The 144,179-nt window shown below is 42.4% G+C and overlaps 6 protein-coding genes across 8 annotated transcripts; 2 read left to right on the forward strand and 4 right to left on the reverse strand.

Moving 5' to 3' along the window:
* Window positions 1–13,923: 13,923 nt before the first annotated feature.
* Window positions 13,924–25,572, reverse strand: ACADSB (acyl-CoA dehydrogenase short/branched chain). Its single transcript, XM_080621760.1, has 9 exons — window positions 25,477–25,572; window positions 24,145–24,351; window positions 23,539–23,709; window positions 21,764–21,889; window positions 21,066–21,158; window positions 17,850–17,939; window positions 16,219–16,356; window positions 15,454–15,553; window positions 13,924–14,578 (listed from the first exon to the last, which is right to left on the reverse strand). Exons 1-9 carry the CDS (start codon window positions 25,531–25,533, stop codon window positions 14,508–14,510), a joined length of 1,053 nt encoding a protein of 350 aa, XP_080477886.1. The 5' UTR covers window positions 25,534–25,572; the 3' UTR covers window positions 13,924–14,507.
* Window positions 25,573–31,080: 5,508 nt separating this feature from the next.
* Window positions 31,081–45,947, forward strand: IKZF5 (IKAROS family zinc finger 5). Of its 3 annotated transcripts, none has more exons than XM_080620621.1 (6): window positions 31,081–31,157; window positions 32,919–32,984; window positions 33,934–34,028; window positions 35,484–35,647; window positions 35,928–36,110; window positions 40,883–45,947. In XM_080620621.1, the coding sequence occupies exons 4-6, from the start codon at window positions 35,515–35,517 to the stop codon at window positions 41,824–41,826; spliced, it is 1,260 nt and encodes a 419-aa protein (XP_080476747.1). In that variant the 5' UTR covers window positions 31,081–31,157; window positions 32,919–32,984; window positions 33,934–34,028; window positions 35,484–35,514; the 3' UTR covers window positions 41,827–45,947. The 3 variants fall into 3 exon arrangements, with proteins under 3 accessions (XP_080476747.1, XP_080476749.1, XP_080476748.1); XM_080620623.1 differs by having other exon boundaries at window positions 31,144–31,154; XM_080620622.1 differs by lacking the exon at window positions 31,081–31,157 and adding an exon at window positions 31,522–31,587.
* Window positions 45,948–48,069: 2,122 nt separating this feature from the next.
* Window positions 48,070–52,640, reverse strand: PSTK (phosphoseryl-tRNA kinase; the record flags this gene model as incomplete). The annotated part of the gene is made up of 7 exons (XM_080621118.1): window positions 48,070–48,275; window positions 48,475–48,568; window positions 49,292–49,367; window positions 50,287–50,482; window positions 51,165–51,450; window positions 51,661–51,933; window positions 52,560–52,640. The coding sequence occupies 7 exons, from the start codon at window positions 52,638–52,640 to the stop codon at window positions 48,070–48,072; spliced, it is 1,212 nt and encodes a 403-aa protein (XP_080477244.1).
* Window positions 52,641–53,515: 875 nt separating this feature from the next.
* LOC308222766 (disintegrin and metalloproteinase domain-containing protein 9-like) lies at window positions 53,516–70,902 on the reverse strand (the record flags this gene model as incomplete). The annotated part of the gene is made up of 22 exons (XM_080621119.1): window positions 53,516–53,590; window positions 54,119–54,175; window positions 54,643–54,706; window positions 55,124–55,256; window positions 56,364–56,469; window positions 57,059–57,139; window positions 57,521–57,695; window positions 57,902–58,007; window positions 58,131–58,326; window positions 58,842–58,931; window positions 59,459–59,630; window positions 60,527–60,648; window positions 61,895–61,979; window positions 62,473–62,645; window positions 63,019–63,090; window positions 63,172–63,237; window positions 63,731–63,950; window positions 65,690–65,766; window positions 66,723–66,801; window positions 67,430–67,506; window positions 68,397–68,491; window positions 70,833–70,902. The coding sequence occupies 22 exons, from the start codon at window positions 70,900–70,902 to the stop codon at window positions 53,516–53,518; spliced, it is 2,391 nt and encodes a 796-aa protein (XP_080477245.1).
* Window positions 70,903–76,760: 5,858 nt separating this feature from the next.
* LOC308223112 (ATPase PAAT) lies at window positions 76,761–81,985 on the forward strand (the record flags this gene model as incomplete). Its single annotated transcript, XM_080621761.1, has 6 exons — window positions 76,761–76,921; window positions 77,058–77,261; window positions 78,174–78,246; window positions 78,814–79,020; window positions 80,281–80,753; window positions 81,757–81,985. The coding sequence occupies 6 exons, from the start codon at window positions 76,761–76,763 to the stop codon at window positions 81,983–81,985; spliced, it is 1,347 nt and encodes a 448-aa protein (XP_080477887.1).
* Window positions 81,986–83,609: 1,624 nt separating this feature from the next.
* LOC308222768 (CUB and zona pellucida-like domain-containing protein 1) lies at window positions 83,610–93,616 on the reverse strand (the record flags this gene model as incomplete). The annotated part of the gene is given in 11 exon segments (XM_080621121.1): window positions 83,610–83,779; window positions 85,174–85,442; window positions 85,769–86,154; window positions 87,379–87,551; window positions 88,739–88,965; window positions 89,281–89,431; window positions 90,467–90,678; window positions 91,026–91,177; window positions 91,179–91,218; window positions 93,475–93,481; window positions 93,547–93,616. Coding segments are annotated over 11 exon segments (1,857 nt in total).
* Between the last annotated feature and the right edge of the window lie 50,563 nt (window positions 93,617–144,179).

The following is a 144,179-nucleotide window of genomic DNA, read 5'->3' on the forward strand; positions in this document are numbered from 1 at the left end:
GGTCAAGAATCGCCAATGATCTAAATAAGGGGTTTGAAATATTTAATCAGAGGCAACAATTAAGGTTCTTTTAGATGCTGCAAACTTAAAGCCTGTGGTCTTGAATCCAAGCCAAGTGTTTGCCCTTAATGATTGCACAAGTTTCCTTAAATGATGTCTCCTCCCGCTCAAGCTCAGCTACAGACCCGGCACAGAAAGAAATGCTTCAAAATCATACGGGAAATTGCAAGGAACTTTCCTCCTTTGCCAGCTTCTCATCACTTTTAAACACTGCTAAACTAAGCATAAGATTTATAATTTAACCCACATGATAGCAAGTCATTAAATAGTTCCCAAAGAGGTTTTGTATTGAGTGGACTTGTTTTATAAAGCATAAAGCATTCCTCAGCTGACGGGGGCTGAAACGTTACTGGGCTCTTTGGCTTTATTCTTCTCAATGATATTCAGATTTTGGAAATGAAGAAGAATACTTCCTTGCTGGAAGCCTGAATTCCACTGAGATACAAATCTCTGTCCCTTTGAGAATGATAAAGGAAGTCAGGCAGGGTATTGTATACCATCTTGCATTAAGAAAAACTCGGGGGGTTAAGGCCATCTGTATTTAAATCCAAGGACAGATGAGACATTTAAATTTTAGTAGCACTCAGTTATATACCTGACATAGAGAAATGGCTGCAATCCTTTTTATCAGGCTGCAGAATAGGCATTAAATGACAAAATATTAGTCAGGCCATAGATCCACAGAACCTGTAAGTTCTGCAGCAGCTTCATTAAATCTGTTTCTGATCCGAGGGGAGAGAAGGGTCTGGTAGAGCATTGCCAGCATTTGAGGCATCGGGCTTTTCGAGGATTGCTGCCAGGTACTTCATCCGTCTGTCTATTTTCATATTTATTGTTTCACCAATCACTTTATTCATCCATCTGTTCGTCTGTGTAAACCCATTTTTTTAAATTTTAATTTTTATTTATAGACTGACCTTCATAAACTCCCCTCAAGTACCGCGTGTTTATCACTGTCAGGGATGAAAACGTTATTAATGACAGCGGGGCTGCGCAGGGAAGATGACTGCCCTTTAAATTCCTTTTCAGCTGACTGGACCGCAGCAACTCGGCTGGGCGGAGGTGGCTGGATCAATAAGGTCGGAGTTCAGTCACTGGTCCCATCTCCTCTATCATTCCCCATCACCAGCAGCTAACGATGCCTGCAGGTGGAGCAGGGGCACTTGGCTACGTTTATGAATTGCCTTGCTCCGTGGTGAAGGCTTTTCCTGCCCCATAGGAAAAGCTGTGGGGAGCTCGGGATTATTCATTTTGGAATGTATACAAGGGAAGACATGGATGTCAATGGAAGAAAAGCAGCCCCGTGTGCTTAGAGTAAATAGCGCTGGTTCATTGGGCAGCACTGGCACCAGGGAAAGGTGCTCTTCCAGGGAAATTCTGATTAAACATAAATGAGGGATGCTCTGGTCATTAAACACTTACCACATCAGATGAAGGAATGAGACGAGAGTGAGTTTTCAGCACACAGTCACTAGCACTGTACTTTCAAACCAGCTACTTAATTGCCAGGAATTCAGGGCTGATAACCACAACGCTGCAACCACCTCTGTATTTATTTCCCCGCAACATTTATTTCTGTCTTCATTTCCCTGCACCAGCCATGGCTTCGATGCTTAAACCTGGTTTTGGGGCATCAACAGACGTCTTTCATTTTGCAGGTGCATAACTCATAACGCAGCTTGGAAAATGCCACTTTTAGTGACTAATCATGTCCCTATTTAATTGCCAACAGCAACGCGGGTGATTGCTAGGTTGAAAATAGAAGGTGGTGAGAGTATTGCTAAGTAGCTCAAAATTAACACAGCTCTGGATTAAGAGAGTTTCAAATTTATGGTAGCTAGGAGTCACGCGGTGGCTATAAATGCTTTACGGGTTCACTTGGTTGACATAAGGTCTAACCTTGCCTCAAAAAATACATTTTTATTCTGCTGACTTAAAGCAGGTTTGACAAATCCTCTGCAGGATAACTCAGCCCTCACGTTTTTATCTCTGGTTGGCCTAGGTGCCATTTGCGACAGGGGTTTTGCCATGAAGGATGTCGCTGTGAGGCTGGGGACATTCCCCTCATGGCTTCATCTCACCTCCCAGCTCATTAGGAGCCCTGGATTCCTGCCTGGGATTGTATTCTGACATAGGGGGTGTAAATCAAGGCATAAACATATTTAAACTAATGTTGTTGGAAATCTGTAATTCTGACAGGGAAATGAGCACCAAAAAAGCGCATATAATATTTGGTGACATGTAATTTTAACTTCATCCAGTCTCTTTGCTTTTGAGCCATTGTTACCTGCAGGATAAGGCAATAAAATAAGGATGTACAAGAATGTGTCAAATGTAGGGCTTCCCTAAATTACACTCTGAGGCACAGATTAATACATTTAATACATTCCAGTCATGAGTGAAGTACTTATAGCAGAACAACTGCTCCTCCAGTGATATCATTCACTGGAATGAACTACAGCTAACAGTGACAAGCTGGAAAAATGCCCCCACTTTTCAAACTGTACAAATGGCATTTGGACACAGTAACTCAAAACTGGACACTTCATTTCAAGTTTAAAGCTAGTGGTCCAGTCAAAAGCTATTACTCCATCTTCTTTATTTGTAGTCCATGCTTTTGTGCTCTTTAAGAATCAAATAAATACTGGTGTAATGGTTAGCAACTGCCAGTTCAACGAAAAATACTGCTAAATTCACCAATAAGTCTTTTTCCTACACACACAAATTTATGGCATAAGAACTGAACCCATTCCTGTTACAATGTCTGGATAGTTTTTTAATGTAGAGGGAGACTCAGTTTAGTGATAAGAGTTTAAACCTCAACTCCTTTTTCCTTCTTTCTGGCTCATACATCTGGATAGAGAAGAGCATGAAATAAATGGCCGGTGCGTGCAAGCAGAGGTGCACTGAGCCGGCCTGTTCTCAGCTCCATCTATCACTGTGGCTTTGCGGTCTCTTGCACCAGCTCCTCTTTCCCTTTTACATTTGCACTGGGATTATTTAAAAGCAAAGAGATTATTTGCACTGATATTATTTAAATGCAGATGTAAGATCTGACCCTTCCTCTGCATTAAGAGCTTTGTGAAGAAGTGAAAGAGACTGAGCTGGATACAAGCTTTCTGGATGCCTCCTCCTTGTTATCCTGTACAGTCCTCTTTGGTCCACTACTTGTAAGTGCCTCCCCCTCGAAGAGACACCCCAAGCCTCCTACCCAGCCCCGCTGCTGGCTCTGTAATCTATAGTTAGATCTATAGATCTAAATAACTATAATAGATCCCAGTTTGTGATCATCACAAATGTCCTGCTGCTACATGTGCCCATGCAAGGGCAGGGAGCAGAGCTACCTTTTGCCTGAGGAGGACTCTCTACAGAAACAAGAGGTTGCCCAGAGAGTGGACTAAGCTGCTCTCAGGTCTCCCCTTCAGGAGCCTTCTCTTCTCCAGGCTGACCCAGCCCAGCTCTCTCAGCCTGGCTCCAGAGCAGAGCTGCTCCAGCCCTCACAGCATCTCCATGGCTTCCTCTGCCCTCGCTCCAGCAGCTCCATGTCCCTCTTGTGCTGCTGCCCCAGAACTGGATCAGGGCTGCAGGGGGGGTCTCCCCAGAGCACAGCAGAGGGGCAGGATCTGAGCTTCTGGTCACACTCTGGGGGTGCAGCCCAGCACACGGGGGGGTTCTCGGCTCAAGCACACTCTGAAGCCGGGTCATGGGGAGCCTCTCATTACCCAACATCCCCAGGTCCTTCTCCTCAGGGCTGCTCCATCCAGTCTTTGCCCAACCTGTGTTTGTGCGAGCTTTGGGGCTCGAGGTTTCAGTTCCTGCTTTGATCTGCCTATAGAAAATAAGTGATCCTGAGCTTTCCCGCAGTAATCAGCACGTGTCATACCCCTTGAGAAATCCCTCCTTCATCCCCACACAACTACTGCACTGGTGGCTATGAGGGTGTTTGTAAATTAATGCTTATTCCAGACAACGTCTAGGCTAAAAAGCATCCATTATTAGGTGCCACACCACACCTGGAAGAATGCTTATGGATCTGGGGGTTATGCTAGCAATTCTGCTAAACTTGTGAAGCTGGCTGATGCGAGACCCAAGTGGGGATGGTGTGATGAAGGGATAAATATTCCCACTGTCCAACTGCCACATCTTCTCTCCAGCCAGCCTTTTTACAGTGTGCTGCATTAAATGATGCAGTAAACCCAGGGCCTAACACCCACTTGCAGGGAACAACGGACTTGTTTCCAAAAGGAGAAAACCTCACAGCCTAACACTTCTTCAGAAAAGCACACAAATGTGTTTCCCCAAACTCAGGAAGTTACTTCCAACTTGTCTGGGACAAGACAAGAAACTAAACCACAAGTAATTCTAAGTATGTTCATTTTGCTCTATAGCTTCCCCAGGCCCTACAGGCCCTTGTCCCAAGCCCCTCTCCAGGTTTCCTGCAGCCCCTTTAGGCACTGGAGCTGCTCTCAGGTCTCCCCTTCAGGAGCCTTCTCTTCTCCAGGCTGACCTAGCCCAGCTCTCTCAGCCTGGCTCCAGAGCAGAGCTGCTCCAGCCCTCGCAGCATCTCCATGGCCTCCTCTGCCCTCGCTCCAACAGCTCCACGTCCCTCTTGTGCTGTTGCCCCAGAGCTTGACACAGGACTCCACATCCCATCCTAACTTGGTCTGTAAACACTTTGATGTAGAACTCTTCTGCTTTCACCCAGGTAAATGTGCTTTATATAGATCTGGTACACTGGGCTCGGGATCCTAGATCAATACAAGTAAGAATGAAAATTAACACTACATTCTAAATTGCTAGGACTCATTCCTTGTATTGGTAATACACAAAACCAATTAAATTCCTCTTGCAGGATTTTATCAACAGCAAATTACTAACTCAGAATTTTACCAGTTTCTGCCTGCTTTTCCATGGAATAATAGCAAAATATATTTCCAATTCAAATGTATAGCAAATATGCATAGCAAATAGCAAGATATATTTCCAAAATCACTGATTTTGACTCTTCGTGTTGCCAAAATCCTTTGTTTTAAGAATTAAACTAACTCCTCCTCAGAAGAACTCTCCTCAAGGTGCACACATGGGAAAGAGCCCTCAGATATGTCACTCTTGGAAAGCCCAACACACTGTTTGGAGACCTGACACTCCTGCTGCATCGCCTGTGCGGAGCACGGAGCACAGGGTAAACTGACACAATAATTGGATTATACATGCACAATTCAGACTTTAAGTAACTGGGTGCTTTCTTGCTCCTGGTTTCCACAGAAAAGTCATTTTTTTTGTTCCTTAAATCCTTGTACTGCTTATTTACATATGAAAAGGTAAGTTTATAAAAGAGCTTTCCTATTTTACTACATCTAATAGTTAATAATTTAAATCTGTGGCCATTATCATCATATAGATTGACACAAATGGCATATGGATCATTCTGGGGATGAGGGTTAGTTTCTTTTAAGAGAGAATTGTTTTAGTTTTTGCAGGAAATTAATCAGGGGAATGGGCTTTGTGGAGCATGGAGCAAATCTAATCTGTTCTTTGTTGAAATTTGCCTTGCTCCAATTCCTAGCAATTGTAGACAACATGCTCTTTTGTTCGGGAGCCACTTGTTACATGCATAATTAGAGACTGCAGTAGCTGTGTTTAAAGAAAAACTGTTTTCCAATGTAATGTGTGATCTTGATAATAGTATTTTCATCAAAGGTAGCAATTACATTCATTAAGCTGGGACTGGCAAGGCAGCAAGGAAATTAAGTGGAAGGTGAATAAAAAGCTCCCCGTTCCTTTTTAAAATCTCTGTCTCTTTAGAAGTCGAAATGCACCACGTTGAGCTGCAAACTGGAAAATACAGACTGAATATAAGGGGGAAAAAAAGGAAAGAAAGGGGAAAAATAAAGTCCTCCTTAACCTTTCTGAATAATGATCCAGGAGATATCCTAGGGACACCTACTATAGATGCACTTTTCAAATTAAAGGGCTTTATTCTGCATTAATTTCTTATGCAAGTTTTAAACGAGCTCAACATATGATTCAGGTCTTTAAAGGCTCCAGGGCTCTCTAGGATTAATTCACTGTTCTTTTCACACATAAATTAATTGTTTTGTGTGCTCAAAACCAGCAAACAGCACATAAATCAACCCGTTTAGGAAAAGACGCGAGGCTGATACCTTGTGCAAAGCACTGAAGTTGGCTATTTACACTTCATGACTGTAATAGGTAACTTTTAAAGGCAAGGGGGAAAGGCAGGACAGATGTTGTTAATTCTAAATGGGCTTCATGAGTGCAGAACTCATTTTAGCAATCTAAAAGACAGAAAGACAGAAGTTGTGGAGCACTGAAAAGCCATTCTTCCAGCGCTCTGATTATGGTTTTGCCAGTTAATAATTCAATTACACATCACTAACATATTTGCAAACATTCCCATGTAAGAATAGCTAGTTGTAGTTGTAGTTGGCTTTCTTAGTCAGTTTTTTCCCCCTTTCTTTTTGCCTTAAGCCTTCCAAGAGTGAGGTTTGCAGATGGGAAAACCTACAGACATGCCCAGCCCACGGGCTCCCCCAAGCACTCCTGCTGAGCACACACATAGGAATCTCATGTTTTAACTCCCAAATGTAATCCTCCTGTTTTTTTCCAGGCACTGCATCCAGGCTGAGAAGCAGGGGGGAAGTGGGTCCATCCCCTTGTACCTCTGCTCTGTGCGGACAGCCAGGGCAGCACAGCACTGCAGAGAGAAATCACTGCTTTGAATGGGGGCTGAGACCTAATTGTGCACACAGGCAAAATACCCCATTTCAGGGAGGCACTGGCACAGGGTGCCCAGAGAAGCTGTGGCTGCCCCATCCCTGGCAGTGTTCAAGGCCAGGTTGGACACAGGGGCTTGGAGCAAGCTGCTCTAGTGGAAAGTTTCCCTGCCCGTGGCAGGGGTTTGGAACTGGATGAGCTTTAAGGTCCCTTCCAACACAAACCAGTCTGGGATTCTGTGATCTCAGGAAGCAGGAACCAAGGCAGATGACACTTGCAGCAAGTGGTCAGGTTTAATTTACAAGCACTTACAGCACGACAGGTACGGAGAAGCTGGTGATGACAGGTACTGTGTGCTCCCTTCTCACCAGGGTTGTCACAGCATTCCCTGCTCTCAAAGCAAGAGAGAAAAGAGAAGTCAGAACCTAGCTATTCACCACTCCAAAAATAGCTGTTTCTGTCTCTGCCCTTCCCAGAAATAGAACATGAAACCACAGCATCTTGGCCAAATTGGAATTTGCATAGTTCTGTGAAACATTTCCTTCAGTTAGGAATGATTTAATTATTCTTCACTTCCTCTTCTAGAAATCATTCCTGGATAATGAGGTTAGCATAGAGCAGATATGTTTCAGTCAAGAAATAGATGTAATTCAGTGCCAGAAGGCTTTTAGAGTTAAGGAAAAAAAAAGGTTTTTGGACACTTCTACATAGAAGCAGCAATATAGAGAGGGTTGGCGATTAAATGACAATAGTCTGAGACACCAGGTCATTGGGTGCTTTAAGCCAGTGCTGTGTCAGCCCCCTCAAGATTCAGAGGACAACCACAACCCTCTTGTGGCCCAGAGCGTTACATAAGGATAACAAGGTATATTTTGAATAGCTCTTAAGTGATGATAAGCTATATTACCTCTAGAGAATTGTTTATCTCTGCAACTGAACCACTGAAGTCAAAGTAGAGTAGAGCTAAAATACTTCTAACATAAAGTGGAAGACCTATTGCTGCACCTTACCATGGACTTTGGGAACTGAATCCTGCATGGCAGCCAAATACATTTTATGATAAATAGCTTGTTGAATCTAGCTTTTATTATTCAAGCAACCATCAAAAATAACCTTGCCACATCAAGCAAATGTAGACATTGCTACAACTAAACTGAGAAAATGGTTCTTTTTAAAGCTTGGTTGGACGGACCTCAGTGATTTGGTGTTTAGGAAGAGAGCAGAACAGTTTGTGTTTGGTAAAAATCCTACAGTGGAATGAAAGGGATTTTTCTCAGACCATGGGGAAAACAAAGACTATGAACATCGGCAGAGACTTCGCATCTTGTAGCCATGTTTTAGGACGTAACAGGCAGTCACAACACATTTCCAAAGTTCAAAAAGTACCTACACTGAAAAAAGTGCTTTGCCTCAGTTCTTATGGGAGCAACTGGAGCAATGCTGCATGTGTGAAAGCCTCCCCCTCAGAATAGAATGTCTAACGCTTGCTTTCCTAAAAGTGGTTTCCAGTAAACCACATTTGCTCCATACCAACTCTGTCTTCAACAGCTCCATTAATAAAACATGGTACTACAGAGCTTTTCAGTATTTAACCACATTTCCAGAACCTTAACTTTATACTTTCTGAATTATTCCTTGGTTGGTTTTGGGTCAGTTTCGCAGAGTTGATACAAAGCTGTTCTCTATGAGACAAAACACACATACACAAAGTAAAACATTGTGCCTACAACCCAGCATCATTTCAAAGGTGGCTTTTTCACTTCAGCTGGTCCTTTAGTCAATCCTGGATGCACAATACATCACCAAAGTTCTATTAGCTAATACTTTTTAGCATAAATAACATTTGCAGCCTCTGGGACTCTTCACCTTTCACAATCTCTACTTTTTGTATCCATACAGGGAAACAAAAAATATCCAGAGAAACTAATGTCTAAAATGTAATTATCATGTCTTTGGGTACCATCTAAACAAAAGCAGAAAACCTCAGTGACCCAGCATCAAATTAAAGCTGGAGGACTGCTCTGGTTATATTGAACAATTAGCATTTAATCTGCATCTTTAGGATGCAAATTAGTGAACAGAAAAATCTTGCAGCATGTCCTAGAAAATGAACCAGGCCAAAAATATTCAAGACACTTGAAGCAAAGAATGTGATGGGAAGGATGATAGACAATTACTCTGCTCCTCTGATGGTTGGGTCATAGTTTAGAAGGCTTGGCTGAATGTCCATAAGAGAAGGCAAGGAACAACCCCTCAAGCAGGAGAACACCAGCTTTGGAAGTCTGTATCTGTGCTTCTTGTGTCCTACAGAGTGGAGACCCAACCAGAGTCTTTCTGCAGGCTCCAAAATGGGAACTTTCCAAAACTGAATCCATCAAACTTAAGGGATAGAGAGGCAGCGGACGCCAATTCAACATGACCCCATCGTATTGCAGCTCCACGCTTCCCTTTGTTATCTCTACACTGGGAAAGTCATCTCACTGCTGGAAAACATCAAGACATTTCTTGATCTGCCCACTTGCATTTGTCTCTAAACTAAACAAGGAGTAATGTTCCATTTCAGCTCTTCCCACCGATGAGTGCCTTCCTACAGTGACCCTGCAGCCACCGTTACGGATGAACCAAAGCTCATTGTCAGTCCTGCTCATGTCTGCAAGTTGTTCAACACAATCAAAGCACTCCAGCCGTGCTTTATCTGGCCATTTACAACAGAGGTTTTTAAAACTCACAAACTGTGACAATGGTTTGTGTAACACTCCAAACTGATGGTTAGACCTCCAGGTCTGGCTGGAGAATTTAGTTTCAGGCCATATATGCTTATTTCCTGGCTAGGAAACCCTCAAATACACAAACCAGCAATGTGGAAGTTGGGGATTTATTGCTGTATTTTAGGTTTTCCTGCTGCTATTTGATTCCTTCTTTCTTTTATGGAAGAGCTTTTCTTTCTTCAGAGATCCCTGCAAAATGTCTGATGAACATAATCTTCTGCATGTTCAGAAGTCCTCATTGTATAGATTAAATAAATCCAGTTCTGAAAGTGATGGTTACTTGGCTATTGAGACATTGCTTTCTGTCAGGTTGGGAGTGCTGTCTTTACGATCTTTAGTGAAGTCACCTTGAGGTTGTTTTATACGTACAGTTCTCCAGTATTAGTAGCTCTACAGCTACTAAGACAGAGAAAGGAAGAACAGTTTCAGAATTATATAAATTCAAATGATCTTGAAAGACAGTATATAAAGCTATTATTGCCCATTGAGACCACACCTAGTCTTGATTTATATTTTAAAATAGTTTATCAGAAAAGTTACATTGTACATTTCACGTTCTCCTGAACATTAATAGACCAATACAAATCAATGTGTGAATGCTGTCATCTATGAAACAAGCTATTAGGAAACACACTGGTTAGTTGTAGTTACCTAATCACAGAATCATAGAACGGTTAGGGTTGGAAAGGAACCTCAGGATCATCTAAGTTCCAAATGTATTAGTTATTGCACATGAACAGAGTATTTTTAGAGGATAATAAAAGCCGATATTTCAAAGCGGCTTAATAATGTCTCTAGTATCAGATAACGAGAAATTCCCTCAGTGCTGCTAAGCTGGACTTTGTTAATTACAGTAACTGATCTTACAACTGGCATATTTAACTGAAATAATAGTTGTAAATCCTATTTGTTAGCCTGGAACTCTGGATTCACTATGCACTGATGTTTGACCACCTCTGGTGTGGGCTTGGAAAGAACTCTTGCTTCTTCTCACCTGTGTGTATGCAATCAACCACACTACATTAATCCTATAGTTATATCAGAAGAGTAAAGCTTCCAGCCATGCCCCCTCACCAGGACCTAGAGCAAGGAGTTACACTTCAGAACAGATAGCTCTTTGTAAAATACTCTGTGCTTGACTGTATTTTAATATATCATAAAATGATGAATTGTGTGGGAATTCTTTGGGAATTGTATAATGCATATTCATCTGCCCATCAGCTCTCGCTTGAGTTGTGCCTCCATCACGCACAACGCACAATGATAACAAGTAAATATTTAAGAAGTGTTTGTGGTAGCTGTTAACCACTTGCAGGTAATTCTCCTAGGAGAAGATCTATCACATTGGTACACTGAATACATTTCTTCAGCTATGGTGTATCCAGTAAGCAAGCTCAGGAAAGTCAGAGAGCTGCTTTCGAAGCAGAATGTGTCTCAAATCGAGCTTAGATTGGTAGGAAGAACTTGAAATGTGTCTCTCACCAAAAGATTTCCAAATGGAACTGCAATAACATGTTAATTAGAAAATTCTTTACATAGCAAAAGGCTCCCAACGAACAATTACTTTATATTTCACATAAACCTTTTCTAACACAATCTTTACATGGGGAAAAGCAAATGTGGAAGAAAGAACAACAGCACAGAAAACATCATAGGAAATGTTGTATTTGAGCCCTTCCCAAGTAGTGATTAAACATTTCTGTGGAAATCTGCCTCAGACTTTTATCCCAAACCAGAATAAAACTAAGGAAAACTGACGGATGATACCATCATTCTCTGCTAGTACAAAAATTGCAAAATCTGGGAAAAAATTTAAATGGCAGATTGTTCGAGAACCATCACCTGATATACAAGATTAGCATTGGATCAAGTCACGTATAAAATTCAGGCACTTTTTAATACATTCTCAATACAGGTCTTTTCTTCTAAATCAGGGGAGCCCAGATGCAACATTTGATACTGAAGATGCTGTTTCAGGGCAATAGACTGGATTGACTGGGATGACAAAGGGCACATAAAGGGAAAGCTCTCCAGAATCACAGAATAGTTTGTGTTGGAAGGGACCTTCAAAGCTCATCCAGTTCCAACCCCCCTGCAATGTGCAGTGACATCCTCAACTAGATCAGGTTGCCCAGAATCACATTCAGCCTGGCCTTGAAAGATCTCCAGGGATGTAGCATCTACCACCTCTCTGGGCATCCTGTTCTAGTTGTATAAATACATACGGAATATAAAGCAGCTCTGAGTCCCGTCATTAGCACACAAAGCCTCAGAGTGTCACAAGGCCACTGGTTCAGCCAGCTACCACCACCCAACCTGTGCCCACAGTGCCTAATATAGACAATCCACAAATGCCTGTCCCAAACGGAACAGGGGGCGGGAATGCAGGCAGCTCTTAACAGCTCCTGCACAACAGCACAGCACATCTTACTACTAAATCAACATCTGCATTTAGTGCAGCAATGGGATCAGACTTAAGGAGATGAAACAAGTGACCTCTTCCCAGAATAGCTCTCTACAATGGTACATGCCCTTTTAAAACAAGGATGAAAGAAAGTCAGTGGTTCTAATTCATTTGTGCACATGCTCCTCCACAGAATTTTGTGGACAAAAATCAAATATGACACAGACACTTCTTTCAACAGTTACTGTGTACAGAATACAGTATATAGAACTGAGACGTGGAATATTTACAGCTGTAGCATTAGGTAAAGGCTTGACCTTGTATTTCTGAGAACTGTTGAGTAGCTGACGAGGCTGTTCAGGTTGTTTCATGGACTGAAGCAGTCCTTTTACATAAACCTGGGTATCCAGCCCTTCACAGTCCTTCAAAGAGCTCTGCACTTTCCTCCATAAAGGGTTTGCTTTTAGCACTATAGTAAGTAGTTAAGTATTGCCACTCATTTCCTAGCCTCATGCAAAACTGCAGAAGCCAAGCTAAAATAGTACCCCAAACTAGGAGACCTATTAACAAGTATGAATCAAAACCTCATCTCTGCTGACACACGTCAGCAAGGCAGCCTAAACTGCCGCAGCTAAGGACTGCCTCACATTGGCACACTCATCACATTAATCAACCTTAACACAAGCATTTTGTAGTGTGGATATGATCATTTTAGACTTGCAGATAAGACTATATTGAGCAGAATAACTGTAGTTCGCTGTTGCAGCATCTGTAGTCTCAATTCTAGTTTAACAATCTCCCCAGCCATTTCAGTTCAGGTGAGAGAAAGCCTGCAAATAACCTGAAATGCATTAATAATGATAATAATAGTAATAGTTGTAATAATAACGCTAGAAGAAAACTTCAGAAATCATCTAATCTACCCTCCTACTCTTTTATTTTTTGTTGAAAATTTCAAAGCTGTTGATCAAACTGATATGGGAGGGTTTTTTTCTATAGGTATAAGGAGAATTACCACATTAATTCTTTGCCTATCAACAGGCAAAGAGTGCATGTACGGGGATTAATTCACTAAAGCAGTTACTTAGAATCATAGAATAGTTAGGGTTGGAAAGGACCTTAAGATCATCCAGTTCCAACCCCCCTGCCATGGGCAGGGACACCTTTGAAGCTGGCAGAAAGTAAGGGAAGTCTGTAATAGTGTTCCTCCTAGCTTGTTTCTTTGTATAAGGCACTGCCATCTGCTTGTTTTACAAAACCATACTTGTTAAGCGTCATTTACCCTAGTTTTGCTCAAAAATCCTTCGGGACTCTCAGCCTGTAACACTGCAAACTCCACTCCAAGTGAATCATCAGTGACTGAGATTCTCCTAAGTCAGCCAAAACCACAAACCCAATCCTTCCCTCCTCAAAACACTTGAGGCAAATTGCCAATTACAGCAATTATAATGATTTTTCATATATTAAGCTTTCTATCTCTTGATTCTTAATGAGATCTCCAGCACTAGAGAGGTTTCTACTGTAAATAAAATGTCTGATTATAAAATAAACAGGGAGAAAAGCAAATACTTCCCCAAACCCCCCTCTCTTTCTCTCAAAAGGAGAAAAACTTTGCCAGTGAACCACTAACTTCCATGAGCGGGTTTTCTAGGCTGCAAATTAACAGTCCCTCCCTAACTCCCAGAAGGGCTCTGAGGGTTAAAGTTTGTGAAATACACTGAACATGGAAAGGCCACTGTGAGGTAGTATCATAGCACTCCCATTACCTAGCTTATATATCTGTCTTTTTGCAGAACTACTAGAGCTTTTTTTACCCAATTTCACAAAGATTTCAACTCAACCTTTACTGAAAGGAAAACTATAAATAGCCTCTTAGATTAAAAACCTTAACAGCTGAGAAAGCTGGAAAGAGAAGTAGATATTATCTACCTTTCAGTACTACAAATTGGGGCTGGAAGGGCTTAATTACCAAGATATACTTAAGAACACACTGAGGGCTGCTATAAAAATTACTCCAATTACAGCAGCTCCACAGACATCACCACCTGGGAGAGAGGAAACTATCACTTCTATTTCTCTCCTCCATGCTAATAAAGGGCATCATGAACAAACAGCAGCTTCACACCCTGCAACAGTTCTGCTGTGTGTGTAGGGTCTTGTCTCTCAGATGGCTTAACAGAATCTTTCACACCAGGCAAGCCAAGGATTTGGCTTCTTTTGTTTTCACTTTGAAGTCTCAAAGTGAAGATACACTGCAGGCATAACCTAAGGCAACCAGCCAATGTGTTAGCTTCCCTCAGGCAGAAAGAAATATTTTTTAACCCACGATTTGGATTTGAATGTGGAATTCACAATTTCAGATGAATTACACACTCACTGCTCTGAAATGGGTTCATGGTTTTCCTTATGATTACATCTGTGATCAGGTATTCCTATTTATGATGTTATTAATGATTTTTATGATTACAAACAAATGTGTAATTCACAATGAATATTCAGAGAAACAACTCTGCTAACAGTCCTGAGTCCTTCTGGTTTCAGTACTCCTTTGCTAAGCTTTTTGCAATGGTGCTCAACTGGATATTTGAAGTTCCTTCATATATTGTACCTGAAATCAGAAGAAAATATATTAGAAGACTATAAAACCATAGTAAGCATACGAAAAGAGAGACCAATATATTATTCTAACAGTTCATTTAAAACATTTACAATTACAAAGTAAAGATTTACTGAGCAAGTTCTAGAAACAAAATTATAATTATATTGTATATTTATAATACAATTTTTTAACAATAATAATTATTATTTATATTATAATATATAAATCATAGAATTATTTGGGTTGAAAGGGACATTAAAGCTTATCTAGTTCCACTAGGGACACCTTCCACTAGATCAGGTTGCTCCAAGCCCTGTCCAGCCTGGCCTTGAACACTGCCGGGGATGGGGCAGCCACAGCTTCTCTGGGCAATCTGCTTTTATTATATGCAGCAAAGTACTCTTCTGCTGGTACCACACAATGACAAGACATTTTCCTGAAAAACAATTCCTAAATAACCAACAAAATTAAGTATTTACAAATGCTATCAGCAATAAAATCGAAGGGTAATATAGTTGGAAATGTCAAACTGTTAGGTCCCAGGATTATACTAGTAAACAAGGAAGTCTTGAAAACAGAACTCCACATAGATTCAGGGCTTAAAGCCAAAGAAGTTGTCATATTTTCTGAACTGTAATTTTCTAATAGAATGGGACACAATGTGTGTGTCTGTATTATATTGGTCCCTAATGAAACATTTTAGCCTTACATACATACATATTTATTTATACCTAAACTTTTACCTTCTTATATCTGAGCCTTTGAATCAGTGTCAATTACAGACTCAAGGAAGAAATGCCTTACCAAAAATAGCCAGTCATTCATCCTCCAATTTGAGTACTACTAATGCTACAAGAAACACTTGTTAAGAAACTATCACTCACCTATCTTGCAGTCACGGTAATACTTTTCTATTGGATAATTTTTTGTGAAGCCAACGCCACCCATCCATTCAATACATTTACTAGTTGTCAGTGTTGCAACCTATGAATATAGTTTCAGAGTTATAATTCCAGGATTCAACCTCATGCAGGTGGTAGTCAATTTTATCCTTTGTAGCTATTTAAAGTAAAAACAAACCAGCAATTAAAGCAGTTGCTTTACAGGGAAGAGCCAAATTAGAATAAAGCCAAATGAGAATAAAAATGACATTTTTCTGCATCAGAGGACATCAAGAATTCACTAACCACTAGTGCAATAGTTCATATGCTGCACTATGAAAAAGACTAGCAGCAGCATGCAAAACAGCAATTACAATGAGGCAGAAGCAATCCAGTTTTAAGTCATATGAAGACTTGCAGTTGTGACCAGCGGATTTGAAATGGCCACAAATGAAGTCTCATAATGCCATTTCTCCATCTACAAGAAGAGAATTCTGGCAAAATGCAACCTCTCTAGACGAGTGAAGATAATAATTCATTTTCTCTTTTAATATTGTTGCTTGCTTGTCAAAATCTAGGGGTGTGAGCAGTTTATTCTCAGGTAGTCTACTTTACATTCCATACATGGACTGGGAATGAGAAGCAAGATTAAAAGTACATCCACAGATTGCACTGCAAAATGTGAATTAGAGGTTATACATTCATCAACACGTTAAGCTTTTAAACAGCAGGGAAATAAAGCCACAGAAGAAAGAAACTGCAAGTCACCTCAGCAGCGTAGTACTTGGCCATGCTTGCCTCCTTTATGAAAGGCCTTCCTGTTTCCGCAAGACGGGCTGCGTTGTAGGTCAGCAACCTGGCTGCCTCCAACTGTGTGGCCACCTGAGCTATCTGGTGTTGCATTCCCTGTAATAAAGACACCACAAGTCAGACAGAACCAGGACCTAGAACTCAACTGGGATCTCTAGCAAGAGCCATTCTTTTCACCAAGGAACATATCTATACCCTAAAATAGAAATACAAGATCCAAATGGACTGGTAATTCCAAATTTCTCTGCACCTATTGATACTGAAGTTGGGAAAACCTCTTGGCCACCAAAGTCTTTTTAGGAACTGCACTCCCATTTTCTCCTTCCTTTTTCTTGGATTCAGAAGTACTGGGGAATTCCCTGCCTGACTGGCTGTGCAGGAGGGTTACCGATTTGCACCCATGACTATCAAGGAAAGCTTCAGCCAAATCTCAACGTTCTCCTTAGCACTGCAGAGACATGGGTAGGTCAAAGCTATATTTTCATTTTGCAGCTCTCTACTGAGCACACTTATACATTAATAAGTCTAGATCCCTAATAACCTGAAAACAAATACCTCTCAAATAAAGTCGAGAACCAGCGAGCTGATAACTACTTCTTCCCATGTCCCATAGCCATGAGATGAGTTAGGAGCAGCATAAAGAGGACGTGACTAATGAATGGATTTGAAGGAAAGGAAGAAGGTGATGGAGCTCACATCTAAATAGTAGGTATTACAGAAAAATGGGTTTATTTAAGGAGCCCCAAACATTATTATGATTGAAAATGAACATTTACTAGTCTAACTTTTACCTAAACCACAATGAAATCTTTCATCTTATTAGAACATTAACACTGCACCCTAAAATTTGCAAAAATATATATGCAGGTCAAAATAACAAAATGATTTGGCAATCATAAATTCCATTTTCCATTCAAAAGACGCAGTTCTGATCATTTCCTAGATCTCTGTGGGCGCTTCCTAAAATCTGTATGAATTGTGAGTAGTACTAATGTTCCTTCAGCCGAGATGTAGGTTTCTTTTAACAAGAAAATTACTACAGTAATTACAATTATATATCTTCCTTATTAAACTATACATCATTTTTGCAACGAACAGTTCTTTTCGCTTTAAGACACAGGTATTATCATGAAAATGTCTTTGTATAACACAGGAAATCTAATAATTCAATCAGTTTCCTCATCTTTTTATTATTTCTAGTGTCCAGAAAAAGGCCTTTCCTTACACCTCCTGAAAGGGTATAAAAACCAGGAACATATTCAACATACTGTGATATTAAAACCAGAAGAGAAAGGAGCTCCATGTGTATTATTTTCCAGGGCTGCCAATATGCTATCAAGCACAAGGACTTATGTCAACAATGCTTTGAAGTTTTAAAGTATTTATATGGCACTTGCAAAGGCACATAGCACGAACTGATGTGCTTTACGGGGCTCATCTGAAATTCTTCTCAAATATTAAGAAGGAGAGACATGACACAAGGTGGAACACAACTTATACAAAACAGATTACTCATTTTCCTGACTTCAGCTACTGTGTTAACAACTACTTTCTTGGAGGACACTTCCCATGTGTTCATTAACAAGTACCTGGAAGTCGAATACGCTTTTCCCAAACTGGACTCTCTCCTTTGTATAGGGAATTGTGTGGTCAAAACAGCCCTGTGCCAGTCCTAACATCTGTAAGAAATAAAGCATATGTTCAGGAAAAAGTAGTTAACTGATTTTACCTAATTCAGATGATAACATTTGATGTTCTTCTAGTCAGGCAGCTTACCTCTGTCAAAAGCTTAGTATTCAGGAGAAAAGTATTCTTCACACCTAGGGATTGCTACAACTTACACAAAGCTAAAATATAATGAAGGTTCTATATAGAATCTGAAGAGCCAAAATTTTATATTGTAAGACCTACTGAGGTATGACAAAAAATAGTCTGAGGAGTTAAGCCTACTCCACACTACTCCATTCCTGAAAGAAACTTTCTTACTATAGGCAAAGATTTGTGAAAACATTCTCTGTACTTGTTGAACAAAACTGTGGTTGCACAAATATTAAGTGTTTCTTGGAAAATTCTTAATTACACGGGAAAATGACTGTAACTAAAGTTCTATAGATCTACATTACAAGACTAAAGGAAAAATAATGTGAATGATTATTCAAAGCTATTTGCATCATCAATACAATTTCTCATTTTATAGAAGACACCAGACTGTCAGAATTAGCAATTGATTTCAAAGTCAGAATATCAAGGTAGTGGAAGGAGAGAGAACATTTCTTCCAGCATTTTCTAGGAAAAAAGCAACCTCACAGAACACAGACCCATTGTCTGTTCACACCCTGTTCACTCAGCAGTGAAGACAGCAAAACACAGGTGGTACCTTGGAGAATAACATCTGGGAAAACTACACACCAACATTCATAAGGAAGTAATTCTCATCGTAGAATCATAGAATGGTTTGGGTTGGAAAGGACCTTAAAGCTCATCCAGTTCCAACCCTCTGCCATGGGCAGGGATGCCTCACACTAGACCATGTGGCTGAAGGCTCTGTTCAAGCTGGCCTTGAACACTGCCAGGGATGAAGCATTTACCACTTCTCTGGGAAACCTGTTCCAAGGCTTCCCCACCCTCACAGGGAAGAACTTCTTCCTTATATCCAACCTGAACTTCCCCTGTTTCAGTTTGAACCCATCATCCCTGTCACTTCAGTCCCTTATGAAGAGTCCCTCTCCATCATTCTTGTAGCCCCCTTCAGATACTGGAAGGCTACTCTAAGGTGCAGCTTCTCTTCTCCAGGTTGAACAGCCCCAACTTTCTCAGCCTGTCTTCATAACCTGAACTTCCCCTGTTTTAGTCTGAACCCATCATCATTGCTGGAGTCTCCCAGTGTCTGATTTGTTAGCCTGAAGAAACATTATGAAAGTAAACTAGTTTTATGTTTTTTTAACTATCAGATTTTGAGAACTATTCCAAAAAAGATAGTAAAGAAAGGATCCTGCCTTTCATGTATCTTGGGATATATAGGTATTAGTAAATAAGATCAGTTGGTTTTATTATATAACTACCATCCATCTGAATGCATTCTGTCTACCTAGTTTTATTTCTAGAAAAAACAAAGATAGGAAATTAGATCAGGGAAGCATCAAACAAACGGGAAAAAGAAAAAAAAAAAAAGAGGGAAATTAAGGGCATGAAGAACTATCAAAAAAGTGAGGGATACAGTAAAACTGGAATCTCATAAAACTTTTCTACTTCAAGACAGGGTATTACAATGTGGCAGTCAGCTGCCGTGCTAAAGAGCTTCGTCAAACTACTTTCAGTGACGTGCAATACTGTACAGGTGTTTTTCAACAGACCCACATATTAAGCTGAAAGCCAAGGCCCCAAGAAGATAAAACCATGACCTTGCCTGGGTTCACACATCTACACCTTCATCATTTAAGGTTCTAGAAAAAAACCCACAATATATAGGAAAATGGGGATCTGGGAAAATAACATAAACCAATGTTACTGTATCACCAGATTTGCTGCCTTCTGCTATAAACTCATATAGATGAACCAAGTATATCCACCTCAGTAGGTGTAACAATATATGGAGCTACCTTGCATTAACCTTTTCACAGCCACAATCACATTTTATAAGATATTAATTACCTTCTAAAACTATTTCTACTGCAAAACTATATTCAATTCTCCAGGGCTTCTGAACTGCTGTTCTTGCCCATTCAAGTGCACTTCTCTTAATTTGAGAGGTGGCAAGAAAGTAGTAACTTAAGATATAACAACTACCTGACCTTAACTTTTAGTTAGGTTGTAAATGTAACTTGGAGTAATTAAGAGTAAAATAAGGCCATATATTTTACTGCCAGAGCCTTTATATTATTTATACCTCTGGTTTTTAAATGCCGTATCAGACTAAGTTTAATCACAGACAAGCTTTATAAACGATGGAAAAGCCAACCCATTTAGCAGCAAAGTATACTGCCATGTGGAAAGTCTAAATTTCATGAGGATTACTCCTCGTTTGTCTGTAAACTAGGGCAAAAGATAAGGCAGACTGGTAGCACAGACATATTATACCCTATATGGCACAACTACATCAACAACACAGTAGAAACAAAGAAAGGATTACTTTCAGAAGTAAGATGAAAACATAAATTGTCCTATGTTATTTTATTATAGGGCTGAACCTGATTTCCACGGAAATCAGCAGTAATCTGAGATCCAAACTGAGTTTACAACAAAATACATTTTAAAGTAACTCCAAGGTCAGCAAATATTTTCCCCTAAGATGCCATAACGTGCAAGTCTCAAATACAACGACCTAGGATACCTTTGCTATAAAAAAAAGGTATTTATTTTAAAAATAAATTGACTTTTAAAAAGAAGTTGTTGGGAAAACATTATTTAGAATAAAGTCACATTTGGCAATCCTATATAAGCCCAGATGGAAGCATTAATATTACACATTTCAGTGTGTAATATTTTCTAAAGGGAGTTTTCTTTGTAAAACAGATTTGCATAGTGAAAGATGTTGCTCTATCTCAGAAGCAATAAGTTAACCATCAAAGACAAACTAATTGCTATTTAATGTTTTCTAAATCTATTGCTTATGTCACCAAAGGAGAATTTTGCCATTTACAGTTGTTTCAGTATTTGACTGTAACTTAGCTACAGGAATAGTGACATCTAGTGGCAACCGAGGTTTTAATACAGTATTTTCTAAATAGTTTCTTAGCTTTAAATATGTTGTAAATTTCAAACCAGTTCTGTACTGGTTGTATTCAGTATTGAACAGAATTACCCACCTGTGCAGCAATACCTATTCTGCCAGTATTTAGCATTCCAATTGCATACTTATAGCCTTGTCCAACCTGCCCCAGGATATTGGTCTCAGGAACCTAAAAAATAAAACACCACCGTTATTCCTGTTCTATTCTGCTTTGCAGCTTCTAGTAGAAGGGTTCAGAGGTGAATCAGTCTACAGGGTTTATTTAATGGTCCTCACCAGTGAAACATAAAATATAAACTGACTATAAACCCCTAACTTTTCTATGATCCTATGATTCTAAATCAGTCATTTGATTCTAGAATATCTGATTAGAACATTTCCTCATACATGTGGTTATCATTGAATCACAGAATAGTTAGGGTTGGAAAGGACCTTAAGCTCATCCAGTTCCAACCCTCCTGCCATGGGCAGGGACACCTCACCATAGACCGTATTGCCCAAGACTCTGTCCAACCTGGCTTTAAACACTGCCAGGGATGGGGCATTTACCACTTCTTTGAGCAATTACAAACTGGTGTTTGAGAAAAAAATGTATCAAAACCAACCTCCCTCAAGACTTCTGTGAAAGAACAGGGAGGAAAAAGTTAAAATATGCCAATTAATCCGTATGTCTGTGGAAAATAATAATTAAGGGGATTTAGTTAACATTCCTATATGCGGTCAAGTTCCAATTACACACAGATTATGCTTTAATAGCTGAACAACTTACAATACCTTAACGTTTTCAAATGTCACTGGACAGGTAGAAGATGCTCTGATTCCAAGCTTGTCCTCCTTCTTCCCCACATGTAGCCCCTCTGTGTCACGATCTACTATGAAGCATGTAATTCCCCTGTATCCCTAGGATGAATTAAGAAGTAATCAAGAACTGGCTTTTTATACTAATTGTGCTGCTTTTGGTTGTGTGGTGCTTAGTAGGTTAAACTGTGACACTAATATCACCAAATGGTATCTAAACATCTCATATCTAAACATCTCATTACACCTGCTTAATACTATATTACTAAATAAAACACTGGTACCATCATCTGTTCTCTCTCTGTCTGCTAACTATGGCTTACATAGGCCAGAGATACTTTTCTATTAAAATATTCCATGTGGAAAACATGATCAGAACAACCTCATAAGTTAGCTTGATGAGACAAGAAACTGGTATTATGCAAATGAAACAAATAGGACTCTGGTGTCTGTCTATACTGGAAATCACTGGGAAAGCCAAGTTATCACTGTGCAGTGAAGTCAGTCCTTGCCATCAGAACGTATGTCACAAACAATGGGCTGTAAGAAGACATTTGGTATCTTTAGTGTAAAGTGGTCAATTGAATAATGGCTCTAAACCCATAGAATCCTAGAATGGCTTGTGTTGGAAGGGACCTTAAAGTTCATCCAGTTCCAACCCGCTGCCATGAGCAGCGATACCTTCCACTAGAGCAGCTTGCTCCAAGCCCCTGTGTCCAACCTGGCCTTGAACACTGCCAGGGATGGGGCAGCCACAGCTTCTCTGGGCACCCTGTGCCAGCGCCTCAGCACCCTCACAGGGAAGAGCTTCTGCCTAAGAGCTCATCTCAGTCTCCCCTCCGGCAGGTTAAAGCCATTCCCCTTGGCCTGTCCCTACAGGCCCTTGTCCAAAGCCCCTCTCCCGGTTTCCTGGAGCCCCTTTAGGCACTGGAGCTGCTCTAAGGTGTCCCCTTAAGGAGCCTTCTCTTCTCCAGGCTGACCCAGCCCAGCTCTCTCAGCGTGGCTCCAGAGCAGAGCTGCTCCAGCCCTCACAGCATCTCCATGGCCTCCTCTGGACTTGCTCCAACAGCTCCACGTCCCTCTTTTGTTCAATACAATGAAAAAAAGACCCTTCTTACTTAGTCAAAACAGGAAATGTAATATAAAAAATAAATATATTGAAGTTAAATTTTTAAGAAAGAGATACTGGATGAAGTTAAATAATAACTGAATTTTTTAAATAACTTAGATTTGTATTTTATTATTACTCTACTGCTGTAGTTCAGTAGTTGACTTTTCTGAATCTACTACCTACACCCATATTGGTGCCAGAACTTGAAACGTGCGTATTCAGCTTTGTATTTTTTTACCTGAACACTCCTTTCTGTAGTATATCGTTGTTAGCTTTCCAGTGCATGCAGCCTAAGCTCTCTTTTGCCTTTTAATAACAGCAACTTGTCAGTTAAGTCAGAAGCGTTGGAAAGACATAGACTATCTGCTGTTCTTCCATTACTCAGAATAATCCCAGTGCATGCTGTGCTCTTCATCTAAGCAATTACGATCCTGACATTTTTATTTTCCCTGGTGGGAGGAATTTATTAAATTGCTCAGCAAATTCTCAAGTTTTGTTGGAAAACATTTTTAAAGGTTTGCTGCCAGCTAGCAAAAGGTGCAAGGAATATTAACCTTTAACGTCAGATTATTAATATCAAATCCCTAGTTTCATATATCATGAGCTGTCATTGAAATGCAACTATTCTTTATCAACTTACTAAGGATGGATCTGTATTTGCCATCACAAAGAAAACTCCTGCATGTTCTGCTAAGCTAATCCACATCTTTGAGCCATTGATGACATAGTAGTCTCCTCTCTTTTCAGCCCGAGTCTTCAAAGACAAAGCATCACTGCCAGATCCAGCCTCTGAAAGACAGAAACTGCCTATCTGTCAAGGGAAAAAGTAGTCTTAGTTTTTACTGAACATATAGGTACATGTCTGCAATTAAAATAGTTATGAACAAGCACAAGTCTCTTAAATTCAAACATTTTAACCTATTGCATCGAAGTAACTAAGTTTCAGATATGGAGATTAAGAATAGAAACACTACGTAATTACACATCTCTCAAAGTCAACTGCTTTAACATTCTTTTCCACAGTAAATTAAATTTTAATGAAACTAATAAATGCCTTTCCACTTTTACGTCTCAGCTACTGATGACAGGATGTATCTATAGCACCACAGATCTCAGCTCTACCCAGTGCTTCAAAGCTCACACAAAAAGATTATTTTCACATGCTACCATCACTGAAAGAAAAAGCCCCACTAATATCACTGCCAAGAACTATATTATAGTTCAGTAAAGTGAGACGTTGACTCACCGTATCTTTAGCCACTCTGGGCAAGTAAGTTCTTTTTTGTTCTTCTGTTCCATATGTGGTAAATAACTTATTTGTTAGTGTATTTTGGAGTTCACATAGAAGAGATACAGCTGGATCAACTTTGGCTAATTCTTCTACCACCAATATGATGGAAAAAAATGAAGCTCCAGTTCCTCCGTATTCCTCCCCAAGCTCAATACTCATCAGCTGAAACAGAAAAGATGCAAATAAATCAATCTCTTAGTTCCTGTCAGCAACTTGTTAGTCCAACCTGATACTTAATACATTGAAATAATACACACAGAATGTATTTCCAGATCTTTCTGTAAAGAACTGTTTTCCTTCAATACCCCTAACAAACTAACAATTCCTCACAGAATCATAGAACCATTCACGCTGGGAAAGACCTTTAAGATCATCAAGTTCAACTGTTAACCCAGCATGGCCGAGATCACCACTAAACCATGTCCCTAAGTGCCACATTTACACATCTTTTAAACACCTCCAGGCACGGTGACTCAACCACTTCCCAGGGCAGCCTGTTCCAGTGCTTGTCAACCCTTTCAAGGAAGAAATGTTTCCTAATAGTCAGTGTAAACCTCCCCTGGTGCAACTTGAGGCCGTTTCCTCTTGTTCTATTGCTCATTACTTGGGAGAAGAGGCTGACCCCACCTCACTACAACCTCCTTGCAGATAGCTGCAGAGAACAAGGAGGTCTCCCCTCAGCCTCCTGTTCTCCAGCTAAACCCCCCAAGTATCCTCAGCCGTTCCTTATCACACTTGTGCTCCAGACCCTTCACCAGCTCCACTGCCTTTCTCTGGACCCACTTTAGCACCTCAATGTCTCTCTTGCAGTGAGATGCCTGATGGCAGAAAAAGCTAAAATTGGATCCAGGAATGAACACGAAGGTTTCTGCAACACAAATCCTTGTGGTTGGCTAGTAAAGGCACAGAGGACTCCTGATACACTCCTGATACTCCAGCAAAACTTATCAGAGTCATGGCAGTTCAAGCATTCTACACAATTATGTTTATCCAATCGAAAAAACCCAAACCAAAACAAAAAGGCATGGGGGGGAAGACATGGAACTGAAAGATAAGACAACAGTGTGGGAGTGGGAGACATGGAAAGAATGTTACAGTAAAAGATGGAGAGTGGTTAAAAAAGAAGAGAAAGTTGCCTTGCTGTTGATAAATCCAGAATTTTTAACGAAGCACTGGTTAATTTGAATTGTATCTCTCAAACTTAATCTAAAAATCTGACAAGTGCACAGGTAGAGATTCCTAAAATCATCACTTTCTGAATAAAAGATTAAGTAAAAGTATGCAGACCCCTTGTTCAAACAATCCTTGTATGACAGAGTCTTCCATTTTTGAATTCTCATCCATTTTCTGTACCAAAGGTGCAACTTGTTCCTGAGCAAACTTTGTCACTGTAATGAAGAGAAGAAAGCAAGCATGTAAGTATTCCAACAGTCTCCTTAAAGATCAGTATCACGTGGTACTTTGGACAGGTTATGCATATATCCCCTGACTCTCCCAGACAAGTGAGTAAAAGGACAGAAAGTTGCCCAAGTGAAACAAGGTGATGTGCCATAAGGTTCAAGTATAACTGCTTTCTGAACTCAGCTACAACTCTCTAAACCGAAACATAAATCCAAGAACTTTGAAAGCATCTCAACAACATTTATGCAACACTGGTTCACTGAAAAAAATTACAGAAAACAATTCAAATACATCCCTTACTCAGTTAGCTGTATCCTATTTCTTTATAAATTAAACCTGAAGTTTAGGAAGATGGTCTCAGGCTTTAATGCAAGTTATTATGTGTGCACAAAATCCTGTGAAACTGTTTCTGTTTAATTGGAGCCTTTTACAAGCTCCCTCTCGGATGTGCAGGTTCTTATCCTTTCACCTTTCCTCTGAGAATCCCTTCTGAAACACTCATCTTCGTGCAGGACTGGCTGCACTATAGATACATCACATCTGTCACCATTCTGGATATACTGGAAATGCCTGAAAACCAACTGGAGCAGTTACCTATAGCTGAACTAAACACTTCAGAAACAGCATAAGTCAGAGCCTGGCAACTTCACTTCTGTGACAGCAACAGTTTTAAGCACTTAATATTTACTTATTTATGTAAACTCACTGTGGTATGTGGAACTGTGCTATGGTAACATGGAAAAAGAACACTACATTTCTCTCTTGTGAACTAAATCATTTTTAAAATCAAGAACACCCCCCCATCAATCTCAATATTTAACTAGAATTAAACAATGGATTTTTAAAGCTAAAATTCCCCTTCTAGCTAAGACATGTCTAAATTTTAACTGCACAGACAATAGGTACCCATATTTTTCAGCATTGTCTCCTCTTCGGTGAATGTCTGAAGTGGAGCACAGACAACTCCATCATTGGCTAGATTTGGCATGGGTTCAGATCTGGAGGATAGAAAGGCACATGGAGAAGCGCTCCAAGGAGCCAAGTACACTGGCATATTTCTTTTCAGCTGTTGACAATAAACACAGAACATGCAAAAAGTTAACAGAATTTGTATTTGTGTACAGACAGCAATACACCATTTTATTCAGTGTTTTGATTCAGCAAATGATTAGGAACTCTAATTCACATCCAATATCTAGTTGGAAAGTTTCTGAGATGATACAAACCTCCCCACTCCCAGTGTCCTAAGAGAAAATATCCTTTAATTACTCTCCTTCTAACCTCAAACAGTTTTCTCTGTGGAAGCTTGCTAACATAATCCTATTCTACAAAGCATTTACAAACATTAATTTTAGTCAATATACTGTATATATACAAGCACACTGTTAATAGTATTCATTTTTATAGATGATTTTCCAAGTCTGATGCAATATTCACAGTACTAAGTGTATGCTTTGATAGATTTAGTATCTTCATTAATAAATAGGCTAAGAGTGAATGTGAAATAGACTTACAAATGTTTTTTACAGAAGGCCAGTCAACTTTAACGATAAACTGAGCTTTTGATCTCAAAGTGGGCAAGACAGAAACATGGCTTTACTCTCACAGGTCCCCAAAACCAATTTATGCTGTGGCTAGCATCTACAGATCAGATCTTTGCCACAGACTTCTGTCACTTCTGCTATGTCAGTCTAACGTGTGGAGATATTAATGTCTTACCAAGACAACTGCTGACAGAAACTCCCAGTAGAGACATAGCTGTGCCATAAAAATAATGTATATGTGAACATATGCCTGCCAACACAAATTTTTGCCAGCACACATTCTTAACCCCACAGTGAGCAGACCAACAGACTGTGCTGTAACCAGACTGCTATTCAGCTCTCTGAACTCAAGACAATATTGCAATGCACATTAATAGTAGCATTCCTCAAAAAACAGCAGAAAATTTGGGGTCAGGAAGTAAAAATTCCTTTGATCCTTCTAATAATTCACTCTCTTTCATGTTGGCTTTCAACGCTTGTCATCTCCCTGGCTGAAGAACTGATGCAAAGCAGATCTACGGACTCCTTCTGTCTTAGACACAAGATGTGTAAGTCTATTACAGTAAGGAAACTCCAACTAGTCATGCCTGACAGCAAAAATCAGCAAGAAGTGGCGATACAGAAAATAAATATTGCTGTGAACATTCAATGTTTGTTCACATTCAACACCCCATGTCACATATACTAACTAGTGGGGCTGATTCATGAATACAAAGTTTGGATGATCAGCAAGAGCTGCAACACATTCACATTAAGATTGTGCTACTGGAGTCATGTTAGGTCTTCACAGAAAACAAACAGTTGATTTGATAGAAATGAAATCCAAAGCAACTGTGTTCTGGAAGTTGCCAGTCAGGAGTGGATTATTTAGAATCCTACAATGGTTGTGTTGGAAGGGACCTTAAAGTTCATCCAGTTCCAATCCGCTGCCACGGGCAGGGACACCTTCCATTAGAACAGGCTGCTTCAAGCCCTGTCCAGCTTGGACTTGAACACTGCCAGGGATGGGGCAGCCACAGCTTCTCTGGGCACCCTGTGCCAGCGCCTCAGCACCCTCACAGGGAACAGCTTCTGCCTAAGAGCTCATCTCAGTCTCCCCTCTGCCAGGTTAAAGCCATTCCCCTTGGCCTGTCCCTACAGGCCCTTGTCCAAGTCCCCTCTCCAGGTTTCCTGCAGCCCCTTTAGGCACTGGAGCTGCTCTAAGGTCTCCCCTTCAGGAGCCTTCTCTTCTCCAGGCTGACCCAGCCCAGCTCTCTCAGCCTGGCTCCAGTGCAGAGCTGCTCCAGCCCTCGCAGCATCTCTGTGGCCTCCTCACTCACTCCAACAGCTCCATGTCCATGCATTTGACCATGGGAGGCCCTAAGCATAAATGAAGCAAATAACAAGAATGTTGGCTCTCAATACTCTGAATACAGAATAACAGCTGGGATTGTTCTGATCCTTTTGTTCGAAGCTGATAAGCCTTCATAGAAATATGAACTGACTTAGAGGATGGAGCCAAAAAGTAGACACCAGGGTAACAGGGACAACAGAGGGACATCGACCACCTGGATGACCCTAAGGAAACCCAGCTTTGGAATCAGGCATGTGCTCACTAAACTATGCCCATCATTATCATAGTAACAGCTCTCTATGTTGCTTTGCACCCAGAAGAACGTGAACATAAAAGTGCAGGGCTCAGGTCAGAGCTCCCACCAGCAACAACACCCTGGGTGAAGAGAACCAACGAGATTTTGCTGGATCCATGGGTGGTGATGATTCTCCCTCTTCCCTTCTCTTTCATTTAGTATTGACTAGATCAAAGTAAAAACACATGGCATGGGACTCTCTGATCCAGTCAAAATAATCATTGGTGAGTTATATCTAACCACATGCCTTGTATTTTGCATTAACACATCGTAAAACTGATTGGCTGGTGTTGTTTCACCTTACTTCAGTGCAAGTGTATCATGAACTTGGTTGTTGGTCCCAAGGGGAGAGGGGTTGTCCTAAACTGCTCCTTTCGGGTAGTGACATAGTGTCACTCAACACCCAGGAGTGCAAACATCCACCTGTTTAAGTCTATATTCTTAGAGGACTACAAATCTCACATACTTCCTGCTTCTTCCACTTTATTTCCAAACACAAAGAGCATTTTCCCTTCATGATGGCATAACCAAAGACACCTCACTGAGAATATTTCACCAGCACTAATCAAGAGCTGCAGGAAAAATGCAGGCTGCCTTCTTGAGAATACAAACCTATTTGGAAAGCTGTGAGGAGGTGTGTTCAGCAGGCAATAAACCAGTACTGTTGAAGCAACAACTGGCAGTATGCTGGGATTACCTCTACTTCTGTTTGATGGCACCTGACACTCAGATGTGGGATTATCACTAGATCAGTGCAGAGGATGCTGCTCCAGGCAAAGTCGGAAGTACAAAGCTTGCAGACACAAAAATTACACTCATTTTTCTCATACGTTTTATGAAAATAGGAAGCCGGACAAACTTGATTAAAAGCATTTCAGCAACGTCAAGCACAAGTGCACGAGGCTGTATCAGCAGAGGTGATCTGCCAAACGCCTGGCTAGCAAATAGAAGCTTTAAAACGCAGTAAGCAGCTCAGGTTTGTTACAGGTTGCAGGCATTAGAGCAGCTCTACTCTTGGCAATGATGCCAAAGGTTTTGAAAGTTAGAACTGTTCCTTCATCCGCTTCCCTTCCCCTTAGTAGAAACCAAAGCAACTCAGTAGAAATACCCCACAGCTTTCACTTGAAGGCTCTTCCACTGTGACCAACTCACTTGAGAGTGGTAGAGAAAGGTGGTGTCCTGCCACAGTGGGAGACATAAGGGCAGCCCTTGGTGCACACACGGTTTGATAAACACTTGTTTGATACCTGAGACAGTGCTACAGGACAAAAAGAATAATACTAACAAGGTTACCTTGAATGGTCTTACAAGCAGTAGGATAGCCCTAAGCACTGGACCGTACACTGGCAACACTCCCAACATAGAGCAGCAAACCACGTGTACGCCAGAATAACAGCATAGCACAGACATGGTGCTTTATTTCAACATTTAGATTTAAATTTTAATTTAGATTTTATTATTCTTTACACTGTTATTCTTAGGATTCACAGAATATTGACAGACTGGTTTGCGTTGGAAGGGACCTTAAAGCTCATCCAGTTCCAACCCCCTGCCACAGGCAGGGACACCTTCCACTACAGCAGCTTGCTCCAAGCCCCATCCAACCTGGCCTTCTTTCCTTGATGACTTTCACTTCATGTATCTGGCTTCCTCATAGCCCTTATTCCTCAGCAGTGAAATTGCTCCACAGCAAGCTTGCTTACCCTCATTTACGGGTCAGTTTTCTGTATTTAAGTCGTCATAACACCGTGACACGTTGCCTTATGGCCTGAAACACAGCTGTGCAGCACGTTCCCTCCCTCTGCACAGTAACAGCACAGACCCAGCGTTTCTGCTTGTTCCCTTTGCCTTAGATTACCCCGCACTACCACAACCCCGTTTAGATAAGGGGACACCAAAGCACCTCTGCTGTCACCTCACAGACACACCAGCCGCGGGCTGTTCCCCCCCCACCCCCATTTCACAAGACCTTTTCTTAACGCAAAGTTACCTCACACCGCCTGTCCAGCGCAAGACAGAGGGAGGAAAGCTTTTTACAAACGCACCCTCACCGCTGCTCAGCTCTCGGAGCCACTCTCACCCTTAGCAGCTTGCAGCGTAATGCAGTTCCCCTTCCCCGGTCCCACCACCCCACCTCAGCACAGCCCTCCCCTCAAACACCCGCTTCACCTTCGCGCATCCCCTCAGCCAACCTCCCGCCGCCGCCGCCGCCATATTGATACCGCTACCCGCCCCTCGCCACGCCACGACCACCGCCTCCTTCCCCCCCTCCCCACGTGCGCGCGCAGCCCGGCGGGCCACGCCCCCCGCGGCGCAGTCTCGCGAGGTTGCGGTGGGCCGGGCCCGGCTGCCGGAGGCACAACAAACATGGCGGCGGCGGGTCGGGGCTGTGGTGGTGAGTAGCGTTCATCTCTTCTCCTCATGCTCGGGGTTCCCTCAGTGCCGTCCAGCTTTGAGGCCGGGCGGAGGGGATGCGGCTGCTCTCAGCTCGCTGTGTGGACCGGGCGGGCAAGCAGACAGGCAGAGCTGTGCTGCTCTACCGGGAGCGGGGGCCGTGTCCGCCGGTGTAGCCCCTCAGCGGCTCCCTTGTGTGGGAGCCGGGTGACACCCAGGTTTAAGTGGAGGACTCCTGTGGCCGTGTCTTTTCTTGCCCCAGCGGGGAGGCGACTGTGAGTCGGAGAAGGGTGGAGGACTCGCGGAGTTGCTGTTGCACCGCGAGGTGTGGATCGGGGGCGGCGGAGCGACCGGCGGTTTAAGGCGGCTGCTGTGGCAGGTCGCGAGGCTCGGCCGGGCAACCGGCAGCGCTGCAATGGGGATGGAAATAGGTGATCTTAAAGTACTTTCCAACCTAAACCGTTCTGTGATTCTCCTTCCCACGCGTAAAACTCCTTCAGAAGGAGCAGAGAGGGCTTGAAGGGAGACTGCGATCCTTCCTCCTTCGTTATTTTGGCTCTAAATCGTTTCCTCTGGAAAAGATGAGGCTGAGGCAGAGAATTCCCCCTTAATTTTTTTTCAAGAAAACAGGATACATGTTCTCATAGTCATTTGATTCTCTTATAATTACAGCGGTATAGGAGCAGGGAGGCCTTAGAGAGAACCTGGGATCTTCCCTCCTTTAGTTTTAAATCATTTGCTTTGGAAAAGATGAGGCTGAGGCAGAGAATTCCTCTCCCCCTCCCCAATTCCATAAAAGAAACCAGGATGCATGTGTTCATAGTCATATTATTTTAGTCTCTTGTAATTACTGCAGTATGAGTTTTTGCTGTGTGTGTTAAACCACTGGTTTTATGCGTCTGAGTTATTTTCTTTAGCAGAATTCTTCAGGCAAAATACACCACGTTTCATCCTTCTGGTGCTTCTGAGACAATAACCTTAGCACAGATCAGCACTGTAACTAGTGTTAGACTAGTACCTGAGTAGAGGGTGAGTAACCCGTGTTCCACCCGTCGGTGTGTAAAGCTGGAGAAGGTGCAGTGAAGATGATGTTCTGTGTTAGGAGAACCTGAGGAACATGTGGTATGATCAGCCCCGTTGGAATGCGTGAAACACGAGCTGGTGTGCTCAGGTTGCTGATAGTGAGAATTGCATTTGTTAGGTTGCAGTAGCGGCAGAGCAACTGTCTGATCTGTATCATTCCTTCCTGAAAAGGAGAACTGGTAGTTGGATATCCGTAAGAAATACCACCTGAAATCACAAACGGTTCTTTTGTGCATGGAAATGTAGAGGTTTGAGGTGGTGCTGAACGGTGGCAATTTACTTACCTTGATATAAGAAAAAAGGATGAATGTTTTCAAATTAAATTGATGAGGTAAAGAAAGGAAATTTGATGCAGTTGATAACCAAAATAATGTCTTTTCCTCAATCAGATTTTCATTTTTTTTATAATTTTCTTCTAAAATTCAATGTAAGGATACAATTAATTGATCAAGTAAGTTTTTTGCCCCCAGTACAAAGGGATATATAAAGTCTTTTGTGAAAATATGGACCTTTAACATTGTTTCATGTGAAACATTCCACATTTAAAATGATGATTTGATTTTAAACGGTTATTTCTTACTATTCTAATCTGGTGAGAGTTGGCCTGATCAGGACTTGCCTTGTTTTTTTTCTCTTCCATACCTTTAATTCATATCCTGATATCTTTGTTTTATTGCAGGAGACACCAACAAATGGAACATAAATTAACTTCAGCCTACACAAGCCTGGTGACACCTGAAGGAGGGTAGGCAAAATTGATATGTGAAGTTGTGTTCAGGACTAGCTTAATGGTGAGAATAGCCATAGTAGTTGAGCACACTCAGGTACGATGTGAAGACCATACTCATCTGTGTGCCAGAAAAGAACTAATGCTCGTAAATAACTTTGAAAGTACAGGAGAATGTGGTTAAATGCGGTCTTGAACTCAGTACTTGAGTTTTTGTAGGTCACTGATGCTTTGTTTAGTAGCTATTGGAAAGCAAAAAGATATTCTTAGTGAAACTGTAGCATTCTAAATTACTTGTGATTATAATCTGCAGGAATAATAATGTGGCTGACTCACCACCCTCTTCCCAATTGAATCCTAAATTCTGTCCTCATAAATACATTGCAAATGGAGACTCTAGAGGTTTGTCATGCTCCAAAAAAGAGCATGACCAGTGACTTCTAGTGAATATTGTTATTATTTCAATGTGAAATAATGAACTGGATTAAGGCTCTTATGCAGGGTAGGAAACTGGAATTATGGGAGAACTCTGTGTAGTGGTTTAAGCCCAGCCAGCACTGCACGAGCTACTAGGAAGGAGAAAAATAACTGCCATAGCTGAACCCAGGACAGTATGAAACACTGCTTTCTGTGCTTTCCGTCCTTGCTGATCAGTGACATCCAGTTGGTTTCCCAGCATCACAGTTGCTATAACTGACTTACCTCTGGGATTTTCTGGGGCCATGTCTTCACTAGGGAAACTCTTCAAATAATCGGTGAGATAGAAGTGTCTTTCAATGGGGATGTGTGTAGGAGCGGATGCAGTCTTTGAGAAGTTTCTGCTGGAAGTATAATTGTTTCTCTAAAACTAACAGCAGTACAGTGTTAGAGCCTGGCTTTCAAAACAGCTATCTTTTCAAGTTTCTTTCTTACAACTCTTAGGTGTTGGGGAGAATAATGCACTTGCATTTCCTTGTTTTCCTTCCAGGGAAAGTGGAGAAGCTGTGCCCTGTACTTTCTGTCTAACCTGTTGAGAGTACCTCTGGGAACATGTTTGCTACTTAGCAGGGAACTAAAATTCAGGTATGATCAATTAAAAAAAAATGTTAGTTGATTTTGATTATTACTTCATTTTATTCATTTTTATATTGTGCTTATGATAATGTTGCTAAAACCCAGTTTCCCCAGTAATATGTATTTGGTGCTAAGTTTTTAATGAGTTAAAAATTCTAAAACCAATATTTGTATGGTTGTCACTTTGTGCATTGAGTAATGCTGTATGATAAAAGCAGTCCTTTGCTTAAAAAGAAATCCAAACCTAAACTTGTTTTTATGAATGCTTTCAAATTCAGTGACATTTGCATTTTGAAACTGAGCTGTAAGACGGGGACATGGAGCAGAATGGAGTCCATGTAATCCAAGTGGAACTGGTCAGCAATATGCTACACCACTTAGGCACACACCAGTCTATGTGGCCAGATGGGATCCACCCAAGGCTCCTGAGGGAGCTGGCTGAAGTGCTCAGCAAGCCATTTCCCACCGTTTATCAGCAGTCCTGGTGCACTGGGGAGGTCTCAGTTTGACTGGAGGTTAGCAAGTGTGGCACCCATCTACAGGAAAGGCTGGAAGGAGGATCCAGAGAACTAAAGGTCTATCAGCCTGACTTTGGTGGCAAGGAGGGTGATGGAGTAGATCAGGCCCAGTCAGCATGGCTTTATGAAACACAGATCCTGCTTGACTAACGTCATCTTCTATGACAAGATGAAGCACTTAATAGATGAAAGGCTGTGGATGTTGTTGACCTGGACCTCAGTAAAGCCTTTAATGCCCACAGCATTCTCTTTGGAGAAATTGCTACTCAGGGCTTGGACAGGTGTGCTCTTTCCTGAGTAAAAAAAATGGCTGTGTGCCCTGGCAGCCAAGAAAGCCAAGAGCATCCTGGCCTGAGCCAGTGCTGGTGTGGCCAGCAGGGCCAGGGCAGTCAGTGGTCATCCCCCTCTACTCAGCACTGGTGAGGCCGCACCTTGAATCCCGTGCTCAGTTCTGGGCCACTCGCTAAAAGAGGTCCTGGAGCAGGTCCAGAGAAAGGCAACGAGCTGGTGAAGGATCTGGAGCACAAGTGTGATGAGGAACAGCTGAGGATACTGGGGGTGTTTAGTCTGGAGAAGAGAAGGTTCAGGGGGGTCCTTATCACTCTCAACTACCGAATAGGAGGATGGAGCCAGGAGGTGGCTGGTTTCCTCCCAGGTAACTACAGGACAAGAAGAAACATCATTGTGTTGTACCAGGGGAGGTTTAGATTGGATTTTGGGAAACATTTTTTCCCTGAAAGGGTTGTCAAGCACTGAATAGGCTGCCCAGGGCAGTGGTGGAGTTGCTATCCCTGAAGGTATTTAAAAGACCTGTAAATGTGGAACTTAGGGACATGGCTTAGTGGTGGACTTGGCTGTGCTGGATTAACAGTTGCACTGATGATCTTGAAAGGTCTTTTCCAACCCAAACAATTCTGTGAATCTATGACAATATTTTTCCTTCTAGGCACAAGAGGTTGTAAACGTAAAGACTGAATATGGGTGAGAAGAAGCCAGAACCTTTGGACTTCGTAAAGGATTTTCAGGAATATCTTACACAGCAGACTCACCATGTAAATATGATTTCTGGATCAGTTTGTGGAGACAAGGAAGCAGAGACTCTCCAGGGAGGTAAGCAAATTGCAGTGCCATCAAATTTTAGTCTCTTAGACAATGACTGCACTGTTGATGTTCCAGATAATTAAGCAGAGTCCTATAACTGTATAGAAGTATTTCTGATAGTTATTTTCTCATCAGAAAAGATGTGTCTGTACCTTTGTTATGATAAGGGGATGTTTTTTTAGTGCTTTAAATAGAAAGACCAAGGGCATAGAGAAGCAAAAGATATTCAGCATGTTCTCAGTAGTATCCCACGGATTCTTGATTGAAATCTGTGTTGTATTATTCACAGCTGCAACAGAAGGTGATCAGAATGGTCTGGATCATCCTTCAGTTGAAGTTTCACTGGATGAAAACTCAGGAATGTTGGTGGATGGCTTTGAACGGACGTTTGATGGGAAATTAAAGTGTCGATACTGCAACTACGCCAGCAAAGGCACAGCACGGCTCATAGAGCACATCCGAATTCATACAGGTATGAAATACTCTGCTGTGCTTTCCTTTACATTAAACACTGTGGTTTGAACTCAGTGGTATGACATGCACGTGGGGAGTTATCACACTGCTTGAAGATGTTCGTTCTAGAGTTACTCGACAATTACATTTATTATGGCAGACTACTGAATTTGATATATGGGAATAAAGTTTAGTGTGAAAGCATCAGTGTAAATTGGAAGGCCCTAAAGGTAATGTATTTTTTTCCTTGGAGATACGAAGATATTCCTGTTTCATGCCACATTCTAGATGTGGAAGTACAAAGCACAGTAGTAAGAATAGTTTTCTTTTATTTGAATGTGAGGACATGGCATCAAAAAGTGCTCATTACTAATAATAGTAATGAACGAAAGTATTTCCTGTGGCTTTTCTGGGGCATATCCTGTGGCATTTCCCACTGTTGGTTTTATAAAGCTGAAATGCAAAACTCTGAGTTAGATTAGAATATCCTAAACTGTTTGTGAAGTCAGCTCTGACCTCCTGGCAAGTGCGAGGAAACACACAAAAGCTCCTTGTGAAGTCTGACTTTGGTGCCTGCCCAGTTATTACGGAATACAGTTACCAATTCAGAAGGCTTTATGGCTTGTCACTAAAGTAATAATTAAAATAAAAGAAATATTCTGCAAAGAATGGAAGTTTTTACAGGTTTCCAGTCTGGTTCCAAAACTTCTATGTGTATCACTTCAGTGGTCTTGGGTAGGTGGCATTTGGGGATTCTCTTTGAGGGAAATGTTTTGTTGTCACTTGGGTGTAATAGTAGCTCTCTTTAGGTATGGTTATTGTTAGTCAGATTCTCACTTTGCTGTGAACCACTGTGTCTACACAGTCACTTAAAGGATGTATTTTGGCAAGTCGGTGCTCCTTGCGCTGGCTGTGCAGTGTTGGCTTAAGGAAGCCAACAAGGCATAATGGAATGGAAAATGGCAACCAACTAGAAATCCAAGTTCTGAGGTTCAGGCTCTGAACATCATCTAAATTCTCCTCTTGTGCTACTGTGAGCTACCTCTGTGTGTAGCTGTTGCTATTTTCAGATTCCCAGTGGAAGTTTTGTGTATTATCCAATAGTGGATAGAATACCATGGCTTCTGCACCTGCATTTTGACACAATGTTGATGCCATGGCTTGCTGCAGACCTGCAGAGGAGCACTGAGTTCTGGAGCATTTTTTGTGTCTAGTTTTTCATAAAACAGCTACATCTTCACTTATCATTTGCCTCTTATGGTATGTGGATAAGGAGAAATCTAACAGCTTTACTCTATACAGTGCTATTTCTGAGCTTGTGAAAGAAGGGTCATGTAGTGAGAGAAACTGTACTGCAGACTTAGCAGTTTGTTTTTAAATAGCTTAAAAGTGCAGGGGTAACATCAACCTTAAAGTTTCATGGCTTTTTGGTGACATATAGCTATTCCCATCTATAAACTTGCATCCCCAAGCCCACAGTTAGTACAGGTCAGTTATCAACATGAGCAGATGGACTTCTAGAGCTCTGATGGAGACATAAATGGCTGCTAGAAGATGTTGGTATTGTGTGTTTGCTGATTCTTGAGATGTTTTTGATGGCTTTGGTGTGCCTGGGGTTCCTCAAACAGAATGACTGAAATAATATGGTGTCACTTAATATCAATTTTAGCCATATTAGCAAAAAAATAAAATCTTCCTTCTTTAGGTATCAAAATGTGGGCATTGGTATGGTGTCAGCATTCCTTCTCTTACTATAGGAAAGTGTATGCCCTTTTTTATGCTTTCAGATATTAGGCTAACAATTCTTTTGTTGAGGGAGGGGATTCTCCTCCTCTACTCTGTTCTTGTGGGACACTCCCTGCAGTCCTGTGTCCAGTGCTGGGGCAACAGCACAAGAGGGACATGGAGCTGTTGGAGTGAGGCCAGAGGAGGCCATGGAGCTGCTGCGAGGGCTGGAGCAGCTCTGCTCTGGAGCCAGGCTGAGAGAGCTGGGCTGGTTCAGCCTGGAGAAGAGAAGGCTCCTGAAGGGGAGACCTTAGAGCAGCTCCAGTGCCTAAAGGGGCTGCAGGAAACCTGGAGAGGGGCTTGGGACAAGGGCCTGTAGGGACAGGCCAAGGGGAATGGCTTGAACCTGCCCGAGGGGAGACTGAGATGAGCTCTTAGGCAGAAGCTCTTCCCTGTGAGGGTGCTGAGGCGCTGGCACAGGGTGCCCAGAGAAGCTGTGGCTGCCCCATCCCTGGCAGTGTTCAAGGCCAGGTTGGACACAGGGGCTTGGAGCAAGCTGCTCTAGTGGAAGGTGTCCCTGCCCATGACAGGGTTAGAACTGGGTGAGCTTTAAGGTTCCTGCCAACCCAAACCACTCTGTGATTCTATGATTTTGTGCTTTCAGAATGCTTTCTTACCCTTCTGCTACTTAAGGGAATGGGTGTCACTGTGTGGCTAGAGGCAGCAGGACAATACCTGCTGGGGATCATGATTTTTTCAGCGTAGTTGCAGCGTAATATATGCAAAAGCAAGGAAGATTCCAACTAAGAATTGGGATGCTGAGAAATGGCCTCCTAAATCTGACTCAGTGGTCATTATTTGGAAGGAAATACTCCATGAGCCACACAAATTCATTATTTAGGGCAAAACTTAATACTTGGTATTTGTCCTTTGGCTAATATTTTGAGTTGTTTCTCATGGTTGTAGTATATGATTGTGTTAGTATTACACCTCAGAAATGGAGCTTTGCCTGTGGGATGACACATTACTGGCTCAGACACATTTGATGCTAATGTAATGCCAGTAACTGTACAATGGTAAGTCCATTTCCCTATACCACTCTGTCCGGTTTTATACCATAGACAAGAATATTTTTCTTCCTCTGTATAGTTTCCCCTTCACCTTTTTACAATGTATTTCACATCCCTAGTTTTAATACAGCATTGCCTGATGTCCTGATGGCCGCACCATTTTGCCATTACCTTCATAGAGCCCTGCTTTGTTTCTTTGTACAGAAGGACTCCAGTATTTGGTTTGCTTTCCTTGGTTTATTTTTTCCATGCAAGAGCAAGGAGATCCAAGACCTGAGTGTTGCTTTGCTCAGAAGCATGGCAAAGGGCCCAGAAATGGATTGCATGGACTGTGAAGGCTGAGTGACTGAATCAGCATTAAAATAGGGAAGTGAGAGCTTACTCTGTAGCCTCAGAGCAGTGTAAGTAAACAGATGCTGTGTTCTGGGTAACATGCAAGTGCAGCAAGGGATCTGCCAGAGTAATTAGGACCCAGACACCATCACGCAACCATCATTAAGTGCTACTTACCGCAGAATTACTCCATGCTGAGTCTGGTGGCAGTGTAATTAGTAGTTCAGCAGCTGTGTTGTGTTAAGGGTGTGCGACATGTGATGCAAATCTTCATCTCTGTGTAACCAGTTTGGAATGGAAGACCATTGAAAATGACAAGTTCTTTGTGAATGCAGGAAGCTTGTCAGTCTTCTTCCCATCTGTCTTTGTACCAAATTTCCACATCATTATGTGTGTATATACGTATATATAAAAATACATATATATATGCTTATGAAGAAACGGGTTTCAGTTGGTGTGAATAAAGTACTTAGAGGTAGCACAAAAATGGCTTTTTTTTTTTTCCCCTCTTGAAGAGACAGTGACATAGGGGAGAAAAAAAATCTTGTTTAGTATCTATCCCACCTTGTGATTCCAGACTGTGGGATCGTGAACATGGAAAGGGCTTTCTCTTGTCAGTCACATTACATCTTTGAGTGCCTGTAGAGTGCTTGCAGTGTATTAGTGGCCCTCTCTGCATTCAGACCTCTGGTTTATACAGTTGTTCTAGATCATTCTAAAAGCCACAAACTAAATGTGTGTGTAAAATAGGAGAAAATGCCTCTAAAAACCCCTGTGAATGCTGAAGAGAAGGGGCCGACTCCCAGTTTTTTGGAGCCTGATGTGCTGTGTGGCAAGAGAATCAGTTGCACAACAGGGATTTGGAAATTGACCTGGTATCCTAGATAGGAAGATAAGATGATGTTTCATTTCAGCACTTGAACATGAGCCTAATCCTTTAGGCTTTTCTAACATTGCAGATCTGGATCTAAAAACTCCTGGAGGATCAGTTTGTGAAAGGAAAATTAAGTTCCAAAGTAGGATGTTACCAATGTGTTGGTTTGTATTTACGCTTGAAAGTTTTTTAAGTACTTTCAGAAGTGTTAATGTGAATCTCTTAAGTATCATTTAATAGAAGAGCAAAGTTGTATCTCTCTGGAAGGAGGATACCTGATTGTCATGCCTGAGAGCACACAGCTCCCCAGGGATTAGCTTTTGTTTTCTTTAATACCTCTTTAACCAAAGGATCCTTTTTCAACATTCAGTTCTTGAATGCATGTGTTATTTAGAGAACAGTTCCAGGATGTTTAAAAGTAGGAGTGTCTGGAAGATGTTGGAAGGATACCTTCCCTCAGTGTTTAAACCCAGTTATCAGTAAGAATGGTTACATGGTGGTGGTACAGACGTTCCTGTAGCCAACTGCTTATGTGCTTTATAGGTGAGGTACAGTTTACATGATGCTCTTAACTGGATCCAAACACCATTGCATTCAACCCTTGGCATCATGCTGCAGTTCCTGGTCAGGTTATGTTATGCTCATTGTGTTCACAGTTTATTCCTGGGCTTATTATCACTTGGGTGAGGCAGAGATGTCTACATTTACTTTGCTTTTCCACCAAATACGCAACTAAAGTCTTTTCAAGCACTCTGAGGTGCTGTAGTATGATCTCTCTGAATTTTCCAGGTGAGAAGCCACACAGATGCCACTTGTGTCCCTTTGCATCAGCTTATGAACGTCACCTGGAAGCTCACATGCGCTCACACACGGGTGAGAAACCATACAAATGTGAGTTGTGTTCCTTCCGCTGCAGCGACAGGAGCAACTTATCCCACCACCGCAGGCGCAAGCATAAAATGGTGCCTATCAAGGGTACAAGGTCTTCCCTAAGCAGCAAGAAGATGTGGGGGGTTTTGCAGAAGAAAACCAGCAATTTGGGCTACAGCAGAAGAGCATTAATTAATTTGAGTCCACCTTCCATGGTGGTGCAGAAACCGGACTACCTTAATGATTTCACTCATGAAATCCCAAATATCCAGACTGAAGCATATGAGAGCATGACAAAACCAACCCAGAGCAGTGGGTTGCCAAGAGATCCACAGGACCTTATGGTAGATAATCCTTTAAACCAGCTCTCTACTTTAGCAGGACAGTTATCCAGTTTGCCACCCGAAAACCAAAACCCAGGCTCTCCTGATGAAGTTTCCTGTCAAGATGAGAAGCCTTTCATGATACAGCAGCCTACTGCACCTACAGTAGTTTCAGCTGTGTCAGCAAATATTCCTCAAAGCTCATCTCCAGCCAGCCCAGATCCTCGGCCTACACATAATCAAAGGAACTACAGCCCCGTGGCAGGTCCTAGCAGTGATCGCAGTGCCCACACCAGTACTCCCAGCATAAGTAATAGTCAACCAAGTACTCCAGCACCAACCCTTCCAGTTCAGGACCCCCAGCTCCTGCATCATTGCCAACACTGTGACATGTACTTTGCGGACAATATCCTTTATACTATTCACATGGGATGTCATGGATTTGAAAATCCTTTTCAGTGCAACATATGTGGCTGTAAGTGTAAGAATAAGTATGACTTTGCTTGCCATTTTGCAAGAGGCCAACATAATCAGCATTGACTGAGAACGTGCTTTCCTTTAGTTTTTTAACATATTACAGTCTATTTTTCATACTTGCTGAAGGAAAAGCTTGTGTATTGCATAAGGAATCTTCACATGAAGCAATTTGACAAAGGAGGCAAATTTCTTTCTATGTTGTCACAAAACTTGCCAGGGAAATTTTGTATAGGATGGGGTGGTTGTTTTGTATTCAGCTGGAATAGGAATTGGAATGTGTTTCCATGCTTTGGCTGCTATATTTAAGTTGCTTGTACTTCATCCCAATAAACATTTTACAGATGTTGAAGCAGAGCTTGTCTTCTGAAACATCAGGCTATTTACTGGGCAAGACAAAATGTATTAACTATAAGAGACGCAAGGTTATTGCAATGACATATCTGGTTTCTTTGGAGACATATTTATCCTTAAAAACTTAGGTATTCCAAACTGGAAGACCAAACAGAAGCAACTTTCACATACAAGTTCAATTTGATGTCAAACTTGCTTTTATCTAGTGAAGGTTAATAGCAAGTTTTTCCTTAGTATGGTCTAAACTCTTCATTCTAGAGCACAAACACTAATTTAACTATTAGTTTTAAAACTCATCCCAAAAGTAGAAGGTAAGAGGTTATTGGGAATGAAGTTCTGATAGGAAAAAAGCTAAAAGCTTGTCATTCATGAGTTATACTAAAGAAAAATTAAATGAGAGACCTTATTTATACTAAGCAAACTTTTACATGTGGTTCCTTTGAAAAGGAGGTAGTTTTTCCACAGTCATATTAAAGAGCTTGTAGATCTAATATATATTCAGAGATTTTTAACTGCCTTAAACTTAATGTGTACAGATATTTAAGATTTGCACAGTTAAACTTCTGTCTGGCTGATGGAAGTTCTAACAGAAAGAAACAAGTGGTTTACAAATGGGGAAGAGAATCGTGTTTAGTGTTATCTCGGGCCAAGCTACAACTGGTAGGTTTGAAAGCTGTATAATGTAGTTCATTGCAAACTTCAGCTTGCTTGGAAGTCAGTTTGTCTTGTCCGTCTCCTGAATTTGTTGTCCTTTCTGTGTACTGGGAATAAGGAGAAAGGTTTCTGGGTTTTTTGAGCTGTTCTGTAGTAGGCAGAGGAATACAACATCCTATGGCTGAAGTCATAGAATCATAGAATAGTTAGGGTTGGGAAAGACCTTAACATCATCCAGTTCCAACCCTCCTTTCCATGGGCAGGGACACTTCCCACTAAACCATGTCACCCAAGGCCTCATCCAACCTGGCCTTGAACACCGCCAAGGATGGAGCATTCACAACCTCCCTGGGCAACCCATTCCAGTGCCTCACCACCCTCACAGTAAAGAATTTCTTCCTTAGATCCAATCTAAACTTCCCCTGTTTAAGTTTGAACCCGTTACCCCTTGTCCTGTCACTACAGTCCCTGATGAATAGTCCATCCCCAGCATCCTTGGGATTGATAATTGTAGGTAGCAAATTGGGATTAATAATTGTAGGTAGCAAATGGTGACTGAAGATGGACATGAAGTCCATGGCACATGTTCATTTTGTTGGGGTTTTTGTACTGCACATCTTACTTTAGAAACACCCAGGCCAATGGACAGACACTTTAATGTAAACCTACGTAGAACATCCCAGTAAAATTACTAAAAGCCCTTACTGTGCCTTCTAAAACCTAAATTTGGCTAAAATACCAGAACACCAGACCTTATAGCTGAAAGCCATTACAGTTAGTAATTTATAGAGATAGTTTTCCTTGCTTTTTGGATGCCAACTTCTCTTCCTAAGCTCTAGAACTCCAAGGAAACTTCTGAAACGGTATTTCCATTCCATTTCCATGATGGTCTGGGGAGCTCCTTCCAGTACTGAATGGTGCCTATGTCAACAGCCCAGTTGTCCTTGGTTTTGTGCTCCAGCATTTCTCACTCCTGGTATCAGTAGGGAGATCAGCTCTTATGTGCACAGATGTTTGGGATTCCATCCTTCTATTCTGTTTGAGCTATTTGTGATCCACTGGGAATGATGTTGGCAGTGTAAAGATGGTAGATTCTTCTTATTGTGTTGGCTAATGACTGGTGATTTAAAGAAACAGCTTCTGAACAAGGATGCTCCTGAGTGGAATTGCAGGTAGGAGAATGGTAACAGAGGTAGCTGGTAGCAGGAGGAGCCTGGCATGATCTCAGTGAAGGGCCCTTGTTTAGGAGGGGATCTTTTGGTGAGTTCTTAATAATAGAACTCAGTATGGGGAAAAAATCCAACTCCAAACCTTGCAAATTGTTGTTTAGAAGGATTTTAATAGCATGGACTTAATACTGTTGTTTCTGCTTTCAAGTACCTAAGGAAAGAACATCAGCAATCATGGAATCAGCTGGGTTGAAAAAGATCTTTTTAAGTCAAGTCCAGCTGTTCCCTCAGCACTGCCAAGGCCACCATTAAACTGTGTCACTGAGGGCCTTGTGTACACAGTGTATGGACACTTCCAAGGACGGTGACTCCAGCCCTGCCCTGGGCAGCCTGTTCCAATGCCTGAGCACCCTTTGGGGCAGGAATTGTTCCTCAGCTCCGTCTAAACCTTTCCTGGTGCAGCTTGAGGCTGTTTCCTCTTGTCCTGTCTCTTGTTATGTGGGAGCAGAGCCCAGCCCCCTCCTGGCTCCATCCTCCTCTCAGGCAGTTGTAGGGAGCAGCAAGGTCCCCCTGAGCCTTCTCTTCTCCAGACTGAACCCCCCAGGTCCCTCAGCCGTTCCCCATCACACTGTGCTCCAGGCCCTGAACCAGCTCCATTGCTCTTCTCTGGCCCCGCTCCAGCACTTCAATGTCTCTCTTGTAGTGAGGGGCCCAGAACTGAACACAGGATTCGAGGAGCGTGAACATCTCTGAACTGTTGAACAGTAATAAAGTATTTTTTCCTTCTTTCCTTGCATGAGCTCCTGTTGGGCAGAGGCAGGTTTCGGTGTCCATCCCTTTATTCGACAACCAGATCCATGTGCTGTGGAGCCTGCCGTGGCCTTCACAGAGGGAGGGCCACCCTCTGCATGTGGGCTCTTCATTTTTCAGCCTCGTGCTGCCTGTTCCGTTGTGCCAAACAGGATCCTGACCGCATCTGCTGCCTTCTGCCCACCGAGTAGCTTTGGAAGGTGCATTGTCACGTCAGTTTCTCATCATTTTGTACATACTATTTCCTTTAAAGACCAGAATTAGTACTGGAGAATTGTTTTAGACTGTGATCCCAATGATTCCTGTGCACAAGAAGGCCTTACGTGGAGTCAGTGAGGGATACGTGTCAGGAACTGTGGGATCAAGTCTGTGGTTGAGGGACTTTTCATACGGAGTTCTTCACTGCACTAAAATCATTTTGGTTTAACCCCCCAAATCCTTACATTATAAGGTGGCAATTGGCATTTTAGCTTGTATTAACAGGGAAGTTTGGGAATGACCTGAGTTTTTTCCACAGCTTGATTCTGTTAAGTCCTGTACCTGCAAAACATGAACTTTGGGGGGGGTTTGTATTTATTGTGATAGATCATTTTAGAGATTTGTTGACCTTTTTAACGTGCACTATTTATCATACTCCTAATGTAGACTTAGTGAGACCCAGTATTCCAATGAACACACACATACTAGACTGAAGCATCTCAGTAGATTATCTTGGTTAACACAAACCAACTGTGACGCTGCTAGTAGGGACAGGAGTTGTTTTTTCACAGATACATGTTCAGTGGAAGAGGATTTGGACATAAAACGTTTGGCATTTTAACGTAAAACTCAGCGCTGGAAGACTCCTTCCCATGGTGTTTCCCAGCCAAATGAGCTGTTGCCATTTGGTTTAGTGCAGAATGTTTGGGGGGCATGTTGCTCTTTGTTTCTTTCTGACGAAAGGAATGTAATGTAGGAGTCTTCACTGGCAAGTTTTCTGTTCATTTGAAACTTCTTTGAAAACCTACAGCAAATGGATGTTGTTCTGCAGGAAATCTATCCCCTGCTGAAGCCTTTTTCATCAAGCAATCTTTGTGTATGTGCTTCTGAGTCCCAGCTCTGTTCATAACCCATTGCAGTGTAAAGAGCATATTTTGTATCGCAAAAAATGGAACCTGCTAGAACTGTAAAATCAATTTTCTCGTGTAGTGAATGTTTTCAGAGGACAAGGTTAATTTGGAAATGACTTAACTATATCTGGTGTAGTTCATGTTGTGAAGCTTTGCTTTTCTAAGATATGAATAAAATAACACTTTCTAATTAAGTCTTACGGTAATTCTTGTGTCTGCTTCAGCAGGTGGGACTGGTGAGCTGCTTATGAGTAGCTGTGGTAAGGAGGGTAAGCTGACCCAAAAGGTGAACAGGCTGAAGCATAAATGTGCTGTCCTTTGCTTAAGGTGCTTCATTTTGGTGCTGAAACCAGGCTGCTCTTTTAGTGCTTGTGAGAACCTGAACATTGAGCTTTTCGCAAACACCTCTTACATTCCATAGTGCAAGTCACAGACAGGAGACTGAGCTTGTCTTAGGCACCATTTGCATTTGACCACGGGAGGCCTTGAGCATAAATGAAGCAAATAACAAGGATGTTGGCTCTCAATAGTGTGTAGATAGGGTTGTTCTGACCCCTTTGTTTGAAGCTGTGATAAGCCTCCATAGGAATATGAAAGGATGACTCAAGGATGAGCTGACTCATGACATGAGGTGCAGTCAGAAAGCAGACGCCACAATAAGAAGGACAACAGAGGGACCCTTGGGGAACCTCAGCTTTGGAACTGCTCATGAGCTCACTTAATTATGCCCATAGAATCACAGAATGGTTTTGGTTGGAAAGGAGCTTAAAGCTCATCCAGTTCCAACCCCCTGCCATGGTCAGGGATGCTCCATACTAGACCATATCACCCAAGGCTCTGTCTAACCTGGCCTTGAACACCGCCAGGGATGAAACACTTAACACTTTTCTGAGCATCCTGTGCCAGCGCCTCAGCACCCTCACAGGGAACAGCTTCTGCCCAAGAGCTCATCTCAGTCTCCCCTCTGGCAGGTTCAAGCCATTCCCCTTGGCCTGTCCCTACAGGCCCTTGTCCCAAGCCCCTCTCCCGGTTTCCTGGAGCCCCTTTAGGCACTGGAGCTGCTCTAAGGTTTCCCCTTAAGGAGCCTTCTCATCTCCAGGCTGAACCAGCCCAGCTCTCTCAACCTGGCTCTAGAGCAGAGCTGCTCCAGCCCTCGCAGCATCTCTAAGGCCTCCTCTTGAGACAAGGAGGCACAAAAGCACAATGTAATCAGTTTGTTTTAGGTCCTTAGACCTTCGTACAAAAAGTGTAAGAAAAGCAGAAAAGGAAAACAGGACCTGGGGATGGGGAGTATCTGGGACTAGCAGATGTCCAGGATGGGAGCAGTTAAACTAACTGATAAGTAGGACAGGATGATTGCTATGTCTGTAATGTTAATTAATTTGGTGCTTCAAAGACTGCCAAAAGTTATAAAGATTGTTTGGAGAAGTAAACGACCCTTAAAGACCACCATCACATTTTGTATGCATGTGAGAAACTTTCTGGAAAATGATGTAATTCATGTGTGCCCAGTGACTATGTAAGAATGGCCAGTGTAGCAATCCCGGGACACATGTTAGGAGAAGCTATCCCCCACCTACTTGTCAACTTGAAACTCCGTTGTTGGCGATTTTGTTCCTGGAGTTTTCTCCGAATCACTCTGGACTTGCTCCAACAGGTTCATGGCCACCTTATGTAGAGCACACCAGACGTGCACACAGTGCTCCAAGTGGGGTCCCAAAATGTTCAATGTGAACACAAAAATGAAGGGCTCAGGTCAGAGGGTGAGATACCCTCAGTGAAGAGGATCAAGATGTTGCTGTATACTTCTCCTCTCCTCTCTTTTTCATTTAATATTGACTAGATCTAAGCAAAAACACATGGCATGGACTTGCTGATTCAGTTAAAGTCATCATTGTTCAGTTATATCTAACCACATGCCTTGTAGTTTGGATTAAGAAATGAAACTGGTTGGCTGGTGTCATTTCACTTTAATTCAGTACAAAGGTATCATAAACTTGGTTGTAGGTCCCAAGGGGAGGGAGGTCCTGAATGACTCCTTTTGGGTCCTAACAGCTGTGTTGCTCTTCCATAATACAGGCAAGATGAGTTAAAGAGATGGCACAAGCCTCCAGAGAAGGAACCTGTGTCAGATGTTTTCAGCTGGAATGCTGAAGCAGTACTGCATTTTAAACACTTTGGGCCCTTAAAATATGCCACTACTCCTCATGTCATTATTTTAAAATATATTTATTAACCATATTGGCTGCCTCCAGTTGGAACAAAGAAATTACAGATGTACCAGGGTCAGAACATTGATTTTGTACAGAAAGTTGGCTTTTCAAATCATTTCCTTGCCTCACGTCTTCCAAAAACCTTGCTTTGAGTTTGTTGAGTTCTTCTGCCAGGCTCTTCAGCTCACTTGGCAGGATGTTTTTATCTGAAAGAAAATTAAAGCCAAGCTTTTAACTTTATGCTTTAACAGAAGCTTTAAAGACTTTCACTAACTCTGGTCAGCCTACTGAATGCAACTGCCTCCATCACCCCTGCAGGCCTGGGATTTCTTAAGTATATCCCAAGGGAATGTCACAGGCTGAGTCCCACCTCCTGAGCTAACCCCCAGAAGAGGCTGCACTTACCTCTAGCCTCCTTCATTGCCTGAGAGATGAGTCGTCTGCAGGTCTGGTCAGCCTGATGGACAGCACTGGCTGCACAGATGGCCCGATCGGCTTCCTGCCGGGGTGACACAGGAAGGAGGGACACGTGCAGAGACGTGACGTTTGGTTTAGACTCATAAGCTTTTAAAGCTCTCTTTGAAAACATGTAATGCATTAGCAGTAACTTGTGCAGTGCAGGCTACTCCTGTGAGTTGGAGGCAGGTGTGTGTATCAGGGTGACTGCCACAGATGGGAATGTGTGATGTTAAGAAGTGAAAATTATTTTCCTCAGGGTGTGACAGCTCCAAAGTCCTTTTGCTACTACAGAACACTCAACAGTATTCTTCAAGGTATTTCAATGGTTTAACTTAGTAAGGGTGACAGTTGTACCCACTTCAGATGGGAGTAACTTTTCTGTGCATGCTTTTGTAATTAAGAAATAGAATTCTAGACTGGTTTGGGTTGGAGGGGACAATAAAGCTCATCCAGTTCCAACCCCCTGCTAGAACTTCTTCCTAAGAGCTCATCTCAGTCTCCCCTCTGGCAGGTTAAAGCCATTCCCCTTGGCCTGTCCCTACAGGCCCTTGTCCAAGGCTCCTCTCCAGGTTTCCTGTAGCCCCTTTAGGCACTGGAGCTGCTCTAAGGTCTCCCCTTCAGGAGCCTTCTCTTCTCCAGGCTGAATCAGACCAGATCTCTCAGTCTGTCAAAGAGCTGTTTCTCAGTTTCTATTGTGAATACAGTTCAGGTGTAACTCGTTCCCCACTACCTGACAGCCATGACCGGAGTCAAGCAGCGCTACCTTTTGCTCCGCATTTTCCTCATTTTGCTTCACCGGATTTTCCAAGGCAGCAGCCAGCAAAGTGATGATCTGCTCACTGACAAAACAAGGATGAACCACATTAAACAAACAGTTTCACTGTTTTTTCACTGAAGATTCTTCTTTCATTTTGTAATGACACCTCAGCACAGGAAAAAAAAAAACCAAGTTTCCAGTTTAAATGTATGAGGCAATCAATGAAATTATCTTTACATGGAAAGTTAGATGAAAAACAATTATAATCAAACCTACAGCCAATTATCTCCAGGCTTAATGTTTCACAATTCACAATCATAGAATAGTTAGGGTTGGAAAGGATCTTAAGATCATGCAGTTCCAACTCCCCTGCCATGGGCAGGGACACCTCAGACTAAACCATGCCACCCAAGGCTCTGTCCAACCTGGCCTTGAACACTGCCAAGGATGGAGCATTCACAGCTTCCCTGGGCAACCCATTCCAGTGCCTCACCACCCTCACAGTAAAGAACTTCTTCCTTATATCCAATCTAAACTTCCCCTGTTTAAGTTTGAACCCCTTACCCCTTGTCCTGTCACTACAGTCCCTAATGAAGAGTCCATCACCAGCATCCCTATAGCCCCCCTTCAGATACTGGAAGGCTGCTATGAGGTCTCCACGCAGCCTTCTCTTCTCCAGGCTGAACAGCCCCAACTTTCTCAGCCTATCTTCATACAGGAGGTGCTCCAGTCCCCTGATCATCCTCGTGGCCTCCTCTGGACTTGTTTCAACAGTTCCATGCCCTTTTTATATTAGGGACACATATATTTTTAACAACAGTTTAGAACTGTGTTTTGTTTTGGAGGTAAGTCTACAAAGAGTGATGGCTGCAAGGTCACAGCCATTGGCACGTATTGTGCATCACTGACTGGCTTCTGAAAATCACCATAAAACCATTTAGATACAGTAGAAAGCTTCTGCCCACCCATCTATGAAAGCAGTACCCCCGCACTGAGCATACTTCTCTGAAGTGCAGTCAGAACTTTGCAGGATGAGGCTGTTCTGTTCCCAAGCATTTTTCTTCAGATCTGGCATTTCTATTTTGCTTGCCATTAAATATATTGTCTGGTCAGGTAAGGGATGACTCCTCAGCCGATTTCTCTGCAAGCAACATTCAAGTGGAGACTCTAAAAATATCTGGCAGTAGCTCAAGGAATCTAAAAGAACATCAACAGACAATTTTACCTTTAAACTGTTCAAGTAAACATTTCTGAAAGCAACATACACAGGAAAGGCTTTACATGAATGAGGAACTTCTACAACTAGTTCCGAGCCTGAAAAGAACAGAATCACAGAATCCCAGCCTGGTTTGTGTTGGAAGGGACCTTAAAGCTCATCCAGGTCCAACCCCCTGCCACGGGCAGGGACACCTTCCACTAGAGCAGCTTGCTCCAAGCCCTTGTGTCCAACCTGGCCTTGAACACTGCCAGGGATGGGGCAGCCACAGCTTCTTGGGCACCCTGGGCCAGCGCCTCAGCACCCTCACAGGGAAGAGCTTCTGCCTAAGAGCTCATCTCAGTCTCCCCTCGAGCAGGTTAAAGCCATTCCCCTTGTCCAAAGTCCTCCCCCGGCTTTCCTGCTGGCCCTTTTAGGTACTGGGAAACTGCTATAAAACCATTTTATATTCAAGGCTGCTTATGTACAGATCAACATAAGAAAGGCTTTAAGTGACGCAGCAATTCCTATTAACGCAGTAATAAAGCTGGTGCTTGCTATACTGCAGGAATCTAGCAATAAAGAATAATTCTTGTTTTGCTAGAACACATAAAGAAAGGCACTTAAAGCGCACCGAGTTTCCGACACAACACGTTCTCACGCATAGGCAAAAAGAGCAGTTACATTTGCGAGCCAGCTGGAACACCTCGTATCTCATGCTCTGGTAATAGAAGTTGTCATCCAGGATGATGCAGAGCGGCCCGGACCCGGCTGTATGCGCGCAGTAACGGCCACCCCCGCCCTCCACTGAGAGGAGCAGCCCTTGCCGGTGGCAGCAGGCCAGGAAGCGCTCCCAGGCAGGCTGGCTGGTGGGGCCGGGGGCTGCCAGCTGGTCCCCGGTGAGCAGCCCCTGCAGAAGGCACTCCAGGCACTGCAGCAGCTCCCGCCGGCTCTGCTTCCAGTCGGGCAGCTGTGGAGGGAGCAGCACAAGGGTAAAAACTCGCCCCGGCCCCACACCATCGCCATTACCACCGCCACCACCACAGAGCTCCCGCCCGCCTTGAGGGAAGCGCCGCGTTGCCTAGCAACGGCCCCCACGCGACCAGCAACGCTATCGAGCTGGCCAATGGCCGTGCCAAGCTGGCTCGGCTGGCCAATGAGAGCAGTGCGCCGCACTGACCGATGGGTCTGGTTCCGCCCCCGGCTCCCGTGGGCGGAAGGCCTCCGGTGGGATGAGCTCGTCGTAGGTGAGGAGTGCGCAGGCCCAGCCCTGGCGCTGCGGTAGGCAGCGGCGCAGGCCGCGGGCCAGAGTGGACTTGCCGGCCGCCGGCAGCCCGCAGAGCACGCACAGCCCCACCCGGGCGCGGCCGCCGCCGCTTCCGCCCCGCTCATCGTCATCCTCCGCTGCAGCCTCCAGCGCCGCCACAGCCGCCGCTCCCGTGGTCCGGGACTGCTGCGCGCATGCGCGGGGCGGGCGAAGCGAGGGGAGCGGATTGGGCCCGTGCGGAAACAACCGAGTTTAGTTACCTTTAATTTGATAATAAACTTAATGATGGGTTTTAGTGACCCACGAAGCGTGAGGATAATGAGCGATCCCGGCTATACCCAGCGATGGCTTATGTTAGCATAACATACTGTTGGGTGTTCTGAGCGTGATGATTTAAGTTATAATAACGTAATATGCTTGTTTATAAGGTATAAATGATAGTAATGTTTAATAACAACAATTGAAGATTCTAAGGATATAAGGACACTTATTTGGAAAACCCTCTTTGCCAGTGCTGATGGTGTCTGCAGTGTATTTTGGGTTCTTCCATCCAGTTCCTCAATGAAATGGCCATTGAGGGAGCTGGAAATACCACATTGGTGAGGTGATTCTGGAATTTATTCCTTCTTTTCCCTAGTTGCTGTTCCTAGGGCTCACAGGTGAGCACAGTCAGCGTGTGGTTTGCTCTCTGATGTACACACTGACCGGTACCCACAGCTTCCTCCTGGCCAGTGGTTTTTTCTCCTTGGAGCAGCTGCTTTTCCATGAGCTGTCATTTTGACAACCTGTGTATGTTCATACTGAATCGGTACCACTTCCCAGTTGTCCCCTTTAGAGTGAGGGAAGTTAACTGTTGCTTCTGTAGTGGAGTCAGATCCTAGCAAAAACCTCATACTGTGATACAAAAACCTGATACTGTGATAACCAGCAGACATTAAACCACTGTTGAGTGTATAATGTTCTCCCTGATACACCACATTTTCTGTAATAAGAGGGATGGTTCATTCCTTCAAGACTCAGATCCATTATCTACAGAGGCTTTATCCATTGCTGGTGTCCGATGTGACATTACTTTTATAGTTGGGTTGGAAGGGAACTTAAAGCTCATTCAGTTCCAATCCCCTTCCACGGGCAGGGACACCTTCCACTAGAGCAGCTTGCTCAACTGACTGAAGTGGAAGGTACTGCAGGTGGCAGGTAGTGAGAGGTGGGATCCAGATCCCAGCTCCGACAGTGCTGCATGGAAGCTGAGGCTTGGAGCAACACACAGGAAAAGCTTGGCCTGTGGGGAACAGGGAATGGCTGCATCCCTAGCAGCGAACAGCCAAGAGGATGACCCAGGAGGTAGACAGGCTGCAGACTTCCCACGGGGTCCATCTGTGTTCTAATTTTCACAGCAGTGTATGACTAGAGGTGCGTAAATGATGCCTAAATAACTGAATTCACTCCTGTGTGGCCGGCAAGTAAGGCTGTGCTTAGAAGAGTCCTGTTCTGTAATGCTCTTCCAGATTTCATCTTACAGGAGTTGAAACTTCAGACTTCTGATTTAAAACAAAAATAGGGAGTGAGGTAGAAGAGGCACAAATGCAGCCAGCAGCAATTAGGAGAATAATGGATGTGACAAAATCTGTGTTCAGTGCCTGGTAGCATCAAGTGTTTTCCAGAGGTACGTGCTTTCAGGAAGCATTTTGGCTGCGCAAGGAGAGGACTGGAGGACAGCAGTCTGTAATTCCGTGTCAGAACTGGATGCAGGTTCCCAAGGAGCTTTTCAGGCAGCTGGTCTAGGTGGGACTGTGGGTCGCTGAGGTCCTGAAGGAGCTGCTGGAAGCTGGGTTTGTACTGGCTGCCTGAAGTGTCAGAAACACATTTTGTGAAATAGTTCATGACTTGAGACAACAACATCTTCAGCATCCTTAAACAGTTGCTAGGATTTATACATATCTTTATCTCTGCCCATCCCTCTCCCTAGTAGCATTTACGTTGCCATTATGCTGTTTTCCATACAAGCATTTAATCTATTATATCTGATATGAGGCTGCATGGAAAATCCTCCTAAACAGGATATGAGACATTAGGAACTTCACAAGGATACAGTAATGTAAACGTAGCAAAGATGAAGTTAAGAATCCCAGACTGATTTTTGTTGGAAGGGACCTTAACACTCATCCAGTTCCAACCCCTTGCCACAGGCAGGGACACCTCCCACTAGAGCAGGTTGCTCCAAGCCCCTGTGTCCAACCTGGCCTTGAACACTGCCAGGGATGGGGCAGCTATCAGAATTCCATTCTAAAGTCTAATCTAAATCTCCCCTCTGCCAGTTTAAAGCCATTCCCCCTTATACTATCCCTACTTGCTTGGTTTTAAATACTACAAACCTTAGACCAGGAAAATGCGGTACAGTAAAGAAATCAGGAGTTGATGTGGCAGGCTGGAAAAGATATTGCAGAAAATCAGGTTAATAGAAAACACAGATTTTGATTCAGTACTAAGCTAATGGTGGTTTAGAACTGTTTTTCGTTTTCTGTAACATTCTTCATATTATCTTGCAACATTTTGTTTTGATACTTTTTATTTTGCTTTATCAGCATTGGATCCACAGCCTGGCTGAGCAGCTTCTCTGGTATTTGTCTGCAGAATTCAAAGTTCAATCTTTGGCTGCTCTGCTAAGTAGCAGCCTGTTCCATCCCATGCTACTCACAGCCTATGTTGACAGGGCAGGCAATAAAGCTTATGCTTCCTCAAGCTGAAATCTTATCTAATGATTTATAAGTGATTTTAAATACTTGGTTTCAGTGTATCAGAAGAACACAAAGTCACCAGTAACTATATTAGAGAACAAGCATGTATAATTTGGATTACTCACCATGAAATAATGCAAGCATGCATCTATCTTACCTGATTACTTCTTATGTTATGACTTGGTGTGTTATTTTGCTTTGGTTGTTCCACATTGTTATTCCTGAAATAAAAACCACGTCATCAGGAAAATCCCCATGTGGTTTAACCACCGTCAGGGATGAGGCTGGAGTGCTGAGATCAGGATTCCATGTCCGACTCCAGCCCTTTCCAGCCTTGACAGGTGACTTCCATGTGTGTGCCCCTCTGTCCATATAATACAATTATCAATAACAACTAGGAAAGTGCACTGTATTTGGGGGAAAAATGCTTGAGAACTGACAATTGGAATATCTGGATTAAACTACCTAATAGCAGAGGACTGGCAACTATGCAACCTACTACTGCTGTTAGCTGGGATGATGTTTTCTTTTTGGTGGGCTGGAATTCTTTGTATAGATAAAGCATCTACCCAGCTTGCTAAATGAATCTGGAACATGCTCCCAAGTGTTGAAATAGGCATTTGTAGTAAGTGAAATACCTGTGTTGTCTTCTGCTTTTCCTGCAGAACTTCCTCCTTATTGCATCACGCTTAATGACTACTACTACAGCAACAATTACAAGTGGCAATACAAGGAGGAAAAAAATAAGGAGACCATCCCGAAGTGATGTATCTAGAGAAAAAGAATTGGAATAATGTAAGATAGTAATCTTATTTAACCTCATATTAAAGCATTTTTTTTGCTAAAAAGCACCTTTCTGTTGTAAAAATGACAATCTTCACATTATAATAGACAAAAAGTAGTAACTTCACTGAAATGTATAGATTCTGTGGTCAGAAAAGTAGGATTTGGCCTTATGTTATTACAAGTTCTTTCTGCCTTACCCACCGCATGTTGTTTGATACGCAGACATTTTTCTTTTCCATATATTTTGTCAGGAATTCTAAAGCAAACTAATTCCTTTTGTATTTCCTTACCCACAACTGGTCTGCACCTCTTCTTGGCCTTCCTAAGCCTTTAATAAATAGAAAACTTTTTTTCCCTTTCCCAAAATGAATGAATTTAGTAAAGCTTGATAAAATATGAATTGTTCTTTGCCTCACAAAGCTACAGATGATGATGAACTTAGCTTGTAAAGAGAGAGAGGGAAAACATTTTGTGTGGTCTCAGTGTAAAGGCTCTTACACAAGCTGCTTACAACTGCTGTTGGCTGCATGTACCTCCTTAACCCCTCTCGTTTCTGTGAGACCCTTTCCACATATAAAGGCTGCTAGTTTTGTAAATCATAGGCTGGTTTGGGTTGGAAAGGACCTTAAAATCACCGAAGTCCAGCTCCCTGCCATGGGTAGGGACGCCTCACACCAGACCATGTCGCTCAAGGCTCTGTCCAGCGTGGCCTTGGAACACTGCCGGGGGGGGAGCATTTACCACTTCTGTTGCTCAAGCTACAGTCTTCCTCTATTAAATCCATTTTATCAGAACTCTGTTTTAAATACCTAAGTAAATATCTAAATATTTAACAACAATGTAACAGTAATCCTGAGCAATTAATGTATTGCTTTTTAGCTCAGACAAAACAGAGCTCAGATTCTCTCTTGGACCACCTTCCTTGATGTCTGCAAACATACAGCTCTGATAATAACATCTGCTCTTCAACTTAGTCCATGATTAAGCGTTCCATGTAGTAGAAAAAAACAGTTGAAAAGTGACTGAAACCCCCTGTTATTAGTAGATCATCAGCCATGGGGAGCAGAGTGAAGGCCAGTTTCACAATCTTACCTATGTGAGCTGGACCACTGTCAATGCTGCCGCCATAGCCTGACCGGTTACAGAATGGAGGCGCCCATCCAGAGTTGCAGTGGCAGTTCCCGTTGCTGTTACACACCTACAGTCGATACAATAGGGATTAGTCAAGCAAATGCCTTTTGGAAGTGGCTGCTTTCAACCTCCAGTGTAGATTTGGAGTTCCACGTGAAAGAGTGCATGTGGAAACAAGAAATATTGCATAATATTGTGTAGAAATACACAAAGTAATAACATCCATAACATCCCAAAACACTGAGTGATACTGATACGGCAAATTAATTCCCTATAGACATTAAGCTTTGGGGTTTTATTTGCCTGCAATAGATTATAGTCCAAAGAACTCAGATTTAAAACCTTTGGACTCCATTTTGATCTTTCATGGAGACATTTATAAGTGAAGAATCACTTGGCCTCCTCAAAGGAATATTTTCCTTTTGTAATTCCACAGCTCATTAATACTAGAAAATTCCCTAGGGAAATTCAGAAGAAATGTCTTTCAATGTCAGTGCAGTGTACTGATGACATGAATTACAGATAAAAAGGTGGACTTAACTTTTAATACAGGTGGGAAAACCCCAAAGCCATCTGCCTGGTTATTGCTTTTATGCAGGGATTTTGCACCTCTCTTTGTCTTCTAGAAACAGGGCATGAAGACACTATCTACTCACCCCATTGTCGTTACACTTCTGCTTTACATCACAGCTATAGCCCAGATTACTTGCATCAACACATTTAAAATCCAAACAGGCCTGGAAAAAGTAATTGGTGTCTTTCAAACTCCAAACTTCAAAAAATCCCATCCTTTTATAAACAGTGCTTACAGTTCTACAGCTTTTACTTAGATGTCCAGAAAAAGGGCTGGTAAAACATTCAGTACTTCACAATTTTATAGTTGGATTTGTTGTAGAGAAGTCTGTGGATGCATTTTGATGAGTAATTTGGATAACTCATAATGTAGCTCATTGGTTTGTAGCATCCCAGTTTTTGAAGAGCTAATTGTGTGTGTGTTTCTCAAAAAGCAGATTTTTTCCTTGTGGCATACAGATAAGAGAGCTACGTAATGATTTTGAAAGTTCTGGACTTCCCAGTTGGTGAAATACATTCTGTAATGCTGCTGTGATTCATCCTACCTTCTTTTCTCCACAGGCTGTTCCATCATGAACTTGAGCAGGATCAGGGACATCTGATCCTAAGTCAAAGTCAGAAGACCAGCATAAAACCCCAGATGCATTATTGACAACGCTCCAGGCAGGAAGGTTTTGAAGACTAACAGATGTGCACTGGAGCTTGCCACACAGGCTATGCCTGTATTGAATGAAAGACACTGAGAAACAAGGTGAACAGCAAAAAAACCCTCACAGTTTCAATGCAAATACACCATCCAGTCAAACTTTTTAGCTTGCATTTCAAGGAAATCCTCTTTTAAATCTTATGCTTTAAGAGTTTGTAACAGAATATATATTTTTTCCATTGTAGATTTTAGAGTTAGCTTTTATTTGCTGATGACTTACTGAACAGAACATTTCTTGTACACTCCACCTTCCATTCCACAGTTTCCAAACCTGTCTCCTTTAATATTTGCTCTTTCAAAGCATGCATCGGGTGCTTTTCGTGCCCCTGTACAAAAAGCAGTGAATCTTAGTAAGCTACTACAGTCTTAAAAATAGGAGAAAGAAAAAGAAATATTAGGAATATATATTAGGAGACTCCAAGTCTTTTCACATTAAATTATCAACATACCTTTTCCATATATAGATTCACATTGTGAATCAAAACTCTGGCATACTCCATAGTAGCAATAAGCCTTCATGTTGCTGCATGGGTAACCATTCATGATATAAACATCCTCTGGGCAGTAGGCATCGCTTCCATTGCAGTACTCAGGTAGGTCACAGAAGTCCATTTTTGATCTGCACTCTGTTCCTGCCACTTTAAACTGGAACCGAGAGGAATAGCACCCTACTTTTATTTTGCAACAGCAGAAGTGCTAACATGAGACAATGACAACTGAGAGCCTTTTGGGATTTTAAGGAAGACAAAGCAGTTTTTGGGATCAGTATCCAAAACTTCCCTCAGTTTCATATGGTGTAGCTACAGTTTATGACCTGAGCCTGCAGACGACTTCGGTAGATTATACAAATGTGTACACAAGTACCAATTTAAAAGCAGCCAACTGTCACAGATCTGGGAGAACCTTGGTGTTGCATAATGGAGATCACCACTACTGAGTCACCTGGTTGCTCCTGCCTCCTACGAGGGATGACACAGAGATGAAATTCCATTTCTAAGCTACTGCCTGAGAGTTGTTGGACACAAAGTCGCTGCTTACATGTTTTCTACTGGTGAATGTAGTTTGATAATGGGAAAGTATATTGAGTGTTATGATAGCTCTTTTCAAACATTAAAAAATACTAGTAAATAGTATTAATTTAGCTTAATACAACAGTCTACCTTGCAGTTTTTGCAGCACAGTCCTTGAGCGCATTGTGATCCAGGCGTGAGTTTGCAAGTTGCAGCATCACAGCAAGGGTTAGTACATTCCTGAAGAATAACCATGGACAAAGGAACACAACGGTTTTACATTGCTCTATAGCTAGGAAACCACATGATCAAACCAAGTGCATGGACAAACCAGACTTTAAACACACTCTCTCTCTTGTGTGTTCTGAGCTTGACAGCTTTCTGCTCTAACAGGAACCAGCACACAGTTTGGCTGTATTTTCTTACTACAAGTCATCAGAAAAACATCTGTGTTTTGATATGTTGTGGTGCAGGGGTATAGGATATGTTTACACTTTAAATGGACACTAAAAGAAGCAGAACACACGGGGGTTTACTCCTTATCACTCCTCCTATCTTATTTTTCCACTACATTAGCAGTGATTTTAGGCTTTTACTAACATTTATCTTCATATTGCTTGCCAAGATGTAAAATTACAAGGAAAACTCAGATATTAATGAAAATCAGGTACACTGAAAGGCCAGCATTATACAATAAATATAATAATATAGCAACAAATATAATAACACAATATGCAGAAAGTATCCAATTGAATTTAATTCATTACCTCTGGTTTGCCACAGTCGCATTCTTCATTACTATCGACCACATTATTGCCACAGACAGGTTCCTTGTAAATGTTACTTGTTTTGGGAGGATTTCTAAGGCAGTTTCCTCCCCCACTGAGAATAAGGTTCTCAAAATCATCAGCACTGCAGGTGCTGAAATTCCTGGATCCACTGGAAAGCATAATATTACTTTTTTATTATAGGCATTTTGCTTACAGGGAATAATACAACTCAAGCCCTTAAAGTATTGTTCATCTATAATAAATAGCATGGTTTATAATGCTGGGAGAGCACGAGATACTTCATTTTGACTATTTTGCAATAGAGTATAGTACTAGAATTTTAAAATAATATTTATAACATAAATGAAGTACTTTCAGAAGTCAAAGAGATCATGAGATTATCCATTCTGGCATCCTACATAAAACAGGCCTTAGAAATTCCTTTTGTGTAATGAGTCTGAATATGCTTGATTCAAAAATACTTTCCACAAAGGCATCCACCTTACTTGGAGCCCCTAAGAACTCATGAATACATCTTATTATAGTAGTTTTGTCCAGTGCTCAATTACCCTGATTTATTAATACAAATGAAGATAGATAAAAATAATATGGTGAAGATAGATAAAATAATATGATCTTTTTCTCATAAGGGAAGCCAAAGAACAAGTGAACTGAAAGAAGCATCAGCTGAGAGGTTTAGTTTAAATTAACTGTTAAGAATGTGTGTGAAGGATACACATTTGCATGAACCCAGTGAATATATGTAAGGGACTCTCAGTTCTCAGCAGGGTAAAAAAACCCAGCAGCACACTATCATTAAAATAAATAATTAAGAAAATCCAGTTTTTAGGAATGCTACAAATAAAAAATGACTGGATTGTAAAAAAAAAATATAGTTTCAAATAAATTAAAATGGTTAAGTCCTAACTCAGTGAATTAAACCTTTCAAACAACTCCCCATGCACAAAAGTTCTTCAAGATCCGTGGGAGATTCACAGCTTCTAAGGCATAGTCACTGCTGCAGATAAATAACAATTATTGAAATAAAATAACTGGAAATCTTACTTATCTGTGCTGTGCATAATATAGGATGCAGGACACCTTGTGTCATCATGTTTCATTCCAAGATTATGCCCCAATTCATGAGCAACTACTGTAGCATGACGCAACACATTGTCATGATTCAACTAATAGAGAGAATCAGTGTTAAAAAAATTGTGAAACTAAAGAAAATACTGTGTTACTATTGATTTATTCAAGCCTCAAAGCTCTCAGAGGCTGTGAAGACAGAATATGGAATTGTTTTGCAGAGCAGAAGCAGCAAGAACAGACAATTTATCACTTTCTTTTCTGGTAGGGCCAAATTCCGCCACTTGTTGTATTCCTTCCATTAGGATCATGTTCTGAGTATTAACAGTTGGCAGCTGGACCAGTGTTCCGGGCCAGGTTGGACACAGGGGCTTGCAGCAACCTGCTCTAGTGGAAGGTGTCCCTGCCTGTGGCAGCGGGTTAGAACTGGATGAGATTTACGCTCCCTTCCAACCCAAACCAGTCAGGGATTCTGTGATTCTACAATCATTGTAAGTGGTTTCCAACTGAAATAATTATATTCTGTCCATTCTAACAGAGTTAATCACTCATGACACTGATTTCAGTGGAGTCTTCAGTGACAAATGTACTGTTAAAAGAACAGCTGTTCTGTTTCGTGTTCTGTTAAAGAACAGAATCTGCTTCTGAGATTGTCCATGGCATTGTGGCGTTCATACTGTAAGGACAGGGACATCTGGAGATATGATTCTGCCCCATGGGTGAAGGAGAAAAAAGTACTTTCTTACTAATTTTGCCACATTTAAAATTTTTGCATGTTTACAGCCTTACTGTGGGGAAATCCTGACACTTGAGAATATAGTGTGTTATGTTCACTTTCTATCCATGTAAAGAGTAGAAAAATACACACTATTTTGTAGCTGCATCCCCAGAACACTGTGGTTATGAACTTTAATGGTATGAGGATGGGTTTTTCTTATGCAATCATGAGTTAGATGAATTACAAAAGGTGATCAAAAAGTTATTTCAGGACTAAATCAGCCAAATGGACCGGAATGTGATGAAGAGAGATGAGAGAATTTGGGAAATACTCAAAAGGTTTTAAATATGCACAAGTCTTTATATAAGAAACCCCATGAAAGGAACCGTACAACTCCAAGCCTCATCTCCAAGACTGGGGTGACTTGACCAAATAGGTCAGCAAAGGGCACGTTACTTATTAGGCTGTACTTCTATGGATACAACGTCTGCCAATAGCAGTACCTACAACTGTGTATTGTAAATGCACAGGGGAAAGCCTTCAGTTGTCCCACTAGCAGGATATGTGTGACAGTTTAGCAGCTCCAGTGCTAGTTTCTTCCATTAACCACAACACTGTATACTTACAGTGCTGATTGACCCTCCCTGGACTTGTGAGCAGACGGTACCCACAAAAGCCATTCCAATGGATCCACTGTAAGAGCTTCTCCCTCTGCAACAAAAGCAGTTTAAAGGTGATGTTGAAAGAGGGGCTGAATGTTTAAAAGTTCTACTAAAAGACAGTAATGAGTTTGAAACAAAAATTTCAAGGCAAATTTTGGTCTTGAAGTCAAGAAGAAATATATCACCATATCAGGGTTTCACTATAATTAATAATGAATACCTGAATGAATTAGCTTGAAAACAATGATAAGTCACCCAAGTCTGCTGTGACAGCGTTTCTGAGTTCACAGAACCACAGAATGGTTGAGGTTGGAAGGGGTCTCTGGAGATCATTTGGTCCAACTCCCCCCCTGCCTAAGTAGAGCCACCTTGAGTTGGTTATCTATAAAGAATTCATTATAGTTTCTTGTCTATAAAGGTTGAAAGTTTGGAAGTTGAACGAATTTTACTCCAGTTGTATTTTCATTCATGCACAACCCCTAAACCATACACATCAGCAACACTGGCAGTGTGGGTAGTTCTTCCACTGCATGAAAACTTACATGATGAGATGGCCAACATCATTTTTTGATCGTTTAAGAAGATCTTTCTGTCTCCAAGAGACAAATCTACTGAGGACATCTCCAGCTGACCCTTCCATCACAGATATGTGGTTTGTATCTGTCCAGATCTCTAATCCAACCAGAACAATCTGGATGTTTAATGCTGCATACATCTGGAAAAACCATAATGATAATTGCTATCCATCAGGCTGTTTCAAATGAATTATGACAGATTACATCACTGAGTAAACAGTAAGTTCAACAGAGTGACTGAGACATAACTTTGTTTGAAATTAAATATATTAGTATTTAGAAATGAAACTATAAAATATTTATGAAATATAAACTAAATATGTGTGTTTATATAATATAAAGCTAAATAACATATGACTGAAGGCAGTCTACTTCATGAAGGTATCTAAACGTATCTCTCAGTTGGAGAAGTTGGAAAGATGATGTTCATTCTTTTTCTTAGCTGTCTTAAGGAGAAACTGGGAACAGATCAGTAGGAGAAGCTACTGAATCTAGGCAATGTATCTGACCTACCCCATCAACATAATTAATCAGCTCAACTGTTTCCTTTTGCACCACAGCAGGATCAGATTTCTTCATCAAAAACTGTAAAATACCATATAAGAAGGTCAGAGAAATAAATTAATGAAGTATTGAAATGTATTTAGGATTGGGCAATATCTTTACCCTGTTGTTATCCACAACCACAAATAATTCCACATAGCTTTTCTGTGGCAGGACAGCTCGCTTCATCTGCAGATTAGAAAGCACAGGAAGTTAATATAAGAATTAACAAGTTCAAGGTTTTTTACTTATCTTTCTCATGATTTTCATTTCAGGTGTTTTTAAAGCAATGATGCATTTTTTAACATGGCCTCAAAGGTCAATTTACTTTATTTTTACACACTAATACCTGTATATCAGTAATTCATGTCTGGTCAGACACTGGGATGCATGAGCTGGGTGGCAGCTTCATGCCTTTCATGTCATACCCATGACTGCTTTGGGCAGACCTCTACTCTTCTGCTAAAGGATTGCTTCAAGCTGTGTTAAGTTGTGCTGTTCTTCTGTTTCAGGATGTCCTTAGCGATACTCACACCAGTTTGAGGGCCATGAACATGAAGGCAAAACCCACCTGCAGTGACACCATGCACATGCAAGAGCTCTGGAGACCCTTGGCTGCTGGGACAGACTGAGGAGGTGGCTTGGACTCCAGCTCTCAAGAGAGAAACAGAAATGTATTTACCCTCAAAAGCTTCTCCCTGCTAGAGGTACTGTTTGAAACAAAGGTGTATTTCACAGCCTGCTTCACAAACATCTCCTCGTGGTGAAGGCTGCTGTTCAGCACACCGCACTGGAAGGGGATATCCTGCATATCTTCTGACTGGTAAAACACATGTTCAAATGTGCTGGATGTGTTGAGTGGCTCCATTCCATACCATTTGCCACCAATGTAGAGAATTCCTCTAGTAATGATAAAAGAATGAATAATTATTCCACAGGTTTTCCCTCGTGGTTATGACTAGATGACTGAATGACAACTGGATGCTTAGAAACTAGAACTGTTCATACCACTCGGTTGAAATAAATTATTATCTTAGATTATCTTAATAGAGGGTGTAAGTTCAAATGACCAAAAGGGTCTCTTTTAGTCGTTATCTCTAGACTCACTCCTAGCCCCATGCAGCTAAAGTAATCTAGTATTTTAGAAAAAGGTATTTTCTAAGACACAGAGAGAAACTAAAAGCAATCACCAGGGTGTTTATGAGGGCAATAGCAGTATTGCACTGCTGAGTGCATTTGTCCGTGGCTCATAAACACCCAGTCCGTGCCCATTTGCTGTACCAGAATCTTTTACAGCCTATTATCTTGTTTTCCACAATCTCAAACTATATTTAGAACAAGAATTCTCTAGTTAATATCTTGTGAAAGAAGATCCTCAAAAATGTGAGTACAAAGTAACCAAAGGATTTGAGTCTGATGAAGTTTTGCAGAACAGTCAAAATGAAGTATCTGTTCTGCTTACTGAGATCCAGCATTACCTGAAACACCAGTATGTTGACCATTCTATTCTTCAGTTAAAGGAATGCCAGAAGTGTCATTATTTGTTGTGAGTGGCATGTCACTGTGATATTAACAATGAGAGATATGTGGGTGATCTTTATCCCATTTTCCTCTTTCTCCTTGTCAAAAAAGCATCAAACTTAACAAGGCTACTACATGAAACAGGTATGTCCAAAGTCCAGCTAAAGAGCCCAGCACAGTGAACACTGGGGAGCATGGACACACTCTAAGCATGTTCTGAATATCTGCACCATGTCGTGTGTGTGCCATCTCATTTTATCAACTCATGGACTGATTCTGCAGGGAGAAATGACTGTCCTTTATGCATTAATCTGGTCCCTGTATGATTCTCCAATAAATGTAATTTTATTGCTTTTGAAACACAAAAAAATTGAGGAAAGGCTGAGAGAGCTGGGTTTGTTCAGCCTCCAGAAAAGGCCTCAGGGGAGACGTTATCACCATGTTCCAGTATGTAAAGGGTGACTACAAACAAGCTGGAGACTCCCTTGTTGCAAGGAGTCACATGGAAAAGAGAAGAGGTGATGGGCACAAGTTACTCCTGGGCAGATTCTGACTGGACACAAGAAGAGAATTTTTCACAGTGAGAAGAGCCAGCCACTGGAATAATCTCCCCAGGGAAGTGGTGGATTCCCCAACATTGGACACTTAAGATTCAGCTGGACAGGGTGCTGGGACATCTAGTCTAGGTCATGCTCTTGCCAAGAAAGGTTGGACGAGATGATTCCTAACATCCCTTCCAACCTGGGATTCTATGGTTCTATGATTGTTTTAAGTTCAGTGAAAGCTCCATCAGATTGTGTTTCTTCTACAAAGGTGTCTCTGGTCAAGACATTTGCATGAAATAACAGGCTTCAGTTCATGCCCGTGTTTTGCCTATATTTAGATTATGCTCTCTCATCTTTTCTCTGTGAGGGAATTTTGGAAAAAGGGAAAAAAGGGGTAGCTGAGGGAAACTATAAAACCTGTAAAGAGGTTCAGCTTCATCAAAAGGTGAAATACTAAAAGTATTTAAAAAGATTTGCAAGATAGGATGGTGTTTTTCAGCTGTATGATGAATTTTACTGTTTTACATTGGTACTGCACAATGGATTGCCCTGAAGTAACAAGCAAAAGTTAATACCTAAGGCCATCGCATGTGCTAAGAGCAAGCACCGAGTCAGCAATTCCTTCAACAGTGCCATGATAATAACAGTGTGTCTGAAATGCAACAAAACCACATAATTAATGACAAAATAAGGCTATTGCCTTCAAATGCAAACTTGTTTTCTAACTAACCTTTGTATTTGCATGACATTAAGGTTGGCTGTTACAGATTTACAGAGTTCATTGTTCTAGAAGTAATCCCAGCCTTCTCAGAGTAAAATATGACTTGACATGAGTACCTACAACAGGTTCCTTGCTTCTCAAAAACAACCAGCTTTTTAGTTTAACCCATCACCATCTTTTAGCAGTCTTTTCACCTACATTGCTCACCCTGTTCTTAAACAGACTCCTCTCAAAGGCTGATCTGAGAAGATCTCCCATGGACAAAGCACCCCATGAAGTCTTGCTGAGTTCACATACAGTTTAAAGTTGAAATGAAATGCAAAAGTATTTATAAGGCTTGTTTGGCACCAACAACCTACAAAGCTTTGATGCTGCTGTTGTATCTTTAATTGCATACTTATACAAAGGCGACCTTGTCAGGCAGCTCAAATTCAGTCTTGGCATAATCTCCTGGCATCTCCTTTCACACCTTGGAAAACAGTGATGTGTATCACCATAAACAGCCCACTCCCTCATAAAACACCAAACCTCATGTTTTGTATCAGTGGTAACTGTTAAACAGAAATGCTACAAATGTGAAGACTCACAAAAGCCTCTTTCCAGACAAATGTATTTTCCTTTTGTAGATGCTTTATGTGCATCACTTGTATTTCCCTTTCATTGCCAAAAATGTAACCTATTTTCACTGCCCTAGTATAGAGACACGAAGGCACTCAGAATTAATGGTTGTGCATTGGCTTTTGCTTTGACAATACATTTAGGTGCATACACATCCTTGTTGCCCTCAGTTCTATTAAACTGTTAATATCTCCTTCAGTTCATAAAGCTTGGCTTCCTCATTTTGAGGAAACTCTGACACAAAAGGGGAATTTTATTACATACAATACCTCATTTTTTGATTGTGTGGCCTCCAGTTTCCCATTTTCCCCATATGTGTAGAGCATAAAGTCTTCACTAACAAGCTTTCTGGAAACAAAAATAAACTACTGCTCTTTTAACAGTCTAGAAAGCAAGAAGTAAATCAAGAATCCTAGTAAGAAATACACACAGTTAGCAGCACACTCATGCTAATTGATATTAAAATCCATGGATGTGAAACAAAATACCTGAAAATGAGCTGAATTACTTGGAAAATAAGTTATTTTGAAATATTTTAACTAAAATATCCATAGAAAAGGATCTGAGCAGACTACACTGCACCAGGGCCTGGGCTATTACAGGATCAGGAATGAGGAGCAACAGTAACAGACACATTTCTTCACATACAACATGGCTAACAACCCTTCCTTCACTAGTAAGAAGCTAATATTGAGATGAATTCTAATATTCCATAAGGATTTTCTGAATTGTACTGTCTCATGCTGCTAATAAATAATGATTTAAAATACATTTCTTCACAGCCAGAAAAAATATTATTCCCTTACATTTGCAAGCTAGGATCATAACAGAGACACTATTTAACAGGGGCATATGATAATTAGCATAACCTCCCATTTAAATGGTTTCTTCTGGATTTTTTTCAGTATAAAAATACTTGTCTATATGCAGCTAACTCCCAAGATGGTGTGATTCCTTAGAACACTCTATTGCATACTTGTTTCTTTTCAGTTTTAGGAGGTAAGTTCCATTTCTGGTTTTAACTGAGTAAGAAAGGTTGTCATCAGAATGCTCCTGAAAACAGAACAAAAGATATCACTTGATTAGGAGAGTTTCTATTTGGTCGTTTTATCCAAGCTTTGAGAAGAGACGTCCAACTACTGTATACATTTGAAGTATCTACCAAAACACAGATTCCTAACCCTAGTGCCTTCTATATGTCAGTCTCAGCAGCACACTGTATATTTTTCCCTATGGAAAGTTTAAATTCTATTAATCTATACATTTTCATTGAGAAGACAGAAGGGCACAGCACATGAATGCACCCTTTACCCAACTACCACATCGTGTTTCGTGACACCTTATGTAAATGACTCACAGATTCTTCCTTCCCTAATAGCTTTGCACAAAGATGAGTAATGCTATTTCATTACCAGTTACTACAGTAATTGAACTCGATATCTAGCACAAAGGTAAATGACCTCAGAACTGAAGAAGAAAGGCTCAGATCATTCTCTTTTAACTCATTCATCTATGCAACTCTGTGGCACCATTTCTATTAAGAGAGCATCAGCCCTTTAGGTGCCACATGGTTGAAATCCTCTGGTTATCCAAAGACCAGATACAATGAGCAAAAGGACACACACAGCGTGGACTATAGTTCAAGTTCAAGATCTAATCTGACTTGGAGGAAATGGAAATATTTTTCATATTCCTTCTCACTTTTGTCTGACAAGGCTGTTCAAAGTACTAAAAGTTTGAAAGGCGCTAACTTAAAGTGCAATTGCAGACCTCTGTGGGAACAAATTTACTCAAAACTAGTTGAAAAAACAAAGAATCTGAAGAGATAGTGCAGGGCACAATCCTTCACAAAAATAATCTATATACACCATACACTGTGTATGTAATATTAGTATTGTGCAAAACAGCAACATCAGAAGAAAAAATCAGACAGAATAACCAACCTCATGATAAAATGGGTGATGTTTCTCTCTGCCTGTCAGACGAGGAATAATTATTTCTAGTGTAGAAAGTCTGGATGTTTGTTCAGAAAATACACCTGAAAATAAAGAACTTTGGATTATGCTGGGAAAGTCACAGAAATCAATGTTTTCATTCATGGCCAAGTTACTCTTGGTTTATGAGTGTTGAAACTAGATGTATGTGGCCTCATTCCCTATAGAAATGCTGTTTTGACTGTATTTAAGGCTAATGACTGCAGCATTCCAAACACAACTGATGTAAAGTGTTAAAACCTGCAAATTCAAGCAAAAGTTTTCTTAAACAAGGTGTCCAAACTGGCTGCAATCTTGGCTTTACCTCTTGGTCTTAGTTATTTACATTATAAACTGGGTATTAGCTCCATTTTTTCTCATTCCTTCATAGAGACAATATCAAACCGAATTATTTATTGACTGAAAAAAACGTAAATCCCTCAACCAATATGATAGGAACTTAATAGAGAATCTCAAGAGCAAGAAAAAAAGAGTAATGATAAAAAATCCTTTCCTGTATTGAGTGCATACTTCGACAGTGATGAAGAAACAGCTGAGGTCTGGAGAACACAAAAGGAACTATTGAATGATTTAAACTCAGTCTTCATTCTCATATATTCTAGATTATTAACTTTGTCTTTCATTTTTGAAACAGTTTTTCTTCTTCCATAATCTGCACTTCTAACCTGATGTACCACAGAAAACCCATGCAGGTACCCTCTCTGTCCACCCTCTGTCCCCTCACAGTAATTTCTGAAGTGAAAATCACCTGTGCAAAGGATGCTAACATCTCAAATACAATTAAGTTCCTTCAAGCTTTGTGAAATCGCTTCATCAGTGCCAGGAAGCTTGAGCTGATCTGTGAATCCATAGCAGGGCTCTATATGGACATATAGTGCTATTGTTTTGAATGATAGATCCAATTTTGCCAGGATATTTCAGAACTTATAGAGAATTGGAGAAAACTGTATCTCCATTAGCAGATATTCAGCCCCTAAGTGTGGAATGTTTTTTACTGTGTGCAGAGCCATTTGTTGTGCTATTGCCTCCTAGTTACTGTTATGTCCTGCACTTGTTCACTTCTCCCTCTTGCTCATGTCTCCACTTCCTTTTGTCCTTCACTTGAGTAGACAAACTCTCCCTCCAGTCCTCTCCTTCCATTTAAATCCCTTTACTCATATTCCTTTCCCTATTTCCCTGAATGAGGAACACCTCAGAGTTGTCCTCTGAATGTAATTCTGCCACTTCCTGTGTGTATAATCCTGGCTCACAGCGTTGCCTCCAGCCACTGCCTGACATTACTGCATTTTCTTTGTTCCAACCACAGCCAAACCCTTGCGAAAGCTCTGTAGCCTTTTACATTGTTATCAGGATTATCTCCAGAACATCATGCTAATGTGGGAAGCTACAGGTAAGAAGTCTGCTGAGTATCTGGTTTTAGATGAATAGTTTACAAAGACAAAAACAATCTCTAGTGACTTTATTTATAATTGTGTGAACTTGAATTCATCTTCCCTTTTCCTGTCTGCTCATCAGTCTGGTTTGAGTGTGACCAACAGAGGCAAACCCATTGCTTTTAAACAGTAATAACATGGGTTTTAACAATGAAAGTAGTTTCTTTTTAAATTGTCCTTGCGTAAGGAAACAAAAAGATTTCTTCTCATTTATGGCAGTCCAAAGTCACCCTCAGCCTCCCACGTGTCTGTGAAAGGAATTTATAATTGCAAAGGAGGCACAGAATCACCCATTCAAAGCGGGGAGGAGGATTCTGTCAGTGTAATGGTGATCTCTACCCATTAGATAACATCAGGATTTTAAAAAGCTAGGTGCAGGTAGCATATATTTAGCATTAAAGGCTGCCACTGCAACCAAAATGTGGAAGTTGCTGTTGGCAAACAGGTCTCGGTCAAATGATCGTCTCTCGACATTTATTTCTTTGTTCTCAATCTTCAGTAATTTTACTACTAAATCACAAAATCCACCTAAATCTCATATCTGCAGCCAAATCATAAATGGCAATGAGTTAATGAGGAGCTAAAACAAAACTGTAGGGATTTTCCTTGCATTACTGATGAAGAAATCTTTTTCTACAGTGTTTACTACTGATGAGAGTAAAGTGCAGTTCTCACAACCAGCGTCCTGTGTGGAAGGGGATGTATTTACATACCTACTACATCCTGGAGGAAAAACCACAAAGACCTTAACTATAAAAAGCTTCCAACCTGGAATCTTATCCATTCACCTTTTTCTTTACTTTGTCAATTAGCAGGTCAGCTAATAGCCTAATGCCTGGGGAGAGCCAGGACTTGATTTCAAAGCTGTGCAACATTATGATCAGGACCAGAGAATACGAGAAGACTAGGAGAAACTTTCTGAATACATGAGAAAAACTGAAATGAATCTTACCTTTCATCCCAAAAGGCTTTCCTGCTAAAGTTAGTCCAAAAGTGAACAAAAATAGGCTGTGTTTTAACATTTCCTGGAGAAACTACTACAGTAACCCAGCAGACACTGTATACCTGGCTCTGTGCAGGAGAACTAGAAGAACAAGAACCGTCTGCTCCGAAGGTAAACAGCAGAAAAAGCACTCAGATGCTTCATCTCTGCTAAGGAAACAGGAAGTAAAATTTAATCCATTAGGCTTTCAAAAAAAAAAACCCTGGTTAGACAGCTTAATGCAAATAAAAAGCAGCACAGGCTTAAATGCTGATTGCAGAAAGAGCACCAACCCACGCCAGGATCAAACTGGTTTATTCCAAAGGACTTTATTACCCCAGTGAGATCATATGAGATTAGAAACATGCTACCAATGGATGAAATAGGTTGTTTATAATGGTGATTGCTCAGTAAAAAAACTAGCATAGAACAATCTAATCTTAGAAATGTCAGAAATGTTCTTTTCCCTTTTTTTCAGCTTTATTTTAAAAATAACCAAAATACAGTGTATATGAACACATGGAAACCCAACAAACTCATGGAAACCCCCAAACCAGGGGTTGTAGCCAGCCCTTCTATATTAAAGATAATTCTCCTCACCAAAGGTCTGGAACTTGATGCAGCTCATCCCTCTTCTAGGTTCAGAATAATTTTCCGAGGCATCATACAACCACATTGCCACCAAAAGCAGTGAACAAATGCTTCTAAAACTGGATAAATTTGCAACACATTCCAGAAGTATCAAACACATTTAGAACCTGAAAAAGGAGACTGAGGCAGCACAGTTTTCAAGCTAAAACATTTACATTAATTAATTTTAATGAATTCATTAATTAAACCAGAGCAAATATATTTTCCATTGCTAGCAAATCACATGAAACAATGGCTTAAGTGAAAGAGAAAGAGATGCGGATGTGTTTGTAATATCAGCTAGTACAAAGCCTGCTCAAGTCCATCTTCCTATTTTTACATCTGTAACTAATGTTCCTCAGCCAAGCACAAGGAGTTAGAACTCGATAGCCACTTTCCCTGGGTTTATGTCTGTAGCACAGCAGCTTTCCCTGACTCCAGAAGCTGGTATCCTACTGAAAATTAAATGAATCCAATCTTTTATTTATAGTCTGTCTCCTACGTGGTGCACTATTAGCATGAAACTCAGAAGAGAGAACTCTGTTGCTCCAGCTGTTGCTGGTTTATGAGGTCCCGTAGCACTGACATGATTTTATGGATTTCCCATCTCTCCAAGAGCACTTTATTTTAATAGAAAAAGGACTAAGGACCGTGTGAACCTCATGCAGTTCAACAAGGCCAAGTGCAAGGTCCTGCACCTGGGAGAGGGCAATCGCAAGCACAAACACAGGCTGGGCAGAGACTGGATGGAGCAGCCCTGAGAAGGACTTCAAGGTGTTGGGTGAGAAGAAGCTCCCTCTGGCTCGGTTTCAGTGTGTGCTTGAGCCCAGAACCTGCCTGTGTGCTGGGCTGCACCCCCAGTGCGTGAGCAGCAGGTCAAGGGAGAGGATGTTTCTCTCTACAGAGAATCCGTCACTAAAGCAGAAGCTGAAGAATCCCCAAATCTCCAATACAGCTTCTACACTCTTTCATTGGTGGTTTTGATTTCAAATATCATCATTGCAGTAGTGGTGATACTGAAATACCACAAACACCAAGCAGGACACGGCTACCAACAACTCCAGAGCTCCTATTAACTGCTTCAGGATATGTTGGATTCCTGTCAACTTCTGTTCAGATTTGTCACTCAGAGAGGAGAGAGGGAATAATCCCAAACCAGCTCAAAATCAATAAACCAACAGCACTGGAATGATGCTTGGAAACAGATCTCAACTATTTCTTGTAATTAAAAAACCTCTCCACTGACTATTCTTCCCTTGAATCACTGAGCTGAAGAATGTACGTGTCTACTTCAGGGTGTTTAGAAAGCATCTGAAAACATAACAGGTATAAAGGGAATGTAAAGTACAAGATAATTCAGGTCTTTTTCTTAGAACAAACAAACAAGTCTCTGTCTTTTCAAATCACTATGAAACTGCTGTTGGCACAAGTTAAGCTAAGGGAGAACTGTAGGATACCTGTTCAAAACAAACTATCCTTTCTGCAAACTCTGCTCCTGAGGGTTGCCACCATCAAGATGTGAGAGTCTTTAAAAGACATCGGTTTTCCTGGAAATGAAAATATGAGGTAGACCAGATAAAAATACTGGGCTCTGCAGGCCTGTGAAGCCAACGCTTGCCGGCCCATCAACACCTTTTGCTCAGTGCATTTCAAGACACTGAATAAAACCAGTCCAAGTCAGGCAATGCTAGTACTTCCTCTAATGGATGGAATAATGAAGATCTTTGAAAGAAATGCCTATAAATAAACCAAAAGCACAAAGAAACTACATCCTGTTCTAACCCTTAAATATTACACATCAAACATCAAGACAACAGAACAGTGAAGGGATGACATGTGGGTAGAAAGAAAAGCTGTAACTCAATTTATTTCGATTACTTCTCCATTGTTCAAGCTGAAACTGAGAAACCGTGTGTTTCATACAGCTTTTAGTAATGCTCTTTAAATAAATAAGCCACAAAGGGCATACAAAATTCTCATGTTTAGGAAAAAACAGGCATTCTTAAGATCTTTCATAAAACTAACAACTGTGTGCAACAGTGGATAGAATTACAGTAACAAAATGCAGGTCAACAACATTGAAGAACGGTACAGTTCTAACTCCATAAATACTGAGCTTTGTAAAGCATAACTGCCCTGAAACTCCTTCTCCTGAAGTCCTGTATCCACACACATCTATCTCTCTCCATTAGAGAACCCTCCATTAGAACCATAGTGTGCTTGTGAAATTTTGTTTGGCTGAGAGTTCTGAACCAGGTCCATTAAGAGAACCATTTTATTATCTATATGTGTCTGAAGAGCCTGGATTTGGCGATCAATATAGTCCGTTAGTTTTTTCTCCATCAGATCCATATTTTTGGAGATGATCTTTTCCAAATAGGAGCAAATAGGCTGTTGTTCCACTCTGTGAAAAAAGCAAACAGAAACGTCAGTATAACCTATTTCTTAATGACAAGGGGCATGACAGATGTCTTGGCAGCTGAACTTCTTCTATATGTGAAATGTTAGTTACTAGACAATGAACTTTAGAAGGTATTAGGGGTTTAGCACACATGAAAACCTTCCTTGCCTGCTGCCACATTTTACACCTCAGAATTCGTCTATAAACACACAGGGTATACAGTCTTCTTTAAACCTCATTTTGTGTTTCAAAGGCTCAGTGATGTACCAGACATCAGTTTAGTTATGTGTGACAAACCACACAACAGCATACACAGAGCTCCCATTCTGTCAGTGTGGCAGACTGCTCTTCTCACCTGAACTGCTTCAAGAGTTATACACAAACTGTGCAAACTGGATGCACTACCACTTCTATTAAGGTGTCTGCACAGTAAATACCAACAAATGAGGAGGAACAGGAAAGACCGGGAGATGATACACCAGATACAGCAGAAAGATCATGGCACAGGGTGTGGGAAAAGACAACATAAGAATGCAAGAGGCAGAAGTAGTCAAAATGAAAGTGTAGCAACAGCCAAGAAACATAAGCCAAATGTACATGGAATTGCAGAAAGGCCACACTTTTTTAAAATCATAAAAGTTGAAATGGAGGCAAAAGACAAACAATTCTGTAACAACAAACGATGTTGTGATTTCTTCTGAGAAAGCCTCTTATATGCAAGCAGCTCATTTGAAAGATTAACTGTAAACATGCTCATTGCCACACTGCCTCCAAACCCACATTTGAAGATTGGCTATTGCTGTGACTGAGAATATTTTTTTTCATTATATATTTTGTTTCTTAAATTTGTCAATAAATGCAGTCCAACTGCTACTGTAATGAGTGTACCGAACTGCACTTACCCAACTGTCCTGGGTTCAGCAGTAGCTGCATCAACCCCAAGCACAGCAGCTACACCAGCCTCAGTGACAAGTACGGCAGTGTCATTTGAGAGTTGTGAAGGTTTTGAATGGCTTTTGGGTACCCTTGGGACCTGCCTGCTGATTGTGATGGGGATCACCATGTTGGCACACACAGAGTGTGTTCTACACACGACCATTTTGTCTGATCTCAAAAGTTAAGTGGAGTTGTGTTTGGATCTTGTCTAGGGTTAGACAACAATATAGGAGGACCAAGAGGTTTTCCCCAAGGCTGGATATGGAGTCCCCAACGACAAGTTGCAAAGACTGCTGAAGGGCAGGGTGAATTATTTTGAGCCTGGTGGGCCCATGACACTTCAGGCCATCAGGGCAGAGATGCAACATAGAGATGGACTCATGATCGAGGGGTGGACTTAGCAATGGACACTATTGCGCAGGTTATTCACAAGTGTGAACACTGCCCACAGCCTCTCCTGCTCTGAAAGACTGTTACAAGAGATAAAGCCCGACATCATGGACTGGATGGACTCAGCAGCTTTATAGGGATTGGTCCATGCACTAAGGAATGATCTCTGTGTGTGTGTGTATGTATATATATATATATGAGATAAGACTCATGGTATATTGAAAATGTGGGATCTGAGCATGATGTGAATGATATGGAATAAGGGGTGGATATTGTAGTGGGTTCAGCAGTGGCAGTCATTTTTTCTCCTTCTTAGTAGCTGGTGCAGCGCTGTGGTTTTGACTTTCGGCCTGGGAACAGCACTGATAACACCGATGGTTTTAGTTACTGCTCAAGTAGGACTTTGTGAGTCTCATGCTCTGCCAGGGAGGAGGGGAAGCCAGGAGGAAGCAGAGACAGGACACCTGACCCAAACTAGCCAAAGAGGTATTCCATACCACAGCGCCTCATGCCCACTATATAAACTGGGGGCAGTTACCCAGAAGGGCTGAGATCACTGCTTGGGTCAGGCTGGGTATCGGTTGGTGGGTGGTGAGGGGTTGTATTCTCTCCCATCGTTATTTCCCTTACCATTATTATTATTGGTGGTAGCAGCAGTGATTTGTGTTATACCTGAGTTACTGGGCTGTTCTTATCTCAGCCCGTGGGAGTTACATTCTTTCAAATCTCCTCATCTCTCTGGGAAAGGAGGCAAAGGAAGGGGGGAAGAGAGACTGCGTGGCTGACTGTGTTTAAACCACGACACCAACACGCTGCACTTTCCAAGGGCGGCAATAGCTAAACCAGGATTAAAATCCCCCCTCTGGAGCCCACAGCACAGCAGGGACAAGGAGCTGCTGGACTAAGACCCAAAGAGGGCCACAGAAATGTGGTGAGGACTGGAGTAGCTCTGCTCTGCAGCCAGGCTGAGAGAGCTGGGCTGGGTCAGCCTGGAGAAGAGAAGGCTCCTGAAGGGGAGACCTTAGAGCAGCTCCAGTGCCTGAAGGGGCTGCAGGAAACCTGGAGAGGGGCTTTGGACAAGGGCCTGTAGGGCCAGGCCAAGGGGAATGGCTTGAACCTGCCAGAGGGGAGACTGAGATGAGCTCTTAGGCAGAAGCTGTTCCCTGTGAGGGTGCTGAGGCGCTGGCACAGGGTGCCCAGAGAAGCTGTGGCTGCCCCATTCCTGGCAGTGTTCAAGGCCAGGTTGGACACAGGGGCTTGGAGCAAGCTGCTCTAGTGGAAGGTGTCCCTGCCCGTGGCAGGGGGCTGGAACTGGATGCGCTTTAAGGTCCCTTCCAACACAAACCATTCCATCATCCCATGACACCCGCTCCCACTCCATTCCCGTGCCCCGGGAGTTCCCGCCACTCAGCTTGGCACCTCCCGCACCACGCATGCTCAGAGCCCTGTCCGCCACCACACGCAGGCGCTTTCCACCCGGCGCTGCTTGTGACCGTTGTGGCTCCGCTTCAGCTGCCGCTCGCTTCCAAAGCGGGGCTGCGATGGCGGCCGTCTCTGTGGCGGCGGAGCTGGAGGCCGGTCCGTGCGGCGGCCCCCGGGAGCCGTGCTGTGTGGTGGCGAGATGCTCCTGGCTCTGCGCGCAGCCGGACGGCCTGGCCCGGGCACTGTGCCTGAGGAGGGACGCGGGCGGCGGCGAGGCCGGGTGAGGGTGGAGCCCCGCTGGCTCCCCTCAGGCGGGCGGCCTGCGGGGGTGCCGGGCTGGGCCTGGGCGGGAGTGCGGGCGGCGGGACAGGAACGGGCCTGGCGGGGCAACGCGGCCGTGGCGCTTCCCCCCGCAGCACCGAGGCCGTGGTGGTGGAGCAGCGGACGGGCGGCGGGAGCGCGGCTCCCTGCGTGGTGCAGCTGGAGTGCCGGCCGGCGGGCGCCGGGGAGATAGTGTCCGTCGGTATCGTGAGCGAGGCCCGGAACATGGAGGTGTACGTGGGAGAGGAGTACTGCGGAACCGGCCGGGGCGAGAGCATGGGCGCTGCCCAGCCCTTGGGGTGAGTGGGCGCCGAGGGGAGCATGGGCCGGAGGCGGCGGGTGTCGGGATAGGGGTATTTGCGCTAGGTCCCCGGCACCGTTTGGCCCTTCTCGTACTGACAACACCGTTCTCTGTGTATCTATAAGGTGCTCGGTGCCTGCACCACAGCAGCCACTCAGTTTGGTCTCTGTGCGAAACTGATGAATGGGCACAGGGTCTGTGGTTGCCTGTTATAACCTCACAGTCACCGATGGCTTGCACAAGTGCTGCCTCTTTGATAAAGATACAAGGGTGCAGTTATGCTAGTCACCTCCTTATTCTCTTGTATTTAGTGAAGCGTATAATTCAGTAAGTTGTGCTACACTTAAATGCTGTAAGGTGACAGAAGGGTTTAGGACAGGTGTAACTTTTCTGTGTCCTTTAATCTTTCTGGACATCAGATCCGCTCCTCTCTGCAGCAGATCTCTTTTAACTGATCTTTCCCAAAGAACCTCTCGTCTCTTTAATGCGTAGTCATCTTACACTTTTAGGAATAAAAGAGAAAATAAAAAAGGTTTTATTTCTCCCCTTAATAATTTGTCCCGTGCTTTGCCAGGGGCATTCAAGCAATGTATTCTCTGTTGTTTTTAAGTCATTACATGGCACATAAGCTGTTCAGTGAACTAAGTAAAACTGGCAAAAAACATCAGTAAAGATGTGTGAATAATGTGCTCTGGCAGATAATGTACATACACATCCAAATCCTTTTTTACATACACATCTAGTGAGATTCAATACAAGCTGCAGATGAACATTAAAACTTCCAAACCACATAAGAATCACTGTCATTCCAGTCACTTGTTTCTTATCTAAATATTTCCTGATATAGAGTATTTCTACTAAAAAAAAAGTTTATAAAGTGATGTCACAGCTCTTTTATTTTATTTTCTAGTGAAGCTGAAGAGGTTACTTTATACAAAAAGTACCTTAACTTTGAATGCCCTGCAGCTTCCTGTAGAATTAAGGTAGGGAGTTGAACAGAACTGTTGTATTTTTGTTTGTCTTTTTAATCAGTTGACTGAATTGCATTGCTCTTAGTCAAATAATGGGGTTTCTACACTTAATCACTTCAGAAAATCACTTAAATATCTGTTAAAATGGTATTTTGCCGTGGTAGCAGAGTTCTTTTCCATTTGTATCACAGTTTTCTCATTATGAAGACTGTTTATGGGAGAGATAATACAGTCTTAGAGGAAAACAGCTTCATAAACCAGATAAACTGCAGATCAGCAGTTGCTTTGTAATTAAAACTGTTAACTCTGATGTGGTTAAGATGATGAGAATTTGTATGGCCACTGATCTTAAATGCTTAGAAGATCAAGGCCTGATTTATCTCTCGTGCTGCAGGCACCTCTGTTCCATTCAGACTTTTCCAAAGAGTTAATACAAAGGAGAAATGGGCATAATTTTCTTTGAAAAGAGTCTAGTGTTGTTTCTCCAAAGACTCAAAGAATGCATTGTCCCATACACGCAAGGAAAACATTAAGCTGTTTGTTTCCTAACTAAAATATCTCTTTCCCTTCTTGCACCAGCTGCTCTCCATTGGTGAGAAACAAAGAGTACTCATCAGTAAAATAATTGTACAAGTGAAAACGGTGTCTGCAAAACTACCAACTGATTTTCCTTCACTAGGCTCGAGCATAGATCTAGACAGAGTGCAAACTATAATGGAGTCAATGGGATCTAAGTTGTCTCCAGGTGCTCAGCAGCTCATGGACATGGTCCGATATCAGCAGAAGGTAAGTGACTATGCTTTCCACAAACACTACTAATATGTGACCTTGCCTTCTGTAACATTTAAGCATGTTCTAAACTGATCAGGTGTAAAGGTTTTATGATTATTATTTTCTATAGCCCACACTTTCTGCCATTTTCAGAGAATCCTGGAATGGTTTGTGTTGGAAGGGACCTTAAAGCGCATCCAGTTCCAGCCCCCTGTCACGGGCAGGGACACCTTCCACTAGAGCAGCTTGCTCCAAGCCCCTGTGTCCAACCTGGCCTTGAACACTGCCAGGGATGGGGCAGCCAGAGCTTCTCTGGGCACCCTGTGCCAGCGCCTCAGCACCCTCACAGGGAACAGCTTCTGCCTAAGAGCTCATCTCAGTCTCCCCTCTGGCAGGTTCAAGCCATTCCCCTTGGCCTGGCCCTACAGGCCCTTGTCCCAAGCCCCTCTCCAGGTTTCCTGCAGCCCCTTTAGGCACTGGAGCTGCTCTAAGGTGTCCCCTTAAGGAGCCTTCTCTTCTCCAGGCTGACCCAGCCCAACTCTCTCAGCCTGGCTGCAGAGCAGAGCTACTCCAGTCCTCACCATATTTCTGTGGCTCTGTTTGGGTCTTAGTCTAGCAGCTCCTTGTCCCTGCTGTGCTGTGGGCTCCAGAGGGGGGATTTTAATCCTGGTTTAGCTATTGCCACCCTTAGATGAGTGCAGTGAATACAGGTTGTGTACTCAGGGATTTGCTGTGTGTACACCAAGTCCAGAGTGAAGGACTCTGGTTAATTTTAACCCTCCTTGCCAGCCAACTCCCATTTTGCTCGTTTCCGTTCTCGCTGCTTGTCAGTGGCACATTCCCTGTAGTGTCTGGTGTAGTGGTAGATGGGCTGGTTTGTCTTATCTGTGGTTAGTAAAAGTATGTCATATTCAACTAAAGAGAACATGCCCTTACAAAGCATTTGATGTCGATCCTAATCCTGCAAAGGAGGCTATTCCAACAGAGTCCTGAATCCATTTGATGTTAATAATGGTCACTCTTGGGAACACAGCGTGGTAAAAACTAAGTCAGTAAAACTGTTTTGTGACTGGGAGAGTGATGAGAGAATTAACACATAATATGTCCAGGGAAAATCTTTCCCTGTGCTTTTCCCTAAGAATATAATTTAGAACTACTTCTAAAATCTTCATATCACAGTAGTAGAATGCTGAGTTAAGTATCTTGTTCTTGTTGTCTAATTTCTAGTATATTTGAATACTTCAATATTAATCCTTTTTTTTCTCTTCCCATCAGAACAGTTCACCTTTTGGAGACAAACTGAATTGGATTATCTTGGGGAAAAATGCACACTGGCGGGGTGACCATTCAGTAGATGGATTTCACAGTGCAGCTCTTCAGCCATCACTGGATCCATCAGCCAGTGAACCTTTGCCTGTTAAAAATCATTTAACAAGTGAAACAGAACATGGAGACTTAAAAATAAGCCATGATCTAAACACGCAGATGCCTGAAAGAGAGAATACATCTGATTCGGAAAGACTTACTACCCAGCAAAGTACAGTTGACCTTGGAGATGATTTTAAAACGGTGGGATCTTTGCCTATGCAGGAACAAGAGAGTGGAACCCCAAATGTAGCTACCCCACAGGTGCTGCTTCCTTTCCTTCAGAACTTGTGCACTCAGGTAAATCACCTTCGGCTGAAGGATGGCAACAGGCACTCTGGTAAACATGCAGTGGCTAAGGAGGAGTGCATTCAGTGTGTGGGGTAAGTACAGTTTGGTATACTTCTTACAGTAGTAGTTTGGCTGTATTGGCGAGTTTAAGAAGTAAAATATGTAATGAAAGAATTTTATTCTCACAGCAGTAGTCGATCTTCAAATGTGGGTTTAGAGGCAGTGTGGCAATGAGCATGTTTACAGTTAATCTTTCAAATGAGCTGCTTGCATATAGGAGGCTTTCTCAGAAGAAATCACAACATCGTTTGTTGTTACAGAATTGTTTGTCTTTTGCCTCCATTTCAACTTTTATGATTTTAAAAAAGTGTGGCCTTTCTGCAATTCCATGTATATTTGGCTTATGTTTCTTGGCTGTTGCTACACTTTTATTTGACTACTTCTGCCTCCGACATTCTTACATCAAATTTTTCCCACACCCTGTGCCATGATCTTTCTGCTGTATCTGGTGTATCATCTCCCGGTCTTTCCTGTTCCTCCTCATTTTTTGGTATTTACTGTGCAGACACCTTAATAGAAGTGGTAGTGCATCCAGTTTGATACCTAAGGAACGATAGTGGAAATGGTGAGATGTAGGCATCAGAGTTCTGATCTCCATCTTCAGCTCCTGCATTGTTCTTAAAGAATGCAGATGCAGGAATTGAGAATTGCACAGTTTGTGTATAACTCTTGAAGCAGTTCAGGTGAGAAGAGCAGTCTGCCACACTGACAGAATGGGAGCTCTGTGTATGCTGTTGTGTGGTTTGTCACACATAACTAAACTGATGTCTGGTACATCACTGAGCCTTTGAAACACAAAATGAGGTTTAAAGAAGACTGTATACCCTGTGTGTTTATAGACGAATTCTGAGGTGTAAAATGTGGCAGCAGGCAAGGAAGGTTTTCATGTGTGCTAAACCCCTAATACCTTCTAAAGTTCATTGTCTAGTAACTAACATTTCACATATAGAAGAAGTTCAGCTGCCAAGACATCTGTCATGCCCCTTGTCATTAAGAAATAGGTTATACTGACGTTTCTGTTTGCTTTTTTCACAGAGTGGAACAACAGCCTATTTGCTCCTATTTGGAAAAGATCATCTCCAAAAATATGGATCTGATGGAGAAAAAACTAACGGACTATATTGATCGCCAAATCCAGGCTCTTCAGACACATATAGATAATAAAATGGTTCTCTTAATGGACCTGGTTCAGAACTCTCAGCCAAACAAAATTTCACAAGCACACTATGATTCTAATGGAGGGTTCTCTAATGGAGAGAGATAGATGTGTGTGGATACAGGACTTCAGGAGAAGGAGTTTCAGGGCAGTTATGCTTTACAAAGCTCAGTATTTATGGAGGTAGAACTGTACCGTTCTTCAATGTTGTTGACCTGCATTTTGTTACTGTAATTCTATCCACTGTTGCACACAGTTGTTAGTTTTATGAAAGATCTTAAGAATGCCTGTTTTTTCCTAAACATGAGAATTTTGTATGCCCTTTGTGGCTTATTTATTTAAAGAGCATTACTAAAAGCTGTATGAAACACACGGTTTCTCAGTTTCAGCTTGAACAATGGAGAAGTAATCGAAATAAATTGAGTTACAGCTTTTCTTTCTACCCACATGTCATCCCTTCACTGTTCTGTTGTCTTGATGTTTGATGTGTAATATTTAAGGGTTAGAACAGGATGTAGTTTCTTTGTGCTTTTGGTTTATTTATAGGCATTTCTTTTAAAGATCTTTTTTTATTCCATCTGTAAGAGGAAGAGTAGTACTGGCACTGCCTCATTTGAACTGTTGAAGGAGTTGAGTTTAGAAAGATGTGCTATGCTGAACCCCAGCCTGGGTTCTTTGAAAGCCTCACTGGCTGTACAGGCACCTCAGTTAACAGTCTTGTTCCTCAAGTGATGCCTAAACTCAGACTGATGTTAAACTTTTAACTCCTACATTAATTGAGCCATGCAGGAATAACTGGAATGAATGTACACTCAACAGATTTGTATATATCAATGTTTCATTATCCTAAGAAACATAATTACTTCATTTATGGTTGCTCTCAAGGGGACTTCATTGCCACCTAGGACGTGCTCGAGTGGGTATGATCTGCTGCATGTCACCAGCCTTAAACTGACGCAGCAGCCTTGTTGCATCATACTTTAACCAACTGGGATCGGTTCTGTCATTTGGAGTGGTGGAAATGTGACTCAGAGTTCTTTTGTGGCACGTCAAGCTTCATACTTCATTATGTTTATTGCTTTTTGAATTCTGGGGTGTATCATCTGACTTGGAGTGGACAGGGACTTACTGGGAGTTGAGTGCACAGACATTGATTTTAGTCGGTGTCTTGAAATGCATTGAGCAAAAGCTGTTGATGGGAAAACAAGTGTTGGCTTCACAGACCTGCAGAGCCCAGTATTTTTATCTGGTCTACCTTGTATTTTCTTCTCCAGGAAGACTGATGTCTTTTAAAGACTTATCACATCTACTCTTGCCAGGAGTAGAGTTTGCAGAAAGGATAGTTTGTTTTGAACAGGTATCCTGCAGTTCTCCCTTAGCTTAACTTGTGCCAACAGCAGTTTCATAGTGATTTGAAAGATAGAAATTTGCTGTTCTAAGAAAAAGACCTGAATTATCTTGTACTTTACATTCCCTTTATACCTGTTATGTTTTCAGATGCTTTCTAAACACCCTGAAGTAGACACGTACATTCTTCAGCTCAGTGATTCAAGGGAAGAATAGTCAGTGGAGAGGTTTTTTAATTACAAGAAATAGTTGAGATCTGTTTCCAAGCATCATTCCAGTGCTGTTGGTTTATTGATTTTGAGCTGGTTTGGGATTATTCCCTCTCCCCTCTCTGGGTGACAAATCTGAACAGAAGTTGACAGGAATCCAACATATCCTGAAGCAGTTAATAGGAGCTCTGGAGTTGTTGGTAGCCGTGTCCTGCTTGGTGTTTGTGGTATTTCAGTATCACCACTACTGCAATGATGATATTTGAAATCAAAACCACCAATGAAAGAGTGTAGAAGCTGTATTGGAGATTTGGGGATTCTTCAGCTTCTGCTTTAGTGACGGATTCTGTGTGGAGAAAAAAGAAAGTGGGATGGTTACGGTCTTGAATACCATGTCATTGCAGTGGAAATTGAATAAGCTATTTTCTCGCTTATTTTGGTTCTGAGGAGTTGACCCACAGAATTTGCAAATTCTGACTCTCTAGTACTGAAGAGTTGTAAAATTCTGTAATAAAACAGTAGTGCAGAAGAGCATCATGATGTGACAGATTCTTTGGTAATGCTGCAGCAAGTTTCTGCCAAGCACAGTTGTCATTAGCTTTAGAACCAGACAGATGGAGACATCCTATTTAAGCAAAGCTGGGCAAAAGAGAAACTCCTGATTCTCGCCCTGTGCCTGCTCATGGTTTACAACTGATCCTCAGTAAAACTCACTGTTTTTCTGTAAACCATGAGAGATACAGTGAGAATTGATCTCTGCTTTCGAGTGTGACCTATTTGCATTTGAATCCTTTTCACATTATACGCGTGTCCAGTTTCTAGCATACAGATGTGAAAATCTTTCGCTATTGACATAAATGGGAACACATTTAAAATGCTGTTAGAGTTGAGAGAAGTTAAGAATTATTTAAAAGGAATAAAATATTTTGATTGCTATTAGGAGCATGAATAATTCTAAGTATTTCTTAGCTGTGACACCTTAAAGCATGTGGCGCAAGGGGCTTTTCGTAGATGAAGCTTTGGACTCAGTAAAAGTGAGAACAGTAAGCATAGTGGGAATAGCAACACAAGCTGTTTAAAATAACTTTTCCATATTGACCACAGCAAATTATGCTGAAGAGTTTGTCAGATTGGGGCACTAAAGCTTAACTATCTTACAAACAGCTTTGCAACTCTAAAGCCTGGTGTTGATTTCTGCCCCAATGGCTGTCCTTGTCATAGTTTTGTTCTACTAGGCAATACGTATAGTGTGAGGATTCAAACTTTGGTGGAAGAAGTCATTTATGTTTAGCATCTGGTGTAGCTTTTCTGCAGTACCAAAAGTCATTGTTAGAAGATACAGAGATTCTAAAAAGGCTCATACACAATGTCCTTTTTAAGTGGTCTGGCTTGAGCAAGGGGCCCTAGTCCCTGTGTCTGCTTCATCAACTAATGTCATGTTTGATAGTCTGAAATCTTCTCTTGCCATTCATAACTCTTTCTGAATGCAGATCCTACACACACCAGTCCAGTAACTAGGAGCAACTGCTGCTTTTGCTGCTCCAAAGAGCACACCTTGATCCAAAGGCCACCAGTCTGTCCATGTGAAAAGTACTTCTGTGATCTCAACACAAACTTTGAACCAGTTGCTCTGATGCTGTTAGTTTTGAACTAGAGTAACTCCCTTATTTCATTACAAAGGTAATGGGTTTACAGCAAAGAATAACTTAATCAGATTCTTCATTTACACATTCCCATTACCTGAGTGATCGGCAGACCTGAGATCTCTCTTCACACGGATGGGACCTGCTACAGTATTGGTTTTCCACAGGTATGAAGAAATGTCTCTTTTGTGTCTGGAGATGCAGCCTTGGGTGCAGCGGGTGTTGGTGGTGTTGGAGTCACAAATCAGAATGTCACACTGGAGATAAACGGATGCAAAACTCTGCAGGAACTTGAAGGCATTAAATTTGAATCTTGCATGGTGTTCTACTGGTGGGTAGGTTACCACAGTGTCATCTTTATTGCAGCTGTAACAGAATTTACACATCTGTTAAAGCAGTCCAAAGACTGATCATTCTAAGTACTGTGAACTGTTAAGTACAGCATTTAACTAAGGTGTTGTTTTTACATGTGGATATACAGTGACGTGCTGCAATGTGGTGGTTGTGTTTCCTAGCTCTGTTGATGTAAAGCCTTTAAGTTTCTATGAAACTTAGCTTCCAGCCAGAGTCTGGTAAAAAAGTTAAGTGTAAGAGACAAAAATAATGGAACTACAGTTGACATTTAGATTCTAGTTCCTCACATATTAAGAGGCAGTAATAAAATCTATTAGTTGCCCACTTTAATTACTTACCCACTTCTGATTAAGTCATATGTTAGTGATCCAAAATCAGCCTCTGGTGATGCTACGCAGGTATCAATAAACACCAGAAGGTTCGGGTCAGTGGAGTGAAGACTGACTTGAGCAAAAAGAGTTTGGTTCAAGTCTACGTAATACGGGGACTGATGTATTGGCTCGGAGAATGAACCTGAATCATAGAATGACATGCTAACATTGTATCTTCCCACAGCAGTTGTGTTTTGGATTATGTTGTCTTTTGTTATGTAAACGACTTCCAAGGTTGAATTGTTTTCCATTTTGCATTTTACAATGATCTGTATGCTCTTCTGACGGGTGATGATGTTGCCAGTTGCAGAGAGAGACACGATGTTGGTGTAAGTGATGCTGTGACCGTCATCCTGTAAAAGGAATCATATGAAGTGCTTGGTTGGGATTATATGAGCAGTGCAGTTGAAAGCAATTGTAAGTTACAAAGCCCCCAGCTGTGCTTGTCAGAGGCTCAAGATACCTTTGAAAGGTAAAGCAAGTTGTAACTGAAAAACCATTATCAACCCTCTTGTTTTTCCAAAACACTGCAGCAACCCATGAGGCAAAAAGGTTAAGAAATGCTGTGTGGAGTGTGGGAAGTACCAAAGCTGTGCTGGGCACTAGCTCCTGGAAATCTTCACGTGTTGAATTTTTTCCCTTTCCCTTGTGGCTCCAGGGTTAGTGCCAGCCCTATCACTTGTAGAGAATGTTTAAATTACGTATCTAACATTGTGCCACTTTTGATAACCTGGGTTCGAGAGGGAATTTAACATTTGTGGTTAATTTGTGTGGATTCTCTTGGACGTCCTGTGAAAGGCTCACTCGTTGGGCTTTTAAAGAGGAAAAATACTGTTTCTGCTTCAAGACTGGAAGCATGCAATGGGATGAGCTAAGTAAAAATAAATCAGCTTATTCATGTGCTATTCAGAAACTGCCTTTACAAGCTCTTACCATTCATTACCATTCACAAGGAGTGTGACCAGCAGGTCGAAGGAGGTGATCCTGCCCCTCTACTCTGCTCTCGTGAGACCTCACTTGGAGCATTGTGTGCAGTTCTGGTGTCCTCAACATAAAAAGGACATGGAACTGTTGGAACAAGTCCAGAGGAGGCCATGAGGATGATCAGGGGACTGGAGCACCTCCCATATGGAGACAGGCTGAGAAGGTTGGGGCTGTTCAGCCTGGAGAAGAGAAGGCTGCGTGGAGACCTCAGAGCAGCCTTCCAGTATCTGAAGGGGGGCTGTAGGGATGCTGGGGAGGGACTCTTCATTAGGGACTGTAGTGACAGGACAAGGGGTAACGGGTTCAAACTGAAACAGGGGAAGTTTAGATTGGATGTAAGGAAAGAAGTTCTTTACTGTGAGGGTGGTGAGGCCCTGGAATGGGATGCCCAGGGAGGTTGTGAATGCTCCATCCCTGGCAATGTTCAAGGCCGGGTTGGACAGAGCCTTGGGTGCCATGGTTTAGTGTGGGGTGTCCCTGCCCATGGTAGGGGGGTTGGAACCAGATGATCTTAAGGTCCTTTCCCACCCTAACTATTCTATGATTCTGTAAGGCGTTCTTAGCTTAATCACATAACTTATCTCCCACTTTACCTTTTTAGTTGTTCCACAGCTGGCTAATGGGAAGGAGAAGATCACTGAATCTGTGATGACTGGACTGCAAGATGGATCATTCACCTGTATGTGAGTTTCATTATATCCAAGGGAGGCCAGGTAAGACTTGTTCAGAACAATCTTCATGCTATCCGAAAAGCATGTGAGCAGTGCTGCCATTGAAGGAGAAATAAGAAAACAAACCAGGTCACACAAACTGTTGCGGTCATTTCTCAGTTGCTCTAGATCCTGGAACCTGTTGCATGGTTCTTGATTTGTCAGTCTGAAACTGCTGATGCACATTTAAGGTCATGCAGAAGTTGGAACAAAATTTCATGCTTGACTTAAAAAATGCTTAATAAGGAAACCCATATAAAAGTAAGCTGAAAATTTAATGTAAAAATCAGTAACAGAAAATGAATTGCAGCCTTTACAAAAGGAAAAAGGAATCACAATGTTAGTGCAGGATGGTGGGTGAGGAAATTGATTCATGGCAGACATTGAGGGTTTACAGGCTCCTTTTCCACCTCAGTTGATGAGAAGATGGGCGTGCAAATGTAAGGGTCCAATAAGGAGAACGGTCCAGCCCCGAGGGAAAGGAAATTACAACACACCCAAACCCTGTTTGACCAGGTGTGGACCATTTCCTGAGTATCTCACGGGGAAAAAACCCCAAACCATTGAAACTAACCAGTCAGAAAAGGTTTATCCTCATGTTTCTAGGATGGTAACAGTCCTGCTTTGTTTAGAAGATGGGGAAAAAGCAGATTTTTATTAGTGCTGGCCAGAAAAAGGCCCCAAAAGTGAAAGAACAGGCCTTCTTTTGCAGATGGGTCAAGTAATAACTTTTGCTTTGTAGGTAAGACTAATGTGGGATCTTTGAATGCAGAGAGGGTTAGTGACTACCAGTAAAAAGGTTTAAACCCTTAGTATCAATTGTCAGTTCCTTTTGATACTTGCAAGAGGAGAATCAGTCTTCCAGTAACTAGAAGGGCCAACAAAAAATCTGGAGAGGGGCTTTGGACAAGGGCCTGTAGGGACAGGCCAAGGGGAATGGCTTTAACCTGCCCGAGGCGAGACTGAGATGAGCTCTTAGGCAGAAGCTCTTCCCTGTGAGGGTGCTGAGGCGCTGGCCCAGGGTGCCCAGAGAAGCTGTGGCTGCCCCATCCCTGGCAGTGTTCAAGGCCAGGTTGGACACAGGGGCTTGGAGCAAGCTGCTCTAGTGGAAGGTGTCCCTGCCCATGGCAGGAGTTGGAACTGGATGAGCTTTAAGGTCCCTTCCAACACAAACTGTTCCAGGATTCTATGATATATATGAGAACAAGAGCCATCATCCTATTCATGAAGCGATTGTACTTACTGCTGGGCTCCACAGGACTGCTTGGCAGGGGAGAACTGGTATAATGAGCAGAAAATCCTCTGTATGAGTTGGCATAGTCTGTAGACAGCACAACTGTCATAACATTTGAAGAAGATTCAAATTCGGGCTGAGAGCGACCACATGCTTTTCCTATTAAGCCAGTGTTAGTGGTGAGGCCGTCATAGACTGCTACAAAGTCAAATTGGCAGTTCTGGTCTAGTTCCAGGCTGCAGATAGAGGAAAAATAATTACAGGGAAATCTGAGCATAGAATAAACTGCTCACAATGGAAAGAGAATCCAGAGCAGATGAAGCATCTGATGAATTGCAGTCAACTGAAATAAAAGAATGAAGAATAAAAGAATACATAAACAGACATCATTAAGACCAAATAAAACATGGAAAACCCTCAAAGGCAAAGAAATGCTTTAGTGTGTGAAGCAGAGGGACCCTGGCCAGAAGTGGGGAGAACATGCACCACACTGTGCAGAGGTCATAATCTAAAAGAAAGTCTAATAGGTTATTAATACGGCATTTACTCACAAGAAATCCTGGAACTCCAAGTGTATCTTTGAGTTTTCTGGTGCTTGTATGTGCCACACACAGTATGTGAATTCAGGGTAAGGTGCTGGGTAGTTGGGGCTGGTCAGTGTCCCGTTGGGACCGGTTAATTGCCCTCCACAATTTTCAGTTTCTGGCAAGAAGAGTAGATATATTGGTAACATAACAAGGTATATAATGAGCAATAAAGATCTAAAGTTATGTAGCAGGACTGTTTCTATAGGATTCTATTCCTTTGGAAATGATTAGAGGTAGAACTTCTCTGTAGCATTTCAGGTCAGGCGGATGTTACAAAATGAAGCCTCTTGTCTGTATGGTATATCCATGAGGCACAGTGTGATGACATCTGAGCTGGCTGTAGGTGGTTAGCTTGGATACCATGAGCAATTTAGTTTTATCTACATTTTGGGTGAATTAGGTGCCATCTTGGAAAAACCAGTAATGAAGATGCTCCAGCAACCAAAAGAAACCTTGGGAGACTTTATTTTAGGGAAATCTTCGAGGCCTTGGTCATGATCTATATGGAAGAGCAAAATCTTCCAAGTTTGAGAGAGATTTTATTTGATAGACAAAGGCAAAATAGAATCAAGTCAGTGGAAACCTCAGAAAGACAAATGTGGACTAGAAATAGGGCACGAGTTTTCAGCAGCAATGTTAAACACCGGAGCAGCATAAACTAGGATGTGGTAACTGCTATATAAAATTGCTTTTAGGAGCTTGATACCATGCCACTCAAATGAGCAGAAGCAAAGGAACTGGTCACAAGCTAAGACTGATTCTTACCTTTTCAGGAGGAGAAAAATAGGGAGCTTGTTTAGTGTGAACCCTTACTGACTTCAGTGACCTGTACTTGGCAGGAGTTCTGACTAGATGGTCGTATTCTCTTTCTGGCAAATGCTGTAATACTCACAAACTGATTAAATTTAGTAGAAGCCTGTAAGTGAAAGTACAGTCCCATAATGCCTCCTTTGCAATCATGTTTTCTTAATAAAGTCTAACTTTGTAGGCTCTGCAAGTGAACAGTTGTCTTGCTGCCTCTTTCACTGATTTTCTCCCACACCATTCTCTAAGGCCTGAAGAACTAATTAAGTGACACTAATTAAAGATTCCATTAATAGACTTAAAATTTCTTTTAATGGTGCAAACCAACTGTTTGTTAATGACTTACTTGTATTTGCTGAAAAATAGTAATGGACAAAGAAGTTTCTTGCAAAATCCACAGAGTTTGTTGTTATGACAAAAGTTAAACTGTCTGAAGATGATTGAAATACTGGGATCGCATCAGTGTCGTTACATACTTGTCCAAGAAGAGGTGAATCGGTTGAGGTACCATCATATACCTTAATACTTTCTGTTTCACAGCTTGAAGAAGGAGCAAATCTATTGAAAAAGCACAGTTGGAACTACCTGAGCTTTCTGATAGCTAATACAGGCTCAAAGATCAGTGCACAGGTGTTCCTCAGGGATCAGTATTTGGACTGATTCTGTTCAACATTGTTGGTGGCATGGACAGTGGGATTGAGTGCACACGCAGCCGGTTTACTGATGACACCAAGCTGTGTGGTGTGGTTGACACTGGAGGGAAGGAAAGGGATGGGATCCAGAGGGACCTGGACAGGCTTGAGAGGTGGCCAGTGCCAACCTCATGAAGTTCAACAGGCCATGTGCAGGGTCCTACACCTGGGTCAGGGCAATACCAACCACAAATACAGTACAGAAATACTTACTTAAAATAGGAGAAAATCAGCCTAATTGTTTGATTTTCATTCCTCTGAATTTGCCAGGCACAGTTTGCATTTGCATTTAGGTCAATCTTAAATGCTTTGTTGAGGTCATGAAATGAAGCACCGCAGCGAGGTACACCTGTTGAAGAACAGCACCAACAAAAACCAGCTTGCAAGGATCTCTCTCAAGTTTTCTCTTACAATAAAATTTCATCCTTCACTATACAAAGACTGGGACAATCCATCGTGGAACAGACATGCAAAATGTTGTAGGTTGTTTCTAATTTCAGTTTGTGAAAGGTGAAGAATCAATAGTAAAAGAGTAGTAGAAGTATTCTTATCCTCATTTTCCTAGTAGCAGAGATAAAGGGAATTAGGGGAACACATCTCACAGATGAAGCCAATGGCCAAACTGGAAATGCCAAGTGAAACAGGATACCTCAGCAGCTCTCTTCAGCAAGGCCTTGTCACCACAAGCACTTCAAGCCTCTGGTCTTCCCCCTACACTGAGTTCCTAAAGATCATTAAATCTAGTTCTGAGTTTCAGCCCTTGACTTAAAAGCATTTTGGAACCTACACCCAGGCAATGAAGATGATCAGAAGTTTAGAATGGGTTCCAGACAAGGAACAAGTGAATGGACTGGAATAAGTAAATTCACATCCCTGGCAGTGTTCAAGGCCAGGCTGGACAGGGATTGGAGCAACCTGCTCTAGTGGAAGGTGTCCCTGCCCATGGCAAGGGTTGGAACTCGATGAGCTCTAAGGTCCCTTCCAGCACAAGCCATTCTAGGAATCTATGATTCTATGGTTGAAGCAGGTTGGGAAGGGGAGGACTAGGGGGACAAGAAGGTGCTAGACATCTATACATTCATGGAGAGGGTTAATATGAGGTATTATCTTCCAATACAATAACTCAGTGGCTTGGAATGAGACCTGTAAGTTGTGATTTTGAAATAAAGAAAAGGAAATGGGTCTTTGCTGCAGGGTGATGTAGGAGGCAAAAGTAAAACATAAACCAGGTCAAATCAATGAAAGAAAAAGCCTTTGAAAAATATTAGATACAAAAATAGCATTTCCTATGTTTCACAAGTCCTGAGCTACAGTTACTGGTGACTGGGAGAGTATTTTGGGGAAGTCCTTTCAGGCACGTGTCCATGTTCTTTCCTCAGCACCCTTTCTTGGCTGTTTCTGGGTTTAGGATGCACGGCTATCTGGACTTCAACCCAGTTCTTGTATGGAAAAAACCACAAACCAACTATGGTTGACATCACTGGCATCACAATGTTAATAAGTTATGAAGTAGTTACAGTAATGGCAATTGTATAAGACACTTTAGAGAAAGTTTATAATCCAGTTTGAGCATAAGATCTTTATACTTTAATAATAAGATAAAAATAATGGTCTAAACCAGCATTATATAGTATATTAAATATAGTCTGTGCAGTCCCAGATTAAAGATCAGGCTTTCTGATGAACTCCAGGGGGAAAAGAAAGGACCTTCCTTATGGAGACAGGCTGAGAAAGTTGGGGCTGTTCAGCCTGGAGAAGAGAAGCTGCATGGAGACCTCAGAGCAGCCTTCCAGTATCTGAAGGGGGCCTACAAGGATGCTGGGGATGGACTCTTCATTAGGCACTGTAGTGATAGGACAAGGGGTAAAGGGTTCAAACTTAAACAGGGGAAGTTTAGATTGGATATAAGGAAGAAATTCTTTACTGTTAGGGTGGTGAGGCACTGGAATGGGTTGCCCAGGGAGGTTGTGAATGCTCCATCCTTGGCAGTGTTCAAGGCCAGGTTGGATGAGGCCTTGGGTGGCATGGTTTAGTGTGAGGTGTCCCTGCCCATGGCAGGGGGGTTGGAACTGGATGATCTTAAGGTCCTTTCCAACCCTAACTATTCTATGATTCTATGATTCCATGATTAGGAGAGGCATTTCTTTTCACATGTGAAACCTCCAATTGTAAGAGGATTGCAAGGTCAGCGCTATCCTCCCCTTACACTGTTCTGTAGCCAGGCGCCAGTAGAACAGCTCTGCAGCAATACCTTGTTATCCCACAGTAGATGCCCACCATAAATCAGTGAAATCACTGATCAGAGCACAGAATGGTGATCCCAAATTGAGCGAGCAACGACTCTTTATTGCTTCTGAGTGAGGAAAGGCAAAATGAATGAATCTCTTAAGAAGCAACTCTTTCCCAATTAAGTCACTTTATTCATGTTAGTCCAATATAATATTAATATATAAATGCATTTTTCGATTCCAGAATAAAATCTCTTCAATAGCAAACTCTTAAGATAAAAATTTGCCCTAGGGAATAATATATTGATTTTTTTTAATATTATTTACTTTTTTTAACACTTTCTGGCACATTTGGGTGTTACTGTTGTGCAGGAGTAGGTTAAAATAAGATGCAGTTTTAGAGATGTTTAACATATTTTCCTTCAGTTGCTTACAAAATACCTATTGTGCAAAAATTCATCACATTTCAGAGATTAGCAAACAACAACCAGACTAGATTTCCATACCTGAGTTGTCTTCAGCGAGAGCCAGAACAACAAAGAGAGGCAGGAGGAGGAACTGTCTCAGTGCCTGCATTTTGATAGCAGGTGGGGAGTTTTGGCTCTTCTAACTTTTATACCTCCTGCTATCTCTTAATCATCTTGTATTACATGGTATCATGGAGGGAGGGCTTAACCTCTCAGTTCCTGTTTCTTTTGAACAGATATAAATGAGAAAGTAACAGGTGTACCTATTTTCTTAGTGTGTACTATGTGGAGTAAGTTTACCTGTGCTTTTGTCGGCTCTCATGGGTTCAAACACATTTTCTGTTGATGTCATTGGGTGTTTGGGTGTGTTGACGTGAGCAGGAATGTTCTGGAAAGGATTGATAGATTTCCTTGGGAGACACATTCAGCAGTTTGCTCTTAGCATGGTCAGTAGTAGCTTGGGTTTTCCCAACCTCATTTTGACACCTATCCCTTTAGATTATGCTGAGCAAATCATTCCCTGTCATTGCTAAGGATTCCTCAGGTTGTAAAGTGCCACTATTATAATAGAGTTGTCATGAGTAATGATTTCCTATTGCTGAAAGACTCATGGATGAACAAGGCCGGTCACAGAGTTAAAAGGAGATTGCACTGCAACCACTTTGCAGATAAAACTTTCTTAGTTGTGTAGTAGAAGCTACAAAACCGGAAGGACTCAGCCTTTCCCTGTCAAGGTAAGGAAACAAGCACAGTCCTGAGAGCCTCAGCTCCTTCTAGCATGAGTCTAGTGAGTACCTCTTCCAATATATTTACCCTATTTTGTCTTCCATAAGGACCAGAGCTCTTGAAAACCAGAGTATTTCTTCCTGCAGCAGCGGATACCCAATCTTTAAAGCTTCCAGAGGCTGTGATTGTGCCAGCGCCACAGATGTGCCATTCCCCTGGCCTTGGTGCGGTACCTATGTTGTCTGTGAACCGAGCCTGTCCATGTGGTCCTTATCAACACGGGAGCAGGTATCCCACAGCTGTGCAAACAGCTGTTTTCCAAGGTTTACTAGTGAAGTGAAGCTGCAACGCAGACCTGCTGGAAACACATCCAGGTATTTTGCTTTGATAAACAATTTTGTTTGTAAAAACCCATTCTTTTCTTTTATAAGCAAACATGAGATGATGCATCTGTAACAATTCTGCATTTCTAATCTCAGACCTATTCACTCCGTGAAACAACTCCTCCCGATTTTGACTCACTTTAAGGATTTTGAATGCAATGCTCTTCATTGTGCCAACGTACGTGCGTACAATGCCTTTAAACACAAGGTCATTGAATACACGTATAAAGACATTGCACAGCACTTGAACTCCCTTTAGCTTCTGGAAATGCTAAATTTGCATTTACTCTGTATAGCTTTTCATTTCTTAAAACCACACACATACTTGCAAGGAGTTTTGTAGTTTCTCGCTACTCGTGTGGTGAGGGACGGAAGCACTAGTTCCCTCTGAACTAGGGCTGAGACATAGAGCATTCACAGAATGCGGGTCATCAACGATTTATTGCGCAGTTAGAATTCCTTATATCTGCTGCCTAAGCACCTCCCCAGGGTCAGCTGGTTCCTGTCCCTCCTGGCAACCTCCCGTCCATGCACCAATCCCTACAGTTTTCAAGTGCTAACATCCATTCTGTATGCATTTAACCAGTGTGAATTGGTGTGTGGAGCCCTGCCAATCAATGCTGTGACCATCGGTACCAAGGTCATAATGGTTATGACTGCGATGCCCTGGTGGTTTACAGTGGTAGTTACAGGTTGGTAGTCAAACTGTTTGGAATTACTTGTGTATGACTGATTAGGAAGTTTTCTTGTGCTGGAGTGGATATTAAGCAGTGGCCCAGTGTTTCTAAGGGCTGAGGCTATGCTCACTCTTGAGGCTGGCTGGCAGCTCCTCTGCACAGACAAGTCTCTAAGCAACTGTGCTGCTGCTGCTCTGTGTGCTCGTGTGTATTGGGCTCATGTGGCAAGGTTTTGGTAGTGAGGGGCTGCAGGGGTGGCTTCCGTGAGAAGCTGCTCAAAGTTTCCCTTGTGTCTGATGGAGCCAGTGCCAGCTGGCTCCAAGATGGACCCACTGCTGGCCAAGGCTGAGCTCATCAGCAACGGTGGTAGCATCTCTGGGATAATGTATTTAAGGAAGGAGAAAAGTTGCTGCACAATAGCAACTGCAGCTGGAGAGAGGAGTGAGAGTGTGTGACAGAAACAGCTCTGCAGACATCCAGGTCAGTGCAGAAGGATGGAGGAGGTGCTCCAGGTGCCGGAGCAGAGGTTCCCCTGCAGCCTGTGGTGCAGACCATGGTGAGGTTGGTTGTGCCCCTGCAGCACATGGAGATCCACAGTGGAGCAAATATCCACCTGTGTCCTATGGAGAACCCCACGTCAGAGCAGGGGGATGCATGAAGGAAGCTGTGACTCCCTGCTTGTGTTGAAGCAGGCTCCTGGCAGGACCTGCGGCCCATGGAGAGAGGAGCCCACTAACACTGCAGTGGGTTTGCTGCAGGACTTGTGACCCATGCTGGGTCAGTCTGTTCCTGAAGGATGCACCCCATGGAAGGGACCCACACTGGAGCTGTTCAGGAAGAACTGCAGCTTGTGGGAAGGACTCACACTGGAGAAGTCCATGGACGCTGTCTGATGCGGAAGGGACCTCGTGCTGGAGCGAGGGAGGAGTGTAAGGAGTCCTCCCCTGAGGAGGAAGGAACAGCAGAGACAATGTGTAATGAACTGATGACAAACCCCATTCCCTGTCCCCCTGCGCTGCTGGGGAGGAGGGAGTAGAGAATTTGGGAAGCCTGGGAAGAAGGGAGGGGTGTGGGGGAAGTGTTTTTAAGGTTTGGTTTATTTCTTATTATCCTGTTGATTGATAAGAAATTAATTTTTCCCCAAGTTGACTCTGTTTTGCCTGTGATGGTAACTGGTGAGTGATCTCATCCTGTCCTTATCACAACCCACGAGCCTTTCATTGTATTTCCTCTCCCCTGTCCAGTTGAGGAAGGGAGTGATAGAGCAGCTTTGGTTGGGCACATGGTGTCCAGCCAGGATCAGCCCAACACATTATGCTACAAATCTGAGTCTTCAGACTGTTTTCAGATCTTGTGTGTGAAGGCCCTGTTTAGATAGCGTGATGTGCTCAGGTACCAGGTGATGCTGAAATATTAAGGGCTGGCTTTGAATCTCCTCTCCTACCTCAAAAGAAAATGGCCAGCAAGTCTTCATGAAAGTCCTTTAAGATGAGAAGAGGATGACTGTAGGAAGGTGTTTTGTGATAGCAGATGCTCAGAACAAATTAGCGTGCATTTTAGTACAAAGGAACGAGGATTCTGCTGTTGTGTCGCTGTTATCTACAGGCATTTTCTCTCACTGCCTGCCCCCGGCAGTGCTACAGCGGGGAGAATGGGATTTCAAGCACTTTAAATCATTATCTCTTGGAAGCAGAGCAGCAAGGTTATGAGTGTGATGGAGTTTTGTATGAACAGAGTATGATTAAGAGATACCCTGGCTTAGGGTGGGCATTACGGTCCTGCAGGGTGAGGACTTCGGCAGTGCCAGTGCTAAGGCTTAACCATCAGTAAGAGATCAGATCTGGGGCCTTCCTGGGAGATCGGGGTGATCCTGGCATTTGGGAGCTGGTTGAGTTATTCATGGAAGAGCTGAGTTTCAGGACCGTAGTCTCTATTTTGAAGGGGTGAAGCACAAAAGGAAACGCTGCTGAAAAAACCAGATGTTTTTGTGTTGCGTGGCACAGCCTTTAGACATCCTTACTCAGTATAGGGTATCTCATTATAGGTTTGAGTAATCTGCGCATACTTGCCATATGGAGGCTGAATATTGGCCTTAAAGATGCCTTTCACAATCGGGCCAAGTTCACTAGATTATCAGACTGTAATCCACCCCTTTGCCTGAGCTGGCTGCTGTGCAGTTCTGCAGTCGACAAGATAGTTTTCTCTATTATGAACTGAAAATTATTAATTTCCTTTTTTTTTTCATTTTCATTCCAATTTAACATTAAAGTGCAGAAACACTTTCTGGGCTCAAAGTGGTATCATTTGAACAGATACTGTAAGGAAAAGGATGAAGCAAATGCTTATAATGAAGTAAATTTGGATGTACAATTTGTTATAGTTCTAATCTCCAGTAATAAAGCCTGACAGGGGAAGCTCAGGTTAGATATAAGGAAGAAGTTTTTTACTGAGAGGGTGGTGAGGCACTGGAATGGGTTGCCCAGGGAAGTTGTGAATGCTTCATCCCTCGTGGTGTTCAAGGCCAGGTCGGACAGAGCCTTGGGTGACATGGTCTAAGGTGAGGCATCCCTGCCCATGACAGGGGGTTGGAACTGGATGATCTTAAGGTTCTTTCCAACCCAAACCATTCTATGATTCTATGATTATAATAACTCATAGATATTGCAGAGATTGTATCTCAGTGCATGTACAATATATTTTCCAAATATATTTGGAATTCTATTTAAGGTAATTGCTCCGACATTACTGGTTACAAGGGGTGCTTATCCTTTAATTTATGTGTCTGTGAGCTCAGAAGACAGCACTGTGATGTGCGCATCTCTAAGGCAGGTTCATCTTCCTTAAATGCTCAGTGTATGAGTTATCTCGTACAATAGGGAGTTGTATGGAAAATGGAAGAACTGTGAGAGGGAAACAAAGTCTCGATGAGAAAAAGAAACCAGCTGATCCCCTGAAGCTTTGTCACTGAGTGTATTTTACTGAAGCTTGGGGTTTTACAAATCTGGAGTAGAGACCCTAAAGATCAGAAAGCAAGGAACACAAGTACAGCTAAGATTAAAATACCTTTAGATTTACACCCACTAGTAAAATGCAATTTTAGGAAGTAGTAGCAGATGCGCAACACACTGATCACTTACAGAATGATCAACATGTTATGGTTAGAAGAAGCATTATTTGGGCAGTTATTATATGGGGATCATGCGAATAATGACTTTTTCACTTGCTTCATCTCTTGTCCTATGGCCCTGGTAGCCTTGGGAAGGATAATTGTATCTGTTGCAGGCTAATACATTGCAGTGTAGGCAAACTCTCGAGGGTATGGGGCCTCTGAAGTCAAACTTGATGATCCTCCTGTCTTGTGAGTGGTAGCTCCTACAGGTTGGGAGCCTTATGCACCTGAGAAAAGAAAGAGGAAAAAACCCATATATAACTGTCATACAAAAATGGTGACATGGTCTCTAAGCCCATTTGTTTCGTTGCTAACAAGAAACCTTCCTTCACAAGTTTCTAGCTGTGATGTTAATCACAAGTCACAGCACAGAACTGCACACAGATGCACCTACATGGAATTTAAATATGTGCGTTGGTATAACATGTAATGAAACATATGGAAACATCACACACGTATGTAAATGGATGCATGAAAAACACATAGTGGAATCACAAATATGTGAGAAATAGTTACTGTGTAAGCCTGTTAAACTTTCTGAAGTTATCTTTTATTTCAACCTGATCTGAAGAGCTATGAAGGAACAATTCCATACCCCAGATCAACCAAAACCCCTTCGATCAGGGGCTTCATCCTTCTCTTTTTAAATGTAATTTGTGAAATATCTTCTGAGAGTTTATACCTTTTCTGCTTCCCTAGCAGAATGTTGTGGTGAATTACACGTCAAAAGCCAACTAACAGAACTGTGTGGTCTTGTCTGGTAACTGCTTCATTTAAAATCCTGCTCTGCTTGCAAGAGAGCAACCTAAATGTGTTTCAGGAGTGTGTATCTTTGGTGTGTATCTATTTATTATTGTCCCTATTAAGCCAATCACATGTAAGGAATAATTTTGAAATGGTTATTGAGGTGTTCTCCTTTCTTTTGACTAACTCAGATATCACAGTTGTGAAGTCAGGAGGATTTGGTGGGACCACACGTGTGTCCGTAACTAGGATCAGACTTGGCTCTGTGCTGCAGAGGGTAGCAGGAACAAACAAGTCCTGCTTTGGCAGAACACAGTATGATGAAGCCTTCACTGAGTTTAGAAAAGATGGTGAATCATAAAAGGCAAACTTGATACTTAAACCATCTAGATGGAGTTTCTCTGGCGTGGAGGCTGTAACACTGGTTATCATTTGGGCATTAGCATTCCTGTGTGTTTCGCAGTTGAGGTTTGGCAAGAGAATTTGCATTTCTGCTGTAGAAGGTGCCAGAAATGAATCCTCCCACTGTGTTGGAATAGGTCATGGCTTGATGGGCTGTGAGTTTAGAGCTGCAAAGGATGGATGGAACCTTTTCCTTAGGAAGTCAGGCAAGCTAAGGGCTAACAGGGCTTGTCCATGCTGGGAGGATCCTGGGCCACCCAAGGGGGCCCAACCTCACGTCCCAGCTGAGGACATTGAGTTGTGAGAAAGTCTGCAGAGCCACATGAGATAAGAGAGGTGAAATTACTGACAAATCAGGTACTGTTGATTCAGGTTCAGTTACTAGCTCAAGGACTCAAGGGGGAAAACAGTGACATGGAGAGGAAGGTCTTAAAGGGAGAAAGAAGGACACTGCTTTGTGGAGGCTTGGAGCTTCCCCTGGACAGCCAAGATAACCCCAGCATCCCAGCCCCTTTGACACGTCTCTGAAACCTCACAAGCATCCTCTAGTGCCATAGGTCACTAACTCCAGCAAGGCTGACTCCAGGGATCAATAGTCAGGCAGCAAGAATGCTGCCAATAGAGTTGTTTTGCAGAGTTTTACTCTGATCAGTAATAGCTGGTGTGGGTGTGAGTGATCAGTCAAATCACGTTGTATCTGAATGTTTGAAGTGTGTAAGAACCTGGTGTAAAACCACATTTGAGGTGCCCCAGTTTAGTGGAGACACCCCATGCACATAATAAATACTTACTGTTGTAATCGTATACTTTGCATCCCAGGCCTCCTCGGTCCACATATGCTGGTTAAGTATTCTAGCAGCTCCATCAGCAAGTATTGAGGCAGAGAAATAGGGTTTGCTGGAGAAGAAGAAATTGAATGTTGATAACCCATGTGTAAGCATGGAGTCAAATGCAACATGTATTAGATACTAGTACGTTTTACACGTGTGAATGTGGGCCTTGCTGCCCTACCTGGAAATAGCAGCTGAGTGGAGAGGAAATTAAATTCTCCTTCTTTGATGGTGTACCATTAAAAACTTGTTACTTCATCCTACAATTAACCCTGAGGTGACACAAGTTAGCACTGTCTGTTCGTTCTCTCATGGGAAAAAGGTAGCTCACCATTGATAACAAGGCTTGTGAGCCTCCTAGAGCATACAGGCACTGACTGACTAGCAGCCTGGCAGGCTATAGGAGGATGTTTCAAACATAGTTTTTACATAAATGGTTCAGACATAGGCTGGCTCATCCCCTTGATGTTTATTGTCAAGGACGGTTCACTTGCCAGCTCCTGCATCAGTGGCGTGTGGTCCCTGGGTAAACTGTGGCATCCCCCAGCTCTCTGCCTGCTCTTGGCCTCTCCCACTTCCCTTTCTTCTGCATTCAGATACCCTCTGCCATTTGGAAGGGTTCAAGGCCAGGTTGGACGAGGCTTGGAGCAGCGGAAGGTGTTGCTGCCCATGGCAGGGGGTTGGAACTGGATGAGCTTTAAGGTCCCTTCCAACCCAAGCCATGATAGGATTTGGTGATTAAGCTGTCAGGCTGTCCCAGCTCACATCTCTGACACAGCATATACTGCCCTTAGGAAGGGAAGCCATTAAAAAACAGAAAGAATGAGAGCCCCTTGCCTTGGCTGTCAGGTGCTGGATCAGTTTCTGCATGGGCTTTTAATGCAAAAGGAAAGAAAACAGACAAAACAAGTGAGACTGAATGAGGAAAACGTGTGCTTTTATGTAATTGAGTAATATACATTGTAATCAGCTGAACACATCAAGACTAGGAAATGCTAGTAGCATATACTGCATCTCAGCCTTGCTCTTAGAGTCATACATGGGAGCTGCTTAACTATGCTTGGTGCTAAAGAAAGCTCATCTGCTCAGTCGGTGATTGCACGTTTAAGAAAGATAAAGACAATGGGGAGAGCTTGGATGGACAAATCATAGAATCATAGAATAGTCAGGGTTGGAAAGGACCTGAAGATCATCCAGTTCCAACCCCCTGCCATGGGCAGGGACACCCCACACTAAACCATGGCACCCAAGGCCTCATCCAACCTGGCCTTGAACACCACCAGGGATGGAGCATTCACAACCTCCCTGGGCAACCCATTCCAGTGTCTCACCACCCTCTCAGTAAAGAATTTCTTCCTTATATCCAATCTAAATTTCCCCTGTTTCAGTTTGAACCCGTTACCCCTTGTCCTGTCACTAGAGTTCCTGATGAAGAGTCCCTCCCCAGCATCCTTATAAGGCCCCCTTCAGATACTGGAAGGCTGCTATGAGGTGTCCCTAAACCCAGCTTTGTTTCACGCACTAAACCAGCCCTTTGCAAATCTTCCACCAGCCTTCTTTAAGGGATAGATTTTGCCATTCATGTTAGTTTGAATGGAAAAATCTTGCCTATTGCCAAGGAGACTGAACTTATTATCATATGAACAGATGAATATACCTATGACTTGTGATGGACACACTACTTCCATGCTCAAAACAACTGTAACAAGTTAGCAGCACTCTGAAAATACCAACTGGAATCAAGATTATAATAGGCTTGACAATATGAGCTCTGAGGAACGCTTTGAAAAGCTGAATTTAGTTTATGTGGGAATTGTCCTTCACTGTTCTGAAGAGGGCTCTAAAGAGGATGGCCACCAGTTCTGCTCCTGGGGTCTGCAGAGAGCTAGAAGAGTGATGGTAGGCACTACAGAAAATGTCCATCAATAAAAGAACTTGGGATATGGTGTCTGACACACTCAACACACAGTGTTGAAATCATGCCAAGTTAAAAGGTAAAATACACATAGTTGTCTCCCCTACTGCATATTTGCATAAGAGTTTAGAGCCTACTGGTGCTATTGATTCCAGCTTCCTTAGGAGGTAGGACAGCACGTGGTGGATAGGAATGTCCCAGTTCAGCTGGTGGCTGATGCAAAATGGCCCTGTCTGGTGAAATTCTGGTTTGAAGATTTTTCTTAATACCTAAGAAATTATTTCCTAGATTCATTAAAACAGCTCATTCATTAAAAACTTGCAATGCATATTACAGAATAGGTGCCCCAACAAAGAGAATGGGTCATGAACACACAAATTGCAGCACAATCAGCACTGAAAAAGGGCTGGACCCAAGCTCCGTATCAGTTAATCTTCCCTCCCCAGTGGGGACCACTAAGAGGGGCTGAGGAGGAGAATATGAATGGGACAAGCATATAAGGAATGCCCAGGATTGTCTCCTAGCCAGCTATTTGCAGCTCAGGGACATTCCGAGCCCCAAATGGTGCCTTGCATGGTGATGCGGGACAGAGAAATCTTTGCTCCCGAAGAATGCAATCACACAGGTTGTATCTGACTGTTCCTTACCTTCTGTCAGTGTAGGTAGCGGTGCTGAAGCTGTTATTAGCTCAGTACTGTCAGGTACGATCAAGTTGTCTGTGACAAAATAATCTGTTAAAGCTTTGGGGGGAAAAAAAGAAGAATAAGCAATAATGACCAAACATGAATATGAACCAGAATGAAGTTTTTGGTTAAAATGGTCTGGATTTGTCATTTAGCTAGAAAAGTGTGCAAATACAGGAAGTTTTGTTTGAGAGTACAAACATAGGCTTATCCCTTGTACCTTACTACCTTGTACCTTGTTACCTTGTACCTGAGTCTCTATCACGAAACCATGATAGATGACCATGATACCATGATACCATATGACTAAATTATTATAAATAAATATTTAAAATTGGGAGTTTTAAGCTTTTTGGCTACTAGAGAATGAAGCAATGTGTTCTTAGCCCTCTTTATTAAAACTTCACTGCATGTATTTTCCATATAGTATGGCTTTCACTTAGCCACAGTTAATTTTGCAACTATAACTTTGTAAGCACTGCTTAGGATTCCTGGTGAAGATAATGCCTCGGTCTCTTCATTTACAGAATTGGATGCAAAGGAGCAGTACAGGGATGATGAAGGGATTGTGAAAGAGTTGAGGAAATCCACTAATGGAGAGTAACATCAATCAGAGATAGAAGTTGGAACTGATGGTTGCTGATATGGTTTTGATTATGTCCATAAAGGAAAAGTGAATTGGATTGTAGCCTCTGGAATGTGGAAATCTGAGTCAACACTGCAAGTAAATAAGTAAGTAAGGTGCTATTTTGTTAATATTGACAATAAGGATCTGGGCAGCACATTGGGGCAGGCATTCAAGCGAACTTTCTGCTGATGCTCTCCATGGGCAGCTCTACAAAACAACTACAGTGTTATGTACTTTACACTCTCCCATGATTAATTCCTTGGTGAAAGTCCAACAGGGATGAGTGGGAGAAGCAGCTCCTCTGCTGTGTCAGGTGCTGGCGTCTCCATCTTCCAGATTTGGAAAGAATGATCAAACACTATTGAGTCTTTAAAGTGAAGGTGTCCCAGTGCAATTGAATCATTGATGCTTTTCACTTCCCGGACAAACGCTGATATTTGGGCACTTTTGCTATTGAATAAATTATACCACTAGCACAAGCAGCTTAAAGCTCAAATTATTCATAATTATATATCTTCCAAACTCTGACAGCCCATATTTACAAATGAAGGGTTTAGAACCTGGCTTCTTTCTTCACTGAGATGAGTAATTAGCAATTGGCTTCACTTTATACAGTTATTGTATTGCCAATGTAATCTATTTTGAACCAACTTAAACACTGTTACTGTTAGATTTTGTGGTACAGGTCTGCTCTTACGTTCAGCAGCTGTGGAAAGGATTTCTGGAGCTGAGGTACCGCTGTCGCCTGTGAGTGGGGTGGGTGAAATGTATAATTCCTCAGTATCTTCAGAGGCTGTGGGAAGAAGGGAGAAACATGGAAACAAGATGGAAACAGCATTCACGTAGGGCTGAATGACTGAAATCAGCTCTTGAGGAATTTAATTGCCTTCAGGCTTTCTGGGACAGGGAGTCTGCGTGTTAGTTGTCTTCCACGTCCACTGACAGAGCTCAGAAATGGTTCTTCATGTTGCACTGCAAGCATCAACGAAGTTCTTTCACAAAGAGTGAGAAAAGCAGAAGGAGTGTGAGAAGCAAAAATAGAAATGAGTGTTTTAACTCAGGAGTAACATTTATTAGCATCAAGTTTCCCAACACCACATATCTTGTCAGCTTTATTGAGAAAGTGAAATAACAAAGGACATTCTGGTTCTATAGAGGGAAATGTTTATTATGGATCTTCCTGGCTTATCTGACTGAAAGTCTTTCTCCCACAGGTACAGTAGTCACTGGGAAAGGAAGGAGGTCATCAGGACTGACACTGAAATAGAGCTGCATCTCCTTGCCCTGTGGAGCATCACCCTATGGAGCTCTTTCATGCCCAGCTTACTGGGCTGAGCCTGCAGCATCCCAGGCCACAGGCTGAGAGAGGCTGAATCTGAGCTGAGATCCTTCAGAGGATTACAAGAAAAGAAAAAATTACAAAATTGTGAGTGCAGTATTTATAGCTGCAAGCTTAGAAGTAGTAACCATTAAATGCGTATATTACTGATATATCCTGACAGCTTGATATTTTTCAAATGAAGACGTAAGGGAGCTGTTCCTTTCAGAGATGTTTCATTTGTATTTGTCTGCTATGAATATTTTGCAGATTTACACGGTCACATCTTAATTCAGCTGAAAAAGCCCAATTAACAGAGTATTTCTTTTAAACAGCACTTGCAAAATGGCTTTTCTTACCTTTATCAGTGGTGGTTGTGATTTCAGGAGCTGATGTGGAGATTTTAGAAGCTGACTTGGCAATTTCCCCTGTGACAATAGTGGATGCAGAAAACATAACCGAGGCCCAGAGGAAGTTGAGGAAATACAAAGATGAGATTGGCAGTGATTAGGAGTGAATATATGTGCTGAAATCTTGATGAAAGTAAGTAGATTTGTGGTTTGCAGGACAATGAGTCATGGAATCACAGAATCCGACTGGTTTGTGTTGGAAGGGACCTTAAAGCTCATCCAGTTCCAAGCCCTGCCGCTGGCAGGGACCCCTTCCACTAGAGCAGCTTGCTCCAAGCCCCTGTGTCCAACCTGGCCTTGAACACTGCCAGGGATGGGGCAGCCACAGCTTCTCTGGGCACCCTGGGCCAGCGCCTCAGCACCCTCACAGGGAAGAGCTTCTGCCTAAGAGCTCATCTCAGTCTCCCCTCTGGCAGGTTAAAGCCATTCCCCCATATCCTATCAATCCTATCAATCATGCAGTCAATGCGTAGCCTTTTATTTTTACTGAAAAATGACTTTCACCTTCATTTAATGTTCAATGATGCCTGGGTTATTTCTGACTGCATTGTTTTACTGCTAGAGGTGCAACCGTCATTTGGAAAAGCTCAAAGTGGCCGTTGTTAGGGGAAATAAAGAATGAGGCTTGTCTTGTGCTTTGGAAGGGACTTTCAGCATGGTGGTGTGACCTACCTTCCTCGAGGGTTGTCCAGATCCCTGGAGCAGATGATGTCTCAGCTGTTGTTGGGCTTGAGGTGGGTGCAGGGGTGGAAACTGCGGAGGCAGCAAGGAGGCAGGCAAACGTTACTAAACAGAATCACTGCCACATGAAAGAAAAAACATTTCTAGGATCTATGCAATCAGTAATAGTTCAGAATTCATGGAAGACAAAGTCAGCTCCCTGGGCTTTATCTTTCCATAAAATAGCCCAGAAGAACGTCTCCCAAGTAGTAATTGTAAGTGAACTTGGGAGACTGATGCAATCAGTGCACTTCTCAGCAGGGCATAAACAAACCTTATTTCCATTCTGCCTTTGCATTAACTTAAGAACTTGGTAAAAGTAAGCAAGATTATTAAAAGACTTGAAGGTGAAGAAAATATCAGGAAGGAGTGCCTCACATGAGCTGATCACAAAGATCTAACCGTACCTACATGATGTCATGATAACCATATGTGCAGGTAGGCTTAACCACATACCCATTTTCCCTCCACATTTTCCTATGAAAATGAAGATGGTTTTGACTATTGGCTTTTCTAAGGCTGATTACCTACAGAGTTATTAAATATTTTAACTGAATTGCCAGTGTTCCTCCTGTCTGCTCTAAACAAATTGCATAGATTGCTCACGATTTCCTCACATTATATTTTACAGTTTGCTTTTTTCCCTTGCCTTTGCCAGCAGAAATCAGGGCTTCTGTAGTAGATGTCACAACAGTGGTGGCTGTGGAAAGTGCTGATGTAGGGATGGAAGTCTGGGGCTTCTTTGAGGATGGTGGAAGTTACAGGAAATAAATGATTAGAGAATGGTAAGAATGGTCATGAGAACTGAGACACTGGTGATATAATTTAAGCGTCAGGTTTTGGGCTGCCCAGTGTTTCTGTGACCCCAGTACCAGGGGCTTACTGGAGGATGCTTATCGTGCACAAAGCAGTACAGGGCAGGGAGCTGAACAGCAGAGCCCAAATCAGTGCGGTTAATTCAGCCCTGTTCACATGGCTTTGCCGCATACAGAACCTTATCTGTCATGGTAAGTTATTGCTGGCTGTGCTGGTGTGATAACCAGCTCACCCAGAGCTGGCTCAGGTAATGCTACAGGTGTGCCTGGTATGTTCACACTCAGGAGCACATCTCATCCTCTTACCTCTGTGCTTAAATAGGTGTTCTAACCATTCTTCAAATTTCTTCCATAGCGAGTTTAGACTTTGAGTTCCTGAGTCTGTCTGTGAGCTCTTCAAAGCAGCACTTCCTGTGGCAAACAAGAAAATATACTAACATTGATGTAACATATCACAGCTCTAGGTATATGTTATGTTTTGCTGTGTGATGAAACCTGGCATGTGCTGATACAGAGTTAGATACAGCAAGTGTTGGTATCATAGAATCTTAGGATCCCAGACTGGTTTGTGTTGGAAGGGACCATACAGCTCATCCAGTTCCAACCCCTGCTACGGGCAGGGACACCTTCCACTAGAGCAGCTTGCTCCAAGCCCCTGTGTCCAACCTGGCCTTGAACACTGCCAGGGATGGGGCAGACACAGCTTCTCTGGGCACCCTGTGCCAGCGCCTCAGCACTCTCACAGGGAAGAGCTTCTGCCTAAGAGCTCATCTCAGTCTCCCCTCTGCCAGGTTAAAGCCATTCCCCTTGGCCTGTTCCTACAGGCCCTTGTCCAAAGTATGTGGTGTGTTCAAAATAATCCTGTGGTTCCTGGAAGGAGGTGTGTCTGGAAGGATATGTTCATTTCCTCATAGTTCAGTGGAAGATGTCGATAGAGGATCTTTTTTCATAGCAGAAGAAAGAGCAAAGGCATTGGACCCCAGAAATCCCCTTGTACATCCTTCACCTGCACTGAAGACGTGGGCTTCTGGGAGCTGAGCTCTGCCAAATTTCACTGGGGCAGCCCAAAGGGTTACTTCCCTTTGTCATTTGTGATTACCACAGTAACAGCGGAGGTTGTGGACCATTTGTCTGTGCAGAAAACTGTCTTGGCCAACAGCCTGACGTAGAATCATAGAATGATAGAAACATAAGCTTTAATATTTGCAAATGCCTGCCTAGGTCGGCATGGGAGGCCCACCTTTGTCCAACTCTGCAGGGAAGAATATGCTATAGACAGCTTAAGGTATTTTCAAACGTATGTTGGACTAAACAAGACCATGGCATCATGGTTCAAATACCAGAGGATGAAATAGTCTTCCAAACCAGAACACAAACCTGTGGTCTGACCTTGTGGTTTTGATTATCTGTAGTTTTAGTCACATAAATACCTTTGAAAATCTACTTATATTCACTGAAAGGGAAAGGGTTTAGGTTGCCAATGGTCAAAGCAATGTTTTCAAATGGCACCTTTTAAACACAATATCCTTGCTCTTTCAGAACGATCATGCTCTGAAAAGGTGTGCCTGATTCGATCAGTCACATCGGGAGGAATTCCATTTCACTCACTTTCACAGACTTTTACTTTATCGATACTAAAGTCTTGGGTTTGAAAGATAGGATCCTAAGTGATTTTTCCAGTCAAAGTTATCCAATCTACATCAAATGAAATCAAAGACAAAAGTGAACCTATGGAATAAGGACAAAGATTATAGAGTTGCTGAAGTGCTGGGATTTTACCACCTTCTTGAAATGCATTTTAGTCCTCTTTGATGGTGAACTTCCCTCTGGGCTGTCTTTGCTCTTGTCCTGTTGATAACTCAGTATAGCCAACCCCTTAACCTACGCTGTATTAAACGTTCTTTTTTTGTAAGGGATTGAAAAGACCTTTTTCATGGTGCCCACACTGGTAAGTGAAGGTCAAAGTACCTCATTCAAACCAGCAAGATCATAAGCAAGGTTTGGGGTTATTGTTTGAAGTTTGAAGGAACATGGCACTGCAGTGAAGTATATTTCCACCTGGGTCTGTCAGACTGCTCTGTGTTTCTTTTTCTCTCTTTCTCTCCATTTTAAAATGTATGATATAGAAGAATTTAATTTCAAAAGTTGAAATATAATAATAATAATAGTAATAATAATAGTAAAACCAGCACCACCACCAACATCTAGAATATTTAGAGAACCATTTCCCCAACCTCTTCCCTTCATTGAAGAGAATCAAATTCTTCAGGCCTCTTCAGTCTATAACCTTCATAGTTTATATTTTGCAATATATCTTATGGGTTTGATCTAAATATTTGAATTAGAAGACAAATTCAACCACCAATTCTATGGTACAAAGCTTATCAGCAATATTATAGGAGACTCTTTGCTACCTCTTCCCAGCAAGCCTGTCTGTATTAAGAACTAGTTCTGTTTGTAACATTTCCCTGCTTAAAAAACCCCCCTTAGACACAGTACCTGGATCAGGTAGAAAAGTAACACTCAACAGGAGCAACCAAGTCAGACTCACTCGAGGGTCCATTTTCAATGTGCTTGTCTATTCTAACGCAAGGCAGCTTCAGCATTTATACTGGATGAGCTCTGGTCTACATCAAAGGTGTGTGCTGTGCAATTTGATCTTTCTTCCTGAACTTCCAAATCAATGCCAAAGAACTGATTTACTGTGTGTTTTCATTTCACAAGGTACATCCACACATCCGTATAAGTAGATCCAGATTACAGCGCTGTTCCGGATTTGCTACCAAGATCTTCCCAAACACTCCTCAGGCGCATTTGTGGCTGTGTGCTGATGATGTGGTTGTTCCAGGAAGCTGTGGTTTATTTTGGAGATTAGGCTGTTTGGTGAGGATTCTCATAGCACCAGTTAAGTCTGTTTCTGATTTATAACCCTACAAAATCAGGTTAAATTGGTGTGAGAATTGTGCCAAAAGAAGATTAGCGCCCTAAAAATGTCAGGAAAGTTTCAACCAGATTCCTTCTGCTCTGCTGCAGATTACTTTTGTAAGAAGCAGTTCTTTGACACTGCCAAAGGGAATTCGTCACCTTGGTTACAATACCGTAAGTGCTGGACAAGAGGAAGAATCCACTGACCATGTATTCCCCTCTTTCCCTCTAGCAGTTTCCCAGCGGGTATGTTTCTGACCAAAGTAGACTGAGATCTTTGCCTTGTCTTCAAGGGACAAGCACACGTTTACACCCCATATAAAATAAACTACACATAGTCTTTATAACATGCTTTATGGTCTCTGAGATACTACGCAAAAGAATCGAGGCATGACATATATATCAGGTGAAGGGGAGAAACCAGAAACAGTTATCCTAGAGGCAAGACATGTGATTATAGGATGAAAGGCAGAAGATATTGGAGTGCCAATATATATACAAACTAATACAAATACAAACTAATAAGGGACTAGGAGAAAGCATGCAAAAGTCATTGTGAAGAGGAAATATGCAACAGGTCATGCTGAAAGCTATCCTTTGCCACATGTTTTCGTAGTATCTTTTCAGAAAGGTGGCTACCATGAAAAAAGGGAATCCCACCTGCACAGCTGGAAAAGATTGGCCTCTGGCAAGGCTATGAATCCAGCAGGATCCCTTCAGTCAGTGTCTCCCTTGCATGAGGTGGTGTAGTCAACACCACTGTGGCTTCTGATACCCAAAGGATGTCTCCAGCTCTACCTTATTCTATAGTGTCAGGGAGAGGATGGGTCTCAGCTATAGAGAGAAAAAATCAAAGCTAAATTGTCTCAGCTGATTTAGAAATGAACTTCAATTCTTTCTTTCTGCCAATGCTTTTCTTGTTTTCTTAGCACAGAACGATGTGTGATATCTATCTAGATATCCATGTTCTTACCTTCACAGTACCTTCCTGAGCAAAACCAGCCAAGTATCTAAACCCCTAGTCCTGTGTGCGTATTACTTGAATTCAGTGTCATTTCCTGAAGTCACTAAGTGTGTTTAAGGTAGATCCTTATCCATATATTCCTATACATGTGGCTGTAAGATGGGCCTTAACAGTACAATATGTACCAGTTTGCTTTCCTGACAGCAATTAAGCTATTTTATGCAAATATTTTTCACTTCAGAATAAAAAAGAGATTTTAGAGACAGCCCAAAACTGCAACTTCAATCTCAGCAAGGTTTAATTCTTAAAACAATGACAACCAAATTCATTACATCTTGTGATTTGACCCAGATCTAAGTGCTCTGGATTTAATGATTTGGATCTGAACAATGTCGTGTAGAAAGCACAGAAGCCTCATATGCATGTGCCATTTCTGTGCACTTCAAATCTGTTTTATAAAGAAAGTATTCTTTGGCTGCTGCTGGACTTTCAATAATATTCCCTTTCGGAAGTGTAGAGTCCTATGGAAACAGCTAAAGTGTCAGTCTGGAGATTCAGCCAAACAGTGTGCTCAGCAGTAAAGCTGCTTGTCCGAGAAATGCTATGCATCAATAGAAAGTGGGGACATCATTGACATTATCTAGTTGCAAGCATCTAATCTATTTATAAACTAAGCTCTCAGTGGCATTTCAGCACACCTCTATGTGGAGCATCAATATAAGAACAGGAAAATATGTGGAACATAGCTGAATGCAAACATCTTGAATATGGAGCATCATCAAGATTTACTTTTCCAGCATTCCTCAGCCTCTTTTATAAAACAGGTCCCAACAAGGACATCAGTCCCAGGGAACACGTGCAGGGTTGAAGACTCCACTCCCTGGAAGCTGGATCTCACCTTAGGCTATTTTACACCATATATAAGCAGTAATGGTGGTAGGTGCAAATGCCAATGGGGCAGAAGGTTTCTACAGCTGTAGTGATAGATAACAAAGAATGACCAGACTCCACATTAAACATTGCAACTCCCATCACAGACATCGAAGCACCATTAGAAGGGTGGTGGTAAGTCTTCAGTCTTACAGCTGAGCAAACAGACTAATCCTGTGTGGCAGGAACCAGCAGTGATGACAGTAGGGTGTTTCCTAGAACTTCTTCTTAAAGGAATCTATAAAAATCCACTAATAGAAAGCAAGCAGCATTTGTCTGTGGTGAAATCGCTTTATGTTAATCTTTCTTCATGAAGCGAAGTTTTGCTGTACTGCTAAAGTTTACTCTCCCTGGAAATAGCTTTTTCCAGCTTTTTCAAACTATATATGAATTTCAGCATGTATTTTGTATTGTGTTAGCAGTTGCCTAAGGTCTTTTTGACTTAAAGGTCTTTTTGACCTTTTGAAACAATTCTATGATTCTATATGTGACGTATTCTCCATAGGACACTGTCTGCCTGGGGCAAGTTCTCCATGAAGTCATGCTGCTCTGCAGCTCTGACTGGGCAACTTCTCCAACATTTACAAACAAAAGTAAGCTCTCCAAAGGCATTTAAACATGTAATTTTCATGGAAAATCAGTGGTTTACTTTCCATGAGGGTCTGGGTCTAGCATAGTTTAAGGGACTAAAAGGAATAGGAAAATGCTAAGCTGTTCTGGTGGCTCCTGCTACTGGAGGGCAGAGAGACACTGTCCTTCATGAGTGAACGTGTTTCTGGATGGGGTGGTCTAAAGACAGTGCTTTTGTAGGGTCCAGAAAGAGGCCTCTGCTTGGGCATCTAACTCTGAAAGTAAGCAAAGGTGAAAGCAAACACATGCAAAGGAGACAGCTACAAACAACAGGACAGTGTTTCCATTCTTCACTTGTCTCTTGCCAAGGAATATGTCAGGCGGTTGGAACTGGATGATCTTTAAGGTCCCCTCCAACCCAAACCATTCTGTGATTCTAAAGTCGGAGGATATGTCTATGCCCAAATGGAGATCAGGAGAAACTCTGGCCCACCTCAGGCATCCATCTATTTCATCTTCCCTCGCTTTTCTCTTATTATCTTTTAAAGAGGTTATAAACCATAACACCTGATAGCTCTCATATTTAATATTTGTAAAGAATTTTATTGAAGCATCCTTGAAGGAACAACTTAGGGGTGACTGCTTTTCTCTTGTTTGTGTATTTCTCATACAAATACTTATTTCTTCTTCCCTGAAAAAAAGGAATTAACTAAGGTGTGTGAATGTGTGAACTCACAAAGTGGTGCAATTTCTTTTGTGCTATAGTAATGTGTTTGTTACTTCTTTAAATGTATTTATTGCACTGTTGAGAAGATTTCTCTTGCAGCAAATCCTGGTTTTTACTGTTCCCAACAGCCTGTTAATGGACATACCTAGCACCCTGCCATAGGGAAGGTGTTTGCAGTGTTGTACAGAAACAGCCCCAGCAGCTTGCAGCTAGTGGGGCTGGGGGACCAGTGCGGCAAACCCTGGATCCCCACACAAGCAAGCTCATCTGCCCCATCAGGACCAGGGGAACAAGGGAAATGTTTCTCTCGGGTCATGAAACATCTTTGGTAAGGACCTGCTTAGCTGCTTGAAAAAGTGCTGTCTTAAAAAAGCATGCTGACAAATGAGTTAGTTAAATATAATAACTAGATGATCTTTAAGATCCCTTCCAACCCAAACCTATGACTAAGAACAAGCCAAAACATTGATTTTAGAAGAGACGTCATGCTTTGTTTCATCAGTGAGCAAGCAGAGGAGACAAAGACTGCCTTTTCCCTACTTTTCATTCCCTGCTGCCTTAGGGGCAGCAGAATTACCTGATAACAGCAGTCCTTGTCCTATGTACACACATCTCTCTGCACATCTGAGGTTAGCAAGGAACTGGGTGCAATGTGTGTACAATGAAAGGTGATGCCCATGGCAGGCGGGTGGGAACTGGATGATCTTAAGGTCCTTTCCAACCCTGACTATTCTATGATCCTATGATTCTATGAATAGCTGTTATACAACTGCTTGGTATGGTTTGCATTTGGAAACACAATATTCTGTTGAGGTCTGGAGATCTTGGGTATGTGCTTGGTTGTTTTCTCCTATTAAGGCTCATGATCTTGTACATTCACTGCTGATTTTCATGCCATCTATATGAAGCTGTGTAGTTCCCTAATATTTGTTGCTTAGCTGTCCAGACATATTCTCAATTATAATGAATGTATAGAGAAAAGAGCAAAGCCCAGGTAGAATGTCACATCCTGTATAACATAACCTTCAAACAAGTTCCCTGCATTTATGATGAATTCATTGGTAAAGCAAAGTGGAAACTTTACAGGTGAAGCTGTCTTCTGTGGACAAAATAGTATTGAGTGCAGGGTACAGCTTTTTGATCCCAGAAGAGAATTGCCTTGGGATAAGGATGTCCCCATCCAGCCTCTGGAAGCCCCAGTCCACCCTTGTGTATCCTGCCAGGGAAAACCTTTGTCAGAGATGAAGGCTTTGCCAATGTAAATGGGTAGCGGTGATCCTGGCTCGGCACACGGTAGGACAGGTCATTTCATCCTGTTACCCAGCTAAGGCTTTGTGTCAACACAGGTTGCTTATCTTGGCATGGGCTGTGTTCTTGCAGCTTTTTCTGCTTTTCACATTTACATGGACAATGGTGTAGTCTTAATAAAGAGGTTTTCTCATCTTCTAGCAAATCCCTTTGCTCTCAGCAGGTACCATGGGTAGGGGTCACACAGTGTACCCACCAGCACTGATGACTGTCTTCAGCATCCTTTAAGCATTACAAAAATGGAAGTGGCCTTCTAGTGCAAAGCAGCAAATACCTGAACAGGCAGCATGGGCATCTTCAGTGTGGCCACCATTATGTCTTGACTATCTGCCATGGGAACATTGGCACACGCAAACTTCATATCCTCAGCATTGCACATAATCATCACCAAGGAAAATAACTCCAGAACCTTCCCCAAATTGGGCAGGTCCTAGTGCAGAGGTGGGCATCTCTCTGATGCTCTGCGTTACTTGTACCATAAGTAAACAATAAGATAAGGAGGCAGGGCTATTGTAAGAATGATGGATGTGGCCATTTGCTCTGTGCAGGTTCAGTGAGTAGCACAACACTTTAACGAAGGCTGTGTTCTCTGAGAAGAACTTCTAGAGAGTCTAAACAGGCACGTGTGAGGGACACCTTGCTCTTCCGTGATGAATTTCCGAAGGCATGTCCAAACAATGTGATTTGCTGAGGGAGTCTGAATTTCATTCAGTGGTAAGTTCTGAATTGCACACCTTGCACTCTTTTCCAAGGTGGTTTCCAAACATTTGAGTCGTCCATAATTGTCTATATCATTTGATGCAGCATGGAACTTTCCATCCTCTCCAAATAAATATCTTTGTCCTTTCACATCAAACTAAAGCAAAATATATTTAATAGTAAATACCCAATTCACAGAACTATAGAATCCCAGACTGGTTTGTGTTGGAAGGGACCTTAAAGCTCATCCAGTTCCACCCCTGCCATGGGCAGGGACACCTTCCACTAGAGCAGCTTGCTCCAAGCCCCTGTGTCCAACCTGGCCTTGAACACTGCCACACGTGGCAGCCACAGCTTCCTTGGGCAACCTGTTCCAGGATTCACTTCTGTGATCACGTTGTTCTTCTCTTGTGTTGCACCCTGACAGCTCTGCGGGCTTTGTTGCCATAAGCCTTGCCTCAGGCTGATGATTAGGTTTGTAATTAATATGATTTTACATAAAATAATGCCAAAGGCACCTGAGTAAAGCCCACTGGCATCTTCTCTGTGCCCACAACTGTGTTGACTGGCCTATATAAGAGCATTGCCACAGATAGGATTAATTTCCACGGCACTGTGTATCATCCTGGAAAATGTTCCTTGATCATGGAATTAAATGTGCATTTCCCAATGCAGAGAGCTTTCCCACATCCCAGCTGCCTGCACACAGCTTGCACATCGTTTCTGTCTCAGAAGACACCACTGACTGTCCCCCAGCTTCCCTTGTAATAGACTTCAACACGACCTTCACATCTGTTTCTGCTGTTTATCAATTAACCTCATGGGCACATCTGTGAAAGGGATAAGAGGAGAGAGGAGGAGATAAGACTTTGTAGGCTGATGAACCCGTAAGTTAAAGTTCTGGAGCAGTTCTGAAGCTCATTCAGTACATCGCAGTGGATATTGGCTTCTATCCTGGCTTTTTCTCTACAGAGAAGGTGGAGAAAAAAATTTGATTAATGCTAATGGATCATTGTGGGGCAATTTTAGTGTGAGGTGTTCCTGCCCATGACAGGGGGGCTGGAACTAGATGATCTTAAGGTCCTTTCCAACCCAAACTATTCTATTCTACTCTACGATTTCAGTTTGCCATCACTTGGTTTTTCCTGGGTCACTGTTTGAACCAAAGGACCAACCAAGCAGGGCCACTGTTTGGCCCTGCTTGGGCCGGGCAAATATTCACAGTTATCTAAATCAGGTTTTCATTCTCAGCTGAATACTGATTATGAATTTAATGGTAATGAAAAAAAATTACATATGTTAGATTAATGCTAGTGGGTATTTATCTATTGATACATTGACAATGAGGGATTCAAATGAGTAGAGGTAGAATCAAGGTTTTGCTCATCAAGACAAGAGTGACCAAGAGATGATGTTAATCAAGCCAGCGAAACAGAATATGACTATGGTTTTCTTATAACTAAATTCTCTTTTCTCCTTGCATTTTGATATCACTTAAGAGGCCTCTAAGTTTCATTAGAAAGTGGAAAAAATACCTTAGATTTTATCATGTGTGTGAGGTAACTACCTAACAGATAAATACTGTTCTATGCAATGCCTTTTCTTTTCTAAGACTGGCCTTTTAGAAACCTGGTCCAGCAAAGAAGCTTTTCATACACACAAAGTCCTATCCTTTCAGAGCTCTGGCAAACCAGATTACCTTTCAGTTTCAATTAGTTATTCTCCTTAAAATTCATGATTAGCCTCGTCAAAACTAGGTAAATCAGTATTAATGCTTTCATTGTGGTCAAAATATACTATGTTTTAAGAAGTTCTCATGCTTAAACTACTGAAGAAAACTAAATAAGACGTAAATTGATAACACTTTATGCTAGGGAAAATTATTTCCAGATAGAAATGGTTGAAGGTATAAGGATGCTGGGGATGGACTCTTCATTAGGGACTGTAGTGACAGGACAAGGGGTAATGGGTTCAAACTGAAACAGGGGAAGTTTAGATTGGATATAAGGAAGAAATTCTTTACTGTTAGGGTGGTGAGGCATTGGAATGGGTTGCCCAGGGAGGTTGTGAATGCTCCATCCTTGGCGGTGTTCAAGGCCAGGCTGGATGAGGCCTTGGGTGGCATGGTTTAGTGTGAGGTGTCCCTGCCCATGGCAGGGGGGTTGGAACTGGATGATCTTAAGGTCCTTTCCCACCCTAACTATTCTATGATTCTATGTGTTCTGAAGGTGATGAGAATGATGAGACATGGTACCATGAGCTGAATTTCCTTGCTAGGAACATGAAAACCAGTGGAGAACAGAATAAGAGTTAATATAATATAATATAATATAATATAATATAATATAATATAATATAATATAATATATATAGAAGAGTTAATATAATATAATATAATATAATATAATATAATATAATATATATAATATATAATATAAGAATAACTTATTTACTATCTGACAGATACTATAAAAAGTTGCCAGGGTTAAATCTGGGTAAGGATGTAGAATGGATGGAGGTCTGAGTGTCCTGGGTTCAGCAGTAGCAGTCAGTTTTTCCTCCTTCTTAGTAGCTGTTGCAGCACTGTGTTTTTGACTTTCGGCCTCGGAACAGCGCTGATAACACCGATGTTTAGACTGACCAAGGACTTTGTGAGTCTCATGCTCTGCCAGGGAGGAGGAGGGGCTGGGAGGAAGCAGAGACAGGACACCTGACCCAAACTAGCCAAAGAGGTATTCCATACCACAGCACGTCATGCCCAGGATGTAACTGGGAGCTACCCGGAAGGGCACGTCCTCTTTTCGGTCGGGCTCTTTTCCGGCGAGCGGTATCATATTTTCTTCCCTTGTTATTTCCCTTATCATTATTATTATTGGTGGCAGCAGTAGTGATTTGTGTTATACCTGAGTTACTGGACTGTTTTTATCTCAACCCGTGGGAGTTACATTCTTTCGATTCTCCTCCCCATCCCTCTGGGGAGTGGGGGGGGGGAAGTAGACTGCGTGGTTCTAATTTACAGCCAGGGCTTAAACCACGACACTGAGCATGGCACTTTCTTCTTCAGATGGATCTGACACATCCCTGGTTCCTTCTTGTTGCCCCCTGCAATAAGTTTTGTGACTCTAAACCTTTCGATTTGGTTTAGCCTGATTATCTCAAATAAATACACTGCAGGCATTCAATAGAAGCTTTGCCAAGGGGACACACGTGGGATTAGGACCTTAAGTTTATGAAAAGTCTCCTGTATGAAAGCCTGCTGGTCCTATAAGGGCAGAATGTGCCTCCAGATTGCTTTTGTCGCTCCTCCCTAGTCTTGGTAGTAAGCAAATAGACTTGGTTAGTACAGATCACAGGTGATTAAAATAATGTGATGTACATATAAAAGCATTGAATGGACTCTCAGTAACATTGCTTGAAATGCTCTAAAAGTTTTTTAATCTTAGTAGGATGGAAGGTTGCAATGTCAAATATTGAGAAACAAAAGAGGGAAATTCTCTGTGCAGGTTAGAGCTTTGTTACTGGCAAGAGAGCCATAATGCTGCTGAGAAGCAGGTTTTCTAGTTCAGGGGAGCACTTTTAACTTGCTAAAATTACAAATTAATGATGACTCGTCTTGATAAAGCAAAGATATTAACACGAACATGAACAAACAGCACTGTCATCGCAGCGGCTTTCACACTTCTCTCTGTACCACACTCTGTGACAACATTTCCATAGAGATCTCATTCCCTTTGCACCTATGAGAATATTTCTTGGGCTGTGAGGAAAGGTGACAGATGCTGAAGGTGATAACAGCATGTTATCAAACACACTGGTTAGAGACAACTGCTGTATCACATCCCAGCAACCATCACAAATGGTCCCCCAGGTTCCCTTGTAAAGCATCCTGGTAGTTTTTTAGTTCTCTTTCGCTAAGCACCAGAATCTCGGTGTGTGTAACATGCTATTGGTTGCTGACATCAATAAATCGGAAGTTATCTGCACAGATGACACTGGCATCTTCCTGATGAAAAGAATTATTGATGAGCCACCCACTAAGGGAGCACTGCTAGAGGAAAGCTGCACTCCCTTGGCACTGGACCTCATCCAGGAGGATTTCCCTTGTGCTGCCACAAAAACCAGCTTCTTCCAGCACTGCAGAACATCTGTCCTACCCATTCACTAGCCTCAGGGACAATCCTTCGGAAGACAAAAGGAAATTAAATCAACTGTTAGGATGACTGATGTCTTTCCAGTGACCCCTGGAAACAGGCTACTGGATGAAACGCTTTGCAGTAGCTTTTTAAGCAGCCCATCACTAGGGAAAGTGTGCTCTAATCTGTGCTGTGCACCAGACTTGACTTCCTGTGGTTTGGGGCCTGATTTTAAGGCATCTTCCAAGGGTGAGGCATGTGAGTTTCCTTATGGCAGATGCATAAAGTTAGAGTTACACTGACACAATGCCGTCATCATCTGGTGGGGGCTCCAGCATGTCATGTTGTGTTTTATCTGGCCAGCAATGGAAGCCAATGCTAAGAACAGCAGAAGGTCACTGCCATTGCTATTCCACTTACTGAGTCCGTATGGCCCCTTAGGGATTACTTTTGCCTGGGTGCATGTGTTCTGTGTGGCTTCCAGCTGTAGATGTGCACAGTGAGGACCACTGTGTTACCCCTTAGCTCCAAACTACTGCCAGGTTATTACTTTCATTGATTAATATTATTCCCAAAGCTCACAGAAATGACGTCACAGATGAATACCTCGCTATAAGGAACAGATCTGCTGACCTTGTTGTATCCAAACAACTAAGAAAGTTAGATATGAAAAAGCAGAACCATTACATTGAAATTCCAGACCCTTCAGACTTTTCCATCTTTTGTCATTGAATGGGTGCATACTTTAAAACCAGAAACAATTCCCTCTTCCTTTTCCCCAAATCTTCTCTCGTATGCATTGCTTTTCCCACAAACTGGCTTTGTTTTTCCCATGTGCTTTCATCCTTCCTTCTACATGCAATACACATGCCAGAAACCCCTTAAGACTGCACAAATTCTACCCTGTGTTCCAAACAGTTAATTTTCAGCTTGATCTCTAAGTGTCATCTCAGCTATTGTACTTCACAGCCTTCGGGAAGCATCTCATGAATGCTTGCAGGGTTGGCAGAGAGCAGCCCACTTGTCTTCCTCAACAATACCTTCCTTAGAGAAACCCAATGAACTTCTAGGAAACAAAGAAGGGTTCTTTCACACTGACAGGGCTCAGAACAGGTATTTACATTCTCAATGTGCAGCTTTCAAACTCACACTGCCCAAGCTGCCCGGGGCTTCCTAAAGAAACTGAAGTGACCAGTTTTGGCCACCCTCCTGCAACCTGGGCTTTACATTTGGCTTTCTGAGCCTGCAGATAGGTATGGCAGGATCCAGCATTTTGGAAAGGCCTGGCTTTGCCACATTAAGTCATACTCACCCTGCCACCTCTTTGCATGGGAGAACAGAGCCCTCACATCGCTGTAGCTCAATTTTCATCATATCTCATGCAAAAAGATCTGTTAGAATCCAGGCTTAGCAATGGAAGACGGTGGTAACTAATGCAAAATGCTTCAGAAACACCTCAACATCACCAGCAGAACCTGTTAGAAGCCTTTGCAACCAGGAAACTTCATCAAATGAGGACCCCTCAGGCTGTTGTCCTTTTGTGCTGGCAACTGGTCAGGCAGAGAAGAGAAGCCAGTCTTTGTATGGACTGCCTAGTTTTCCTCAGTGCCTAAACTAAAGAGCAATAAACAGGAGTGATGAGGAAGATAAGCCAAGGGGTAACAAGATCTTGACATGTACCAGGAATTTACCTGTGGTTTTCATGGACCAGGAATCTGAGGGAAAGAAGAGACAAAGAATGAGCCAAAGAGACAAAGAATGAGACAAAGAGACAAAGAGCAGAAAGAGATGAAAGAGATTAAACAGGAGAAAGAGAAGAGAAGAGAAAGAGAAGCAAGCAAACCATATGATCTCTACTAAAACCATAACAGACTTCATCCCCATTGCAGTGGATAAGTTTCTTTGCAGGCTCTGATGCTATCAGGCAGCACTCCTCTGACTGCAACTATTCAAAACCCACATTCTCTCTATTCTATTTAGTCACTCACTCACAGAAAACTTCCTTAGGCTCAGCAGGTTTGCGTGATTATGTCTGAGGACAAAATACAGCCCCCACAGCCTTCATAGAGAAAGAGGAGGAAAGCCAGAAGCCACGTCTTTGAAATTACAGTTTCTAGAAACTGAAAAAGACCCAATTCCAACCCAAAAAAGAAGCTGACAGTCACTCAGACTTGGCAGGCTCTTTAGAACTGCAGCAGTCCAATTAATTTTTATGTTACAGCCTGTGACTAATTCCCTTGTTTCAGAAAGAAGGAGGAAAAATCTGCTTGGATGGGTACCAGGTGATTCAGGGCAAAAGAGGTGACCCAAGTGTTCTGATAGGAAATGCAAACAAATCTCCCTTCCAGTGACCCAGCTGGGTCAGTGACAAGTTTCCTCAGCTAGGCATGATTTTGTTCAAGGGCACTTTTTGTGCCACAGTTTTTAAGCCTGAGATAGAAAATCTCCTAAAATACACAATTATATTTTAATATAATCCTCATTTTTTTCCAGCTAGTTATAAAGTGCCAAACAACTTAAAATTAAATTTAAAAAGCCCATGAAAATAAAACTACCAAAATTAAGAAAACCAAATAAATGAGGAAAATATCTTCTTGTAACACATTTAACAGAAATTGTGCAAAAAGCTGTGCTTGGGTTCAGGGATGCTGCAATTCTTTTCGTCTTGAATTTGTCACAAACAAAGGGCGGTGGTGGGTCTGTCTCAAGAAATGCATTTGCTGTCTCCTCTGAGTTTATTAAGGGTGGTGGACAATTCAACAACAATGGTTGTCTCCATGATTTCGTGCTCAAGGTGGATTCTAGTGCAATCCTGTAAACAGTTTGTCCATGGCTGGTGAGTCTGATGGAGTTATTAATAGAAACAAAACGATCAATCAGGTGAAAAGTGATCTCCAGGGTATATTCATTGAGTTATTTAACTGGAATTTGGTGCAAGTGCTCCGTCTTGGGTGTCAAAGGACACCTAAGCGAGAACTGTGAGCAGAAGTTGTGCTTAGCTGCTTAATTCAGCTTGATGTCAATGAGTATCTGTGAGTTTCTATGGCTAGGTATGGGGAGAAGAGAATGCAAGCAAGAAAAAATGTGTTAAAAATGTGTTTCTTACCCATACCCTGAAGACCCAAACTAGCTTTTTGTTGTCTCAGTCTGCATGGGGATTTGTTATTCACAACTGGAAAATGAATTTACTTGCTAGCTGAGATCCAGAAACAAAATGTTTATCTATTCCTGTTTCTAAATATTTTTACAGTATGTTCCTGGGAAGGAGGACTACAGAGTTGAGTTATCTACTTCATACTCCAAAATTAGAATAGAAAGATAAACAAGATGCCAAAGCACAGGAAATTCAGCATACAAGCAAGCAAATGAGAACTGTATTTCTGAGTTTTGCTTTAACCCCAAATGCTGGCCAAATAGGTTGCATGATAACACTGGGAACAAACAGCATAATGGCAGGAACCCATAAAGTCCATGAAGGGATCCACTTCCTTCAAACCTGACAGGAGTCTCTAGAAGCTGAGGACTTGTGCCCCTTTTCCAATCGCTTTGTCAATGGCTGCTTCCCTAGAAAGAGATCCCAGGTTTTTGGCTACTGGTCCCATTATCCCAGCATTGGAGCAGCTGGGTGACAATGTGCTTGTCTGGACGTTGGCTGAAACCTCTTCACATAGCTTACAGCTCATTCAGGGGTAAGGGTGGTTACTGCCTCATTATGAGTTTTTCCTCTTCCTTCTCCCTGATCAATGGCTGCCTCTCTTCCTCCTCCTGCTCTTGTGGTCTTTCTTTACAGTAGTCAGCCTTGTCTGCTTCTTTGTCCTGCTCTCTCTGAGAAGCTCCTTCATCTCTTACTAAATGAGCTGACTTCCAATATTTCTTGTGTATAGGGGTGACTGATATCGGCATGGGTTGGTTCTTTGATTCAAACTCAGTGCCTGTTGTTCTGTTGTCAGACCCAGAGACCTGTTTTTCCTCCTGAGAGCACTGAGTAGTGCTGAACAAGACTCAGTAGGCATGGGCCAGGCACCAGCACGCTGCAGTGATTTGTTTCTCTGGAATTACAGGGTGACAGCATCATTTTTCCAAATATTTTACAATTTTTTCAGGATTCTGCACTTATTCAAGGCTGAAATTCCAAAACGCTGAAGGTGCCCACTGTCCGTACTATCCCACACACCCTGCCACTCGTAACTATTCAGCCTTGGAGCAGATCTGTGGGTGGTATTCTTAAATAGCTGTTTAGCCCTAAGCATTCAGGAGACATAGCAATAGGAACACGCTGGTTTGAACAAGCTGGGGTTAGTAAAAATTCTCAAGAGCTATTGTATTTAGTCTGGAGGAGAAGGGGAAGATGGAAGAAGGTATTTGCCATAGACTAGATCTTTGAAGAGGAAAGATAGAAGGTGTTATTATTGGTAGTTTCCAACAGATGGCTCCCAAAGTACAGAGATGATGAAAAAGCTAAGTACAAATACCAGATTAGTCTCATGAACAGCAGTTTTATCATATCATAGAATCATAGAATCATAGAATAGTTAGGGTTGGAAAGGACCTTAAGATCATCCAGTTTCAACCCCCCTGCCATGGGCAGGGACACCTCACACTAAACCATTGCACCCAAGGCCTCATCCAACCTGGCCTTGAACACTGCCAAGGATGGAGCATTCACAGCCTCCCTGGGCAACCCATTCCAGTGCCTCACCACCCTCGCAGTAAAGAATTTCTTCCTTATATCCAATCTAAACTTCCCCTGTTTAAGTTTGAACCCGTTACCCCTTGTCCTGTCACTACAATCCCTGATGAAGAGTCTAATCCCAGCATCCTTGTAGGCCCCTTCAGATACTGGAAGCTGCTCTGTGGTCTCCACGCAGCCTTCTCTTCTCCAGGCTGAACAGCCCCAACTTTCTCAGCCTGTCTCCATACAGGAGGTGCTCCAGCCCCTGATCATCCTCGTGGCCTCCTCTGGACTTGTTCCAACAGTTCCATGTCCTTTTTATGTTGAGGACACCAGAACTGCACACAATGCTCCAAGTGAGGTCTCACGAGAGCAGAGTAGAGGGACAGGATCACCAGTGCTGGAAAGTACAACTATAGGATAACCTTAACCCAGCCCCTAGGGGTGGTAAACACCACCACAGAGAACATATGCAGCAAGTAAGGTGTTGGATAACACAACTCTGAGTACATGTGCAACAGTTCTGAGAGCAAATAAATCAGCGCTGCGAACACTGACTATTATACTATTATAATGAATGCTTATAACAAATCTGTTTTAATATGCTCTGGTCAGATCTGTTGTTCAAGCCCCACGTTGGATGCCAAAAAGGACTGTTGTGGTTTAACCTGGCAGGCAGTTAAACAGCACAAAGCCACTCACTCGATCTCTCTCATTACAGAGGGATGGGGAGAGAACTGGGTAAAAACCAGCAAAATTAAGGATTGAGATAAAAACAGTTTAACAAGACAGAAGAGGAAGGGTAAATAATGATAGTAATAATAATAGAATGCAAATACACAAATCAAGTGATGCACAATGCAATTGCTCACCACTAATAGACCAATGCCAAGGACCCCAAGCAGGGTCCTGTGCCCAGCTTTCCCTAGTTCATATACTGACCATGACATCATCTGGTGTGGGATATCCCTTGGATCAGTTGGAGTCAGGTCTTGGCTGTGTCTCCTCCCAGCTTCTATGACCTCCCAGTCTACTCAATGCAGGACAGTGAAGCTGAAAGGTCTTGACTTAGCGTAAGCACTGCTCAGCAACAATTAAAACATCAGTGTGTTATAAATCAACATTATTATCATCCTAAATCCAAACCACAGCACTGTACCAGCTGCTAGGCAGCAAATGAACTCTATCCCAAGCAAAACCATGACAGTATTGTCATTCAGTCATTATCATCTCCCAACATATCTCACACTGTGTAGGTTGACACTTGTAAGGGATTTTAGCATGCTGTTGCTAACAACATGTTTAGTTGGTGCTGGAATTGTTGGTTGGCTACGTACCGCTGAGCGAACAAGTACATACTGCATAGTTGAGAGGTAATGGTCACAATAAGAATAAATTAAATAACCTAATGCCAAAGTCAGGCGGTTATTCAAAGCAAAAACCTGCCAAGTGATGGTTGGTGTGTCTCCTCTGAGGGTGGAGAGGTGACAACAAAAAGCCTAACTGCAGCCTCCAAAAAGCTCATTTAAAAAGAGCAAAGGCAGTGACTTCCATGTACTCCTGGCTCTTGACATCTTGTGTTTGCAGGCACCAGGCTTCACTGTGTGATTGGCATAACACTGGTGCACACAACATGAATAAAGAAAAAAAAACAAACCAGAGGGCAAAATAAACAATTTTGGTTTACATTTCTGGCTTTAATTCCCTGTATTTTCAACTAGGACTTGAAAGGCAAAAATGCCAGATCTTGCTTTTCATGTTTTCATGCACCAATGGTTAATGTTTCTGCGGAATTTGGCTGTTTGCATTTCCAGCATATTTCAGCCTGATTTATGAATGTGCACAACACAGTCTGAAAGGCTGGGTAAGTCCTGAGGAGCCAAACTCCTCACCAAGCGTATAACCATAGGAAAAAGAAGAAACTAAGTAAGTAAAAGTAAATAAGTACTAATAATTGAATGAAACTCCTTCTTCTGGAAAGCAGATAAGAAATGTCTTTTAACATTTAAATAACATGTTGGTGAGACCTGAAATGTCTCCTGGCTGAGATTCGATCTCTTGGATGAGATTTAGGGTTTTGCCTGGTTTGGGATGTATGCCAATGTGAGAAGGCTTCCAGTTGATTTGACAAGCCTTTAGATCAGATGGTGTGATTCGGCCTTAAATGTTGCAAACAAAAGACCTTTAACAGCTCAGTATCTGTTGAGTTTCGATTTATTTAGTTTACAGAAGTGAAAACTTAGAGAAAAAACCCCATCAATCTTCAATTAGGTAAAATGCCCCTAAAGAGAAAGGGGAGGAAATTTCTCCCTGTGGCTAGGAGGGACAGTGCAAGAGTGAATGGGATCTGCCAGAGACAGTGAAAATTGAGAACAGAACTTGTGAAAAGCCTTCTTGACAGTGATGCTGATTTCAATCCTGGGTCATGTCAACCGTAAGAGATTGCATAGGCAGGTTAGGAAAATATCTGTTGGGAAGATTTTGTGCTGAGGGTGCAGAGGGAAGCTCCAGCTGATGTGCTTTTGAGCAGCAGTGCCCATGGCTGAGCAGGAGGAGGCACAGGGGTGGCTGGCACGGAGGATGAAGGCAGCAGCAGAGACCTAGTAACTCTGTAGGAAACAGGCTGTGATGTTCATGGAGACAAACGCTGAAGTGTGGAGGGAGAAGGAGACTGGGGCTATAGCAGGGATCTCAGGGGCAGAAGGTATGTCAAGGAGATAACAGAAATGACAGGAGAGAAAAGAGCAATTGTAGTTGCACTAAAATGGTTGGGGAACTTTTTCTAGACCTCTCAGGGCAGGATGATTTCCATGCTCTGCTGTTTCTCAGATTTGCCAATACATCTATCACCAATGAGGAACCAAGGAGTCTTTCAAAATCTTCCCTGTTAGGTTTGGAAGTTTGCTTTATCTTTGCTGCTAGGTCTTATTTTATTTGCTACTCATCCTTTACAGTTTAGCTCCATTAAAATGCCTTGTTATAGCCACACACACAGAGGTGTGCCCAACACTCATGCAAACCAGAGGTACCACACACCTCTTCACAGCAGTACATAGAAGTGTTTCAAAATACAACTGATGGGCAGAAAGCCCAGTGCTGGAGGGAAAGCTTTCTCTCCAATAACACACATACACTGGATGTAAAGGACAATTACTCCTCACTGCATGATGGAGAAGCTTCCTGTCCTGAAGCCCTCACCTTTGGTGATGCAGTGGGAACAGCAGCGGATGCGGGACCTGCTTGGATGGGTGAGGATGCTCAAGGACTCCGTCAGCCATCTGCTTTGGAGGGAACACAGGGGTGGAGGAAATGCAGATCGACAGGTCCTTACGAGTCCCCTGAAGAATGTGGGTTATTTTGCTTTTGTGAGTGACACATAGGAGAAAACAATAGAAACCAAAAGAGAAGGCATTTCTGAATCGGAAGTCCTCCTAGGCAAGATATCTTCTGTAAATTTGCACATACAGAAAGAAAAAGGATTATCTCATTCCTTTTGAAGCATTCATTAAGATATTTAGAAATTCCCTATGTAGTATTTCAGAAGCAGGGGCTCAGTCCACTGCTCAGCGCATTTTTAATCCAACAGACCACACTCTTCAAAAGAGTAAAACATCCATCTGTATTTTAATCACAGCCACATTAATTCGAAAGACAAAATACAATTATTGCTTTGTAAACATTCCTTCCTTTGACTTTAAATTACACTTCTCACATAACAGATTACTCCAGCTTGGAAATCTCTGTGTTTTACAAATAAGCACAGACCTGTTACTTTTCCATTGAGAAATTTAGCATTAAAAGCAATGCTCAAATTAATTAGAGTATTGTATAGCCACAATTCTAAATGCCATGATAAGAACAATTTTTACATTTCCTTTCCAGACATGACCTATTTCTTTTACTTTATACTAAACCTTGAAATATTTATTGATCTCTCATTCATATTTTCTCTCCAGCTCATGAAATTTCTAGACATTAGGTAAATGGTCTCAGAAAAATGTAAGAAGGGAACTAAAGAGGACAAAAATGGGAAGATGATTGTATCAAACAGCTCATGACATGAATGTTGAAATGATTTCTTAATCATTTAAGAGGTGTTAGGATTACAAAGTTATTCTAAAGCACTATAACAGGATAGGATTTATTGTTGATAAAGATATCACAGCTTCTTACAAACAGTACAAATATGACTGTGGTCACTGAAGCATTTTGGCAGCTGACGATATGTGACATTTGCCCTGTAGTCACTGAGTGGATGATGCTGACCTTTGAGCTCATATAGTCCCGTGTGAAAGCAGTTTCTTCAGTGCAGGTCTTGCAAGAAACCCAGCAAGAACAAAGACGACAACTGTGAGGACAGCTACAGCAGCAACGACAGGCGCGAGGGGGTTATCAGCAGCAACCGCTTGGGGAGGAGGTAGTGAGGAGTCCAGCCCTGAGAGTGGAGGCAGAAGGGGTAGATCTCAGTTTATTAAAGATCAGGACACAGAGAGCTGCTGCATTAAAAAGGATGATTCCCAGAACAGAGCCCGAATTAGGCTAACTTCACTGCTTTAAACTATTTGAACATGCTCTACGTTAACAGGGATGACAACATAACTAAGCAACCTTGATAAGAGGAAGACAACTAAGGGAATTAAATGTTTCTCAAAAAGGCTGAGCTGTTGATCGTATTAGCCATTAGTTCATTGGCTCCAGCAGACTGGAGCTAATTAGTTCGATGGAGTTATGGCACCAAAAATTTCATGGCATTTTCGTAGCATCCAGATTCATTGAATCATAGAATGGTTAAGGTCCCTTCCAATAGTAACCATTCTATGATTCTATGAAAATGGGGCATACGCTATCTCTCGTTTGGGACAGCCAAGCAGTTATACTTTTACAAATGCAGGTCAAAACAGGGGGCTTACAATGTGTTGAAAGAAGAGATTAGTAGACATTTGGTTCAGCCAAAAAAATCCCTTTCTTTTATGGTAAAGTTGGCAAAATCAGATTTCAGTGGCAGATGTAAGAAAAGCTATGGCTTTTCTTGAAGCCTGAAGTAGGCTTAGAGTAAAAGAAAAGAAAGTTATTTGACTTTACCAATATTCCTACTCTTAGCACCCCCTCCTCGAAGCTGAAGTGGCCCGACAACCACGTTCACTCTTTCCTCAGCAGAACTTGCATCTCTCTTGGCCCTGCTAACACAGCCCCTGTAGCAGCGGGAGGAATAGTCACGAAGCCTGCACACCACCAGCTCGCACCGCAGGTAGACTAACGAGTGCCGGCTGATGAACTCAAAGGCGTTAAACTTGAACCGAGCAAAGTGGCTGTAGGGGGAGTAGTATGTGACATAGGAAGAATCTCTAACACATCTAGAAAGAAAGGAAAAAGAGAATTAGGCTTCATGGATATACATGTGTATATTCCTGCAAAAATGCAATAGGTTAAAACAAAATTATATCATAGCCAGGTGCTAAGAACACAATGGGACAAAGATTCAACTTTTATAGTGCTGTATAGACTTTGTAAATAGAGACTTAAGTCCTAGGAAGAAGCTAGAGCACTGACAACTCTTTCTTTACAAGAGAAGGATGTTCTATTTAGGCCAGGTTGGATGGCGTCTTGAACAACCTGGTCTAGTGGGAGGTGTCCCTCCCCAAGGCAGGGGGGTTGGAACTGGATGAGCTTTAAGGTCCCTTCCAACACAAACTATTCTATGATTCTATGTGTTGAAGAGGGAAGAACAGACTTTTACTAATGTCTGTGCTATATGAGTCATAAAAAAATTATTCTAATGCTTGACCTGATTTTAGTAACATATTTAATGCCTAGGATGATAGATTCCTGCTGACAGTTTGTGCTATCTCATCTCATCTGCCTCCCACTACTTTGGATTTTGCATACAGGACAAGGATGAAGTAAGGGAAATGAAGTGCTAATAAAGTCTTAATGTAAAGTATCATTTCCAGATTCATACTGTAAGAATAAAAACTCAAAGACCCCTCTTAACAGTCTGTGGATAGCGAGGTCTAAACAAATTCAGATTGGCTCTGGTCTTTTAAATAAATGCAGAACGAGTATTGTAGCTATGCTTCTAACAGATTGAGAAAGCTCTTACCCGTTCCTGATTATATCATAGGCCAGTCTGTTAAAATCATGAGGATCAGGTGATGCCACACATGTGTCCACAAACAGGATCAGATTTGGATCAGAGCTGTGAAGATAAGCTTGAAGGTACAAATTTTGGTTCAAGTCAATGTAGTATGGAGAATCATGAACTTGCCGCAAGAACGATGAGGAATCATAGAAAGTGATGTTCATGGTGTATCTTCCAAACTGATATTCATTCACATCTACAGTGTCCTCAGCAACATACATTATTTGCATCCATGTTTGCTGTAGCATTTTGCAACTGATGTGTAAGTTAATATTCTTTTTCCTCCTGATTATGTACCCAGAAGACGTAACTTTGATTGTGTTGGAATAGTTGATGGTATCGTTGTTCTCCTGTTTAACATGCAATTTAAAATGAGGAATTGCATTTTTGCCATGTTACATGTTCTAAGCTTTGGTAGAGTAACACACAGTTTGAAAATGCAGACTTATCTTAAACTCTTTAAACCAAGAAGTTGATGTTGGTCTTTTCTGCTCACACATTCTAAACAAACTTGCTGAAGTAAGCAATTGAACAGAAATCAGTGGAGAAAACCTCTGTTAACTCCAAGGCAGAACCAGCTCATTGAACATCTGTACCAAATATCAATCATGTAGTGCAATTATTCCAAACCTGCATGGCAGTTATAAGACTACATCTGCTTTAGATCAAGGAGAGTTCATATAACTTTTTGTCATGCTTTCCTCCCTAGAAGTTCATTTCTACTAAGCGTGGGGATTCCCTAAAGCACTAAAAACCTCTGTGTCTCATTGGTTCATTTTGCACTGTAGACCACAAGAGCCCTTCATGACTCTCTTCAGCGGGGGATTCTGCAATTCAGGATAACACATACCTCTCGTATCGTCCCACAGTCGTTGTAGGGAATGTTAAATATAACCTCACGTGATGTGATTGTTGGTCTACAACGATTATCATTCAGAGTGACCATCTCTGCTGAGTAGCCCTGAGACTGGAGGTAGTCTTTGCTAACTACTGCATGCATGTAGTCTGGCAAACACTGAAGGGCTGGTAGAAGAAGAAGAAACCATGTATTAGTGACTTTATGAATTTGTTAATGATTAAACGTTGTAATTGAGCCAAATGTTGTTTATTTCTTCATTTAGAAGGGAGGCAGTTCACATACCAACCCATCATATTCACACACATCATGTAATTTCCCTAACAACTTTAAATACATGCAAATCTTTATTTTGCAAACAAAAGCAATAATCAGGCTTGTATGTTAATAAACACCAACAAGCAACTTACTAGAGTTGTGAACTGCTGGAATGGAGGAGTAGTGAGCCTGAAACCCTCTGAAGGTGTCTCTAGAATCGCTGTGAAAGTGAATGGTCATCATGTTTGAAGAGGATGTGTACGTGGGAAAGGAACCAGAGCAAAGTCTCCCAAGAAGTGGGGAGGAATGTAGAGGCCCGTCGTAGACTTCAATGTAGTCATACTGGCATCTGCCGCTTTGCATCCTGGCAAAAAAATGTCAGCACCTTGTCGAAAGTGTTTCAGAAACTCAGATTTAAAATGTTATAAAATCAGCACTTAAGGTTTCCGTGGCTGAGGTTTTATTCATTTTGTATGTAGATGTAGCAGAAAATTATGAGCAGAAAATACTACAGTAATCCAGATTTTCTTCTGGTCATAAAATCATAGAGTCATAGAGTAGCTTGGGTTGGAAAGGACTGTAAGATCATCTAATTCCAACCCCTCTGACACAGGCAGGGATGCCTCACACTAGACCAAGTTGCTCAAGGTCCAACCTTGCCTTGGACAGTGCCAGAGATGGAGTCTTTCAACTGCTGGATGTTTTTGAAAGAATCTTTAAAGTTTGGAAGGTTTCCTGTTTCAGATAGGTTTTCAAACTTCTCAAGTATATTTTGACTTTGTTATTTGCTCAGGGAATCAATGTTTTACTTACTCAATATCTCTAAATGTGAGCATAACACGGAAATTGTTCTCTACTTGTATTTCCCACATGCAGTCAGCGTTGTTTGGATACCTTCCAGGGTAGAAGGGAGTCTGCAGAATCCCAGAGGAATTTGAGATTGAGCCACCACAAAAATAAGGTGCTGCAGAAAGAAACGGAAGAGAATTTGCTTACAGTAACCTCTACAAAGTTGTACTTGAGGTGTACATGTTCCATCCACGGCTGCTGCAAAGCAGGTCTCCCGCTAACTGCAGGTGATACTCTGTAAGACTCGATCAAGACAAATGTTTTTCCCCCTTTAGGTTTACTTTCATGTTGGGTTTGGGAATCCCTGTCACATCCATGGTGTCAGACCACTTTCTTCAGGCTGAGGTTTGTAACACCTTAGTGCTTTCTGCTCTCGTCTCTCCTTTCTGCAGTTGAGGTCTACTTCGTGGAGGCACCATAGAGTCATAGAATCATAGAATAGTCAGGGTTGGAAAGAACCTTAAGATCATCCAGTTTCAATCCCCCTGCCATGGGCAGGGACACCTCACACTAAACCATGGCACCCAAGGCCTCATCCAACCTGGCCTTGAACACCGTCAAGGATGGAGCATTCACAGCCTCCTTGGGCAACCCATTCCAGTGCCTCACCACCCTCACAGTAAAGAATTTCTTCCTTATATCCAATCTAAACTTCCCCTGACAGTCAACATGGAAGTACCTTCCTGAACAAACAGAATCTCCTCAGTTACCTCCCTGCTTCTCTTTATTCCCCTAATTCCCCAAGACCTAAGGACTTCGGAGAATCAATAAGTTGCAAGTCTTCTAGGAAACTCTAATTTTATGGTCACAGACTGAAATAAGCATTCCAGGCTGCTGGGCCAAGCCTTAAATATATCTTATTTCCACTATAAGCATAGCTGCAAAAAGTTTTCATGGTCTTGCCAGATGAATGACATACAATTCTTATGCTAAATACACAGATAATCCTAAAAGTTTCCTGATAGGAAAGTGGGCACATGCTATGAATGTAATTCCTACAAGATGTGGCACATACAGGCAACAACAACCCCCATTTTATATTCCTGCACAGCACACTCCTCCCTGCCTCAGGATTTTGGAACGTTCAGGCTATTCCAAGCTTGGGAGGATCAGCTGTGCTTAGATACTGCCCTTTCTCCTGATCAGACTGGATGGGCTCTCAGGCACCTTCACTTTTGTATTGTCTTCTATTGTGAATCATAGAATCACAAAATAGTTAGGGTTGGAAAGGACCTTAAGATCATCCAGTTCCAACGCCCCTGCCATGGGCAGGGACACCCAAGGCTATGTTCAACCTGGTCTTTAACACCACCAGGGATGGAGCATTCACATTCCCTGTTGTGGATGGTCAAGGCAAAAATAGGCTGATGACCATGACAGTTGGGACAAGCAGAATAGCCAAAAGTTACACTCTGCAATACTTCAACACCACTCTACCAATAATAATGCATGTGGCTGAAAGTTAGAGATTTAGACCACACATCCTTAAGCCTTGACCTAGCTGAAGAGCTAAGTGAAGAAACGACTTGCCTACAGCCAACCATCCTAACAGAAAAATAAGCATCACTGAAATGCAGAGGGATAACACAGCCTGCCTAAGGATTATCATGCAAGTTTAAAGGGATATTTCCAAAGAAACAAAAATCAATTAAAAAAACAAAACAAAAACCAAAAGGTAAGCAGCCGAGAAATAAAAGAAGGAGAGAAGAGGCAAACAGCATTACCTGGTGGAGGTGTTGGGGTGGCCACAGCAGCTGTGGGTATAGAAGAAGAGCCACAGGTGAGATGAGCTGCTCAGGAGAAAGGTGCTAGAGCACAGATGTGGCTCCACCTTAGGGCACAGGGTACCACGACAGGGATTGGGGTGAGGAGAGGATGGGGGCATCATAGAAGACTGGGCACAGAGGACTATGAGCTCCATGGTAGCCCCGGTGCCTTTGCTGCCCACAGACCTGCACAGACGACGCCGGCGTCCTCCACGTGCCGGCAGTTGTGCACGCCCCAGCCGTTGTGCTGGCACATCTGGAGCGAGGGCTCGTCCCCGCGGCACTGCACGTTGTCCAGCAGGATGCGTCCGGAGCCGGGCCCGAAGCGAGCGCTGCCCGGGGCGGCCACGGGCCCCCCGCAGCCCAGCTGCGCGCACACCACCCGGGCAGCGCGCAGGTCCCACAGGTCATCGCACACCGTGCCCCAGCTGCTGCCGTCGGACAGCTCCACGCGGCCCTCGCAGCCGTGCCTCCCGCCCCACAGGCGCAGGATGGGCCCTGCGACACGGCACAAGGCACCGCGTCAGCGTCCCCCAGCCCTGCACACGCAGCACCCACCTCCCCGGCTGATGTGGGCACAGCGACCATAAGATGGGGTGGTGCAGACCGAAGAGAGCAGGGGAGGGCAGTGACTGAGCAAGGACCCCGGTGTGGAGAAGGCAGATAATCCCTGCATAAGGACATCTGGGGGCCTGAGGGAGCCGCCTGGGGCAGAGCTGCTTGAGGCATGGGGGGAATTGTAGAAAACCCATTTGTACACGTTCAGTGTGACCCATCCCCTAGGGGGGACCCCTCATGCACCGTGGAGAGGGGAGCAGCAGCCCTGCACTGGGCAGGCTTTGGCCAGCAAGTCCCCCTTCCTCTGCTCTCCTTTTGTGTCTCTGGAAGGCTGGTGACAAGCTGGGTGAGCTCTAATTACCTGTTGTGTACGGCACTTGGGCAGGAGGGGCTGTAGGTGCTGCTGCAAGGGAGAAAAGGGAGTGAATGAAAAGGCACCAGGCTTGTAGCAATAAATGCACATGGACATGCAATGCTGGAGCGCTAATAGGGGAATAGGAAATGGGGCACTATTCTGCCATTCCCCCATCCAGACACCATCCTGACATGTTCCTGGTGCTGCCTCATGCTCCCCAGGCCATGATCCTGCCATCCTGCTCTTCCCACCACACCAAGCACCTTTACCTGCGAGCATGGAGACCCTACTGTGCTTTCAGTGTGCACACCAGGGTGTCAGCACGACCCGTGCTGCCAGCACCAGGCAAGAAGAGCCCCCGACCTCACTGCTGTACCCTGGCTCTCCTGAGGTGCGTCAACATGGCTGCTCCCAAGAGAAGGCTCCGAATCCCACCCGTTGTGATCTGCGGTAGCCCCGGTGCCTTTGCTGCCCACAGACCTGCACAGACGACGCCGGCGTCCTCCACGTGCCGGCAGTTGTGCACGCCCCAGCCGTTGTGCTGGCACATCTGGAGCGAGGGCTCGTCCCCGCGGCACTGCACGTCGTCCAGGAGGATGCGTCCGGAGCCGGGCCCGAAGCGAGCGCTGCCCGGGGCGGCCACGGGCCCCCCGCAGCCCAGCTGCGCGCACACCACCCGGGCAGCGCGCAGGTCCCACAGGTCATCGCACACCGTGCCCCAGCTGCTGCCGTCGGACAGCTCCACGCGGCCCTCGCAGCCGTGCCTCCCGCCCGACAGGCGCAGGATGGGCCCTGCGACACGGCACAAGGCACCGCGTCAGCGTCCCCCAGCCCTGCACACGCAGCACCCACCTCCCCGGCTGATGTGGGCACAGCGACCATAAGATGGGGTGGTGCAGACCGAAGAGAGCAGGGGAGGGCAGTGACTGAGCAAAGACCCCGGTGTGGAGAAGGCAGATAATCCCTGCATAAGGACATCTGGGGGCCTGAGGGAGCCGCCTGGGGCAGAGCTGCTTGAGGCATGGGGGGAATTGTAGAAAACCCATTTGTACACGTTCAGTGTGACCCATCCCCTAGGGGGGACCCCTCATGCACCCTGAAGAGGGGAGCAGCAGCTCTGCACTGGGCAGGCTCAGGACAGCAGGTCCCTCTCCTCTCCTCTTGTGCCCCTGGGGATAAGCTGGGTGAGCTCTAATTACCTGTTGTGTACGGCACTTGGGTAGCAGGGGCTGTAGGTACTGCTGCAGGGAAAAAGAGGGAGTCAATGAATGAGCCCAGCACCCTGCTGTCCTCACATGGGCTCTTGCAGCAGGGAGCCTGAACGTGTGGTGCAAGGCCAGGGATGTGTGTGGTGGGTATGACTTGCCTGTTGAATGTGGTCTCTCTGTGCTGGCAGCTGGAGCTATGGGTGCAAAGAACAATTTGGTGTCAATGAAGAAGGCTCTAAGCACTGCCAGTGCGTATCATGCACCCTGAAGTAGCCTGCCTTCAAGGAGCTCCTGTCCTATGGTACTTTTATACCATGTCTTTCGTTTAATTGGAATGACCATCATGACTTCTCTGTTTCACACAACTATCTGCTCCCTGGACAGGAACCATACAGCGTCTGAGGTCTAACTTGCATTACAAAACATTTGAGTCAGCATCTTTCTCTTTTCCACTCACATCCCAAATCCCAGAGTATGCCTAGGCAATAGCTATGGTACTACCTGTGCAGGAACTGAAGGGGCTAAGGCAGAATGATCCCCTGTCATAATCCCCCACTGCAGTAGAGAGAAAATCCCTTCCCAAATAGTTTCCTTCATCAGCAATGGTTACAGAGGACCTGGCCTCTTTCCTTACCCCCCCAGTAAAGCTCTGCTTCCATCCTCATTGTGGACTTGGGTGCCAAGAATGAAGTTTGCTCAGAGATGGGAGACTCTCTCCAGCACAATCAGGTCAGAGAAGAGAAATCAGAGGCACTGAGGAGATCAGTGAGGGACAGGATTACCTGCTGTGCTCTCCTGTGCTGTGGTATCCATTGGGACTGTGGTGGCAGCCTCTGCTATGGAGGACATCTCCTCTATGGAGGTTGTTTGCACTCCTATGGTTGTGTTCTCTCGGTAGGTCAGTAGTGCTGTGGTGGTCATTGTTGCTGAGGAGGATGTCTTTGCTAGGGAGGTCATTGGTTCTGCGGTGGTAATCTCCTCTGGGGATGTTGTCTCCACTGTGGTGGACAGTGGTGTTCCTAAGGTTGTCTCCAGTTTGGAGGATGTCTCTGCAGTGGTTATCTCCTCTGCAGTGGAGAGTGGTGCTGAGGTGGTTGGGGAGGTCTCCTCTGCTGGGGAGGACATTGGTTGTGTGATGGTTGTCTCTACTAAGGACGTTGTCTCTGCTGTCGTGAACATGTCTTCTATAGAGGTTGCTGGTTCTGTGGTGGGTGTCTCTGCTGGGGAGGACATTGGTTCTGTGATGGCTATCTCCTCTAAGGACATTGTCTCAGCTGCAGAGGTTGATGGTACTATGGTGACCACATCTGATAGAGAGGGCAGATCTGTTGGAAAGGTTGTTAGTTCTGTGGTGTCTGTGTCCTCCGTTATGGAGATTGTCTGCAGTGTTGAGTTTCTTGACACTGTAGAGGTAGTCGGCACCATAGTGGTCTTTCCTGTGAATACAGAAGAAACACCACAATATGAGGACCATGCTTGTGCAATGTATACATCTGTGTGTTAGCTACAAGCCCATTTCCTTAAGGATTCATCTTCACTGATTCACTTCACTTCAGTGAAATCAAGACAAATTACTCTGTGTGAATGCTCCATCCCTGACAGTGATCAAGGCCAGGTTAGATGGGGCTTGGAGCAACCTGCTTTAGTGGAAGGTGTTCCTGCCTGTGGCAGGGGGTTGGAACTGGATAATCTTAAGGTCCTTTTCAACCCAAACCATTCTGTTATTCTATGATTGCATACTCCATCTTGATTGGGGTCAGTGGAGACAATAAAGATGGGTAACAGCCAATCGAAAAATTTTTCTTAAAAGTGGTATTTCCAGATGGTGACTCCAGGGAAAGGTACTGATGCAGCATCTGCTCCCACCACAGGGCACCATGGCTCAGCAAGAGTTGGAGCCTGTCCTCTAGAGGCTCCTGGTACAGAGACAGGAGCTGTAGGGCTGCTGGCACCAGCAGGGTTTGAACCCATCACCATCATGGATGCCGCCCTGCAGAAGCTCAGGTCATCTGCAGGAGCAGCCTGCTCTTAGGGTGCCCAAGGCCAGGAGTGGATCAGCCTGGGATGAATCCTCCTGGATTGGCCAGGCTGTCATAGGCACTGGGGTTATGAATGCAAGCAAGAGGTAAATACCACTTCAAAAGACTCTGAATATGCATATGGCAATAGAGTCATAGCAAGTTTTGTTGTTTTCTTCTAAGTGCAAAGCCTTAATGTAGATAGCATTTTCTTATAACATGAATTCAACTCGCTAGACTCTTCCTCTTTGAGGAAATGTGGAAACCTGCAAGATATATAAAACACATGAACAACCTGTTTTCATCAGCCGTGTCTCTGTTCATGATGATCTGTTGTTAATGCAGGAGAAAATAACATACAAATGAACTACCTTTTCTTAGAAAATGAAGGAAAAGTGGGGTCAGAAAAGAGCAAGGTGACAGAGTGCTCAGAATGGGTGCATGTTTGTAATGGAAAAGGCTATTAATAGACCTAGATTTGAAGGAAAACATGAAAAATACAGAAACAACGCAAAGTCTGTTGTCAGCTAAAACACTTTGGGTTGTGACTGAAATTATTATCACCCATAATGAATGCATTCTTGCCATAAGAAGATGAGTTGCACCTAACCCCATTCCTCCCTGATGAACATTGCCTATCAGACATAGCTTTGCCTCTAATTTTGTTGTGTTTGCTTGCTCTCTTTGTCACTGCTGGGTGATTTTATTCCATGATGGAATAAAAGTTCTGCACATAGCAATACAAATCTGATCCATGGGTTTTTAATTGCTGTGCATGGAGTGAGCAAGCACAGTTTGTAAACTACTGTAGTGAGAAAAATATGGTCCACAGTGGCTCCGCAGGGTCAGCGGAGTCAAAAGACTGGGTTGTTGGAAGACCAGGCTCTGCTTCCTGAGAGTTTTCCTGGGCAGTGTGCCTTTCCACAGACAGAAAGCTCTTCGAAATAAAGCAGAAAGATTAGACATGTACCTGGTATATCTGGTATAGCTTTCCACCTTATGTCTTAAACAAATGAAATATTATCTCAGAAGGAGAATGCCTCCATACCCCAATGCCCATACATGTATATTGAGTGCAATTTATAGCAAAAGTATTTAGAAAAGAAAAACATGACAGCACCTGAACAGACAACACCAGCATCTTCATAGTGGGCACAGTTGTGTACCCTCCATCCGAGATGTTTACAGAGAAACAAGGAGGCCTCATCTCCATTGCACTGCACATTGTCCAGCAGGATATCACCTGAGCCTTGCCCAAAGTAAGCACTACCTGGAGCCGCAATGACCCCACCGCATCCCAGCTGCCTGCACACAACCTGGGCGTCAGAATAGTCCCAGAAATCATCGCAAACTGTCCCCCACTGTCTTCTGTAATAGACCTCAATGCGACCTTCACATCTGTGCCTTCCATTCACCAGTCGGAGATGGGTCACTGTGGGAAAGAGGGAAATGAACACAGACAAATAAGCTGGAAGTGACATTAAGAAGTCAGTTAAGATGAAGGCCAGGTTGGATGGGGCTTGGAGCAACCTGCTCTAGTAGAGGGTTACCCTGCCCGCAGCACAGGGTTGGAACTGGATGAGCTTTAAGGCTCCTTCCAACACAAACCAGTCTGTGATTCTATAATCTATTTTGTCCTTTTGCCTCTTCGCTCTTAGTAGGTGCTTGCCTAGCCCAATATTAAATGCCTGTAAGGACAGAGGTGATACAGACCTTTTTTCTTTCTCTCTTCCAGATCTCAAAATCAACTACATATATTTTATGTGAGATTTCTACAGAAAAATTAGACAGCAGGCTAAGCACAAACTATTTCAGCAAGAAAGGAAATTCTTAAATAAGAAAAGCATAATAGGAAAGCAAAGGAGAGAAAATGAATTTCAGTATCTGAATTCAATCTAAGTAAATCTGTATTAAGAAAATAGCACCTGATTTTTTTTTCACTTTGTTAATAGGAAGAAAATAGCATGTTTTAAGAACACATTTAATATTTACGTATTTCTTTTATTCCCTTAAGTGTTTGACAGAACGGACAATGGTCTCAATAGGATTATAAAAATTTCAATAGGAATCCATTTGCTTTATTTCTTATATGCCAATAAAAAATAAAGAAATAGGTAATGACCTATATATAATGAATACTCTGACTACTGCATTCATTCAGGTAAAGCCCATCTGCTTTTCAGATTGAGTTAGCTTGTTTAGACATCCTGCGGTGAACAGTATGAGAATCCTGATTTGAGAGATTCATTTTTGGTGAGAGAGTTTATTAGAGACTTTACCACCAAGTGTAAGTGAGCAAATAAATGTTGTATCTTAAGATTTGCAGTATCTACACTTTGGAAATCAAATCATGCATGCTGCACTTGTTATACTCTGCCAAATACATATTTAGCTTGTTATTAAACACTGAATAAGTCATCCAAAGCAAAACAAATCTGAGAAGTTAACAGCTCCAGAATTTCTTCACTGAATCTAATTCATTGTTGTTGGACTAGAAGAACAGTTAAGACAGAGTCCAAACTAAATTTGTCTCTATTTGTGTGCATTTAACTGGCATCTCAAAGGGAAAAGCTACAAAAGTGTCCCTTGACTTGCATCTGATTTGTTTCTTCAGATATCTACTTGGACAGGCACATTGTTGAACCTCATTCGTAGGATTTTTGAGAAGAGAAACCGCAAAGCTGGCAAAAAGTCAGAATGGGATTAGGAAATAAAAGCTGATCTGAAAGTTCTATTTGCTTTCACTCAGGGTCTGTCATCACTGTGAGAGTGTGTAATTAGATGGGTTGCATCCTGCCTCACACTTTAGAGGTGTCAGAAAGACAAAAGGCTGTGATCATACAAATACAACACTTACTCTGATCCAGGAGACAGAGGCAGGGGCTGGGGAATGAAGCCAAGAACAGAGATAAGAGCTGGAGCAGCCAGAGAGAGATGGCTTACAGTCAGGCAAGCAGAGCATAGACAAAGAAAACTGGTTAAAGTAGATGATGGCAGTAAAAATTATCATAATGATGCTTAAATAACCATCTGCAATTATTCTAGGCTATACATTGAACTATTTAACTCAAAGTCATCTAAGTCACCTAGGAGATAGAAACTAATCAGGTAAATCAAAAGGCAATGACCATAAAAATGTTGAACTAAAAGCATTTCATGTCTTTCATTATCTTCAGATGCCCCTTATTTATCTAGAACTGGATTATGAAAACTAACTCCTCATTGTATTTCATTAAATTGCACATAATAGCAAGAAGAATCAAACAATACAAGCAATATTAAGTATATAACATGTATGCATGCATACACTCTGGAATAAATATACATTTAAAATAAATAAATGAATTCTTCCATAACTCTTAGGTCAGATTTCTGGAACTGGAAGAGTGACTCGATCATAACATACTCACAGACACAATTCTTGCAACGTTGCAAGGCACCAAGACAAACATGATCCTGTGGCAGCAAAATTAACTCCACTAAATGGTTTAAATCATTCTTATCATTCACTATGAGTATTAACTCATAATTTTAGTAGAACAAAACTGTGCTGTATCTCTTTCATCCCATATCTCTTTTCATCTTTTGCCCATACTGATACCAGCATGAATGTAATTCTTATCTGTGAAACCACCAGAGAGGACCCCAAGCAGTTTTATATATTTTTATGCACCCTGGAACAAGTCTAAGTGCTTTACCTGATTTGGCCTCCAGAACTGCTGGACCTAACAAGACTAGCCATGTCAAAATCGTAGTGGTACCCATCTCATCAATTGCTGTTGACAGAAAGGACAGTCAGAATATATAGTTTTTATTTCTGAGGGGGGTGGGGCTCTTTAGGTTTCTTTTTCTACAGGAGAACAATAAGGCAACTGCAGTCCTATAATCTAAAAATAAGATATGTTTGATTTGTTGTTTAAGATTTTGTAACTTCCTGGGTTCTGCAGAAAGATTATATCTCAAGAGTAACATTTTCCACTGCTACCATAGGTTTCACAATCATCTCATTGTACAAAGAAAATTAGCTCCTATCCAAAGATACATTTCAATTCTGGCTGATAAATCTCAGTTTTTTTTCTTTTATACAGAGATTCTTTGGCAGGTCTGGGGAAGGGAGTGGAATCTTGAAACTTAAACAGGCTTCATCAAGCAAAGTAATAAATACGTTTCCTAACCTGGTGCCTATTAATGTGGCAAATCTCAGCCATTAATGTCTTAAAGCTTTGGCATACTTTAAACGAAATAAGACCTGGTGACACTGTTCAAGTATCAATGGGGAGTCCCTGAAGAACCTTGTAGCTGAAGTCAACACCGGTGCCAATATGAACTGACTGATTTTTGGCACTTTTAAGTTCAAGTCAAAACTGTGTTTACTGATGGACTGTTAGATTGAGGAAACATTGAAGAGAATCAGGCTCAGATGATAACTTTCTGTGCAAATGTGCAGAAAGATCAGTGGATTTTATGCATAGGTAAGTAAATCACATGGGTTGAAACTTAATTTTATTCCAGAATTTCCTTTAAGCCATTTTAAAGTGTATGTGTGGGGAAGGTTCATATTTCTAATAAGATTCTATCTTTATATATTCCTTGTATGGTGAAAATTAAAGCTGTATCATTCTTTGAAGAACGAATCCAAAGCTTTTCCGCAACATGAAACAATGCCTAACTCAGTTCATCACTCTCTTGCCAGAGTGGTTACTTTCCTCTGTTTCTGTGTATTAACCACTTCACAAGAAAAGGCTGATGACTATCATAACACTGAAGAGCCAGAATGTTGTTCTTCACCTAATTCTTACCTCTACAGCCATCATGTCTTGAATGGCATTATCAGGAGTTAAAATTGGTTGCACAATTGTTGCCATGTACAAATTTATTGCCCTGCAGGGGCAATCATCAAGGGTGAAGACTAAAGAACATAACCTAGAAGGTCTTTCCACAAAGGCCAGCATTTTGGAATGGAAGAAGGAAGTGCAAAGGATAAAAGGTCAAAGATAACATTGGAAGCCTTGAAAATGAACATTGAGAAGGGCAAATATGGTTTTCTTTATACAAACAGCCACATTTGCACATGAATGAGGAAATGTACACACCTGGTATTCACTATTCATATTCTTCTGATTTTGACATCTTGGCAAGAAGCAAAAAAAATCCAGTATATTTGACCAATCAAACACTTCAATCAGTGAAGCAAGAGAAAGTGATGGCTGGAAATTCCTCTCCAAACTCTTGTAATAACTGAAAAGGGTGGGGAGGAAGTGGAACACAAAAGTGATTCCCAGGAAAATCAAGTGAAAAAACTCATGTCAAACTGTGCAGGTAAATGAACAACACTGATTAATTAATTCTTCACTACAAACTTCAAACATCTAGATCTTTCTAGAGATCTTGAGTACAAGACAATCTCTGCACAGTACAAATAGATAAATGTTTTGTTCTATTTAATTTGTATTATTTAATTAATACAATACAGCATATTTTCATCCCTCCCATTGACTAGGTAAATCTCTTGCAGTAACACAGTTTTGTTCTCTAGGACTTCTTCTGGCAGCTTGAAGTGTTTCTCAGGACATTATTCTGAAAGAAGTTCCTCCAAGCTTTGAAAACACTTTCTCTTCTGCTGGCTATTAGGAGACTTCTGCAGATGTACTGGCTTTTGTGAGGTCCGAATGAAAGCCGTTGAAAAGACAAAAATTAATCAGCTTTCACCTGTGACCCTAAGAAAGTACTTACAATGGAATAAGGGTGTCCACAGACTTCTGCACAAAGTAATGATAGTCTGAACACAATGAATTGCATTATGACACAATGAGGCAGCTTATTCTAATTTATCAAATTCCTTGATGGCTTCTTGGGGGTTGTTGCCTATGTCATATGAAGCATGTCATTGCAAATCAACTAGCATGTATTTAGTGGTGAGGATACAGGTGAATCAGAACTGTCTACTGCTAAGGGCATGGGTTGGACTCAATGATCTTGAAGGTCCCTTCCAACCTGGTAATTCTGATTCTGATTCTAAGAGTCAAATCCACTGTATCTACTGGTAGATTTCATAGAATCATAGAATCCCATACTTGTTTGGGTTGAAGGGACCTTAAAGCTCATCCAGTTCCAACCCCTGCCACAGGCAGGGACACCTTCCACTGGAGCAGCTTGCTCCAAGCCCCTGTGTCCAACCTGGCCTTGAACACTGCCAGGGATGGGGCAGCCACAGCTTCTCTGAGCACTCTGTGCCAGCGCCTCACCACCATAACAAGGAAGAGTTTCTTGAATAGGAAAGTTCTCAGCACAGATATCATTCACCAGGCACATGTACT

Source organism: Psittacula echo (genome assembly GCF_963264785.1).
Source record: "Psittacula echo genome assembly, chromosome: 6".
Taxonomy (NCBI): domain Eukaryota; kingdom Metazoa; phylum Chordata; class Aves; order Psittaciformes; family Psittacidae; genus Psittacula; species Psittacula echo.

Coding starts and splice junctions, on each gene's coding strand:
- ACADSB (XM_080621760.1), bottom strand. CDS start 25,533: ATGGATGAGAATTCAAAAATGGAAGACTCTGTCATACAAGGATTGTTT. Junction 21,890..23,538: donor CAAATACAGATCCATCCTTA/GTAAGTTGATAA, acceptor AATTCATCCTAG/GGATACAGGGGAATTACATG. Junction 21,159..21,763: donor TGACATTTGAAAACGTTAAG/GTATTGTAAGTT, acceptor TTTATTTTTTAG/GTTCCTGAGACCAATATCCT.
- IKZF5 (XM_080620621.1), top strand. CDS start 35,515: ATGGGTGAGAAGAAGCCAGAACCTTTGGACTTCGTAAAGGATTTTCAG. Junction 35,648..35,927: donor AGCAGAGACTCTCCAGGGAG/GTAAGCAAATTG, acceptor TATTATTCACAG/CTGCAACAGAAGGTGATCAG. Junction 36,111..40,882: donor GCACATCCGAATTCATACAG/GTATGAAATACT, acceptor TGAATTTTCCAG/GTGAGAAGCCACACAGATGC.